Source organism: Trichosurus vulpecula, chromosome 7 (genome assembly GCF_011100635.1).
Source record: "Trichosurus vulpecula isolate mTriVul1 chromosome 7, mTriVul1.pri, whole genome shotgun sequence".
Lineage (NCBI taxonomy): Eukaryota > Metazoa > Chordata > Mammalia > Diprotodontia > Phalangeridae > Trichosurus > Trichosurus vulpecula.
Genome location: NC_050579.1, coordinates 72,870,721 through 73,014,899, shown reverse-complemented (window position 1 = coordinate 73,014,899; position 144,179 = coordinate 72,870,721). Strand labels below are relative to the sequence as shown.

The following is a 144,179-nucleotide window of genomic DNA, read 5'->3' as shown; positions in this document are numbered from 1 at the left end:
GCAGCAACAGCAGGCCATGTGCTCCTGACTTCATGTCAGCTCTGCCAAGTCCTCTCCAATGCCAGCCTATTTGGAAAATTGGGTCTGTTTGACTACTGTCTTTTTGAATATACTCCAGTTCTGGCTATGCAGCCAATCAGCTCTGGCTCCTCATCATACAGTTAGCAGACCGGAACCAGTTACTGAATGTCTGCTCCTAAGTCCATATGGTGATTGCATCAACCAAGCACTCTCCACATATTCATAGAAACCATACTCGTTGACCATTCCCCCATTCCAGGGCACTGGAGGAGGATGTGGAAGAAGCTTTTAAAAACTTGAACTGTTTCCAACATGCTTAAATGATCATATTTCAGATATTCCTTTTACTATTTGCTTCTGTGAAGCTGGGCTCCTTGTGGCCTCTAAATTTACCTCCCTTGGGCAAAAGACACAATAGATTACTTACTGGAAGTTCCTATTCTATTTCGGACCTGAGAAAAGGGAAAATGTGCCACAGGCAGCGCACCAATAAACAAATTATAATCCAAAAGCTGATTTTTAAATCAGTTGTCAGGTACTTGGAAAGCATTTTCTTACAGAAATAACATTCTGCAAAATAGGTAAGTTCTTAAACTATTCCCCAAAATTGCAATTTAATTTATAGCACATATGAAGTAGAGTGCTAGATTAATGGATAGAACCTAACTGCTATGGGTCAGAGGAAATTTTGTGCAAGTTTCTCACCCGTCATCATCAGCTTAAGCCACAGAATACCTACAGGTTATGTCCTGGACTGACAAACTCTGAAATGCCAACATTCCACATTCCGTTCAGAACTTTGGCACCAGTTAATTCTATGTACTCTTATTATCTAAATTCTTCTAGCCAGATAATTTTCCCACTCCTACCCCCACTGCCACTCCAATCTACCTACTATCATTCTGTTTCTCCAATCTCTAACATCCAGGTTTATCACCTAAGACACAGCATATGTATTATTACTACCAAGGTTACTAAACCAGACTAAACCATCTACCATGAATACAGTTCTTTCCCCTACCAGCATTCTTCAATAATCTTTCTTTCTTGAAGACCATGAGGCCTACTTATACACCCTCTCCCCAACTTTGTTGCTGATATCTGACCATAATCCAGGTCACTTCCTGAAGTAGCAAGGCACCCTGAAGGGGAGGCAGGAGACAGTATTTGCCAGGCGAGTCAAACTGCCACCACCTCCCCTTTGACTCCAAAGGAGATAGCCTGGGAGCCTGAATCCAGGAAACTTATGGGTACCAACTGACTCTAGTAAATACTTCTTTTCTATCTTGTCTCTCAAGGAAGTAGGGTCACTACCTTTCCATTTCAACCAATTGATGCTTCTGACTAGGGTTTCTTTTTTTTACCTGGCTCAATGAAGAAGAGAATGAAGTCTCTAATGTATGAGATAATTTATGGATTTCTAAAGGCTTTTCAACTAATAAACAAAAAGAAGATCGAGAGAAAAAGGTTTTGTCTTGTGATTCTCCCCCACTGCCTACCCTAACCCCTTCACTTGCACATTCTCTATATTCATTTAGATCCTGTAGGGAAAGACCAGGTTACACATGGGAGGAAGGAAAGAAGGAAAGAAGGAAGAAAGGAAGGAAGGAAGGAAGCAAGGAAGGAAGGAAGCAAGGAAGGAAGGAAGGAAAACAAGCATTTATTAAGTGTCTTGTATGTGTCAGGCCCTGTGCTAAGCACAGTCTAAAAATTACAAATATGATCTCATTTGATCCTCATAACAACACTGGAAGGTAGGTGCTATTATCATATCCATTTTACAGCTGAGGAAACTGAGACAACCAGAAATCCCATAACTTGCCCAGAGTAATACAGTTAGTTTCTGAGGTTGGATTTGAAACACTTTTCATCTACAGTTCAGAAGAGAATAACACTAGGCTCTCCTGGATATCCAGTACTAGTAGCTACACAGAGAGTAGAAAGAATGGCAAGAATATTCCTCAGGAGAACAGCAGAGGCTGAGAGTGCCAGTGTCCATTTGGGAGGCAAGAAAGTAGAAAATTTAAGGTTTGCCTTCCTTTCTCTTCCACTGGTTCATGGCCCTGACTACGGCCACCCCCTACCCTGGTCACCTCAGACCATGACCTAGACAAAATACGAAGCAGAGACTGGGGGCTAGATGTTGACAGAGGGAGACCTAGTCAACAGCTAGCTGGCCAACTGAGGAAGAGATAAGAATTTTCAGGGGTCATCCTAGATGGCCTTTTTTTGGTAAGGGACTTCTGTGAGTTGGGTATGAAGGCTTGGAGCTGTCTTTATTTCAATAACTCAAGAGATTAATTCCTTTCACTACACAGATGAAAGCTCTGATATAAACCCATCCACTCTCCAGTTTTACAAGGGGAAAAGAGGACCATACTTAAAAAAATTACTGGGGCAATATTTTAATTAGAGTTCATGGAGCAATATTTTAATTAGAATTCATGAAGAACCACTCTGGGTTTGGGTCTGTGTTTTCATTGCTAATCAGGATGACTCAAGGGGACTCTGGCATTTTCTACATTCTTTTCCTTCTGACAACCTCTATTTTCAGTAGCATGGCATCCTGAACCAGCAAACTTTGTTGTGCAAAGACTAGAAATCTTTACGTTCTTCTCCTCTTTATTTTCTGTTTCGTTTTGTTTTACATGGGCTTCTTTTGTGACTTTGCTATTTAGGAGGAGCTCTCCAGTTAAACTAACTTGATGAGTAGCAGAGTGAAAGGAGCATTGAAGGAGGAGTCAGGAGACTTGGGTTTGAGTCTCAGCCCTCCTACTAACTTGCTGGGTGACTTTCAGCAAATCACTACTTCTTTTTTGAGCCTAAACTCCCTCATCTGAGGAAACTAGATTATGTGATCTCTAAATTGCTTTCCTTCTCTAATAAACTGTGAACTGGTAAGTAGGCAGAACATTAAGCTATCTATGTGTTGTGATTAAAGGGACTTCGAGAAGCAGAACTTCAGTGTTACAGTGGAGAGAGTGTTGGCTTTGGCATTAGAAAACCTATGGTGAAATCTTCCCTCTGCTATTTGCTTCCTGTGTGACCTTGGGCAAGTCACTTAATTTCCGTGCACCTATTTCCTCATCTGCAAAATGAGAGGGTTGGACCAGATGGCCTCTAATGTTCCACATGGCTCTAAATCTATGCTCCAATGAGTCATTTTTGGTGTCTTAAAGTCTTCTCTATAAATAAGAATAATAGAAAATTACACTTATACGGCACTCTACAGTTGACCAAGTACTTTTCCAGACAAGTGTTTTTTTTTTTCATTTGCTAAGCTGCCATCACTTGAAGGTGATAAGGATACGTGTTCCAGCCCCAGTCCCAAATGCTCACAGTCTGAAGAACTCTCCCTGTACCTACGGTCAAATTGGGGGAGGGGCCCCACAAATTCCATCTACAATGTTTCACCAGTCCATTGGAGACAAACAACATTGCCTCAACCTTCCATAGCCATCAAGTGCCCGTTGCCAGGCCTCTTACCACCAGTCCCCTATCCACTATGGAGGACTGAAGCACTAAGCCCAACATCAGTCAAATGCATATTCCATGTTCAGGTTACTCTCCAGGCATGTGTCATCTCCTGCCATCTTGGAATAAAGAAATCAAACTGACAATGACTTCGGTCAGTTCCATAGGGTTCTGGTCAACAAAAATTTATTAACTCAGATGCACAACCTAATTTTCCTAGTCTGTCAAGCTCCTTCTTCCCAAATTCTTGAAAGAAAATTCCTGGACATCACCATCTGTTACCACAGGCTCCTTAGGTAGCAAGAAAGGTAAGAGTTCCAGTCAACTGGAATGTTTCCCAACCTATGGCTAGAAATCTCTTTTCCTCAATTTCTTTTTAGCCACTGACTCCTTCCCTAATATATATAAACATGCCAAAGTCTCCACCATCCTAAAAAGAATAAAACCACCTTGACCTTAGCCAGTCCCTCAACCTATCATTCAATATGTTTCCTCTCTTACAGAGTCAAATTCCTAGAAAAAAATATTGTCTGCATTCTTTCAGTTCCTCTCATCCACTTTTTATCCCCTTGCAATCTGGTTTCTGAATCCACCACTCTACTAACATTGCTCTCTCCAAAGTTACCACGGATCTCTTAATGGATAGATTCAAAGGTATTTTCTCAGTCCTCATCCTACTTTACCTCTGATGCTCCTGACACTGTCAATCACCTTATCTTCCTGAATATTCCCTTCTCCTTTAGCTTCTATGACACTGCCTTGTGTTGGTTCGCCTCCTACCTATCTGATAGCTCCTCCTTAGTCTACTTTGCTGGATCATCAACCACCTCCCATTCCATTAAATGTGAGGATCTATACTGGGACCTCTTGTCTTGTCTTCTCCCCAAGCATCTATACTGGGACCTCTTGTCTTGTCTTTTCCTCACCCCCCCCCCCATAGTGGCTATGTTTCCCTGTCATATCTTCTCCTCTGCCTCCTAGGATTCCTAACTCTCTTCGAGAATCAGCTTGGGAACCACCTCTATGGTGAAGCCTTCCCTCATCTTCTGTTGTCCCTCTACAAAATGCCTTGTATTTACTTATCTGTGTACACATACAGACGGCATGAATATGTGCAAAATGTAAAGTATGGGGCTTAGAATAAGGAAGACATAGGACCAAAACCTACCTCTGGTACTTACAATATGTGTGACCACAGAAATGTCACCTCTGGGCCTCAGGAAACTCTATAAGCTATATCTATTAAGTCATAGGAGGCTGTGATTGGTGGTGGTGAAAAGTGGTGGAAGTTCTCACACTGAGTTCCCCCTGCTGATACTGACAAAATCACAGATCCTTTATTTATCGTCCCAGTAGAACGTAAACTCCATAAAAATAGGAGCTGTCTTTGTATCCCCCATAACCACTAATTACACATCAGCTAATTGAATTACTATATGAACAACACCATGAGGTTAATAGCTTAAATATCATTCTCCCCATTTTAAAAATAAATGTTCTCCCAGTAAAGCTGCCTTGGTATGAATCTTGAAAAATCACAATCTCCAAAGAATCAAGATTGCCAGTGACCAAAAGAGAGACACATGAAGGACACAAGTAGGTGGAAGCGTATTTCCATATATGATCTATAGTAAAGGAGTGACATAAGGGATGTCAGTCAGGAAGTGTAGGATCAGAAAGGATGGTTGGCCAGTTGTGGGGCAAGAGTGAAGACAATAAATAGATAGATTAATTGTTACACTGGCATCCACAAAATAAAATAAGATGAAGAGAAAAGGTACTCCCATATTGGGTAGACCGGTTTGGAGGATCTATGGGAGAGCCTGAAACAAAAATCACACGGGATGAAAAGATATGAATAGAGTGTGATCTGCAACACTAGAAGACATCACCACATCAGTGAGATCACAAATCCTTTAGAGTACTAAAAATAAATACCTCCATTTTACAGATGAGAAATTTAAGGCTAAATTAAGATGAGAAAGTAATGCCAAAAGATGTGACTTGTCCAGTATAACATTATTAGTAAGTGCAGAAACTGGGCTCACACCCTGCTCTCCTAAAACTGAGTCCAGATTTCTTTCTATTATGCCATGTTGCCTCAGGTTGATATAATATTAAAGCAGAAAAGACTTTAGGGATCGATATGAGTCAGCAGTGTGAGGCAGTAGCCAAAAGGAAAAAAAAAGCTAATGCAATCTTGGGCTGCGTTCAGAGAGGCACAGCTTCCAGTAACCAGGAGTTGATAGTCCCACTACATTCTGTCCTCATCAGACCTCATCATATTATGTTCAGTTCTGGGCACCACAGTTTTGAAAGAACACTGATAAGCTGGAGATGGTTCAGAGGAGGACGGTCAGAATGGTAAAGGGCCTCAAAACCATGCCATATAAGGAACAATTGAAGGAACCAGGAATGTTTAGCTGGAAGAAGAGAATTGAGTAGAAAACAATAAATGTCACCAAATATTTGAAGAGAGATCATGTGAAGGAGGGATTAGACTTGTCCCATATGTGTGCAGAGGACAAAACCAGAAGCATTGGAGGACAATTTACCCAAAAAAATTCCTAAAAATTAGATCTGTCCAAAAGAAAAGTATTGCCTAGAAAGGTATGAGGTCTCCCCCTTCTTGAAGGTCTTCAAGTCAAGGTTAGACAACCCTTTGTGGAGTGTGTTAGAATGGGAATTCCTTTTGTGTACAGGCTAGACTAGATAACCACTGAAGGTTCTGCCAACTCTTAAATTCTATGATTCTATGTTTTAGTACAATTGTCTCGTTCTACATAGGAGAAAGTTGAAGCCCAGACAAATGAAATATACACATAAATGAAGTATGCATCCACCTCACAGAGCATTAAAGCTGGAAGGGGCCTTAGCTAACATTGAGTCTGACCCTCCCCAAACATTTTACACATAAGAAACCTTAGCCTCCCTCCAGTATTCAAATACCAACACTTCCAGGAGAGGCAATACTGTAAGTGCCCATCAACTAAGGTTTTTGAAAGGATGAGTTGATTAGATTGACCAGAGGAGAATAGAATAACAATGCAAACCTGGAAGGAACGGGATGCTAGAAACACTAAGAAGGTAGAGATAGAAGAACGACAAAACAACCTTTGCTTATTTAATATTTTGCAAAAGGCTAGTTCTGGACCCTGATAACTAGAATATAACATATCCTTTTTCCCTCTTGAATTAGTTGTTTTGCTAATTACATGTGTTTCTTTTTAAGATTTTCAATGATGGAGATAAGAAAGGAGTTGTTTTTTTTCTCCTTAAAATTTTTCTTACGAGTTTTCACTTAGATTTTTAGTAGATTCATAGATTTGGTTTTGGATTCTTCACCATTCCCAAGAGCACTCTATATCAGCATTTCTCAAACTAATCTAGTCATGCGACACTTTGGTGCTTAAAATATATTGACAAAACTCATACACATTGATATAGGGGCCTGGAAGTTTGGAAAATCCCTTGTGTAAAAAGAGATCAAAACTTTAAAGTAAAAAAGTGTTCAACTTATTTTCACACCAAAGAAAATTGCTGCATATAATAAGTATTTTTGTACAAACCACCTGTGTTGTGAATGTTGCCATAGAGACAAAAGACTCTAGAAATGTCTGTAATAAGCAGAGCAGACTCTCAGACTTCACCATTTTAGATGATGTAGAACTCATTATGCGAGAGACTTCAAAGAACGAGAAAGAGGAAGAGCATCCATCTTGAGGCACCAGACAGAGGAGGGGCATCCATCTGGTATGGAATGGTGTGCCTGATCCTGTCCCTGGGCACCTACTCCTCTGCTCCCTGCTAACTTGTGGTTATGGATGACAGGGATGGGAAACTGAGGAACAATCCTCTTCACCCCCACCAAGGACTCATGGGGCATGCTGGATGTGTCTGCCACACAGTGGACTGGAACTTTACTTACCTTTCTCCCCCATTCCTTGTCTGACAAAGGTGGGCTTAGCTGAAAGCATATATCCTTGATAAACTGTTGAGAGATATCTTCTCGGTCCCCTTTCTGCTCAGTGTGGGGAGAAAGAGAAAGATGGAGAAATAGATGGGCTGTCTCAACAAAGAGTGGCTGCCGATACTTTACCATGATGGTAATCCTTTTAATTTTGATGCTATAGGAATAGTTTGTTTTCATTTTATTTGTTGCAAACAAATATACACATATGTGTATTTCATATACATTGTATATATTTATGCATATGTTTTATATAATATATATTTGTTATTATGTGTGTAATTATATAGTTTATGTCTGTGTGTCTACAGATTCATATGACACATATCTATATAAGAATCTATGTATGTACATGCATACACAACATAGAGACTCTGAGTGTGTATGTCTACACACAATGTATGCATACATACATACATACATACATACACAAGTTGGGGACCACCATACTGACCTCAGTGATTAATGATGGTAAACAGAGTGCGTTTGGTACAATAAAAACCTCACCTCAACTTTTTTCGTAGAGAGAAACACCTCTCATGGTATTACCACACTTGGGGGCTCTACCCGTTACACTTGGGAGGCCTTATTATTGATGGCTGGGCTACATAAGGATGGAGATTGGAACTGGGCCTGTGATTTCGCTAGTATGGGGAACACCTGAATGAAGATAGTCCATCCACCAGCGCAAGTAAACAACTTTTTGGCAACTTAAGAGTCTTAAAGAGTTGTCTAGAGCACTGAGAAATTAGGCTCCTGGTCCAGTTTCACATAGCCAGTATATATCCAAGGCTAGATTTGAACCCAGATTTTCATGGTGTCAAGGCCAACCCGCTCTCCACTAAGTCACATTGCCTCTCGTGCTACATATATGAAATAATGCATACATATAGCACTTTCAGCTTTAGAAAACACTTTCCTCGCACCACCCACATAAAGGAGGTAATGCAGTGCACTGGAAAGAATACTGGTCCTGGCAACAGCGGACATGAGTTCAAATCCTAATTCTATCATGGTTGAACTCTATGTGGTTGCATTTTATCAAGGGATGGTATGGCATAGTGAATAGGGATCCAGCCTCATCGCCAAAAAGATCTAGGCACAGCTCTCACATCTAATATTTGTGGGCTATGTGACCCTGAGCAAGTTGCTTAACAAATCAGTGTGCTGGGAAGCTCTATAAGACTATGAATAATTTATTTCCTTTGTAATCCCATGTCTTTTATTTTACACATTTGAAAAACTTTATTCTGAAAAGGAGGGCACCTGGGTGGCACAGTGGATAGAATGCTGGGCCTGGAGTCAGGAAAACTCATCAAATTTTCAAATCTGAAAGTTCAAATCTGGCCTCAGACACTTACTTGATGTGCGATCCTGGGCAAGTCACTTAACCCTATTTGCCTCAGTTTCCTCATCTGTCAAATGAGCTGGAAAAGGATACATCAAACCACTCTTTGCCAAGAAAATCCCAAATGGGGTCATAAAGAGTCAGACACTATTGAAAAGTGACTGAACAGCAGCGATTCTAAAAAAGGGTCTGCAGGCTTTGCCAGACGGCCAAAGGGGTCCATGACATAGAAAACATTAAGAACCCTTACAGATGGATTCCGGGCTCCCTGCCAGCTGTAGGTATATGATTGTATAATTGTAAGTATTATTCCCATTTTTCATGTGAGATAACAGACTCAGAAATAGAAAGTAACATGCCCAAAGCGGTATGACTAGTAAGTAGTCTTCCCAAGGTTCTCTGATTCTAGGACCAAAACTCTCTACCACATCATGCTGTGTCTCCACTTTCATTGTTTAATGTTTCTGAGGGAAAATATCGATAGCCTCGAAACTTTCTCATGGAGCTTTCCATATTCTCCCTATCGTGCGGAACAACAGGATTTCACTAGAGAAGGTTTAGAAGATACTTCCCTAAAAAACATATTGTACTCAAAAAGAAACAGGCAGACTTTCCAATGCTTCTGGACAGGAGAAAATAGATTACAAATTTCCCTGTGCTATCGTGGCCACCCAATGATGCAGCTAAATTCCAAAGCAATGTTTTCACCAAGGACATTAAATGTCAAATTTGCTTGGAGTTATTTATAATTCAGTTTCAGTTGATGAAGGTAAAGAGTAAATAACCTAGCTACATAATCAGATTTCACCATCACAACTGGCCCTGTCACCATCACTAATGTATTTAAACATTGACTTCAATGTCCTCTTTGTGTTGGCCCAATTGTTGACATAATCTCTAGGGAGGAAATTACATTCAACAAGAGTCTATGTGTCCTAAGGTGAACAGCCTTGAGCCAAGTCACATACGTTCCAGAAAGAATTCATTTTACTCAAACCTCTTGTGATGTTACTCTGTTGCCCAAGACCTTTAAAGTGGGTGCTGAGACAACTCTGGGTGTGACGCACTGGCACCTGTTCCTTTTACTATAATTGCTGAACCCTCAGAACCAGAGCATCATTACCACGTCTGGGTATATAAAGAAAAACCTGGCTTGAGAACTAGAAGAGCACCCGCAGTTGAACCTCAGACCACTTGGGAAGGTTTTCCTTTCCTCTAACAGGCTTACCCCACCCCCACCACACACACACCTGAAATTTTGAATTAGATTGTAAGCTTGTGTATATTTTATATTTACTTATATATGCTCATGTTCTCTTTCCCTCCTCACCCCTGCCCAGATGCTCTCTTCTTCCAGACTTCCCTGTTTCTGTCAAAGGCATGACCATCTTCTAGTCTTCCATGTTAGTAACCTCAGAGTGATCCTTTACTCCTCACTCCTAGTCATCTATCCAATCAGTTGCCAAATTTCTTCCTCTACAACATCTCTCAAACCAACTCCTTCTTTCTACTTACACAGATACCAGCTTATTTCAGAATTCGGACACCTCACACCTAAATTATTGCATTGTTTGTTGTTATTTAGTTGTGCCTGACTATTCATGATCTCATTTGGGGTTTTCTTGGCAAAGATACTGGAGTGCTTTGCCATTTCATCCTCCAGCTCATTTTACAGATGAGGAAACTGAGGCAAACAGGGTTAAGTGACTTGTCCAAGGTCACACAGCTAGTATCTGAGGCCAGATTTGAAGTTACAAAGATGAGTCTTCCTAACTCCTACCCAGCACTCTACCCACTGCACAACCCAGTTGCCCCAGATTATTTTAAGAGCAACCTAAACAGTCTCCTTGCCTCAGTCCTCACCTATCCAGTCCATCCTCCACATTGCTGCCAAACTAATTTTCCTTTAACACAGACCTGACAGCGTGACTCCTCTCCTTAACCAATTCTAGTAGCTTACTATTTATATGGTAATATATTTGGTAAATATATATTTATTTATATACATATATATATATATATCCACATAAATACATAATATATAAAGTATGTGGTGATATATATCTAGGATAAAATGCAAACTCTTCTGTTTAGCTTTTAAAGTTAACAACCTGGCTCCAACCTATTTTTCCAGCTTCACTCCCTGCCCTGAACTTCAGCCAAATTGGCTTTCTTTCTGTTCTTCACACATACAACACTCCCTCTCCCATCTCCACGCCTTTTCACTGGCCATCCCCCAAGCCCAGAATGTAATTCCTCCTGACAGAGGCCTTCTCCTCTTTTAAGATGCCCCTCAGGCACCATCTTGTGCATGAAACCTTTCTTGATCTCCCCAATTGCTGCTATTCTCCCTCCAAAACCACATTGCATTTAACAACTTTGCACATATTTGCATTTATTAACTTTATATTTATATATAAATATGTTCATTTTATATACAAATACTTATTCGTGTATGTGTGTGTGTGTGTGTGTGTGTGTGTGTGTGTGTGAGATCTACCCCATTAGAATGTAAGCTTGTTGTGGGTCAGGATTGTTTCATTCTATGTACTTTTATCCCCGGCACCTAGCACAGTACTTAATATATAGTAAGCACTTAATACCTGCTTGTTGGTTAATTTGACTATATACTATGTGTAAGGCACTGTGTGAGACCCCCACAAAAACAAAATTAAAAGTCACTCTCCTCATGAGGCTTCTATCTTACTGAGAGGAATACATCATATACAAAGATAAGTAAATATAAAGTAATTTGAGAAAAAAGAAAAAAGTAGCAAGGACTGTACATGAGATAAGATTTCATCCAATCCAGCCTAATCATTTTTCAGATAAGAAAAGTCACAGAAAGGCTAGGTAATTTGGCCATGTTTATGCAGCTAGCCAAAGAGAGTTGGACCTGGAATGGCAACTTGCTCAATCCCAGTATGGTATCATGGGCTCTTGTCTCTACAACATACTAACTCTTCAAGGATTATTTTACCTATTTCTAGCCTCACTTAAAAGTACCATGCAATTTCTTGGACAAATTTCTTTTCAATTTAGTACAGAACAAGAATTTCAAAGCAAGCTAAATTCAATTCTTTTCAATTGAGCAAACATATTAAATGCCTACTATTAAATGCACTTTTCTGGGCACTGAAGATTCAGGGATTTAAAAAAAAAGACTCACTTTTCTAAGAGTTTACAATCTTCTAGGAATAGGGATTAGGGCATAGGCCAGAGTTCAATTAAGGTCTCCCTGACTCCAAGTCCAATACTGAGCTACCTCACCATCTAGCTATAACAATGTAACTTGTTCAGTTGCTAAGAAGTTCCAAAGTTTCTGTTTTTTACCAGGACTCTTAAGGCAAAACAGGAGCATTATGTGGATTCTGTAGCATGCCCAACTTGTAACGTCAAGTCTTTTGATTGTCCCTTTACAATGGATTCCTGAAAAAGGAAAGTAGAAACTGGCTTATCAACTATAATTCTGATGCTACATTGTCCTACCATATTATAAGCTATCCACATATACCAAATGGAAAATGAGATTAAATATTCTTCGTTTTAGTTTGGCTAGAAAACAAAGTTAAGACTGAATGCCCGAGTTCCTGTTATAAACTTAACCCAAATTTCCAGAGTAGAATAAAATTGATAACACAACTGCTCAGGTATTCAATAAAAGGCAGTTTGGGGCCTGACTTATTAAGACAGTAACATCAGTTGTCTTTGGGAGAAAGAGAGAGGGAAGGGGACTGGGGGAGGAAGAGGGAGAAAGGGAAGGAAGGAGCAGCATGATGTAATGGCTACAGAGCTGACCTCAAAGTCAAGAAGACACATGTGCAAGTCTTGCCTTTGACAAACTGGTTGTGTGAGCGTGGGCAAATCGTATCACCTCTCTGTGCTCTAGGCAATTCTAAGCTTCTAAATTGCAGGGAAGGTACCAACTTGCATTGGTAGAAAAAGCTTCCTCATCTTGAGGCTCCCTATACCAGTGAAACCACAGGTCTAGCTCCTATCCCTGTTCTTATGTAGCCCAGGCATGGCCCAATTCCTTGTATTCACTCTCTGGGCTAGCTTATTCAACCTAACTTACCCTCATTCTGCCAATTACAGGGTTCCCAAAAAGAAACCACCACTGTACTGCTATGACTAAAAATTCTCTCTCAGGTTCCTAGGGGTGACAATGACATGGGATATAATAAACAACTTTCCATGGTAAGTCCCAATCCCCTACCAGTGTGCTTACCATTTATACAAAACCATGATACCATTGACTTTTTTAAAAATAGATTTTTATAAGTATCTTTTGTTCTTAGATTGCCTAGATTTCTCCATATATCCCATCCTTCTTCTCAGAGAGTTATTCCTTATAATAAAGAGTTTTTAAAGAAGGAAAAAGGAGAAAGAGGAAAAAGAAAAAATCAGCAAAATAATCTAACATGTTAGGGGTGGGAATCTTATATTATTTATAATGTTCCCCCACTGGGGAACCCACATCTCTGCGATGGATTAGGGAGAGACATTTTGGGGATCAATGTTGTTCTTTGTAATATTCATTTTAAATTGTTTTGCAGTTGCTCTTTTAATTTGCATTGCTGTTTTCATTGTACTTATATTGTTTATGTTGTTTTCCTGGTTCTGCTTACTTTACTTTGCTTCATTTCATGTAGATCCTCGCATGCTTCTCTTCATTCATTACGTTCATCACACTACAGTATTATTCCTTTATATTCACCTACCACAATTTATTCAGCCACTCTCCATCTGATGACTACTTAATTTCCTGTTCTTTGTTACTATAAAAAGTACGGCTATATTTTTATGTATACAGAGCCTTTCTTTTTGTCAGTGACTTCCTTAGGATATATGCCTAGCAGGGGAATCCATGTCAAAGGATATAAACATTTTAGCCATTTTATTTGCCTAATTCTAAATTGCTTCCTGGAATGATTGTACTATTTCACAGCTCCATCAATAATGCATTAATGTGCTTATCTTTCCATAACCCTTCCAACGTTGAATATTCCCATCTTTTGTCAACTTTGCCAATTTACTGACACTACTGACTAAAATTTAAAATGTTTGCTTAACAATAAGACAAAAACAAGAACAAAAATAGCACAATTACTCAATATAAAGCAAACGAAGTCATGATCAAAACCTGCTTTCATTTTAAATCTTTTCCTTTTGCATTCTTTACATCTTTTGGTTCTTACTGAGACTTGACTTTGACCTGATAATACAGCCTCCCTGGCCATCCTTTGCAATACTAGTTGCACTTTCATTCATTATTCCCAATTCATTCAAGTGAAGAAATTGGAATATTCTTTGGCCTCCATTTCCATTTTCAAGCTCACCCTCTAACCCTAACCCAGGCTTCTTTTTCTGTCCCTTTCAACAAGGGACAAAACCTTGTGTTTATAAATGCAGCATGGCATAATGGATAAGGTGTCAGAGATGGAGTTAGGAAGACATTGATTCAAATCCTGCCTCTGACTTCCTAGGGTTGTGACCCTTGGCATATCATCTCATCATTCTGCAGCTCAAAGGAAGATGCTGAATAAATATAATGGGACAATATCTTTTTTTAAGCACTCGTATCTTTATGCTTCATAACTTACATTTGACCCCAGTCCCTCTTATATGACACAGCCTCCTAAACATAAGCTTAGAAGGCGGAGACATTCTGGGTAGTTAAATAAAAGAGGGAGAATGGGGTGAGTCAGAATTTCCAGTCTCCACAGACACATGTAGGTCATAAATAGATCATTTACGATGGAGTGAACGAGTAAGAACAAGACAACTCTAAGTAGAAAAGGGGGGGGTGGAAATAAGAGAAAGTACGAGTGATGACATTGGGCAGTCTAGATGCATGATAAATCATTTCTAAACTAGCCAATTCAACTCAACAAACGTATTAAGCATTTACTATGTGCAAAGCATTGTGGGAGTCTCTATAGTTATAGAAAAAATTAAACATAAAAAACTAAAATTATTCTATATGTTGTTAGTTGACAGTTTATCAAACAAAACTTTTCTCCCTCCACCCCTCCCCAAATCTGAAGTCCTATATATTACTGCATTTTAATAAAACTTCCAAAGAGGATACATCATAGCCAAAGCATTTCCCAGTAAGAAATGGGAACCAGGAGAATATTGGGAGAAGAGCTTTTCACAAGCTGATTGATGGTTAGACAGGACCTGCTCTCCCTTTGAGGGTAACGCTTTCTATAGCATAGTCCAATTCAAATCCTCACACCTTCTACAGGCCTTTTTTAAAAAAAAAATTTGTATAGCTCACAGTTGCAATCACAGCCTCAACACAGGACATTTCCTGAGGATTAATGACTACTCAGGATGGGATTGTTGGCCATCAGGTCCCCCTAGACCAAGGGTTCTTAACCTTTTTTATATCATAGGCCCCTTTGGAAGTCTGGTAAACAAACGGTCTCCTCAGAATAATGTTTTTAAATGCACAAAATAAAATACAATGGATTACAGATGAAACCAATTATATCAAAATGGTTATCAAAAGAATTTTTTAATTCTCAGTTAAGACTCCCAGGTTAAGAACCCCTGCTTTTTAACACGCACTCACTCACCCATAGGAAATGCCAAGTACTTTGACAGTTACCACTTAAATCAATCCTGCAATACATTCACTTTATTTGGAATTAATGTCAACACAGCATTTTTGATTCACACACAGAGGTGTGCTGAAGCCAATTCATATGGGCTCCTGAGACCCCAGAGATTGGTAAATTTTCAGTGTGAGCATTTATACCTCAACAATTATCAAACACTAAAAATCAGGGCTTGATATATTGTCCCAGGCCTGGAATCAGGAAGACTTGAGTTCAAATCTGACCTCAAACATTTATTAGCCGTGTGACTCTGGGTAAGTCACTTCACCTCTGTTTGCCTCAGTTTCTTCATCTGTAAAATGGAGATAGTAATAGCACCTACCTCCTAGGATTGTTGTGAGGATATTTGTAAAGCATTTAGCATATCACCTGGCACATAGTAGATACCACGTAAATGTCAGTTATTATTATTAAAAAGTGATTGAGAAAATGTTAACAATGAAGACTAAATTTAAAAGTGTGTCATGCACACATTTTTGTGTGAAGAGAGCCATTTCTTAAACACCACCTAACACATACAGTCCCACAAGAATGGAACTACAGTCTAATGGGAGCATTTAACATTTTTCTTTGATTTCCAAATAAGCTCCACATCACCAATCCAAAAGTGATTTTTTACTATTTTTTTTCTTTTTTTTTTGAAGGGGGGGAAGGCAGGGCAACTGGGGCTAAGTGACTTGCCCAAGGTCATACAGCTAGTGTGTCAAGCGTCTGAGGCCGCATGTGAACTCAGGTCCTCCTGACTCCAGGTCTGGTGCTCTATTCACTGTACCACCTAGCTGCCCCCCCAAAGATGATTTTCAAGAAAAATTGATCTAAATGACTTCTGTTTTTATCCTGGAATTAACTTCTGCTCATGGTGGGTTCCTGAGCTAACACACAGTAATACTTTTCTTTCCACCTTTTCAGCCCTTTTGATGGCAAAGCCACCTTGGCAACTGGGTAAATGATGCTGAAGGATTGTCTGACGGTGGGCCTCTATAGGTCACATGGGAACAACGAAGGCAAGTCTGGAGAACCGCATGAAACCTAATGAGCTCTTTCAGTGGATAGCTGGCCTCCATTCACCAAGCTACTTCCTGTGTGCCTCGCTGGTCTGACACTGTCGCCTGGGGCTGGAGCACCTGTCACCCTGCGGTTTCACTCTGAGGGGAGCAGAGGCTCAGTGAATGATCCTGGTGTTTGAAGTCATCTGCCCTCCTACACTCAGGCTAAGGCAGGTGGTCCCACCATCCCAAGGCCAGAGATGATTGACAGAGAAGTCAAGTCCCCAAGTTTCCAAAGCCGTTTCAAATTTCAGGGAAATATTTGTGAGCTGTTAAGGAAATACAGGGTGGCCAAACACCCGATGTGCAGCTGATCAGGCTTCCAAGAGTGTCATTGGGATGTGTCATCTAAGGAGCAGTACTGAAATAGCTAGACTCTCTGGAACCAGAGGGTCCGGTCCAAGCAGAATTAGTGCAGCTTTTCATCAGCATAAAGACTGTAATCTTCTGGGCTCCCCGTAGAGCTTTACATTCAAAGGTACTGCAGCTTGAGTACAATTAATTTCATAGCAGGTGTCTGAAATTAGGTATTCCTAATAATGTATGCTGGTAATAGCTAGCCTTTATATATAGCTCTGAGGTTTGCACCATCACCCCAATCCATAATATGCATGAAGCAGTCATTCAAGTGCTACCCTATGAGAAAGGAAAATGAGAATTCAGATCTCTCCTCTAGCACTAATTGTGTGATTATGGGCAAGTAATTCACTTTTCTGAGGATCAGTTTCCTCACCTGTAGACTGGTGATAATAGGACCTAAAATTCCAACTTCACTGGGTTGCTATAAGACTCCAATGAGATCGTGCATGGAAAATTTTAAGGTGCTATAGTGTATCAGCAAGGTAATAGTCACAACGTCAACAATAATTGTGAATATGCCTGTGTAGTTCTGTGTCACAAACTATGAGGGACTCTCCATATAGTAGGCAGAAGTAAAACATTTATTCAGATGCCGAAGAACCAAATCCCAAAACCAATAAGTCCAACCCATCGAAGCACCAATCAATTCCCAAAACCAGTAAGCCCACTTCATCATAACAGCAAGGAACTTAAAACACAGTACCACAGCATGGAGCCTTGCCATCCCAAAACCTCTCTGACTCCCTACTGGGGCCTTCCCACAAACACACTCACAGAACAGTTAGCATACTTCCTCTCTCTCCCTCAGCTCTAACTGCTCTGAGCATTTCCTACTCCACCATTTCCTTTTCTTCTCGTTCAGCAAGCTCCTCCCACCACATGTGACTTAGGCTTCCTGTGATGTAGGCAGGTCACATGGGTCTATTAATGGGTGGGGAAGATCTTCAAATTTCATTACTGTTACATATAGAAATGTCAGTTATTTTTGTAACCCTGTATGAGCATCATCACCAAGAGGAAAAATTCTTCCCCAGAATCCACCAGGCCCATCTTTGTGGAACTAGGATTTTTGGGACTATTTCACAGAGATTTCTGGGAGAAAGATGCCAGAAGAAGAATAAGCCAGGTTGAAGTAGTTTGATCACACATAGCAGTAGCTGGATGGTACAGTGGAAAGAATTTTGGGTTTAAGTCAGGAAGGCTTGACTTTGAATACTGCCTCAAATACTTACTAGCTATGTGCCCCTAGGTAAGTCATGTGACTCCTTTCAGACTCAATTTCTCCCTCTGTAATGTGAGTTTAGTGTCCCATTAGAGTACTTCCAACTTTAAATCTGTGATCCACAAACCTGGGTTTGAAGGAGGTACCCATTCTTGGCTACATTTTTATTATACCATGTTCTCAAAACTTTTCCTGAGTCTATAATGCAATATCCTTTACTAAAGTCACCCTATAGTGGCTTAGCATGGTATGGAGGTGGCTCTGGGTTCTTGAAGGCTGTTTCTATGCCCTAACAGGTCCTACCCAGCTTGCAAGGCTGTGAGTACAGTTGTGATGACTGGCTATGTGTCTGTCTAAGGCCTAATTGAGCTAAATTCTAAAACATTCATCACCAGAAGTTTAAACACCAAGACAATAAGAGTTTTGGCCATGGCACCTCATAAAGCCTATCTGTGAGGCAGAGAAGGACTACATTATGCATTGGGAGAGACAATACTCTCACCAATGAAATTACAGATGTTTGACGTATCAAACTACCCATCAACATATTACATTATTATACATGGTTTACCCAAATATTATTATATTCATTATACAGATAATTATGCTGAAAGGTTACGGACTCTGGAGGACCCCAAAGTGAAGAACAGACCAAAGTGCTAACTCTAAAGCAATTTCTCTGCTGATAATTAGAGAAAACTTGGGTACCTCCAAGCTGCAGGTTACAGGACATGGAACATCAAGGACTACATGCCCTTGACTGGGGTCCAAGACAGGGCCATCTTACATTGAATTCACTATATAGAGAAGAGAAATTTAATTCCAGGGTCCAACATTTAGAAGTTTCTAGAGCTAAAGGTATCATAACATAAGAATAACAAATAATTTTGCTGTATTCTCAGGTATTTTTGTAAAATAAATCTGTCATTTTGCCATAGTAGAACAGTGATTGTAGAATCAAAGAGAGCTGGAAAAAACCACAGAGACCATCCTCTCTAACCCCCTCATTTTATGGATGAGGAAACTAAGGCCCAGAGAGGTTAAGTATCTTGCTCAAGGTCATATAGGCAGCAAGTGACAGAGAGGGAATTTGAACCCAGGTCCTCTGACTTTTAATCTAAAATTTTGGGGAAGAAAGAGTCTTTATTTCTAGGAAACTTTGTTCTGCACCTCTGTGATACACCTATCATATAGTATTTTATATTACTGTTTATTCCAGTTTATAACTTCTTCTCTTACATGGAGTAAGCTCCATGAGAACAGGCCTGTATCTTGCATATGCTTTGTTTCTCCCCTCAGATTCTACTGCACTGCTCAGTGCACAGTAGGTACTCAATAAGCATAAGTTGAATAAATGAATGGTAAGGATTTTTTCCTATTGAGAAATCAGGAAAATATAGTTGGCAAGATGGCAGAATAAGAGGTGATACCAAAATCCAATTTCCAATCTCATCCCCTCAAAACAGCGAAGAGTGTTTCAAATAAAGTCATATAAACAAAAGACAAGAAAAAAGGAAGTAATTCCTCACAACTTATAGGGTAATACCTTCACACACATACATAAGGGCATATTACTAAATTACCCCCACAAGTTCCACCATATGCTTACCCCACTTCAATGCCCTTGTGGCCCCACATCACAAGTTGTATATACATGGCTGCTCTGCAGTAGCCTCTTGGGATCTCCTCACAGAAGTGACATAATCTTCCAGATCTGCCCACTCCTCATCAAAGAGGGTCTGGATTTTGAATAATATTACCAGTCTAGATATGAGTACAAGTATACTTGGGTAAGGTAGAGACCCAAAAATGCAACATCAGTATCAATGGTAACTCAGGCCCATAGGATCATAGATGGAGACCTGGAAGGTCTAACCTCCTCATTTGACAGATGAGAAAACTGTGGCCTAGCAGGGTTAAGTGGCTAGTCTAAATTGTCAAAAATAGTAAGTGGTAGAGCCAGTATTCAAACCCAGGTCCTCTCATTCCAGATCCAGTGTTTTTCTCACTATATCAGGCTGCTTACCACTTGATACTAAAGAGAAGAGGCTTCTAGCAGAAAAGCCAAATGAAGGATTGGGTATAAGTCCAGTCCTCCTTCCATGCCCCCAAAAAGCTGAAAGGGCAAGATATAAATTAAAGAAAAAATACAATGACTAAAAGATTAGACTTCTCGTAAAATGAGGAAAAGAAGGCAGCTGAGATCAGACCCTTTCCATCATCTAAAAATAGAATTAGATGCAAATAGCAACACACAAGAGTATAGAACAAGCATTACAAGAAAAACCAGCAGAGACCCTGATAACAAAATGAGTGAAAAAAATGAGAAAATGAGTAAATATTATGAATACTGTCTGAAGTAAAAGAAATAGTCCCCAAAACACATGATAAAAGGGAAAGTATTGCATCACCTACTACAAAATCATTCAGAATGATAACTGAACAACCATAAGGATGTATAGAATGTTTCAGATGAGCAATAAAAAAATTAAAGGCAAAAATTAATATGGTAATTGTAGCTCTCAAAGAAAAAAATATAAAGACAAACAAGAAAATATGAACTTTAGAACCAACACTGAGACCTTGCTTTCCTGATTGGTGACATCCTAGGTTGAGAAAGGACAAAAAAAGATAGGGAGAAAGAAAATGAGAATAAAAATAATCTTAAGGAATTTGGGATTGAATAGGTTAATTGAGTGACAGGGTCTGGATCTGTGAGAGGAAACCAGCATAAGAACAGTGTATGCTAATCAAATTTCAGAGACTAAATGCTGATTTTTAAAAGAAGCAAAAAAGGAGAGAGAGAGAGAGAGAGAGAGAGAGAGAGAGAGAGAGAGAAGTCAGTGAAGGGAAACGCAAACTTTAAAACTGTAACTCTACATGAATGTATTTAAACTCTAATTAAACGAAAGCAAATAGCAGAATAGATAAGAAAACTCAATAATCTGCTGCATACGGGAAATACATTTAAAACACAAAGAAATACACAGTTTGCAAATGAGGGTCCAGCATAAAATGCATCAGATACATATATATATATATTTTTTTCTTTTTAAGCAAGTGTTACAATCATGATTTCAGATAAGCACAATCAAAATTAATGTTAACAGAGTTAACATAGAAACTACTTTATGTTTAAGAGTATCATAAACGATTAAAAATATTATTTCAAATGTGTGGCAAATTGCAAATAGAAACTGATAGCAAGGCAATTGTTATAGAAGACTATAATATTTATCTTTCAGAACTAGAAAAATTTTACAAGGTAACCAGGAAGGTAAACAGGGAGCCAAATAGACTATAGGAAAATTAGATCTGAAATGTCTTTGGCATATATTAAAGAATTACCTATTTCTCAATATCATCAGTGCCTTTACAAAAATTTATCATGTTCCAGGGCATAAAAAATTATAGATATGTTTTTAAAAGAAATAATATATATTTAGAAATAATAATTCTACAAAGCAATAGTCAATAAGGGAAAGATTAGTAAAAGATATGGATCTATATGGAGATAAAGAGATAAATTCCTAAATAATAAGTGGGTCAAAAAAATAATCATAGAAGTAGTAAATAATTTCTTTAAATAGATTTTGTAATAGTGAGACAATCTTCCAAAGGTCATGTGAGACTAGTAAGCAGTCCTGAAAGGAAAATGTAGAGCTCTAAAAATATATAAATAAGAGAGATAAGAAAAGATAGCAGAGCTCACCCAAGATCATACAGTTAGTAAGTATAAGTATGGAAGCAGGTCATGTGCTTCCAATTTCAGTTGGGGAAATGGTGATATATAGTAAGGAATATTAAAACATCATACTACAACATAAAGTTCTTTCATTTTTTGCTTACAGTTTTTCTACTTAAAAATAGTTGTTTATTGATTCTATGGCAATATGTCTCACTGGATCACTGTACAAACACAAAGATCTGGTCCATTGTGGAAAAAGCTGTAAACAGGAAGTCTTACCCCTATTATCCACAGAGATGGCTGCATGTCAGCATTGTTAAAAATAAATTAATTTTCCAGAGTTTGATCATCCTAAGGAATGTAAGTCCTTTAAAAGAGGACTTTTGATCTCATAGACCTATAGACGGGTATATTGCATCTGGTTTCTATAATCAATGTTAATTTTTTCAAAAATTTAATTACTTGAATTACCTATATACCTTCTGTGGTGATTGCTTTTTAAAATAAGTTTTGGAGCCCAGAAGGAATTAAGCAAAGAAACTGTTACTCTTCATTTATTTATTCAAGAAATATTTTTTGAATACGTACTATGTTCAAGACACTAGTAGTAAGCACTACTATCTATTTAGATAGATAACAAAATAAATAAAGCAGTCTTGCCCTCAAGAAGTTTACATTTTACTAGGGAAGATGGCATAAACATAAACATATACAAGGTAGTATGTGATAGTTAAATATGAAAAACACAGATTCAGTGGAAATTAGGTGCAGAGCACTGCATTGCTAGGGTTGAAATAAGACAAGCCCTTATGGAGTTTTTAATCAAGTGGGAGAGATAAGCAATACACACCCCTCAAAAAACTATAATACATGTTAGAAATACTAAATGTACATAGAAAAAAATTATTCCAAGAGATTTGAGGAGGAAATGATCACTTCTAGCAGTGGGGATAAGAGAAAGAGAAGGAAGGTGTATCACAAAAGACTTTACGGAGAAGGTAGAATTTTAGCTAGGCCTTAGGGGATAAAGCACAGAATCTCAGAGTTGGAAGGATGTCAGAGGTAATTAAGTTCAGTCATACCTATATAAAAATCCCATACGCATCATCAGACACTGGTCATCTAGTCTTTGTTCAAGTCCTCCAATGAGGGAAAACCTACTCTGTTACAAGGCATCCCATTCCACTTTTGGATAGCTCTACTTGTCAGCCAGTATTTCCTTCTCTCCTCCAAGTTAATTCCCCAATTTCCCCAACATGGCATGAACTCAAGGCATTTTATTAGCCTCGTTTATCCTTCTGGACATCCCATAATGTGGTGCCCAGATCCAAGAAATAGCACAGTACCATGGAAAGAGTACTGGTTTCAGAGCCAGAAGACCTGTGCTCAAATCCTGCTTTTGTCACTTGCTATGTTTGTAATCTTGGGTAAATCATGTGACCTTTTAAGACCTCAGTTTCCTCTTCTGTAGAATGAGAAATTAGACTAGATGGCATCTGAGGTCTCTTCTACTTCTAGATCTGTGACCTCATCATCCTTCTTTACCTGGAATCAAAGCCTGCCTCTTTCACTACTTGTTTGACCTTGACCAAGTCAATTATTTCCCAGGCTTAAGTTTCATCTATAAAATGGGAGGGTTGAACTAGATGGCCTTTAAGTTCCCTTCCAGCTCTGAATCTATGATCTGATAAGCTGATGAACTGAATGCAATAGTCTAGATGTGGGCTAACCAAGGCAGAGTACAACTGGACTATCACCTCCAGAGTCCTGGACTCTGTGCAGGTATGAGGAACTTTTAATGTTGGTGTAAATGGACATTTCAGAGATGCTCTGCCTGCTTCTGGCCAATCTTGCAGTAGCTCAGCATATGGGCACTTTAGGAATGAAAAAGTCCCTGGCTGCATATAGCTGACCATATGTGATTCATTGCTGAAGATGGTAAACATGCTTGGCATGATAAAGTAATCTTATTATTGTCCACTAAACAGGAAGAGCTCATGAATCTGTGGACCTTTAAAGGGGAGTGAATTTCCCTTAGTTTTCTTTTCCTGGCTTGAATTGTGTCAGGACTATTCAAGTCTCTCTTGTGAAAGGTCATGGGGAGGAGTCACCCTTCCCCTAAACTGGTCACTTGGCAACTGATCTCGCATGACATCTAAATGGGGGGACTGAAATAAGAGTTTGATCCTGAGTCTCTGGCTGTCTCTTCTGCTTTGGGTTTCTTTACCTGATCATAGGTAACCAAATAATGATCCTGAGATGGATGTGTCCAATCTTAGAGACAACCGCATGAATTTGGGAAGTTGGTTATCTGTGGTCCATCATTCAGAGCTGAGTGGTAACAAGAAAACTTTTCTGCATCAAAAAAAGATGACCGCCAACAATAAGATTGGCCCACACCCTAGCCTGGCTTTCCATAAGTCATCTATCTTGAGAGGTATAGCAGAGTGTGATGACACATAAAGTACCTATTCAGCCACCCTTCAAATTGTTTCATGTCCTCATGGTTAAATCCCAACTCCCCAGGAGAATATCACAGTAGTTTAATACTATTTAAGTTTTAAGCCTAAGTTTTTCTATCAATGTAGTCTTTTAAAACACTTCTTGTTAAGAGCTCTTCTTTTGGATGAAGAAAATAAATACCTGGAGGCAGAGACAAGATGGCAGAGTAGCAGGAAGAAGCACAGCAATCTCTCCTCCTCCCCCCCAAAATTCTTCCAAGCAGCTCCAGATAACACACCAGAACAAATTCTAATTGGAGAATCCAAGGTAAAAGTCACAGAGAGTCATTTTCTAGCCCAGGTTGGCATAGAGAGACAGACAGAAAGTTCTGATCCCATACATTGAGGATGGGATCCAAGAGCTTGACTCGTGGACCATTCCTGGTCAAGAACACCCCCTACATGATACCCAAGAAGTAGTCATCCATCTTCTTTTGGAAAAACTCCAGTCAGAAGGAACTGAATACCTTCTAGGAAAGTTTTTCTTTATCTTGAGCTGAAAATTACTTCCTGGACTCCACCCCCTTGCTTGTAGTTCTGCCATCAGGGATCAAAAAGAGCACTTCTTGAGTTTCTTCCAAATAAATAAATGCTTGTCTCATTAAACTGACATGGCATAACCTTGAGACACTTAGCTAGCTCTCTGGACTTCAAGTCAGGAAGACTTGATATCAAATCCTGCCTCAGTTCCATTCTAGTTATGTGATGCTGGGCAAATCACTTAACCTCTTCTCAGTCTCTATTTCCTCCTCTATAAAATGGGAATACCAATACCACCTACTTTATAGGGTTGTGAGAATCATATTAGATAATTTGTGCAAAGTGCTTTACAAGCCTAAAAGTGCCATATAAATGTCAGCCACTATTGTAATTTAAATACTTGAATACAACAACCACATTTACCTAAAGATTCTCTTCTCAAGGTCAAACAAGTTCCTTCAGCCAGTTCTCTGTACAATAAAGCCTCCATTCTGATCACTCCATTCTGGACATGGACAGAAGAGGAACATTTATAATGAATGATCCTTTCACCAAGGGAAAAAAATTGAAATCTTCATCCAAGTCAGAACAGGTCATTCACCTACTCAAAAATAATCAATATCTCCCCCTTCCCCTCAGGATAAAATATAGACCCTTGGCTATCAACAATATGGCTCCTATTACCCTTTCTAGCCTTGTTTTATATTATACCCTGAACGAATTCTTATGTTCCAGCCAACCTGGCCTCTAGATATTTCCCAAACATGATCCAATAACTCTTGCTTCTGTATGCTTCTCTCACATAAATAGTCCCTTGGAAGCACCCCCGCCCCATCTCTGCCTTTCAGAATTCTTGTCTTCTTTCAATGCTCAGCTTGTCCCAATTCTTCTATGAATCCTTTCTTGATTCCTCATCCCGGTTGTTAATGTTCTCTCCCTCCTCAATTTAGCTTGTATTCTCCTTATTTGTGTCCATGGTTTATCCTCTCCCTTGAACAGAACATGAGGTCCATGAGGAGCTGTGTTGTGTTTCTTTATTCTTTGTATCACCAGCATCCAACACAATGCCTTGTGTATGGTAGGTATTTAATTTGTTGAATTAAATGGAATACTATAAAATTCTGATGCATGTTTTTCCATAAGTGGTCACATGGTGACATTTAGCAAATGTTATCAAAATTAACTGAATTGTAAGGAATGAAATACAATCTGCCCAAGGCTGGTACCTGCAGCCATCCAAAATAGAGAGTCAAGCAATCAAATTGGACTTTTAGAAAGCCTAGATGGCTCTACTCCCAGAAACTGTGCCCTTAAGCATTGCACTGACCTTGTAGGCCATGGGCCTTTCCAGGTGTTCACTTATCTATCTTAGAACTCTTGCCATGTTTAATACAACAAAGGCTGGAGAAAAATAGGCTTATCCATTTTAAATCCTTTAAAATGAGAAATTAAAGGACCTATACCCCAAATCCCCACTATAAGGCCAAAGTCTCAAATTCTGCTTCTCAAAATTCCTTTCCCTAATGGTGCCTGGTACATAGTAGGAAATTTAATGATTGATTGATTGATTGATTATTTCCTTTTTTGTTCTGCATTATTCTTACCTAAGATTGGAGCCATTAGAGAATCCCTGCTAATCCCTACCCCCACCTGCCAAAGCACTGAACCAGGGCCACTATGTCAGTCATCCTGATTTCCTTCTTTTCTGGTTAAATAAATAAATGGGAAGTGCTAACATTCCAAAAGAAAACTGGTTCCTTGTTCAAATTATAATCTTTCTTAAGTAAGCTATTAAAATACCAACTTTATCAATGAAATATTTGGTAGATAAATACTAGGAGTAACAAAAAATTTCCAGAACCAAGCTCTAAGAGAAAATTGACTTCTCTCATGCTAAAGTCATTGGATCGATAACTAATGAAAGAAGTTTGGGGTGGTTTTTTTTTTAAGTTCCACACAATTACAGAGAGCTATTCCTCATGTCTGACTAGGGAGAACTAAAAACGAAGAGAGGAAAAAAGTGCTAATGAGAGACAAACGACAAGACTGGGATAAGATGGCCCCCACACAACAGACAACAATCCATCCTCCTGATATCTAGAGAGTGAAGGAAAGTTGGACAAGAGATAATGGGAAAATATAGAATGATAGAAAGCATGATGTAGTAGGATATATGGTAATTTGGGGACCAAAAGGCCACATTAAATGTGGGGGCAATCACTTTCTAGCTTTAGATTAAATGAGTTATTCATTTAACCTCTCTTTGCGTCATTTTCTTCATGTGTAGAATGATAGGTTTGACAAGATACAATTTGGTAGAGTGGTTAGAGTGTTGAACTTGGAGTCAGGAAAACAGGGGGTATGAATTCTTCCTAAGACTGTCTGTATGACCCTGGGCAAGTCACTTAACTTCTGTGGGGCCCAGTTTCTTCATCTGTAAAATGAGAGGGGTTGGACATGGTGACCTCATTACAAAATCTGAAGTCGTATAAAAATGGGAGTTATGATTGCTGTTGTGATAACCTTTGTTATTGCTGCTATTATTATATGTAATATCCCTTATTGTTGAGAATCTTATGAAAATAGAGCAAGTAGATGAGTGAAGATTTGAAGTTCAGTCCTGTAATTCTAAATCCATTGTTCCCCAATTGGCACTGAACCAATTCTCCATTCATTTGAATTCACAAGGTCCTTTTAAAAAGAAAATTCAATTACTGGAAATCATTTTTATTCAATTACTTTTGTGCTAACACCTGAGACCAGAAACTAAGGGATTTGAGATTTTGATACAGTTAAGTGGGATGGAGATAGAGGTGGAAAGGTCTGGGCGGGAGGGGCGGTACCACCTTTGGTGGTAGTACCAACTTGGATGGATTGTCTAAACTGAGAACTTAAGGCAGCATAAGGATTCCACAGGTGGGTGGCAGAAAGAGCATCAGAAGAAGCCCAAAGTCAAAATTCATCTGCCTTGCCATTTTACCTAGAGCTCTGTTTCTAACAGCTACCTTTGAAGACCACCTTTGGTCATTCTATAGATTTTTACATATATAGACACATATATACATATAGAGTATTTCATATACTATAGATTAATATATACTGTAAAATCAAGCTACCTCAACTTATAAAAAACTAGAGAAGCACAAGTAAATTCCTAGGACCATGGGCACATTTTAAAATATTTGGGTTGATCATTTTGGCTCCAAAAAACAGATAAGGTAGCATATCTCCCATCTTTTGGTAGATAGGAGGTTGACTCTAGTTGTAAAATATTGCATATACTGCCAGATATGATTAACCTTATTGATTGGTTTTGCTTAAATATATTTCTTTGTTAAGATGAAGGCCTCTGTGAAATATTGGAGTATATCAGGGAACAACAGTGGTGAAAGAAGAAAGGCTTTAATACAATTTTTTAAAATAGTTTAAAAAAAAAACATGAGTGGAAGGTTCCAGGGTAGGTAGCTCAGTAGTGTAGTAGAAAGAGCACTGGATCTCAAGCCTCAGACACTAGTTGCAGGACCCTGGACAAATCCTTTAACCTCTATCTGCTTCAGTTCTCTTATCTGTAAAATGGGTCGGATAATAGCACCTAGGTTATTGTGAGAATAAAATGGGATTAACAATTGTAAAGTGCTTTGGAAACCTCAAAGCACTATATAAATACAAGCTAGGGGAAGCCTCTGTTATTCTCCTACTCCAGACCTGGTCTGCCCAAAGGAGGAAGAGAACAAACAACCCTGGATACTGAGCTCCAAAAAGTTTCCCAGCTTCTGATCTCTCTTTCCCTTGTTTTTCCCCAGATTTTCTCCCCTGACATTAAAGTTTAGCGCCTACTGTGTGCAGGGCATTGTGCTAGTCTCATGCCTGGAATTCACTTTCTCCTCCACTCTACCTGATAGAATCCCTCTCTTCTCTCGAAACTCAACTCAGACACTGCTTTCTACATGAAACCTTTCCTGATCTCCCGTACTGCTAGGGCCCAGTTTTCCAAATGACCTTTTATTTAACCTTCTGGTATTGATTTCTCTTTATATGTACTCTATATATGCTTATATGTGTACTTCCCCCATTAGATCATAAACTCCTTAAGGTTAGGGATTGATTCCTTTTTTTGTATCTGTGTCCTTTGTGCTTGAGACAGAGTAAGTACTTAATAAATGTCTGTTCATGGATGGATGGTACAAATTTTAATTAATATACAATTCCTGCCTTCATGGCTCTCACAATCTAGTGGAGCATATAACCCACATACAAATAACAATAATATATAATGGTGTGTGACGAGTACGTTAGAGAGGCATGAAACTATGAGATTTGTTCATGCTGGTAAAGAGAGGAACATTGTTATTAACGAGGTGAATTAGGGAAGGCTTTGTTGAGAAGGTAACCTTTGAATCAGGCTTTAAAGGAAGGGTAGGAAAACAATAGGCAAAAAGATAAGCAGGGAAGACATTCCAGGCAGATTTAACTGGATTGATTTATATGTAACAAGGCCCCCAAACAAGTCACAAGACAGCAAGTGATTTTTAGTAATAATTAATTTAATAATAAATTGAATAATTTAGTAAAGTGAGATCCAGAAGAGAATAAACAAAATGTCCCAACCTCCCACCACATGCCAGTGCACTTCAAACTCTGGTTATAGAAGTAAAACCAACCATATCACATTCCTCACCCTGTACAATATGGTAAAATTGTTAATTCAAGAGACAAGGAGGGGAAAAAACATGGGCTTTGAATGAACCCTGTTTAGATTACCTGTTGTTTGTTTGGTTTTTTTTTTAACTAAGGAACAATAGCAGACCTAGTCATATGAGACATTTTAACTGCTCTGGACTAAGCAATGCTTAGATTAAAGGAATAGGATCATAGTATCAAGATTTAGGACCAGAATGGCCCTTAGATATCTGCAAAATATTTGAGTGTAAACACTGAATACTTACTGAATGTCAAAAGGCCCTGTTCAGTATAAAGATGTAGTTAACTAGGAAATATTTACCAACACTGTTTAATAGATGAGTTCCGAGGGTGGGAGGCAATAAGGAACATAAAGGTGAATTGATTTTGCCTGATCACTAAAAGTGAATGGCAGAGTCTGGGTCCCAGATTTCAACGTAAACAGCCAGAGAAGACTGTGGCCCTACTCTTCTCAGACTGACCCCTATTAACATAACTCTGGTATGCTTCAGGTTTCAACTGTAAACTGTTGTACTTAGAAATGGCTGCTGAAACTCTCCAGCAAGTTGATGTGGAAAAGTTATAATTCTGCCTTCCTCATTCAGAGTTGGCACGCCTGGTTAATTTTTAGAAACTGCACCTTTCGCTACCAAGTCTGTGCTCCTTGACCCTGTAACCCCAATAATGACATGACAGCTGCCATGGCAGACCATTTGTCTAAAAATCTATGTAAATCCAAGTCCTCACCTGCTCTGTGCCTTCAACCAGAGAGGATAGCCCACTATTCATCTGGGCCACCAGCAGCATTTCATCCAGTCAAACAGTACAGGTAAGGGTGGCCGCATGTGACTCTTTCCCTGACTACATTAATGTATCCTATGCTATGCATGCAGGCATGTGCTGACAAATGTTTAACAACCAGCTGTCTGAAAACACAAATGTATTCAGGACACACTTTTAAGCTGAATCTATATTGTGAACATTTTCTCCATCATTTTCTTAAGTATTAGACAATCAACCCAACAATAAATCAAGCCCTGATTTATAGTGTTGGTTGATTTCTGAAGCACAAATACTCACACTGAAGATTTCACAATTAACCCTGCAAGCTGATTTGAACTAGCTCCAGGCCCACCCTGTTGCTTATATGAGTACAAGAAACTATCCCGGCTTCATGCCATTCAGCAGAACTCGGCCTGAAGTTTGCATGACACAGGTAAACCTCGTTGTCCATCTCTGCCTTATCCTCCTTGTCCTCCCTCAGTGTTCAGCTCAGAAGCTTCGTCCTTGGTGAAGCTTTCCTGTTCCCTCCCTGTTGCTAGAGCCTTCTCTCTTCTCAATTTACCTGCTTATTTTTAAGTAGACTAGACTAGGCTATTTGAAGAGAGAAAGAGGAATGGCTGCCAATGATGGGGAGTAGAGGACATAGACCAGGAAGTGAGTAACTCACAGATATTTCATGTTTTAATCTGCCTGCAAGCCTGTGTTATGTTTCAAGTCCTCGTGGGCCTAATTTTGTGCCCAGTACTCTGTGCCTAATGTCAATTCCCTGCTTATACAGCTGTCAAAACCCTTCAGTGGGGCTGTGATACATCAAAAAGGGCATTAGCTTTAGAGTCAGAAGACCTGGGTACAAAGTCTCTAACACGTGACTTTAGGCAAGTCAATTAACCTCCCTGGGCTTCAGTTTCCCTGTTAAAAAAAATGAGACATTGGGCTTAGATGGCCTCCTAAAAGATTCCATGATCTATGTTTGTAGGATCTTAGTTATGAAGCAAATAATCAGGATAGAGGGAACACTGAGGGTATTGACCATAGGAGCACTTAAGAGTTAAGAATGATTCTAACTAGGGAGCAGTCCTAAGGAAAACTGAAATAGAAGCTTATATTCAGGGTCTGATAGCACCTGGGCTTATAAGAAACTTTGGAGCCCACCTAATCGAATCCCTTCATTTTACTAATGAGAAAATTAAGTCCCAGAGAGGATAAATGGTTTGCCTCAGATCACACAAGTGGCAAGCAGCAGAGCCAGGATGATAGCCAGGTCTTCAGATTCCAAATAATCAGGCATTCTATGCACCACACCACCTCTCTTCAAAATCCCTCTTCCAGGCAATTTCTTTCACTCTCTTATACAACCAATCTCAAGGGTCTTCACACCACCCAGTACCATGTTCCACCCAATGATGACCTTATTAGGCATCAATGAAGGCTCCTAATACTCTATGAAGACTTGCCTGTAATATATCCATTCCTTCAAGGCTTTGTCTACAATCAATAAGTGTTTATTAAGCAACCACTGTACTAGGCATCGGAGATACAAAGACAAAAATGAAAGTCTTTACCACATGGAGTTTAAGGTCTCTCAGTGGAGACACATTCTCAAAGAAATATATACAGGATATTTACAAAATAATTCCATGATAAAAAGAATTAGAGGAAGTGGGGAAGCATTACCTGCTGGGGGGTCAGGATCGCCTTCATGTAAGAGGCAGTGCATGAGCGGTTTTTGTTTTGTTTTGTTTTGTTGTTTTCTCAAGATCCTACCAGGTTTGAATTTTTCTTTTTAATAGAATTTTATTTTTTCCAATTACCCGTAAAGACAATTTTTAACATTTGCTTTCATAAGATTTTGAGATCCAAATTTTCTTTCTCCCTCTTTCCCCTCCTCCTCCCTAAGATGGTAAGCAATTTGATATAGATTATATATGTGCAATCATGCAAAACATATTTCCATATTAGTCGTGTTGTGAAAGAAGAATCAGAACAAAAGGGGAAAAAAACCATGAAAAAATAAAGTGAAAATGGTACGCTGCAATCTGTATTCAGACTCCATTAGTTCTTTCTCTGGATGTGGTTAGCATTTTCCATCATTAGTTCTTTGGAATTCTCTCGGCTCATGGAATTACTGAGAAGAGCTAAGTCCTTCACAGCTGCTCATCATACAGTATTGCTCTTACTGCCTATAATGTTCTCCTGGTTCTGCTCACTCCACTCAGCATCAGTTCAGGTTAGTCTTTCCAGGTTTTTCTTAAATCTGCCTGCTCTGCATGAGTTGTTTGAAGGAAATGAGGTATTCTAAGAGGCAAGGACAGAGTATCTCCTAGGAACAGAGTACAGACTGAAAGGCTAACCTGATAAACTAACTCGCTAAGGTCTTAAGGGGTTCTAATCTTTTTGGTTCATTCTGCTACATATTTCACATACTGCTTACTATACAACCTCCCTTAAAAGAAATACACTTCAACTGTAGCATTTTCACCTACAATAAGTATCAGAATATCAATTCTATTGGACAATATTGGAAGAATTATATTCATTATTAGCATTTTAAAGGGTTGAAGTGAAAGAGAGGAAAAAGGGAAAAGCTTGACTGTGCTTTGTCTCTCAGAAGTGGTTCAAGGAGTATGAAATGGAGAAAAGACCTTGGAAATCACCTTGTCCAACCCTCTTATTTTGCTAATTAGGCAACATAAACTCGTACAAATTAAGAGACTTGTCCAAGAACACCCGAGTAATCGTTTGAGACAAGACTAGTTTTGCAGGCCTCAATCTCAATCTGACAGATCTTTCTCCTCCCTTTGGTAGAGTGGTGAGGCAGCAGAGAGAATGCTGGACTCACAACAAACTGAAAGCCCAGATTGGATGATTACTAAAGCTGTGTGACCAGGAGCAAGTCTCCTGACCTCTTGGACTTTCATTTTCATCATTTCTAGAATGGAGATAGTAATAATTGCAGCACCAATTTCAGAGGGCAGTTTTGATGAAAGTAGTTGGTAAACCATGAAGGATCCTAGAGCTAGACTCTACAGGTTACAATTGTTAGTACCTGTTCTGTCATTTACATGCTGCATGACGCTAGGTAAGTCACTTAACCTCTGTCAGCCTCAGTTTACTCATCTGTAAAATGGGCAAATCACACATACCTGCTAGGGTTGTTGTGAGGAAAAAAATGAGAAAATATTTATAAAGTACTTTGCAAACCTTAAAGTGCTATAAAAAACTCCATCTATTATTATTCTGGAAAGCCAAATATCACTAAATCGTGTATACTTTTTGACTTTTGACATTTTTAGCCATATTAGGTTTATGTACCCAAGGGATTAAAGAAAGAGGAAATGACCATAATACAAAAATTGGTAAAGACATATTTATAGCAGCTCTTTTTGAAGTGGCAAAGAGTGAAAAACTAAGTACCCCATCAAATTACGTTATGTGAACGCATTGTACTATAAGAAATGACAAATGGGATGGTTTCAGAGAAACCTGGGAAGACTTGTATAAACTGATGAAGAATGAAGTGAGAAGACACTGGAGATCAATTTATCCAATAACAACATTATAAAGATAAAACAACTTTGAGAGACAAGGATTCTGACCAACACAATAAACAACAATCGTGTTTCCAGAGGACCAGGGATGAAACATGCAATACAACTCCTGAGAGCAGAAAGGTGATGAATTTCATGTAGATAGATAGATAGATAGATAGAAGTGTGTTTATGTGTATATACAGATATATGTATATATGTGTGTACATATACATGTGTATATACATATACGTATGTATATGTGCATGTGTGTGTGTGTGTGAATGAAATAAGGGAGTCAAATTGGATCCTAGTAAGGTCCCTTCAAGCTCTGAAACTCTAATCTTTTTGGTTCATTCTGCTACATATTTCACATACTACCATATAACCTCCCTTAAAAGAAAAACACTTCAATTCTATTTTTACCTACAATAAGTATCAGAATAGTAATTATATTGGACGATATTGAAAGAATTATTCTCATTATTAGCATTTTAAAGGGTTAAAGTGGAGGAAAGGAAAGAGGGAAAAGCTTGTATTATTTTTGTATCATTGTATCATATTTGTATCATTTGTATCATTGTACAGTTTCCTGTCCCAAGTCCTTAAGGAATATCTAAATAAATCATTGTGTGTAAATACATATACATATATAGATATAACATTATATATATATATATATATGTATATATGTATATATATGTATATATGTGTATATATATATATATATATATATATACACACACATACATAGACACACACAGCCCATGTGGGAATTTGTTTTGACTGCATATTTGTTACCAGGGTTATGTTTTTCTCTTTGTTTAGGAGGGGAGGGATAGAAGAGACAGAAAATAATTTGTTTGTTGCAATGAAAATTAACTTAAAAGAGTGCTCTGAAAGCTAAGAAGTGCTCGAAAAATATGAAATATAGGAGTATTATTACCCCATCTGCTTCATACAATAGCTCTATTCCTCCCTTGTTGATATTCTCATTCCTTTGGCTTTAAACATAGCTTTAAAAGCCCCTTTTCTCCTTTTTGCCTATCCTCATTCTGGCCTTCAACTTTGTTGACACGATGTAAGCTCTTGCCACCATTTTCAATTTATTCTTAGTTACACACCCTCCTTCCATCTTTTGTGCATATCCTAACAAAATCCAAACTCATCACAGGGCTCTTTGCGTGACTACATTGAGTCTTTAGATACCACCCCAATTTCTTGCTCATTAGGGATATTTGTAATTGTATATTCAGAGCATCCTTTATTAAGGGTTTCCTATCCCTCTTTAAGGGATTCCTATCCCTTTTCAAGGTCATGTATTTCTTTTCTTTGAACTTATTGAAATCTGCTTTCCTAAAGTTCTTTCCTAATGTCCAAGGTTAGGTTTTATTCTGACTACCCTTGCCTTCCTTTCCTATTATGGACTCCAAAATAACATGATCCTTTTCTCCCAAGGTTTCTGTAGCTTCCATATAACCAAGCAATTCATCCTTGACAGCCAGAAATAAATCCAGTATAGCATTCCTCCTCAGGATTTTTCCAATGATCTGGAAACTTGCTTGCTAGCAAATTGAGAATTGATCATCTATTCTGCTTTGATCAGAATGAGATTTCCAAAAGGTGCCTAAATTGTTGCATTTTCCTATAATCATATCTTGCTTCTGTGATAGCTTCTATCAAATACAAATTAGTAATGATGAATATAAGTATAATCTGTGACCCAGAACACCAAGGTTTGGGTTTACATGGCTAAGTCTTGGAGGGCAATACTCTTAAAATCATATCTTTTTGGTTCATCTTGCCCCCACCCAGATTTTCTTTTAGGAAATATAGCTTAAATCTAACTCAGGTTTATCTTTCCAAAGACATGGATAAAAGAATTCCCATACAAACACTCAGTGTAACAAGACATCAAGTACAGGATCACCAAAATGTCGGAAAACACATAGCAACTCATAGTAGCCCATAAACAGTCAATATAATTCTCTTGGCTCTCCAATGAGTCCCACCATCCCTCCAGGGTATTCGACTCAAAATGCCTTCTAAGTATTGGTATCCTTCACAAGGGAAATTACCTTACAATTACTAAAGATGCAACTTCCCAATATTCTGGTGAGACCCATTCTCACTCATGATGTATATAAGCCTCTAACCTCATAATATTATACTAAATTCTTAGATTACATATTGAACTGAAGGTTGCTAGAAAGGCAATCCCCTTTCCATTGGATCTATACTGTCCAAAAGGATCACAATAGAAACAAAGGGTAAGGTCTAGGTCTTTTGATGCTTTGTATTTTGGCTGAGTCCCTTAGTACTCCTCTACTTTCCGAAACTGTATTCATAACCGTTATCTTCCTCAAGAGACTGGGGCTGCCAGGAACTCTTCCTTTACTCTTCCTTCCAGGATTCTACTACCCAGCTACTCTACCTTCTTTCTCAAGAACAGGGGTTCTTAACCTGTGATCCATCGACTCTCAAGTGATTAGTAGATAGACTTCCAAGGAGTCCATAAACTTTGACTGAAAAAAAGTATATATTTTTTCACTATAATTGATATATTTTATAATCATATGTATTTCATTTCATGCATTCAAAATTGCTCCATAGACTTCACCAGAGCCAAAGTTGTCACACACACACACACACACATACACACACACACACACGCACAAGGTTAAGAGCCCTGGATTAGAAGGACGAGTATTCAAACTCTCCATGAGCTCACTAATGATCAAGAAATTCCTTCTTTATCCCTAAGGAAATGGTTGTCTTCTCTCATAAGAACGAAGCCTACTCGTTGGCTACCTGGTAAAGTTTCTTTGATTATGTTTATATTCCTTTCAAAAGAGAAGAGCTATCTTGACTGAAGCCCCATCCTAGATATTATAAATATCCTGGATGGTAGTGGTCTAGTAAATGTTGTTCACTCATGTCTGACTCTTTGTGACCCCATTTGAGTTCTTCTTGGATACTTGGGTACTGGAGTGGTTTGCCATTTCTTTCTCTAGTTCATTTTACAGATGAGGAAACTGAGACAAACAGGGTTAAGGTACTTGCCCAGGGTCACACAGCTAGTAAGTATCTGAGATCACATTGGAAGTAATGTCTTCCTGATTCCAAGCCCAACACTCTATCCACTGGGGCACCTAGCTGCCAAGTGTAAATGTACCCAGAATTATTTGGTTATCTTTTACCTAAAAGTAACTATCAGGAGCATAAATGACTTAACATAGCATGGTTTGGTAAATATAGTACCTGGTTTAGATACATTACCTGGAGGCAAAAACACCTCAGTTCATGCCACCTCTGACAATCAATGTCAGGTATTACTATTTGAGGTAAGGTATATTTTGATGGGCCTCACTGACCTCAAGAACACGGAGCATTCAGGTGCCCGGTGGATAAGAGCAACTAGGAAATGGAACTGAATGGAGGACATGATATAAAATTAACCAGGCATGCAGCTTCCATCACAGCCCTGAATAACAGGTCCTGATGTGTTGGCACTACCCAGATGAGAAGGGAGGTACAGAGGAAAACAACAGAGACAGGAAGAACTTGGGACCGATGAAGATTTTGCTGTGTAGATCAACAACCCTTCTAATTCTCTGCCAGAGTTGATGATGGGAGTGGAAGTGCAGAAGGAGACCTGGAGTAAGAGATAAGCCAGTTAGTATGTCATCAAATCATAGACTTCTCATCTAACCAATGTTTCTATCTCAGTATTAGAATGGACCTGGGGTGCTGAAAGCTCCTCCTAAAAACACTACAATTTGGAAATAGATAGGAGTTATGTTCTCTTTGGGCAATGGAGGTGGATGGCAGTGCAGAAAGCTGAGGGTTAGGGAGCAACAAGAAGCCTTTCTCTGTTTCCCAGGAGGTGGGAGGAGACAGCCCAGCTGACAAAGTAAAGTGACATCATCCTGTTGGAGTTCAGAGATTACAGAGAAGAGACTAAACATTGGATCCACTAACATTTAGGATCTCTCCGCAGGAGCAAAATATTCACCCAGGTAGAAAAGTCAGTCGTCTGTCCAGCGATCACATCTATTAAAAAAGTTGGAATATTTTGTTCTGTTTAATGTAATATGACATAAATAAAGCTAACAGAGCTGGCCAATATAGTGTGCTGAAAAGAATACCAGTTAGGGAATCGCAAGATCTGGGTGGGAATTCTGGATCTGCCACTTGCCTCTTAACTTCTGGAGCCCTAGGTTGCTTCAGATACAAATTGAAAAACTCAGATGCAATAGTCCTTAAGACATCTTGTAGTTTTTAAGTTCTATGATTGTTTTTAATAAGTTTTTATGAATAGATTTTGTTTTCAAATAATAATTCTAATAAGAACAGTACTTAACATTTATATAGCACTTATTATATATGTTCTAGGCACTGTGCTAAATGTTTTATAATTATTATCTCATTGGATCCTCACAACAACCCTGAGAGGTAGTTGCTACTATTATCCTCATTTTATAGATGAGAAAACTGAGACAAACTGAGACTAAGTGACTCACCCAAGGTCATACAGCTAGTAAATGTCTGAGACTGGTTTTGAACTCAAGTCATCTAGGGCCAAGACTCTGTCCACTATGCTGTCTAATTGTCTCTATGGCATCCATAATTTCCCTCTATATTTCATCCCTTCCCCTCTCCAAGAGAGTCATCTCTTATAACAAATAATTTCTGAAAGAAAAAGAGGAAAAAGAAGAAGACGGACTTTGATTCTCGAAGATTCACTTAATCAGCTCTACAAAAGCTTTATGGTTACGATCTATACATGCATCAATGGAATCCTTGTAGAAGGTCTGAGAAGGGAACAAACAGGCTTTTTCGAATTGTTTTTTCCATCAGATCACATTTTTACAGTCACTCAGTTGACTGAGGGGTTCAGAGACTTCAAGATTCCACTGGACTTACAGTTTGTTGATTATAAAAAGTATTTGATTTGGTGGAGCAAAATAATACCTTAAGGGCCCTTCTTCCTTTAAAGATGATTCTAATAAAATATTTCCTATGCAAATTCCATATACGATCATACAAGTCTTTTTGAAAGAAGGCAGATGGTTTTGTTTGATAATCCTTTGTGAATATCAAGCAAAACAGTGAGGCATTTGGTCACCAGAGATATTTGCCAATCTTATGGAAGATGTCTACCAAATAGTGAGTCAATAAACATTTATTATGTACCTACTATGTACCAGGCACTGTGCTAATCACTAGGGATATAAATAAAGGTAAAAAGACAGTCCCTACTCTCAAGGAGTTTACTGTCTAATGGGGGATTTCATTGGTATGGGGCATTTCCACTGAAGAAACTAATATTAATTTGGGGGTGGTTGGACACAACAAAGGAGGACCTACTAGCTACACATACTCCAATACCACCCCCTATCAAAAAAAGTATTCACACTGATTGGTGGAAATCGAACTGGCTACCTTAAGCAATACCATGAAACTCCATACTTGACTCATGGAGACATATTTCCTGCACAAACAAGAAATTCAGAGAGAAGAGAGAGCATCTGGCCCTCCTTAACCCCCAAAGGGACCCACTTTGATTCCATTCATATCCATTAAGCTGTTTCTAAGAGATATGCCATTAAAGGAGAGGAATAAGAATGCAGCTTGATAAAAACCAAATGTCAGATGGGCAAAGATTGGTGAGCTAATAGAGACCAGAAATAAAAAATTAGCAGTTGATTTTAATCTAACTTGTCCTTTGTTCCCCAACAACTGAATAAATGTACTTACTGGATTCAGTGACTCCCAGCAAAGGGCTTCTTAGCACTAAAACTCAAAACAGAATAACAATACTTCTCCTGATGGAGCACATCTATGTGAGAAAAAAATGACTTTTGACAGTTTTCTCTTAGGGGGCAATTTACATTTGATATGCTAACAAATTTCCCTCATGAATATACCTTTATGTTCCAAGAGCATAATTAATATCTATGTAGAGGAGTATTTTTGGAGCTGAGGAGGGTGGGGGAAGAGTGGGTGGAGGGACAGCTGGTGCTGGTGTGATGTGGCAGGTATCTTTCTTTGTTGCTATGTGGACTGTACTCTCCAGGCACTCAGATCTCACAGGAAATGGGGGCTTTACTAAACACCAGATCTAACTGTGCTTTTTGAGACCTGTTTGTGACTACTGTATTTCTTGGAACGCAGTGTTCTTCTAAATTCTCACCCCACCCACATCCCTACTTGACTGCATAAAACAATTCTTTCAGTCTTTGCCCTGGGCATGCATTAGGCAATCAAACTCCTACAGCCAGGGGAAAAGCTGTGGCCAAAAAAAAGAGGAATAGAACAAACAAAAGAGGTGAACCCCCAAGAATGTCACTTGTGTAACCGGCCAAATGACGGCACAGCAGAGACATTTTTCACAGGACGTCAACATCTAGCAAACCTCCTAATTGAAAAATGTCCATTTTTGAGGAGGATAAATGTCCGTCTGTGCTTTGCCATTGAAACAGACTCTTATAACGCTCTCCAAAAGGATTTGGTTTTAATTTACAGAGCCATTAAATATTTTGGAGGGCAACTATTTTGGTTAGTATCTTGCAAAAAAAAAAACCCTATTTCCAGAAAGCTGTACAATTGTCTGGAGCTCAATCTGTCAGTAAATGAAATCTTAGTTACTTCAGTCTTATTAGGGAAATGGAGTTAGGGGCAGACAGAATGACAGCTGGCTCATTTCTTGCTTCCCCATGAATATCCAGTTTAAAATAGTTTTAGCATAACTGGCACTGGCTTTGGCTTTCAGATTGCTGGTTCTACCTAGCAGTGGGCCTAATTGGATAAACATATAGAATATTTCCATAACAACATAGTATTATATGAAGCATTACAAGATTTCCAGAAGTATTATGGTGGAAAAAGTGCAGGAAAGGGAATAAGACAAATCTGATTATATTTCCAGCTCCATTACTTTATGTGTTAGAGATCCCAAGCAAGCTATTCAATCTCTATTTCCCCATCTGGAAAATAATATCTGCCTGCCTAGCCCATTCTGTGCCTTTTGGACAGGTCTCCCCTACATGTAAATCAGTAAGGAAAGCATGTATTAAGGTGAATTTTGTACACTGTGAAAATATTACAATAAAAATATTGTGCCTGAAAGATTGATTATGCTTCCCTAAAACTATCCTAATACCTGGTGTGGAGTTGACCCTGGTTCACTAAGGTTATGTTACTAGAACAGAAACTCTGACAGGTCTCAGCAAGCCAAGTCAAGACTAAAAGCATGGCTCAAGTAAAGGAACAAGCCAGGAGTCCCATATTTCAGGTCACACCAGTAAAATTTCCAGAGGTCGGTGTGCTCACACAATTTAGGAAGAGAATAAAGAATTCAGGAGGCAACTGGCCCATAGTTAAGAGTGACTGAGGATGCAGCCAGCAGACCCATTGGAGCAGCTCAAAAACAAGAGAGTGGAATGGAAGGTACAAGAGTGTTGACCACCCCTCAGTCCGTTTCACCAACTCTAGAAGTGATTAACAAGTAGCAAGGAGTGATCAGGTCCTGTGCAGTACAGGTGATGAGCCAATCTAGGAAGCAGACAGAGGACAAGATCAGAGATTCTACCCAGTAATGGAGCAACGAGTGAGGAAAAGAAGCCAGAGAACAAACAGTGAAACAGGTTCTAAGTCCCCTCAACTGATTTGACACAATGGAACAAATTGTTCTCATCTGCCCATTCTACTGAAGGAAGCCTTCGTGTGGGTTTGAGGCCTGTCAGTTACCCTCAACCTGGTTTAGCCCATCTGCCACCATGGTTTACTGAGGTGTGGCCACTGTGCATGCTACAGCTTCTTGGAGACACAGGTGATAGTTGGGTGAAGGTGGAAACCAAAAGGGGATGAGCAGCCCTGAAAAGGGCACTATAAACCCTCACAGCAGAGGTGCTAGTCCTCCCTAAACATCCCATACACCCCAAATCTATGACTCTATTATCCTTCCAGCTGTTAGTACTTCCCACCCAAAATCATTTTGTATCTATTTTGATCTCCCCACACCTACCCCTCCATCCTCCCACTCCAGCCCCAGACTGGAAGCCCCTATAGGTCCAGAATTGATGTACTTTTGACTTTGCTTCCCTAGCCCCTGGGGTCAGGAAGGTCTGGCATAATACTTAAAACTAGTAGGAGCTTAATAAAATCTTGGTTGATTGATTGGATGACCACTTGGTGCCATGCCTAAGATGAAACCCACCATTTCTATCTAGGCAGAAGCCACTTTTTGTCTTTCTGGTCTAGTTCATTGACCTCCAGTTCTATCTTCTTCTCCTTCCTCTTACCTTTAGCCTGGGTCCTGAACTCCTTTATGTTAAGCAAACTCAACATTCAAGGTATCCCTCAAAATTAAGGGTCTCCAGAGTCTACATGGAAATGTTTTTCTCTAATGAGACATGGGAATATCCATGTAAGGAGTATATCCCTGTGCAAATGTCAATGTGTAAATGCCTTGTTAATAGTGTAAATGGGTATCCATGTACTTGCCCTTCAGGTCTGGTCCACCACTACCAGCCTCACAGATACACAACCACATTCCTTTCAAAAATTTTTCAGAGAACAAGTTACAGAGTCTTAGCTTCCTTGGGTATGTAGTCTTCAAGATGTCCCTCCTATTCTTACCTCCTAGAGTAGGACTTCCTAGAGACTTGGGGGAAAAGTTAGTCAGGACCAACCACAGGAGAGACCAGCACCAGGAGTCAATGAGTTCTCAATCCAGCTAACTCCAAGATGGCAAGAACACAACAAGGGCAGCTCCCATTGTGGGAAATAAATACTTCTGTGCTTTTGGTTCAGCTCAAATATCCAAATATTCTAAACCAGGCCTTTTCTGACACTCCTGGCCTTTCTAGAAGGCTAATTCCTTCCTCTTCCCCCTCCAAATTACTGTATTTATCTTGGAGATATTTTGTATTCATCTATAGATTTATAGGCTGTCTCTCCCATAGAATGTAAACTCCTTGAAGGCAAAGGCTGTCTCACTTTTTTCTTTGTATCCCTAGAGCATTGGGCAGTGCCTTGGAAGCTAAAAAATACTTCTTTATTAAATGATTGATATTTTTCATACGTATTTCATAATTGTGCCGAACAGAGAAACTCATGAGGTAGAGTGGAATAGGATTAGAGAGTGGGACTTGGAGTGAGGAAGATCTGCATTCAGGTCCTGCCTCTAACTCATCCTTGCTGTGTGGTCCTTGACAAATCATTAAGGCAACTAGCTGGCATAATGGCTAGGGCACCTGACTTGAAGTCAGGAAGACCAGAGTTTGGATCCTGTCTGAGAGACTTACTAGCTGTGTGACACTATTTTAACCTCTCTGGGACCTTAGTTTTCTCATCTGTAAAATGTACTCAAAAACTTCAGTGGTTCCCTTATGGCAGGAACTCTATGTTACGAACCCACGAAGGAAGATTGGCAAGGTGGGAAGGTCCCCAGTCTCAAAATACCTTCTCCATCCAGAAGACACAATGCCTATAATTGTGACCATAAAAGACCTACCCATTCATTGAACTGCAGTTTTCTGTACTCCTAGGAGTCAACTCAGACAAATATCAAAGATGAGAGAATAAGCTTATTAGATTAAAGTAGAATCTGTTTTTAGGGCAACTAGGTGGTACAGAGGATAAAGAGCAGGACCTGAAGTCAGGAAGAACGAGTTTAAATCTGACCTCGGGCACTTACTAACGGGATGTTAGCTATGTGAACCTGGGCAAGCCACTTAACTCTGTTTGCCATGGGACTGTAGGATATAGAGGGACAGATGCCCTTATTGCCATAAGTGGGGAATTTAAGAGCCATTAGAAGGGTTGGGGGAGGTTGAGACAATCCTTCCCAGGTTACAGAGGGTGGAGTATGGGTGTATATGTGTGTGTGTGTGTGTGTGTGTGTGTGTGTGTGTGTGTGTATAGTGGTCACTCACAGAAGGTACAGACATTCACATTTGTGTGCCCATTTTTCCCTATCGTTTTCTTTGTCTTCAAGGTGCACGTAGCTGTGGGCATCTTAGCCTTCACCATCAAGAGGATGTTCATAAGCCTCAACTGCTGAATGAGCTTTGTGACCTCCAGCACATTAGGATGCTGACAGGAGGAAGGGGACACTCAGCTGTGTCATATTGTTCAGGCCTTTCATTTTACAGATGGAGAAACCAAGGCCCAGAGGAGCAAGTGACTTAACCTAAAATGACCATTATCTGATGATAATTACAATTCTCTTTCCACTCTACTATAAAGTAGAATCCTTCTCCATCCCTCCCATACACACACACACACACACACACACACACACACACACACCCTCTGTTTGTAGACAAACTAAGTCGGAAGTTAATTTTTTTGAGTCATGGCCCCATGTGTCAGTTTGGTGAAGCCTATGGACCCAACTAATGTTTTTAAAAGAGTAAAATAAAACATATAAGATTATAAAGGAAACCAATTAAATTGAGGTACAGTTATTAAAATATTTTTTTAAAGTTCATATACTCCAGGTTAAGAATCCTCGATCTAAATAACAGGTGATGTTTCTATAGTGCAGGTTCTCAAAGTATTTTAATTAGAGCCTCACAACGACTTTGTGACGTAGGTACTGCAGCTGTTATCTCCATTCTACAGATGACAAAACTGAGGCTTTAAAAAAGTTAAAGAAGCTTGCCCTATTTCAGAACTGGGATTCAAACCCAACTCTTCCTGGTTTGAAGTCCTGTAATCATACTACTTAATCTTAGTACTTTTTCTCTTGTTTTCTTGTACTACAAGAATATTTGTGTGTGTGTGTGTGTGCGCGCGCGCATTGAATGCCTATGTCCTGTGCCATTTAGTTCCCATGCAGGCTAAAATGATTTACTCACTTTTTTTAAAAAGGAGGAACAAGACAAAGCTGTTTTGTCTATGTCAGAACTTCAATTAATTGAAATCTCTTTTTAAGCTTTGATAAGTGGAGGTTTCCCCTGCTGTGCTCACTGGAAACTTTCTGTTTTGTAAGGGACCTTTTTGTTTGTGGGCAGATAGGTCTCAGGACTTGGTCATACTGACGATGTTCTTTTACCCCTTGCATCCCAGTGGCCAGCTGCCCAGCCCATGGCTAGAATTTCACTATTTTGTTCACAGGTAAATTTTATTTGTCTCTATCTTAGATGATGAAATTTGAGGAAGAGCCAGATGATAATTGTGGCTTAGAAATGTCTCTTTTTAGAAGCAAGAAAGGTCTGCTCTTCCTGGATGAGGCTTAAAGGTAGAAGAGACCTTTGACCACGTGCAATATCTGGCCAAGTCATATGTATTGATGAGCCAGTTCAATGGAATGGTCATCCAAGTACATGTTGCAAAAGTAGTTTTCCTCCATCTGGTTTTCTTGCACTGTCACCTACAAAAGAGATGTGACTAGGAGATAAAGGTTACTAGCTCCCTAAAAGCTAAAGAGAGCTTGGCTTTTCCCTCATGAGTGATCTCTGGCTATTGGTAGAGTAAATAACCACTGTGCCTGGCCCTTATTACTGAACAGGAAGAGGGAAGTATCCAGCAGATACACCTTCTACAGATATAAAAATATATGGATAGCCAATTCTAAAAATGAGCATAGCTAAGTTTGAAGGCAGGGGGAAGGCTCATCATCAAAAAGATGGCCACCAACTGATAAACTTTTTGGCTACAACAATTCATGAAGACCATCTACTCAATCATGAAAAGTTGCAATCTGTTTCATTCACAGTAACCATCCATCTTACTGAAATCATGATACTTAAAATATTAATGTGTTACTTAAATGCCACTAAAATACACCAGCTAGAAATTCTACCAGAACATTAGGAATAATAAGCTACATTATGGTATCAATAGAAATTATATTCAATATCCCCAAAAATGATTGTAAATGTTCATCTGATCCAGTTAGTAGGCAATTTTGATAACGCTAACATTATACCTAGATACACTGACTAGGAGGTATCATCCCGTCACAGTCATGGAGAAGGTCATATGGTTTGTTCAAACTGATCCACCAATCAGAGGTGGTGCTTAGGTTTGAATTCAGAAGCCTTGAGCTTCCATTAGCAATACTAGTCACTCTCTGACATCACCTTACAGTTAACATTTTCCATTCCAACCCATCTGTGTTAACCAATCTATTTCTGTCCCCTTTTCTTAAGGGTTCAGAGAGCATTCATTGTTCATGATCCATAAGTCTTACTATCTTATTAGGACTCTACTAAAGAAGAAGAAAACCCTACGTATAAATCTCAGTATCCAGCAAAAAGAGGGAGCAAAAAGAATGGACTCTTAATGACTAATTATAACCACTCCAATAGCATTTAAGACCACAATACAGCCTTCCTCAAATGTACAGACAGAAACTAGGATTGAAGGCTTCAGAGGAAGAATAATGAAAGGAAATGGAAAAAAATTTCCAGACTGTTCCTCCAAGCAGATTGGGTCCCACCCAATATTTCTTTGTGTAAGTCTGGGTGATGTGGGAAGGGGCGGGGGGGGGGGGGTGGTGGTGAGAGGGGAGCAGGGAGGAAACTGCCAAATGCTCAAACCTTATGCCATGGAAATCAGTTGGTCTTAAGAATAACTAGTATTTGGAGAAAAAGGGGAAAAAAACTCTTTTGAAGGTACGGTCCAAGTTTTTCAAATTCAAAAAGCAGCTGAGTACACAAAACACACTATTTTGATAACTTAAACAGCCAGAGCAATCCACAGTATTTGCTACACAGAATAGAGTGGATACCTTTCAAAATTCCTCTGATTCCAGGGAAAATTCCTAATCAAAATGCTTTAACACTTTATTGGACTTACTGGGCAAAAGCGAAAGTATAAAGTGATTATATTTCAGTGGGGAAGGATTTGTGAAAACTGTACAAGCCCCAAAACAATCCTGGGGGAAGGGTGGGCTCATTCCACTGCTAACAATGAGGGTAAAATAAGGACAAAACTGGTATGATTCAAAACAAGCACCTTCCTGAGCTAGCCCAGCCCAGCCCAGCCCAGCCCAGTCCATCCTCTTCTGATTGCCCTAGATCTGGCTATAGAGAAGTTATCAAAATGGCAGGTCTGGAGAACGTGAGAAGTTCATTGATTTAAGAAATATACTATGCTAAATGGGGCTCCTGGAAGGCTCAATATTCAAGAAAGCTTGGCCTGAAGACTCTCAAACAACATTCATCTCTGCCCCTATTTTAGCGCAAGAGTAATCCTTTAATGATGGTGCTCATATAAATGTTCCTTCATTTCCTACAACAGCAGCCCCTAAATTACCTTAACTATGTGGATCTGAGAAGGAAATGAATGAAAGGGACCCACACCCAGGAAGCATACCTCCTGATAAAAGCTCTTTGCGTTTGTTTTCTTTTCCTTTATGTTTACCCTGTGATTCCATTGGTTTAGGGAACTGCCAGTGAAACAACCCCAATAGATGTAGAGGTGCATAACAGGGTCTTAGAGAGTTGGCTGGGACATTGAGAGGTTAAGTGATCTGCCAAGAGTCATAGATCCAGTTGATGGGTCAGAGGCCTGAACCTAGGTCTTTCTAGCTTTCTGGCTCTGTGCTATAGCACCTTTTACATTGTATTAATAAATCAGTGAGGTTGCCTAGATGAGGCTATGTCTGCCATAGCTGTGTGACCCTGGGCAAGTGGTTTAACCATTCAGCATGACCAGATAACTCTCTTAAGACTAAGTTACAAACCAATAGACAATCTGCATTAGTAAAAGGAGCTTACATACCAGGAGTTCCCTACACCAAAAACATCATAAGTAGCCTAGGATTACTGAGGCAATACTTGCACCCTCGTAGTATAGGTTGAAAAATGAGAAATTCATGAAATTCTTTGTGTATGTGATGCATAATCAATAAATCAATCAACACACATTTATTAAGCACCAACTGGGTACCAGGCATTGTGCTAAGTGCTGGAGAATACAAAAAGAAGCTCTCTAATAGGGGAGAACACATACAAGCATATACAAACAAGCTATATGTGGGAGAAATAGAAACTAATCAACAGAGGGAATGTACTAGAATTAAAAGGAGTTGGGAAAGGCTTCCTGTAAAAGTCCAGATTTTAGCGGGGACTTAAAGGAAGCCAGGGAAGTCAGTAGGTAGAGTTGTGTGATTGATTTGGTATTTTCCCCTACTAAACTGGCAAGGTATTTGAAATGACTAGTTGCTTGGGCAACCTGTAGACACAACCTGAGAATGTTTTGACCTTCCAAAGAAAAAGCAAAACTCCATATGGTTGACAACGTACACTGGGAAAAGCTAGAGAAAATTGACAAAAGCCCTTTACCTGCATTGTCTTATCTGATCCACACAAGGAGTCTTGGGAGGTAAGTACTATAGGTGTTAATTGTCTTCTTTTTATAGGCGAGGAAAATCAAATTCAAGAGACCTTCAGGGACTTGCCCAGGTTCACATAGATAGTAAACGTCAGAGGCAGACTTCAAACCCGAGACATGCCCAACTCCAAGCCTAGTGCTCTTACTATACCATATTATAATACTTCTTGGTATTGGTAGACCCATAGACTGCCTTTTCATTGCTTTTCAGAGATCTTAAAATATTTTGAGAGGAAATGCAATTTTGAACAAGGCCCCAAAGAAAGTGATTGCAAACTGCTTCCAACTTTATATGCAAACTATCTTTTTGTTTGTTTTAGGTTTGGGGTTTTTTTGTTTTTGTTTTTTGGTTCAAATCTGTGATTTCATCTGTGCTAGACTTCCCATTAAGAAATCTCCTTCGACCAACACTGAGAATTAACTAGTCCATAGTCACACAGCCAGTATGTATAGAGACAGGACTTGACCTCAGGTTGGTCTGACTCTGAGGCCAACCGTCTACCCAGCACACCACATTTGCTGCCTTTCTTAAACCATCATAATCATAAAATATTACTTACTAATATGTACGATGATTTGACTAGGTCCTTTAAATACGTACATTTAGGTAAATGGATCACTAGAAGATAGAATCATAAATATAGAGCTGGAAGGGACCCTGGAATCCACTTTCATTTTACATATGAGAAAACTCAGTAACTAAGCCAATGTCAGAAATAGAAACTGAACTCGCATCCTCTGACCCCCGGGCCAGCTCTTTTTCTGTGATCAGAAAAAGCTGCAAGCTACAATCTGAACATTACGAATTGGTATTTCAACATGTTAAACATCCAGGATTTGGTCATTGTGAGAGATTCCTTCACCAACATAAACTGTGATCCCCTCAACAACCTGTTCTACTTTGACTCAACCTGGTGATAAGCTGTCCAAACTTAGATGGGCTGCTCCTCAGATGACAAACCCACAGGCTGACAATAGGTCTATTCTCATAGCCTTCTCAGGTTGGTTGAGCCTGTCAGAGCCCATCTGGCCTGGCCTTAGAGAACCCAGTCACCTCTACCCTACAAAGACACATCAGAGTAAGACCTCAGTCGAGTTTTATCTGGAGAGCAGTCGTTTTATTTATTTATTTATTGGAGCAGACTTTAGTAGGGTGGGAAGCTTTATTTATGAATAAATAATGCATGCTAAATTTCATTACCAATAGACATTTCACCAAATACTGAACATGGTACAACCTCTGAACCTGCATTTTCTATCTCTTACCTCTATAACCCATGAACTTGTGTTCTTTTTTTCCCTCCACTTCAATTTTCTAGATATTTGCCATTTACCACTCCTTTGTGATCTTAGGCAAGTAACTTAGCTTCTCTAGGCCTCAGTTTCCTATATGAGCTCAAACACCCATAATAACTTGTATTATCTACCTCACACCTTGTTGTGATGAGACTACCTTGTATATCATCTTCAATATATTTTAAGATGATATACAAAGTACTCTCTTTACAATAAAGTAAGGTAAATAGTGCAAGTCTTAGCTAAAGTCAGAACAGTCCTCAACATTAGGGCCACAAAATGATGAATTTTTTGTTCACAGCAATACTCAGAGACTCTACTAAATCCATAGAAGGGCTTCCTTTAGGCATTATTAGAGGATATATCCACACCAACAAGATTACACGTCGTTGAAGTATTCAAGGAAAAACATCAGCAGAGTACCTCTGAGTATACTGAGGTACTACTAGGAAAATTGTGGATTTACCAACATTGACAAATTTCTAGTCTGTGGAATGCTATTAACTCAAGGATAAGCCCCATTGAATTCTAGATTAGATGTTATTAGATTCTAGTCAATAGATGCAAGTGAAGAATAAAGTATATACACTTCCTTCTACCAAACCACCATTTGCATCACGAAAATTTGTGAGATGTGATGACTATAACGATGTAAGTGCAGAGAACAAAAAAAAGAAAGAAAGAAAGAAATTAAATAAAATGGAACACTGTGTAATTGTGGCCAAATTTGGCCCCAGAAAAGAGCTGAGAAAATGTACCTCCCTTCCCTCTTTTTAAAAGTAGGAGGCCAGAGGCATGGATTAATACATACACCGATTTGTTTGTTTGTGGAAATGCTTTTTTTTTCTTTTTAATTTTTGTCATAAGGCATGGCTCACTGGGTAGGAGATGAGGGATAATTTGAAAATGAAGCTGATCTTTTTAAAAAAAGAAGATAACAACAAAACAATTGGGGAGAAAACAGTGTTTGTGAAAATCACTGGAATGGAAAATACAAGAACTGGATTCTACTCCATTATTGATTAATAAGTAGCTCTTTAATTTAAGGAAATCATTTACCTATGGACCTCAGTTTCTTCCCCTTACACATGACAAGGTTAGAATAAGTTATTTCCAAGATTACTTCCAGCTCTAAAACACTATGAAATTTTTGTAGAAGAAAATTATAATATTAGGATAAAGGAAAAAACTTGTTCATAGTCATAAGCCGTTGTTGCTATGTTCTATGTGATGCACTACCATGAGTGGAATAGATTTGAAGGTGTTTTACAATTTATATATTCAAAGAGGGGTTCCTATAAAGTTTAATTACAAGTATGTTAATATTATAGGCCCAGCAGAAAAGCAAAAGGAATAAAGATTCACAAATTTTATGTTATTCTTATGGAAAGGATGCAGAGGCATAGCCTAAGTGATAGTATAATTAGGTGAAACTCACCAAGAGGCTGGACTCAAAGAGTAGTCCTTAATGGTTTATTGTCAATTTGGAAGGAGGTCTCTAGTGAAATGCCACGGAGATCTCTGCCTAATCCTGTTCTGTTTCACTTTTTATCACTGTTTTGGAAAAAAACAATAATATTAGTAGTAGCTACCATTTATGCAGCACTTTCAGTTTTCAAAGAGCTTTAAATATATTATCTCATTTGATAAACAGAGGCATATTGCTGATTAAATTTGAAGATGATACGAAGTTAGAGAGGATTTCTAGCACAGAGAAATAGGGTCCAAAAAAGATCTCAACAGATTTGTACATTGGGCTAAATAGAATAAAAAGGAATTTAATGAGGATAAATGAAAAGTCTTACCTTCAATTTTAAAAAGTCAGCTCTGTAAGTACAAAACTGGGGAGACGTGTCTAGAAAGTAGTTTCTATGAAACCATCCTGGGAGTTTAGTGGGTTGTGCGTAAGTATTTAACAAACAACAACTCTCTGGGGGGAAAATGCATACACGAAACAAGTTTAATCTGCACAATTAACCATTTTGTCCATGACTTTTTTTAAGTCTTGACAATCAACCAAGCAATAAACCAAGCCCTAATTTGTAGCTTTTGCTGATGTCTGAGGCATAAATTCTCACACTGAAAATTTAACAATGAGCTCTCACTAGACAGTTCTGGCTCCAGTGCACCCATAGTTATGAGCTCAATTTCTAAAAGCTAAAAGCTAAAAGCAACCTTGAACATTCAGTAAGAAAGTCATAATATCCAGGATAAGAACAGTCCTGGATTTAATGCAGTGCTAATAGTAGGTACTTAATACTTTTGAATGAATTAATAAATGTGGTCTGAACAGGAAAATCAATCCATAAAGCATTTATTAAGTGCTTACTAAGACAAAGACAAAAAGGAGAAACTTATCTTGCCCTTAAGAAGCTTACCTTCTCCTGGTGGAGGACATAACATTTAAGCAAATAAGTCTAAGATAAGTTTTGTTTATGTTAATGGTGAAGAAACATGGGATGGGTGCTATGAAGTAAAACCAAAAAGATAAGGCAATTAATTAGATATGCATGTTGAAGGAGAGAAAGAGTTGAGGTTGGGTGAGGCTTTGACCGGATAAATGGAAGAAAAAAGGTGCCCTCAAAAGAGGAAGACTGGGTTTAAGAGGGAAGAAAATGAGTTCCTTCTTGGACACACTAAGTTAGAAAGGTTCATAGGACATTCAGAGGGAGCTGTCTAGCACACAGTGGGTAATTCAAAACTAGAGTTTAGGAGAGAGGATAGGGCTGGATATGTAGATTTGGGTGTCATTTGCATAAATAATTATTGAGCCCCTGGGACCTAATGAGATCACCAGTAAACAGAGTACAGAGAGAAGAGAAGAAGGCCCAAGATGTGAAATGAGCCCTTCACTGGAGGTCAAGATCAAGTGCAAGTTGTCCAATCCTTTGTCAAGCATGTTGTAGACATGATTCTCTTTCAGGGATGGGTTACATTAGATGACCACTGAAGTCCCTTCAGAGATGATGTAAACTAATGGATTAGGAAAAGTGTTCCCCCAAATCCAAATAACCACAGAATCTCAGAGTTGGAAGAGCTCTTTCATCTCTGGACCACATGACATCAGCAGCTACGTAGTCCAGCTCATACCTAAACAAGAACCCTCTCTACAACAAAGCGTCATCCAACCTTAACTTGAAAACCTGGAGGGAAGGAGAACCTACTAGCTAGCTCCAAATAAAGTCAGGAAGACCTGAGTTCAAAAACAGCCTCAGACACTTAAGAGTTGCATGACCCAGGGCAAGTCACTTAACTACTTAACCACTTAACCACCATCTATATAAATTTGTGATGTAATGTGAAATATAATGTGATAACAATAACACCTACCTCCCAGGGTTGTTGTAAGGATCAAATGAGGTAATATTTGTAAAGCACTTTGCAAATTATTTTCATACTCCTCATCATTAACAATATCTACATCTCAGGGTTGTTGTGAGGACCAAATGAGAATATTTGTAAAATGCTTGGCACAATGCCTGACACACAGTAGGCACTTAATAAATGTTTATTTCCTTCCTTCCTTCCTTCCTATTATTATTTCCCCCTATTCATGCTAGCTCTCTCTTCTATGTTCTGTTTCCCTCACACGTGGTTCTACATTAGCCATCGCTCTAATTCTGCTGTACCCATCCATTCTCCACCCTTTATATACCAACCTCCTCCTCTGCCTATGTTACAAGACTCCAGGTAGTTCCTAAGAGGAGAGACCAGATTTGAAAGGGAACTTTTTTTTCCTTAGGAAGAGGTCCAGCCCAGTCATTGGGTATCAGCCCATCTGTTCCTGGCAGTAATTATTTAAATCTGAGTCAGATATTGTCAGTAGCAAGCCTCTAATATTTTATTTGAGCCAAGATTTGGAGATGAGGAGGTTCAACATTTTTGCAAGGATTTTAAAAAAGTAAAGGTGCATCTCCATAGTAATCAAACTAAACCTAATACCAATGATCGATCAGCCTACCCCAGAATTCCCTCCTTCATGATCTCTAAGCCCAAATAGTCTAATTCCTGCTTGTCATTTCAGAAACATTTCACCTCCATCCAATGCAAATGGAAGCAAATCATCTGAATGAAACAAGTAATCTTAGCAAAGTGACTGGAACCTAGGAAGCCCTTAATAAATGCTTTTTGATTTGACTTGAACGACAAGGATTATTGTCCTTTTCACCTTGTAAACTGAACCTAGGTATCATTGAACCAAACATATAATGATGAGGTAGATAATTAGAGTTTATTTCACCTAGAAGTAATTAAGGAGGTGGTAGGAAAATGAAAACAGATGTAAGCCTACTTGAAAGTTCTCAGGCTCTACTTTAACCCAAGAGAGTTTCAGCACACTTACTTTATTATTATTTCTTTTTATCTTGGAGAGAAAGGGTGAGCATCCATATAAAATTTCTAATGGAGCCAGTTGCAAACTTTCTCATCCCTCTTCCAGAGGCTTAGCCTTTCGTCATGCATGACTGGAGAGGTCAAAATGGAAAGCAGCGCTAGAACCGAGAGTGTCCTTCTTGAGGGATTTTCAGGATAGACCTACACTCTATAAAATCCAAGAAATAGTAGGCGTTGGTCCTGGAGGTTCAACCCACATTCAGCATTGATGAGAAGCCAGCTCCAGAAGTGTCCCCTTAATGCCTCTGACTTTTCTGTGACTTAGACCGAAGCATATGCCAAGCATCTAAAAACAAAATAAAAGCAAACAACAAAATTAATTAAAGTGACTGCACTACTAGAATTTTCTGAGCTATTATCACATAGCATAAGCAGCACTGGATGAGTTTATTCAAATCCCATCTCTGATGCTAACAGCCTATGTGACCCTGGAGAAGTCACTTAACTTCCTTGGTCTCCAGTTTCCTCCTCTGTAAATTAAGCGGAGGGTGGGGGGTAGAAGCTATGGTTTCTGAGCTCTCTTCCAGCTCTAAATCTCTGCTCACTGAGGCAGTACGGAGCAGTGACTGAATTTGAATCCCTCCTCAGACCAGCTTGCTGGCTGTGAGACCCTCAGCAACTCGTATGCTATTATTAGCATCCCCATTTTATAGATGGGGAAACTGAGTCTGAAAGAGGTTAGGTGTCTTGCCAAGGGTCACACAGCTAGTAAGTGTCTGAGAGAGGATTAGAACTCAGGTCCTCTTGACTCCAGGACCAGCACTCTATCCTCTAGGCCACCTACTTCATTCAGTGCCAACCCTGGGGAGAAAGGGCAGGCTGCTGGTAACTACATAAACACAGGGAAACCACCTACTGGAGTCTGGGGAAGAGAAAACACTGAAACAAGATTGTGTGTGCCATTTCAGAGGGGAAAAAAAAAATCAGCAGTTGGGTAAGGAATAGTTAATACGAAATGTGCTTCTCTCACTGTGCACATTACAACAAAGGGCTGGCAGTTCCCTGAAGGAAAAGGGCTTGTGTTCTGCCGTTCAAACTTGTCAGTCAGCTCGTGCCAGCAGCCCCGTGCGTCTGCCTCCCCAGCACACCCTCATTCCATGTGTCTGTCTGGCCTGCTCTGTTCATCTGTTCAGAGACGCTCCTGACAACTCAGGATTTTTCCTCTTTTTCTCTTGCTGTGGAATTAAGAGGAGAACCATTACAGCCTATTCTCTGTCACCCTCCCCGCCCCCCTGCTGCCACCGCCACCACACCCCATCAGAGGAGGAGGGAGGAAGAGAAGAAGAGGAAAAGGGGGCTTCTTACTTTATGGTAGCTTCACATTCATTCCCTTTACGGTTTCCCCAACCTCGATCTTTAGAATGGAAGAGACTGAACTGGTGAAGGAGAGACTCCAGGCCATCACAGTAAGTGTTTACAGTTATAACTCATTAGGGCGATTGCTTAGAGAAAAAGAGAACAGTCACGGCTTGCTCTGAGTGCCGAGCTGGTGGAAGTGAATGATCAGAACTGTCAGATGTAACTGACAGTTAGGGGCTCTGTCCCGCTCTGTTAACTTCAGCTACTCCGGCTTCGGGACCTACGGGCGCAGGGGGAATGCTTTTTTCTCATCCTGACATTGTGCCTTTAAGTAAATATTTTTAAGGCAGGTTGCTTAGCTATCATTTTTCTCCTTCCAGGTTAAAAAAAAAAACCACATTCTCTTCCCTAAACTATGTTTGAAGGACATTGGGTCAAAAAAAAAAAGATCCCTTAATTAAGAAACTTCTTTAGACAACTAATAGGAGAATGGGGGGAGGAGGTTTGAGGGTTGTGGGGGGGGGGGTGTATGGAGAAGGGAGTAAATTTTTTTTTTAATTTAAATGAAAGAAAAACACAGAGGAGACCTGTAACTTTTTCTTCTATGATACGATAGACTTTGGAGAAAACCTCATGGATTTCACACCAATTTTACCACCCTTAAACCTGGCATTGAAGAAGAAAAACGAAAGTTGGGTTTTTTTAATATATCAAGTGAATTCAAAGCTATCAATTTCTAGTAGTGGCTGCAAGCTGAATATGAATTCTAATAAAAGAATGCAGTACATGCAATGGACTTTGGAAAATATTTTCATTATTATCAGGAAAGAAATTAGTTTGCATTTTGAAGTTGTTCTTAAGGAAGGTTCATCACAGCCTTGAGTGAGCCAACTTAACTTAGTTTTATTAAACTTTACATTTGGCTCTAACCTTGGGAAAATGCAGGGAAATCATTTACCATTAGCTACAGCCTACTATTTAATAAGGGGGTGTATGGGGGTGGGGGATGAGAATTAACATCCCAAATGCTTTAATATTTTAGTACACTGAAATTAGCTGTCAAGAAATGAGCATTTTTAAAAATATTAAGGCTAGGCTCCTCCTGAGGTGAAAAATGTTTTCTTTTGCTCTCTGAATTTTCATATAGATATTCAGATTCTTAAGCTAGTTCCAAATTAGGATTTTCATTAAGAGGTTACAATAACCCAAACCACCCATGAAAGTATTCCATGAATTGAAATCAATTGTCTAAACAATGTTTTAAAGCAACAGGAGTCCACAGACCAAGCTAACATATTCCAGTTAGACAATACTTGTTTAAGTAGGTAATGACTATTGCTGCATACATTGGTCATTTGCCTTTCTTCAGAAACGCTCTTTGGAATTTGGGTTGTTTTGTTTTGCTTTGGTGGAGTTTTGTTATTGTTTTGTCTTGTTCAAAACCAGTGACAGTTTCAGCTGTCCCACTTTAAGGGACTCAGCTTTGCTCCTGTTGTTTTTGGCCCAAGCCTTCAGCTGCTAGCTAAAGGTTATTTTATTCACCCTTGTTTGGGAGGGGAGAAAAGGAGAAAAGGTAAACCTCCTCTTTTCCCAATGTTCCCCTCTCTTATTTAAGTGAAATAGTTCATCTACTGTAATAGACAGGCATTTCTTTTATTTAAATTTTTTTTCACTGAAGCATTCACTTTCTCAAACCTGGCTTTGCTCCATTGGTTCCCGTTGCCCTTTCACATGGTATAGGACCAGTCTTAAAACTATAGCTAAGAACACAGTAATTCAGAAGAGGGGAAAAGAGATTAGGGACCTATAGTAGAATGTAAGTTAAGTATGAAACTAGAAAAAGAACCACCCTGCCTGAAAAACAAAAAAGAAAGTTAAGCAGGTACCTGAATATACAGATGGTACATTAGTAAATTGCTTGGGGGAGAGATACTAAACATATTTTTAGGATATTATTCCATTAGTTTAACTATATCCCATCAGAAAGAACTTAACCTCCTGCATGAAGTAAGATCTACAGGTAATACTGTATGTCCTGGAAAGATTGCATTGATCTTAAAGGTAAGACAAGCAAGGTGCTCTTCCAACAGCCACCCACCCTACCATTAAAGATTGAGTCCAGTCATATTGGTCACTCTCAACCTTCAAACGTATCTCCTTCAATTTCCTCCCCCCAACCCCCAAGGAAGGTGGCAGCAGTGATGTATCTATAAAGTATCCAACATCCATATCCCTCCCCGCTCCCATCAGAGAAAGATCAACTTTACCCCACTCCACTCTGTTCTCTCTCCAGGGAGCTACCTCAGCTATTCCCCTACCACATGGGGAAAATAATATCCTGGGTTTAGGACTGCAAGAGACCTTTGAGTTCACTGAGTCCAATTTCCCTCATTTTCCAGGTGAGGAAACTGAGGCCCAGATAGGAGAAATAACTGTGCTAGGGTCAAATAGCAAAAGTATGTAATACAGGATTTGAATCTGGGCCTTTTAGAATCCAAGTCCAGTGCTGTATCCATTATACTGTACTGCCTCTCTAAAGGGAATAAATAGGAGATAAATATCCATATTTGACAGATGGGCCTCAGTTTCCTCATCAGGAAAATGAGAGATTCCCATTAGATGATGTCTAATGTACTTTCCAGTTATAAATTTCATGACACCTTGCTTTACAGGGCAGGGTCCAGTGACATAAACTGTAAAAACCCTTTGAAACTCCAACCCTGACTGTAACCCAATAGAAAAATAATATGAATTTTTAAGAGTATACTCTTCTATTTCCTTCCCTAGAATCCTCTTACCTATCTTCTATGATACTTACTGAGTTACAAGGCAATTTGGCCATATGGAATATAGATATAAAATGACTTAAACATCTCAATTTGGCCCATACACACAATCTCTGTCATAGCATTCAAAACTTTAAACCCAGTTGTTCTGAAGCTCATAGACTAGACCACAATAGGTCCCTGCCCAAGCTCCACTTAATGGCTGTATTTTGGGACCTGCTGGCTTAGAGTGAATGTCAATGGTAACTTTCTCTTTGGAACAGCAACCCTGAGGGTCTTGCCCTCCCAGCTTGATTTTTTTCTTTCTTTTTCTTTTTTTCTAATTAAAGGGGCCATCCCTTGACTCACTTCCTAAAGAAGCCTATTCGCTGAATGGGCATTACCTCAGTCTAAGTGAAAAGGCCTTAGCCTAAAAGGGCCAGGGTCTCCCATCGCATCCTGGGTCATCTCCAGTCATCCTGATGAATATCTGGTCACTGGATCCAGATGGCTCTGGGAGGAGAAAGTGAGGCTGGTGACCTTGCACAACCCTCCCTCACTCAAATCAAAGTCAACTGCAAGTCATGTGATCATTTCCCTGATGTCATGGTCCTCTTCGAAAACGAAGGGCAAACACACACAACAATAGAGTATGTACCAGATCATTCTATTAAAACCTGTTCTTCTTGTTACTGGCAAGAAATAAACTTGGTTTATTTCATTTGGTTAAGAAAATATAGAATATCTACTATTTTCATAGCAAAATCTTTCTGGAAGGACCCTAGCCTATGAATAAGTCCAGTTCTAATTACTTGGCTTCCCAAATGAAGCTATCCTTAACTATAGCCATTGAACAATGGCACTAAATTATTATAATACAGGCTTCTCTGCATATGATGAGATCAAAATTAAGGGTAAACTATAGTTACTCAAGGAATCAATGAGGACAAAGAGCAATGGGCAGATGGAGTCAGAGTAGGCAATGCTTTAAGTCAATAGTTAGCTTTTTTTTCAGATAAGACATAGCTTTAAATAATGTTGTACAGCTTAAGAGCAATGGATTTGAATTCAAAACCCAGACTCCAATTCCAGCTCTATCCCTTACTACCTTGTGGACCTCACACAAACTGCTTAATCCCTTGGAGCCTCATTTTCCATATCAGTGAACATCTATCCAAATTTTCCCCATCAAAATGTGAAGGTTGAACTAAACCTCCAAAGTCCCTGCCAACTCAAAATCTGTAAATGCTTAATAATCCATTCTTTAATTAAGCAAACCCGTGGAAAAGTTTCTCTAAAAAGGGAAATTTCTAGGGGATGGAGTGGGAGAGATCTATTCTGATGAACTTTACATTAAAAAGGGGGATTTCACAATATCACAATCATTTATATGTCCTTGCTTCAGTTCTCCAATCCATGGATCAGCTCCAAACCCTCCCTGAATTAACTGAAATACAATTTCCTGTCGCAGTGAGCACTTTTAAAACTATCATTTGAGACAATCAAATATGAAGCAAAACTCTCAAGGATGTTTCATGTTAATACATATCTTTACAAGTGAGAGACTGAATACTATTTTACAAACAGGGAGAGACAGGGAAATAGAATGTGTCATTTGAATTTCACCATTGTTTATTGAGAGGCAGAAAGACTAGTGCATGGAGTATACTCCAGCTGGAGTCAGGAAGGCCTAAATTTAAAACCTACCTCTGACACATCTTAGCTATGTGATCCTGGGAAAGCCATTTGATCTCTGAGACTCGGTTTCCTTATCAGTAAAATGTGGATAATAGCTAATAATAATCATAATAGCTAGCATTTATTATAGTGATTTAAGGTTTGCAAGGCATTTTACAAATATTAACTCATTCTAGCCTCACAACACTAGGAGGTAATCATTATTATTATCCTCGTTTTACAGAGAAGAAAACTGAGGTAGACAGAGATTAAGTGACCTACCCAGGGCCACACAGCTAATAAGCAGACAGTATTCAAACTCAAGCCAAGTCCCACACTCTACCACCTATCTGCCTAATAATAATCCCTGTACTACATACATGAGATAGTGGATGTGAAGTGCTTTACAAACATTAAAGTGGTATGTAGTTGCATTATTACTAGGTTTCCAGAGCCAGAGGTTCTCTTAGTCATCCTAAAAAGAGTAAAATGGAAGGCAGGATTGTGTCCATCAATGACACTTTCTCCAAAAGAGTTATTCACTAAAAGCCAGTGTGGTCCGAGATGAAGAACAGTTTAAGAAAACCAGATGAATTCAAGTCTCTTAGAAGCACTAATCTTCCCTTAAGATGAGTGATAATTCATAAGCTCCAACTCTTGACGTACCTCTCCACAATGAGCACATTGTTTTATGACAGTCACCATGGTGACATTAGGAAATACAGTTATTAACACAAATGGGAAAGTTCAAAGCCGGGAGACGCCCAAGCTTTAAACTGGCTAGAGATCACAGACTCAACACCTTTTTGGAGTGAACTCAGGAAGGAGTCAGGAGGTTGGAGTCAACTTGAGGAGACAAGCAGGCCCAGATAGCTACAACAAGGAAAATAGACAACTGATGCTTCTGTTCTTATTCCACAGTACCTCTGAATCTCAGGGATATGTGTGGTCGAAGCTGAAAATAACCGAAGGGTAGAAAGAGTTAGAAGGAAGGGTGGGAAAGGAGGATATCAAGCCTTTGCTTTCCCATCACCTTTCGGGTCACATTTCTTAAGTTCAAAGCTAGAAGAATTCTGAAAAGGAATGTATTGTTGGCTTTAATATATTAAAACAAAATTTAGAATCAAACTATATTCCCAGACTTCTTCCTTTGAATATATCCTCCATATTCTTAACTTATTTAATTCAACAGCTATTTTACCAGGTACCTATTGTGAACTCAATATTTTGATGCTGCAAGCAGAATTTTGTAACCTGGGGTCCATAAATTTTTTTTCAATATTTTGACAACTATGTTTCAATATAATTGGTTTCCTTTCTAATATGCACTTTATTTCATGCATTTAACATTCTGCAAAGGGATCCACAAGTTTCTCCGGATTTCCAAAGGGTTCCATGAAACAGAGAAGTTAGGACCCCTTGTTTTAGAGGGATTCAATCAAACTGGCTTTCTTGCTCTTCCTAGAACGTACTACTCCTGTTCCCATGCTGGGAATATTCTCTATCTTCCCTCCACCCCTGTGATGTCTAGATTTCTTCACAGCTCAATATAAGCTCTACCTCCTTCACAGAGTTTTTCCAATAGTTCCAGTTGTTAGGTCTTCCTCCATATAACTTTGTATATATTATATATTTCTTACTTATGTACCTGTTGTTCTCCCTCAACCTACTGCTACTAGAGTCGTGAGGGCAGGAATAAGACTAGGGAATAGGAAATAGACCTGTAATTTTATTAATATAAAGAACTCCCAGAACAGGAAACTCCCTCTACCAAAGCAAGTCAGCACTTCCTCTGTAACTTGTAGTCTTTTTAAAATAAGTTTTTATTGATGTCTTTTGTTTTTACATCATCATAATTTTTCCAAGTACCCTTATTCCTCCTCTCCCAGAGAATCATCTCATATAAGAAATTGCATCAAAGAAAGGAAAGGAAAAAGAAAAGCAAAAGGAAAAAACCAACACAACCAACTGATGCATTGAAAAAGTCCAAAAACATGTACAGTATGCAATACCTGTGGCCCTTCCACCTCCACAAAGGGGCAAGCTGGGAGAGTCAGTCTTCTCATAGCTCTTCATCTGAGTCATGCTTTATCATTTCACTACATTCACTTTCAATTTTGGTGTGTGTGGCTATTTTGTTCATTTACACTGTGGTGGTCATTATGTATGTTGTTTTCTTGGCTCTTATTGCACTCTGCATCAGTTCATATGAGTTTTTCCATGCTTCTCTTTATTCATCACCACTATTTCTTATAGCACAGTAATATTCCATTAACATTTATCTAACACAATTTGTTTAGCCATTCCCCAGTTGATGGGCAATGTACTTTGTTTCCAATTCTTTGCTATCACAAAAAGAGATATACTATAACTATCACTACTATAAATATTTTGATGTATATGACCCAATAACGGAGTCTCTATTTTAGTCATTTTATTTGCATAATTACAAATTGCTTTGCAAAATGGTTATGCCATTTCACAGCTCCACCAAGAATGTATTAGTATGCTTATCATTCTACAATTCCTCCAACATTAACTATTGTCATTTTGTCATCTTTGCCAATTTATAAGGTATGAGATAAAAGCTCAGGTACAAATTATAGTCTTACAGGTTTGCCGAAAGCACCGAGAGTTTAAATGCCATTGCCCAGGTGCATACAGCCAATGTATGTCCTAGGCCTAGACAGGACTTAAACTCTGGTTTTCCTGGCTTTGAGATTGTTTCTCTGTCTACCGTGCCATATTGACTCTTGTGAACTGCAACTATTCAGTTTTTGTCTTTGAAAGCTTAGCATGTTCCGGAGTATCCCTTTGTATCCTAGCACAGTGCCTGGCACATAACAGGCACTAAATAAATGCTTGTTAATTGGAATCATTTTTTGAATAGTCCTCACCCTCAAGAAGCTTATTAAACAGAAAAGTCATTTAGTCCCTGCTCTCAAAGTCACATTCTAATTGGGGGAGACATACATATAGGAGGGTTCAGTGCCAGAGCAGATGGAAAGGCCCACTGGTCCACTAAGTACAATAGCAGGGGAATGACCAGACATAGAGGTCCCTGAGATATATCAACAGTCTAGATGGCAATGCTTCAGAGTCTGGAGGTTACCCTCTAAGGTTACCTTCCATTCATTCTGCGTTGATCTGATGTGGACTGGTTTATGCACATTGTCTCCACCATTAGAATATAAGTTCTTTGAGGGAAGGTACTGTTTTCACATTTTTTGTATGCCCAGCATAGTGCCTAGCACACAGTAGGCACTTAATAAATCCTTGTTGATTGACTGCTGGATTTATTTGTCTATACCAGTGGGGCAAATGGTCAGGCCCATCAGAAAGACAGGCAGAGGGGATTAGATTTAATTCTCTTCATGTGACACAGTGAAAGCCTTCTTTTAAAAAGACTAGTCTCATAGGGCGTGTAGAATACATTAGAAGGAACTGAACACGGATCACTGAGGCCAGCTAGAAAGAAAACTCTTACAACGATAGCAGGCATGAGGGAATGAAAGCCTAGACTAGAACGGTGCCAATGGAAATGGAAAGTAAAGCCATAAGAGATATTTCAAAAAAAATCAACAGAACATGGCATCTGGGTGAAGAAAGCAGATAAAGGAGAAGGTTGGTTCCTTCCTAGGTAACTGGGTTTAAGGAATAAAGGAGAAAGACAGTGAAAGTCCTCACTTTCATACTATATGAAGTAAGGCTGAAGAAATTTAAGATATTTGTAGCCTAAAGAGAGAATAGATGGGGTAACATGATAGCTGCTTTCATGTGTTTGGAGAGCTCTTCTATGGAAAAAAGATAAGACATGCTCTGCTTAGCCCCAGAAAAGTGAAACGTGGAAGTTTTAAAGAGATGTATTTAGTTTTGATGTAATGGGGGTAAACTGCCTAATAATTAGAGTGATGTAAAAGTGCAATGGGCCGCCTAAGAAAATGGTAGGCTCCCCTTTACTGCAGGTCTTGCCGCACAATCTGTGGCTATGTGTTGTGTATGTTGTAGAGGTTTGTTTTCAGATTCAAGTTGGACTAGATGGACTTTGAGGTCCTTTCCAACCGAATCTGATTCCATAAAAATGACTCCTATCTGGGGGCTGCAGCAAGAATAGTGGTACAACTCATAACAACAGGAAAGTGAGGAGAGGGTTGGGGTGTCAAAGGCGGGGAGGGAGGAAAAGGAGGATATGATGTGCTTCATTTGAAATATGATGAGTTTGAATGGAAATGTAAGAAGTAGGAGGAGAGGACAGGAGATTCAGATTGGGAGTCATCATAAAGCTGAAAGTTGAAAATGAAAGAATGATGGGAAGACACTATAAAGAGAAAAGAGACAATTAAAATAGCATCCTAACTAGTCTCCCTGCTTCTAATCTCTCTCCTCTCCAATCCAACCCACATATAGTACAGACCATGTCACTCCATTGCTCAAAATTCTACACTGGCTCCCCATTACTTTGAGGATAAAATACAAACACTACAGCCTAGATTTAAAGCCCAGCACAATCTGATTTCTGCCCCTACCTTTCCAAACATTTATTACTTCTTTTCATCCATTCTTTTTCCATCCATCCATTCATCCATCCTTTTCATGCATTCTCCACTCTAGCTAAATCACCCTACTTTCCATCCCCTGAACTTGTCATTACACCTCCTATCTTCCTGCTATGCCCAGTCTGTCTCCCATCCCTGAGATACACCCGCTTGTCACTTCTACTTCTTTACTTCCTTCAAGGATCAAGATAGGTACCAGTTCCTGTTTGAAGGTTTTTTCTGATCCTCTCATTTGTCGGCAATTTCTCTGCCTTGAAGATGGCTTCTAATCACTTCTCTGTGCACATGTTGTATCCCTCCAATTTTGTCTTTGTATGCCCAGTGCCTAACACAGTTTCTTCAACACACTGCGCATTTATTAACACTTTGTTAAATTAAATTCAGACAAAGAATTTTAAACTTGGAAAGAAATCAATTCATCCAATTGCCCACCCAGTGCAAGAATCCCTTCTCTAGCATGTCTGACAGACAGTCATCCAGCTTCTGATTACTTCCAGTAAAGTTTCTGCCAATTAGAGCTGGATAGCTGGATCGGCAATTGCCTACAATTACATACCCTCCTACCCACCTCCCCATCCCATTCTTCTTTCAGCCAATGCATTTCACTTGAAATCTTTGTAACAGATTGTAAGACCTCATAGTAGAATAATAACAATTATCCCCTTCCTTCCAAAAAGTACAGAATCCCTCTGCCATCCATCCCAATTAAGTATATGTTTCCCTTTATCCACAAGGCTTAGCAAGGTGCTTGGCACATAGATATTGCTTAATAAAAATGCTTTTTCATTCGTACATTCCTTCTTTCCTTCCTTTTCCTAGTTAGGTATACATCCACCTATTTCAGTGGATCCTTGATCTCACCCATCTACATGGGTACTTTCTCCACCCAGTATAAATAAATTAATCTCTCTATGCTTTCTCACTCTTTGCAATTCCCAGAATTCAGAGGGGCCTTGGTGGCCATCTAATCCCAAGTCATTCCAGAAAAAGATTATCTTCTATAACACACCCAACAGGTAGACATCTCGTGTTTGACTGAAGACCTTTAGTGAAGAAAGTGGGAGGAAACCACAAGCTCCAAAGGCAGAAGAACATCAAGCTTAAATGGTTTCTTTGCCCCTTACACTCACTTTTCCTTGTTCTTACTTCTGGAGCCAAGCTGGACAAATCTAAACGCTCTTCCATCTGACAGTCCTTCAAATACTCCAAAACAGTTTTCACATTCCCCTTGAGTCTCCTTATCTCTAGGCTGAACATCCCCAATCCTAGTCCACATCTTTCTATAAATACTTCACAAGCAGTCTAATCAACACGTTAGAGGCCTTCTTGCTTTTTTAGATACTGTGTGAATACCATTGCATTGCATGGGCATGCAAGCATGGATGGGTGTGTTGAGTTCAGTTATTGGATCAAGTTGCGATCCCTCATGACCCCACAGGAATAATCGCATAAAGATGGCATATTAAGATATAAGAGTCATCTAAACAAGGAAAGCATTTTCTAGCAATCAAGCCATCCTCCTCTTCTGGATTTTCCATCAAGTTGAACTGAGATTAAACTTTTCCTTTGGAAAAAGAACAGCTTCTTCAGACAGGCATGCTCTGCTACATTTCTTTGCCAAACACAATAGCCCACCCAGAAATGGAATTGTTACTGAATTACTGTTATTAATTTTTGATGTATCATTAAGGAAATGGGCTCTCAGATAATGAAAGAAGTTTTTCCAGCATGATACACAATGATAATGTAGTTTTGTAAGGCCAACGGCAGGAAAGGATCACTGTGTACTTTCTTAGTGTTAGTTCATAGAATCAAGAGTTATCTAGTCTAACCTCTGCATTTTGTAGATAAGGAAACTGAGGCCCAGAGATACTAAGTCACACAGATAATAAATAAAAAAAACAGGATTCAAAATCATTAACACTCAAAAGGAAGAGGGTCTGCATTGGGTGCTATGATTGTAGCCTAGAAATATTGATATGTAGAGGAATTCATTGCTGGACTTTGGAGCAGATATGACATACCTGTATTTCCTTATTATTCTTCTCTTGATACTCTAATAGATCTGTGATTGCATTGGTGCATCCATTCTCTCCGGCAGGGCAAATCACAACTTTCCTACTTTCTGTCGTTTCCCAAAAATGTCATTCTGTAAATTGCCCATGGAGGATTGACCCAAGATGCTAGAGGTTTTCCTTTGGTTCTTTAAATATAGCCAGTAAAACTGTAATGGTGTTCATCTGTTGTCTCTACTACTACTGGACCAGCTGCCTCCTTTTCTGGACATGCCTGTCCTAGATATCGCTCATCCTCATGTCACCATAGATGAGGCCATATACTTAGACCCATCATGTACCTTTACCTTGCCTATTGGCTTCCTTTTGATTTGAATTCATCTGAGACCATTTTGTTCCAAGATTCGCAACCACAACTGAGAGAACACTGGCTTTAAGGGAAAGGACTTTTATGGTAGCAAGCAGTTTCAGAACATTAAAATGGCCGTAAATTTTTAAAACATATGTAGGAGACACTTCATTTCAACATGTACAATATATCATTGTTGACTTCAAGGTCCCACTTTGAAGCCACTTTTGTCTCCTTAAGAGACATTTCAGTAAATTAAGAAACAAGACTCTTTGCAGACAGTGGTATAAGTTTAAATTCTTGAATTAATTTAAAAAAATATTTCATTAAGGCCCAGGTTGACTTCTCCCAGAAATATCCTGATTAAGTCAGGAAGTACCCTCTGAAAACATCTACTTTCCCTGATATCCCAGCACCACATGGGACTGTTTAGGTTGTTGATACACCTATGCTTGTCAGGAAAAGGGCCACATATTAATGGGACTAAATCAGCCACGTAGGACAGAAAACTAAGTTGTCCTTTTAAACAAGGGATGTAATTCCAGACTGTCTTCTGTCCTAAGCTCCCAGATTTCAAAAGGCAGCTGTAACAGTGATCATTATTTTACAGAGGCTTAGCATAGCTTCATAAAGCACATTAAAATGAGTTATTGTAGCCATACAAAATTAGCCTACAAGCAATTCTTGGCTCCACTATTTACTATGTGACCTTGGACAATTCACTTCATTCCTCTTGGACTCGAGTTGCTTATAAAATTGATGATCAGTAAAGTTTCTTCTGTCATTTTATGATTCAGTTGAATTCAGCAAGAATTTACTAAGTGCCTGCTTCTGGCATTGTGCAAGAATCTAGAGATGCAAAGACAAAAATACAAAAAAAAATTATATTGTCCCTGCCCTAAAGGGGCTTACATTCTACTAGAGAAGGGGTAGACTTATTACATAAACAAAGATAAGTATAATACAAGGGAGGGAGGGCATGATGCAATCAAAGGAAAGGTCCAGACCAAAAGCTCCAGGATAACATCTGGGCAGGAAAAGGACACATTCCAGCATGAACTTAAGATTAAACTAGATGAAACTGTGACCAAACCTCATCGAGTTATTTGAATGCCAATCAAATGGTCATATAAAGACCAGAATATGCTTTGATTCTAAATTAAACTCAAATTCTGAAATAAGTTTTTCTAAGATAAAAGAAAATTGAGCTTTTCAGAAAATTAAGTGTGTTATTAAAAACACTAAATATTAATCTAAGCAATTCACCTTGTTTATTAACTATTTACATCTAAACTAATTTCAACACAAAATTTAATGTAGCAGTTTTTCATTTCTTTCCTCCTAAGTCCCATCAAGAAATCAACAAGCAATAGGTATTTATTAAACTTATACTATATGCCAAGGGTCTATGAGAACTAACACTGCAGATAGTGTCAGACTTTGTCAATGTATTGGTTAGTTTTCCTGAACGCTTTTTTTTTATTCTTCATTATAAGGGTTGACTCCAGACAAGGGAGAGAGACAGTGTAAAATTGAGGTAATATGAAAATGAAAGAGGTCAATAAAATTTATTTTAAAAAATATATGCAAGATAATTGGGGGTAAGAGGAAGAGGCACTAGCAGCTAAGTGGATTATAAAGGTCTTAATACAGAAGGTGTGGCTTGATAATAATAATAGCTTCCATTTATATAGCGCTTTAAGGCTTGCAAGTTACTTTATAATTACCTCATTTTATCCTCATGACAACCCTGGGAAGTAGGTGCTAATATTATCCCCATTTTACAATGGGGAAACTGAGACAGACAAAAGTTAAATGACTTTCTCAAGGTCACACAGCTGATAAGTGTCTGGGGCTGCCTTTGGTCCCAAGTTTCCTGACTTAAGGACCTATACTCTATCTACTGCGCCAACTAGCTATATATTTTTCCCTATAAAGTTGTTGCCATTATATAGATTGCTCTCCTGGCTCTGCTCACACTGTATCAGTGCATAGAGATGTCCCCAGTTTCCTCTGAAATTGTGCATTTCATAGTGTCTTATGGCACAATAATATTCCATCATATTCATATACCCCAATTTCTTCAGCCCTTAACCCCAAAAGAGAATACCCCCTTGTCCTTGTTCTGTCATTTCAGTTGTATCTGACTTTTCAAGGCCCCATTTAGGGTTTTCTCGGCAAAGATACTGGAATGGTTGGCCTTTTCCTTCTCCAGCTCATTTTACAGATGAGGAAACTGAGGCAAACAGGGTTAAGTGACTTACACAGGATTACACAGCTAGTCAGTGTCTGGGGCTGGACTTGAGCTCAGGTTTTCCTGACTCCTGGCCCTCTGCTCTATCCACTGTTCCACCTACCTGCTCAATTTTTGGTTACCACAAAAAGAGCTACTACAAATATTTTTGTACACAAAGATCCTTTTCTTCTTACTTTGATTTCTATGGGATACAAGCCTATCAGTGGTACAGCTAGATCAAAAGTTATGGACAGTTTGCTAACTTTCTGGTCAAAGTCCTAAAATGTTTTCCAGAATGGCAGGACCAATTCATAGCTACATACTGGTATACCTATTTTCCTACAATCCCACCCATATTTGTCAGTCCTACTTGAGAAAAATCGCTTTGGCAGCTATGTGGAGGATGGATCGGAATGGGGACAGACTTCAGGCAGAGAGAGACCAATTAGAAAACTATTGCAATAGTCCAGGCAAGATTCTTTGTCCATTCGCTCCTCATTCACGTTTGCTCATGATCACAAATACTGTGTGCTCCATTCTTCTGGTTATTCTTTTTTCAGCTTGTATCATTTCAGAACCAACTGTCCAGATCTCTCTGTATTACTCGTATCTATTTTAATTACATCCACTGCAATTTATGTAACCTTTTCCCTATTGTTGGAAGTTTAAGTGGCTTCCAGTTTTGGTGTTTTGGTTTTGGTTTTGGTTTTTTAATAAACACCAAAACCACAATCTACAACACAAGTATTGAACTTTTCCACGTATGGTTGCTCACTTTCATGACTCCCATGAATAGAAAAGATAAGAGGAAAACTTATAACTATAATGGCTCTCCCACCAGCTCTTACCACATCCTCCCCAGACCTAACCACAGAGTCATAAAAACTTAGATTTGGAAGAGACCTCAGAGGTTGTCTCAAGCAACTTCCTGTTCAAAGCCAGAATTCCCTTAACAATACCCCTCTTTTATTCTCCAGACAGAACCCTCCCCAGGCTGAAATTCTAGGGAGGAGTAGGAAAAGAAGAAAAGTTGAAAGACAAAGGAAGGCAGAAGTGGTGTTCACTATAATTTGCTCCTTCCCCGAATCAAAGGAACAGAATTAAAATAGCCAGATAGACAGAGAGAATGCCACTAAGTACTACAGTGGATAGAATGCTAGGCCTAGAATCAGGGAAACCTAAGTTCAAAACCAGCCTTAGATGCTTATTGGTTGTGTGATCTGGGGCAAGCCACTTTGGCCAAGCCTGCCTTAGTTTCCTCCACTGTCAAATGGAGATAACAGCATCTGTGTCACATGGCTGAGAATCAAATGGATAATATTTGTAAGGTGCTTAGTGCCTGGCATATAGCAGATGCTTAATAAATGTTTAATCCATCCATTCATACATCCAATATCAGTTCTCTGCCTTTTGTTCACCTTGATCCCTACACGAGACAAATAAAGGCAGTGTGTATGTCTTTTAATCTCCTACAGTATTTAGCAGGGTCTTATGCAATGTACAAAGGGAAAATCAGTCCAGATTTTTCAGATTGAGGGTTTCACACCATTCTACCTCCACTGGCATCAATTTTAAGTCATTGTAAGCCTATGCCAATCAGTCAGGGGCTATATAAATACTTATTCCTTTACCCCTCCCCCACCTTTTCAGTCAGTCAGTTAACAAGCATTTATTAAGCACTTAATATGTACCAGGCATTGTGCTAACTGCTGGGTACACAACAACCCATGTCATTACAGTTGTCTCTTGATTTTTGAGGGACTAAAGATCCAATCTATCCAAACCTCTTCTCTGTCATTTCAGGATATTTTAGTCAGTTATCTGTTTCCTGGGATTTCCACCAAAAAAAATAAGCCAGGAAAAAAAGGAACTAAAATTCAAAATAGTTTTTCCTAGTATTGAGATCTTAGCGCTTGCCTGAGAGGAAAGGAGAATGAAATTATCTTCTGAAATGTGGCTTGAATAATTGCAAATTAATTATTCACTCTATCCCTATTTCCTACCCCATGGATAACAGAAAGTTGAGATGTTGCAGAATCCGATGCAAGTATGATCCAAGAGTCAGAACTTATTTCTGTGGTTTCGTTCAACTCCTGTTCTCTATTTCTCTGCCTTTTCCATTAGATGTTTCTTTTGAAAAAAGCATTTTTGTCACATTGCCATCATCCAGTCATGAGTCACTTCCAATCACATCTATTATTATAGAAAAGACTGGTTGACCCAGAAAGGCATATTGAACTGGCTCATTATTTTGTCTTGTCATCCCACGTACTATAGACAATAGAGCTGTGTATGCTACAAAACTGTCTCACTGTTAATATCGGCATTTTAAAAAAATATTTGCATGAGGACCCTTAATGCCATCACTATAGATGCTAACATGTAATAAACAGATGAGGTGGTCCATAGGATAGAGTGTTTGTATGTATGGCACAGATTATACTATAGATGCTAACATGTAATAAACAGATGAGGTGGTCCATAGGATAGAGTGTTTGTAGGTATGACACAGATTGTACTCATCATATTACTTGATTTAATATGATGGTGTGTTAAAGGCTCTTAGATGGTTGGAATAACATCAATATTAGTCGCATATAATTCTCAAAGAAAAAGAAGGCATGCTTTTAGACAAGTGGACCCTTGGGGGATTGACTACTGGGCTGGACAGAACCAGAAAGAAAGAAAACTATGCAATTGTTCAAAACTTTTTTGAAGGAACAATAATGATTTGACTTGTTCATAGTGGATGATGTTGATAAATGATTCATTAGGCGTATTTGTAAGTGACAACATGATGTAATGGAAAGAGCCATGTGTGACCTTTGGCAAATCATTTCACCTCTTTAAACCTCCATTTCCTCATCTGAAAAATGGAAGCAATAATACACTTACTAACTCACAGGATTGATGTAAAAAGCAAATGTGATATCATATATAAAATACTTTGTAAACCATAAGGTGAATCAATAAATGCCAACTATCATTATTATTATTTGTAATGCTAATAATATAATTAGGTTACTGGCTCAGTGGATTCAATAGAATCACTCTATCTCCTATAGACATCTTAGGAATAGAGATTATTGAATGTATTGAAGTCTGTGTTTCAAATCAAGCCCTGTTGTTTTATGTGTGGCTTACTATTATATAATATCCTTTGAAGGAGTTGAATGATTTTATGAAATTTGGTACACTACTAATGAGAATTAACACACATTTTAAATATTCTTGGTGCCAACTCTTCCATTTGAGAAAAAATTGAAGCCAACTTGAGCACATCTTTTATAATTTTAACAGACTTCAATGCCTTTTTATTTTAATTTTATTAATAGCTTTGTTTTTATATACCTTCATTTCTGAATATATATCCCTTCCCTTGCCCTTACCTCCTATGCACTCATTTACCCATTGCAACAAAGATTTTAAAAGACAGAAAAAAAGCCACTCAACAAAACTAACCAACATATCAGCCCCTTCTGGTAGTGTATGAAGCATTCTATAACACAGTAATGCATCTGTGTAAATAAAGGAGGAAGGCGCATTTTCTGACTTCAGTGACATTCGATCCATTGGTAGAGGTCACAGGAATAGCTGGTGATGAAAATGTATCTTAAAACAAAATGTTACCTTCCCCAAACATTTACCTTATACTTTGGCGGGGTAGAGTGAAGAACCCTGCCTATTCTGATCGATGAGTATTCACCACTTTAGTCTTCAGTTGCTAGATGCATTAACAGCACCAGGATGAGGCTACTGGTCCCAAAATGTCTCTGATCCCCGCTCCCACCTCTAGCTGCATCCACTGCCTTTCATAAGACTTTGCTAACCCCACACTGCCATTCTCCAAACCACCCCATTTTCCACAGAGGGCAAGGGCATCGCTTAGAGTGAAGGGATTCTCCATGACACAAACATTCCACCCTATGGACCATTTCACCTGTTTATCACATGAGGACATCTATATTGGTGGTGTTCAAGGTCCTATCGGTATAAAAGGAAAAATGAAGACAACATAATAGAATCATAAATCTGGAGGTGGAAGGTACTCAAGAGGCCAGCTAGTCCAACCCTCTCATCTTATAGATAAGAAAATTGAGGCCCAGAGAAGTTAAATGTTTCTTCCAAGGATCCATAGGTAGTATCAGAAGTGGGATTTGAACCCAAGCCCTCAAAGTCCAGAGCCAGTATTCCTTCCAATGTGTCCAGCTGCCTCCCTCACAATTATTGGTCTTCATTGCTGGGGTAAGGAGAGATTCTACATTGCTTGAATGATGTGTCAAAGGTCAAGGAGGCAATGGTTTTCAGAGTAGCTTCTGTTCTCTTTGTCCTGGTATTAAAAGTACAGTTAAGAAACCTTTAATACTTGTGCGTTAAAATAGAAGCATGGCTCTTTCAGTAGATAACATTGATAAAATCACATTGTCTTCTTACACACGGTGAGGACAGTGCTTATAACTGAAGCACGACATGCCCATTTACAGTCATCTTGGAAGATTGTACCCTTCTTTCAAAATGCTGCTCCTTCTCAAGATGTTTTTAGAAATCTCTTTTGCAGTGGCCTTCAGTATGAGCCACACCATATTGATCTTATTTCTTCTATAGCAAAGTTATATAGTTGGGAACAAAACACAGTATTCCTCATCTTGGTCTTCTACTTTATTTGCAATCCTTGGATCAAGCTTGCTTGTCACTGTTCAGAAAAATCAAATTCCCCCTGAAAAACTGAAAATGTGCCATCATGAAGGCAGAGGAGTATAGGGACCCAAGTCAGGAATATCTGAATCTGAATCGTACTGCATCTCAGATGCGTATTAACTATATGGCTTTAGGTAAGTCACTCGATCCATCTGAGCCTCAGTTCCCTCAGGCTCTGATAAATAAAATGGAGCTAGTAATAGCACCAATCTCAAAGGGTTGTTAGGGGAATCAACTGAAGTTCTCTATAAAGTGCTTCGAAAACCTTAAAGTACTATATGTTCAAATAACAATTCCTGTGGCCCCACCCCTGACCCAAAAGCAAATTTAAGCCTTTCAGGGCAAGTACCATTTTCCATCTCTTCATAAACCCTGTGTCTACCAAAGTCCCTTGCATGTAGAATAGATGCTCATCAAATTTAACTTAAGTTGGGCTCTGAAGACAGTTGCCAAAAAGGTGCTGAGAATGACTGGAACAATTGTAGCATTATTAAAGTGTAGATTCTGTCATAATAAATACTTTGAAGAAGTTCCGATATTTTTGCTACAATTTTGTCTCATTACTTTACAGTCACATTGATACTGTGATAGAAATGTGATCTCAAGCACGGAAGTACCATTACTGGATCCATTCACCTTTACCCTCTGTACAGAAACAAATCGTAGTATTATTACACCTCATCTCTGCCCTTTTTTTCTGTCAGCAATGCAAGCTCATCTTCCTGTTCCCTATGCCCTAGCAGACCTTCCCCCTAAGAGCTTCCTTGTTCTTTTCCATCTATTCATTGTGCCATGTAATTTCTCATGGCAAAAAGGACTTTTCTCATCTGATGCTACCATTTCTGTTTTAAAATTGTCTCCTTAAAATGCTTTCATCCAATAAGTCATTCAATCCCATATACTCATGCTAAAGAATCTCAATATTAGGCTACAAGAGAACAAAAAGGAAGGGAAGAATGGCTAGAAAGATAAATAATAGGTTTATTTAAATGAATTTTTAAATGGAATCTTGTGTTTCTCTCGAGAATTTTTCTTAATCTCATTTTACTTTCTTTTGTCTTAAAATATGCATCCCCAGGGCACCCTGTGGGGCTTTGACCCAAGGCAACAGTATGCAAACGACATCAACAGCAGGGTGAGATATTTAAGTTAATCGTAAAAATGAATTATGGATTTTTTTTCCATTGCAGGACAAAAGGAAATTGCAAGAAGAAATCTCACAAAAGCGCCTGAAAGTAGAGGAAGAAAAGCTAAAACACCAGCATTTGAAGGTAACTTTGGACTTCCATTTCAATGAGATTGTATTTGTCTTTTCTAATGGTGCTAACAATTCAACAACATAAAATCTCCATTGGGGGAAGGAAAATACCCGTGTTGCTCTATTAACTCTCTCATAAACATAAGGAACATGCATCTACTAGTGATATTTACATATGACACTAATGTCTTCTAGACACCGGGAGATAAGTTTAAAATATGGTCTCCTCTATTAGTTCTGAATTTCCCAATATTTGTTGGGTAACCTTGAGAATCTGGCCTTGAGGATTTCACCCTTGACAGTCTTGGCCAAATCCCATAGGGATCTAATCCTGGCAAGAAGTTCCTTTTGAAATCAATGAGAGCCCAGAGGTATGGAACAGGAAAGCATTTATCCCACTCAAGGATGGGTGTATTTCAAAGCTTGGTGGGCTGTTGTCTGAGCATGGCTTGGGTTTTTTAAGGGTTGTTCTGTTTTAATCAAACATGAGATCATAGACAGAAATAAACTCTCATTCAAAAATCAGACTTTACATCTTCCATTGGGTGTGTTCCCTTAATAATTGGAGCACACTAAGTTTCAACATTTCATTATGTAGCTTGGTAACAGGATGCAACCAAATGACAAACAATAGGTCCTTGTGAACAGCCTCAAGCAGGAGACTGTATTTATCTGGCAAGACTTCTATCAATTAGCTTAATGGATCCGTGAAAGTTATAAGCCAGTTTGGCAGCATAGAGGAAGCATGTCTATAAATGTTGGTTAAATTTGGCATGGTTTGTTGAATCCATATCATTGATGGGTGAAATGGCCCCCACTAAAGGCAAGTCAATCAAGATTATAATGGTCTTCTTTCCTCCTACAACTCTCCCTTTACCCCATTTAAGTAGATACTTTATATTGCACAAATAGAATACTTCCAAGCATAGTTAACATGTCTTGCTCATAGATGTCAAATTAAACCTAAATGAGTGGGGAAGAGAGCTAGGACACATCCAGAAAAAGAAGCATGTACTCTAAGCAAAAAGATGAAATATCAACAGGTCATGGGATAATTATATAGGCTATCATTACATAGAAGAGGGATTAAATTTGTCCTGCCTTACCCCAAAAGGAAAAACTAGGTGTAATGAGTAGTGATTTGTAAAGGGACAAATTTAGAATTGATGTCAGAAAAAAAAAAAAACTTCTTGATAACTAGAGTTTTCCAAAAGAGGACTGGGTGACGTCAGTAGGAAGTGGCTTCCCCATCACTGGAAGTCTTCAGGCTGAGACTGGAAGACCGCTTAAAGGAGATGAGATGGAGGAAACCCTTTTTTCGGACCTGGGTTAGACTACATGGTTACTGAGACCCTTCCCAAGAAATTTTGTACTTCTATGATGTGAGTAGAGCTCAAGCTGCATCATATAGTGGGGCAGGCGCATTCGACACTTCTGTTCCAAAGATCACATTTCGATAACACTCTTGCATTCTCCCAGGGCTTGGATCTCTGTCCAGTAAAACTTTGGCCACTTTGGAATGCTTTCAAGGTACTCATGCACCACCATTAAGTAAATGGGTATCCTTATGCACTAAGTACATAGGCAGCACCCAGCTTACTCATGAGCTGTGTTCCAAAAGTGTTTTGTATTCCAAAAGTTGTTTGGAATTCAGAATTTTCTCATAAAAGCACTGTTCTACATGGTACTCCTGTTCCTAGCCTACAGACGCCTGCTTCATTCTACCCCTGCAGCAGAATTCTGCACTAATACTAACCACCAATAATAGAACTTAATTATCATGTGTAATGACATTTCTATGGGAAAATGTCTTCAAGGTTGCAACTTAGGATTCCAGAAATGTGCATTGCACCTTCCCTAAACTGAAAGGAAAATGGTCTTTACCCTACCTGTCTAGAAGTGGGAGCAGGGACTCTTCCCCCAACCCACTCCAGACCACAGATGAAGGAGCCATCACTGACTCTGCCAGGGGCTCCAGCAAGGCAGGGGTATGGTACAAAGCTGGTCCATCTTGGGGTCATGTACTGTTGCCACTAATAGAAATTCTGCCCCACCCCAAGAAGAAACTAACAGACTTGCCATTCACCAGTACCTTCTTTTCTTCCACAGCCTGTTTCCTTTTCTACCTGCTACTGATTCTGACCAGGGTTTCTCTCCCTCCCATATAGTTCTTTAAAGATTTCCTAAAGGAATTTTTGGTTCTAGGAACAAAGGAGAAATCCCCAAGGAGTAAAAATAAGATGCCTTGATCTTCTCTTTTTCAGCCCCAATTTCTCCCTTTCCCCAAACACAAACATGCCATCTCTCCCTCTCCTTCTCTCTCTCTTCTTTTCCCCCTTCTTCTTCCTCCCTCATTTTCAATTCCTCTCTCCAACTTATACCCTGAAAAGAAAGAGAAAGTTACACATAAATGCATTATATTTTTCAAAGCAAAAAGCAACTTAGTCTGACAAAGGATATTTCTTTTGCAAAGTCTGAGTACAAGATCTTTTCTTGAAATATGAATGATCTTGTTATATTCTGGCTGAATGAATGGCCAAAGTGCCATATGTACTGAATCATGGGTCTTTATCTGTCCAAAAAAAAGTGAAGTAAGATTCACCTTAATTGCAAAAGAAAGTCACACTTGGATTCTCCTGGGCATTCTGTCACAGGAGGAGCACAGGGGTACAAGGCTGTGGACTGAAAAAATGATGGGCCTTCTCAGTGAAAAGGAAGGAAGAAGGAATATGTACCTGGACTGAGCACATGGATAAGCAGACCTCTTTAATATCTCACATCTATCAGTCATTCAACTCATAATTTATTAAGCATCCTGTGCACTGTTGTAAAGGATGGAGATATAAAGGAAGTCAAAAAACCCAGTCCCTGTTTTCAAGGAGTTTGCATTCTAATTGGGAGGACATCTGATAAATAACTAGATACAAACAAAATATATAGAGTAGGAAAAAGCGATCTGAGAATGGAAGGCATTAGCAGCTGGGAGGAGTGGGAAAGACCTCTTGCAGAAGTTGGGATTTGAGCTGGATTTTGAAGGGGATAGGGCATCCCAAGCCAGTGCAAAGTCACAGGGACAAGGGATGGAATGTCCCATTCCAGTACCAGCAAGGAAGCCAATGTAGAATATGTAGAGAAGAGAAGAGTTTAAGAAGAATGAATAGAAAGTAAGGGTCCAGTTTTGAAGAGCTTTGAATGTCAAACAGGAGATTTTATATTTCATCTTAAAGGTAGTTGGTGATGTAGGAGCTCAAGAGAAAAACTAAGGCAAAATATACAGATCTCCATATGCAGGGATATGTTAACAAAACCCTCTGCTTTGCTCACAGTACCACCACCCTCTTTATTACCACCTTCCTAGTCAGTTACAATTGCCTCCTTAAACAGTCTTCCCACCTCTACTCTCTCCCTCTTCCAAGTTATCCTTTATGCTTCTGTTCATTCATTTTCCTTGTGCCCAGATCTGGTCACTCAACTGCCCAAAAACCTTTAGTGGTTCCACATTGTCTACTAAATAAAATTTAAACCTAGCATTCAAAGATAGGAGTATTTTATATGTTTGTGGAATTGAATTGAATCAACTTGAATCAAATCAATAATCCTTGAGGTGGAATATCTAGATCCTTCTTGTAGGCAAGAAGGCATCTTAGCATTTCTCTATCTTTCTTCCCTAAAGATTTTTTAGCCAGTTTATATTTATGGTGCCTAATCAGAGAATATAAGGTGGAGATAGACTCCTGAGCCTCATAAAGCAGAGCTCAGGTGCCACTTCGTATATACAAGACCTTTGCTGATCCCCAGGGGTCAGTGTATTTCTCTTCTTGAACTTGCTCAATGTATATTTCGTGTTTACTTATCTTTGCATATGTAGTATCTCCCCAATATAATGTAAGGTCCTAGAAGGCAGAAATTGTTTCCTTCTTATCTTTGTATGACAGCATCTAGCACATAGTGGGCCATTAACATACATCTGTCAAAGTTAGAGAGAAACAGTATGGTACAGTGGATAGAGTGCTAGTTTTAGAGCAGAGGACCTAGGTTTGAATGAATGAATGAAAGAATAAACATTAATTAAATACTTACTATAAGCAAAATACTGTGCTATTAATTCACTGATCTGTAAATCCCAGATCCACCAGTGACTTCCTTCTTGTGCAACCTTGGCAAGTCACCTTACCTCTCTGGGTTTCATTTTCCTCATCTGTAAAATCAGGGGGTTGGATTTGAGGACTCCTACATCCTCTTCTAGCCCTAAATCTATGATCCGATGAACTGAATTGAATCAGGGACCTAAGAAGTCATCTAGTCCAATCTGTGCTAGAATGGAAATTCCTTCCACAAATAATCAAAGACAATAGGCATTTGAAATCCATTAAACCATATCAAGCTGACCCCTTCCCTTTCCTAGTGGTTGGTGTGTCTGGTACATGGGATTTTTGCTGCCAGGCCCCAATTCCCCTGAAATAATGTATTTCCTAATATACAGATAAGATCTGTAATGCAATGACATCAGTGGAAGCTTTGCATGTGGGAGGGAAGGGAAAGATTTATGTCTCAGGGAACTAAGGCCTCATCCTGTGGTGAAATGGAAAAAGTGTGAGACAAGGCATCAGAAATCCTGATTCCAGTATCAGATCTACTTCTACCGATGTGACTTTGGGCAAATCCCTTCACCTCCCTGGGCCTCAATTTCTTTATCTGTAAAATGGTTTGTGTGGGGTGGGGAGGAGTACAGTAGGGTGTCAAGTTGGACTGTTTGATCTCTAAGTTCTCCTTCTGTTCTAAGATTCTATGATCTGTATTATTACCAAGATGTAAGAAAACTCAGAGTTCTTGCACCACTTCTTACAGTTCAATACATCACATCTTTCTAGCCAATATAGAGAATCAAAACTCTTTTCTTTGGCCTAATACCTTAATTAGGTCTAGTGTAGGCCAATAGATCCAAGACTCTTCAGTTCCACAAAAACACTGGTCAGCTCACAAGTCTATACTGGCCCCATTCACATTTCCCAATCTTTACTGTCATCTAGCCTTCTACTCCCTCCTCCTTTTCCTAGTCCACCAGTTCTTGCTTTCACCATCTCCCCTGAATGCTACACATTTCAGTAGGCTGAAACAATACAAACACCTACCTGAAAAGCCATTTTCCCATCTAAAACCAAAACAAAAATTACTTCTCAGAAGTGTTTTAGAACACAGAAGTAGAGCAAATGAAATTGTCCATAGATTTATTGACTGATATTCTTTGGACTCCTAGGCACAAGATAATGTATATGGCAAAGTAGAAAAGGATCCTCCGGACAGGTTAGCAGCATTGGACTATGATAGAGACTTATCTTATCACACAACATGCATCTTATTGGCTCTAAACAGTAACTCACATGGCGATATGATTGCAAGTTCAGACATTCAGGCACATACATTAAATCAAGACTATTAGTTCTTTCTTGAAGTCCTTTCAATTCATGATGCTTTTCAGTCATTTTTTGGTTATGTCTGAATCTTCATGACCCCATTTGGGGTTTTCTTGGCAGAGATACTGGAACAGTTTGCCATTTCCTTCCCCACTCATTTTTTAGATAAGGAAACTGAGGCAAACAGAGTTAAGTTGACTTGCCCATCAGTTGACATTTGAACTCAGGGAGATGAGTCTTCCTGACTCCAGGCCTGGCACTCTATCCACCGAGACACCTCACTGCCCTAATTCATGATGCTAAGGAACATTTAATACCTCAATCTACTATTACTACAACCTTAAATGAATTACTTAAGTGTTTCAGTTAAGTTTTTTTAAAGCATCTTCCTCTGAAAAAGACAAAAGATTTTTTTTCTTTTCTGCCTTACATTTATTTTAATTCTGCACATTATTTCAGATTTTCCAGTGACACAAACTGTGAATGTCTTGAAAAATAGTCTTTCAATTTATTCCAAATTAATCCATTTTCACATGCTGATCTATAAGCAATATGAAAGTAAAATGAAATTGTTTTGATTTCATGAAATGTATATTAATTCTTTTTGCCAACTGTAGAGCACTCTGTAAAAATATGCTATTATTATTGCTTTCTGCCTAGCCCAAACAGTCATTACAATCTCTTCAGGATCAAAGGAGAAAATATATGTACGGCACTTTGCAAACTTTAAATGCCCTATGAAAATGAGTGATTATTGTCTAATATGATAAGCATAAAGCAAGGACAACCATTGTGGTATTTGTATCAGGTCTCCAGATTGTATGTTCTTAAGATTATAGATTTAGAGGCCATCTAGTGCAACCTCCTTATCTTACAGATGAGGACATTGAGGCTCAGAGAGGTTATGTAGCTTGCCCAAGGTCACACAGATAATAAATGGCAGAGCCAAAATTCAAATCTATGTCATTCGATAAGCTTCAATTAAATACCTACTATGTGCTAGACACTGCGTTAGATGTTGAAGACACAAAGACAACAGTAAAGTAGTCCCCACACTCAAATAGCTTACATTCTCCTGGCAGGATACATGTATACACACACACATATATAAAATATATATAAAGTAAATACAAGTTACTTCATGGGGAGACACTAGCAGCTGGAGGGAGAGGGAATCTCCAGATGTTGTCATCATGTAGTAAAGAATGTTGAATTTCTGAGTTGGGAGAGCTGGATTTTAATAGCAGCTCTGTCCTCAGACAGTTTGGTGAAATATTATTTTGATAGTACCATACAAGCAGTTTTATTTTACATTTATAAAGCTCAGGAGATTTTTCCTCCTTAAGTACATATCATTTTGTGAACTGCGATCCTAAAGTTACACCAATTAAGAGTTCATGTCAATCTAAAGTCAGAATTACCCTTGTTCTTCACCAGACTAAGGCTGTATGAATGTGGCCCCAAGCTAACCTGGATATGCCACAAGAAGCTTGCTCACTTCTATCTTATGAGTCAACATCCCTGAGCAGAGACAACTCACTACCTGAGTCTTTTTAGTGATAGTTCTATGGATGTAATTGGCTGAAATTGTCCTTGTAAGTTGTTTGGGAGACTGTAATTTATTTTGACAGCACCATCTATTCTTGTTTCACAGTATTACATACCTACAAGTCCCATCAAGGGAAAATGAACAGGTCAACAAGAAGAGTCCTACAATTATTGGTATATTTATTCACTGAATCTCTCACAGACCGTGAGAGCTCAACATCGGCCTTCATGAGTACATATTAACCAGGCCTGTGGAAAACATTCTTGCAAATAGCAGAGTAATTATAGTTAAGGACTGAGATAACCCTGGGGACAATAATCTTCTATCTATCCACAGATCAATCCTAAAATGTTAGGACACTGATGTGTGGGGCTCTACATTCATTTCTAATACTGACACAAGTAAGGTACACCCATTTCCAAATAGTTAAGTATCGGCACAGTGGACAAAGGACTGGTCTAGGAGACAGGAAGGCCTGACTCTGATATACAGTTATCCCTTCCACATTGTGACTTTCCCCATTGCGGTTTTGATATACCACGGGTCACCATAAAAAACTAAATGGGAATTTTGGGGGTAGTTTTATGGATGCCACAGATAACATTTGAAGACCAGAAGATGACACAGAGCCTATGACCAAATACTTAACCCAAATTTTACAATAAGTACTATAAACACCCCATGTAAGAAAAAGAAATCGGACATCTTCTCTGCTACAAAGGAAGGACCAAAAACTTTTACATGGATTTTCCAGACCGCAGGGGCACCTCGTCCCTAATGCCCTTGATATGGAAGGGATAACTGTAGTGTAGTTGTGTGACTGTGGGCAAGCCACTGAACCTATCAGTTCCAAGGCAACTCTAAGACTGCATGTTACTAGGAGTTGTTGATCTGCATCAGTGGAGGGAGTTTCCATCCTGGGAATTCTAGACACAGAAGAAGTCACAGGTCCAAACCAAAAAAACAAACAAACAAACAAACAAAAAGGTTTAGGTAAGGTCCAGAATGTTGTTTCCAGGAAGGAGCAATTAATCCACCTGGCTCCATCACTTAGTCGCCACAGGCAAAACACTAAACTTCTGTGAACCTTAGCTTCCTGATCTAAATAAGAGACATAATAATATTCTTATATCCTATTTCATATGGTTGTTGTCAAAATAAAATGAGATTATGTGTGTAGAGTGCTTTACAAAACATAAAAGGCTATTTTTTCTTGATTACCATCTGGTCCAAACAGTTATCTCTTTAGCAACCATGAAATATTGACCACCCTATTTAGGTTTGATGTAAAGACCTAAATGCAAGTTTTCATAAATGTCATCCCTGACATCTTTTTTTATTAAGAAAAAAACATATAAAACTATTACTACCTGCTTCTGTTCTGAATCTTAGCATATGAACAGCATTGTGAACTGACCTTGAAACCAGGAAGACCTGGATTCAGATTCCATCTCTGGCTGTGTGACCCTGCTCAAGTCATTTCACCTCTTGGTTCTCTAGATAAATCTCTATGACCATAATTTGCAGAGAATATGCTAACCTTATATAAGGTAGAAGGCATTTCATCAGCAGGCACTTCCCTATAGCAGTGAAATCACATGCCTTGTCTCTATCCCCTGTGAAAGAGAAATTCTGGAGGAGAAAAGAAAAAGTTCCTGCATCCATGTTTTCATGGTTTTAATCATTCATTATATAGTTAGGTAGAACTGCTAAACAAAAGCACTTTTCTGTTGAAGTAGTCTGAACTAGATCTTTGTCCAAAATACAAAGTATTCCCCTTGGCATTTGCTGCCCTTCACAATTTGGCTCTGACTCACCTTTCCAGACTTATCTCATACTTCAGGAACTGTGTTGTGGTTAGGTTCTCCAAACTAAACATGTCCATCTCTGATCATTTGCCCTGCCTACCATTCATGCCCAGAATGCCCACCTTCCTCATCAACCAATCAACAGTCACTTATTAAGTGCCTACTGTGTGCCACACACTGTAGTAGGCATAAGGGTCGTGAATACAATGGGTGTAAAAATCCCTATTCTCAGCAAACATTCTCATGGGAGGAGACGAAAACTACATCCATAAGCATATATAGACTTTTCATCTCTGCTTTTCAAGTGCCTTCTCTTTGTTCAAGCCTCAGTTCAAAAGTCACATTCTTGGTAAAGCCTTTCCTGTTCAGACTACCCTCTCCCCACCTACTACTCCCATCCCCACTCTAGGCGAAAGCATAATCTTTATCCTCAAATATTCCTAGAGCGCTGTATCTTAGATCTTTCCTTTGCCCCATCTATCTCTACCTTTTATTTCATTAATCCATGTGTGTGTGTGTGTGTGTGTGTGTGTGTGTGTGTGTATATATATATACACACATATACATATACACCCTTTAATGGACAATAAGTTCCTTAAGGTCGGAGACTATGTTGTATTTTTTTTCTTCATTTCTGTATTCCCAGCAGAGAATGGGTTGGATTCTATTGAATTAAAATGTCATTAAGTATTAGCATCAGAATAATTATTTTTTCATGGAATCATAGATCTAGAACTGGAAGGAACCTGAGAGGCCTTCTGGTCTAAAACCCCAGCACACTCCATTTTACCCAAGAAAGTTAAATGACTTGCCTAAGGTCATATGAGCAGTATCAAAAGTGGACTTTGAACCTAGGTCTTCTGAGTCTGGAGAAAACTCTCTTAATATTGTACCATATGACCTCCTAAGGTTATCTACATATTCTACTAAAATGTGTCCCAAGTTGTCCTAGCCCTTCACTCTGGTTGCTTATCTTTACAGAAGAGCTTCTTTCTTTCTTTCACTTATAAATCACCCTAGTTGTTAGTATTCTCTTCCTCTTCAAGTTAATGATATATATATATATGTGTGTGTGTGTGTGTGTGTGTGTGTACACACTTAACTATTAAGATGTTGTCTTCTCCCTCCCCCACTTCCAGTACACAATGAAAAGACAGAAATTGTGTGGTGTTGTGTTGTTTTGTTTTCCTTTTAAATGCTTTTTAACCTAGTACCCATCACAATGTCTTGTGCAGAATAGGTGCTTAATAAATTTCCAGGTGCATTGGATTTAATTGGACAAAAAACAAAAAATGTGACAGCATAAGACAAGTATTGAAGGCTGAATCCCTACCTCGCCCTATGTTCCAGTTCTCATAGGAGGTTACATCTACCATTCTACTCTATTTAATCTAACAGATATCCAGTAATCACCCATTATATGCTCCATGATGTGATAGGCATTATGGCAGATACAAAAGAAGTATGAGATAAAGTCCCTGCCCCTGAAGACCTTGCCTTCGTTTTAGCTCCCTAAAAGATGCATAGGAACAAAGATATAGCAACAAAGATATGATTAAGTGCTAATGTGAATGACCTCAAAGGTTACTTCCAGCTGTCAATCCTATAACCCTACCAAAGATGCTGACCTCCTCTAAACTACTATTCCAAAGCCTCACCTCTTTATGGAGGTGATTAAGGGTTCTCAAAGGCTTTGCCAATGAAATATAAGTTACGCCAAGCCAGAAAATTTTCTAATGTAGCAAGGTAACACATTCCATGACAGTTGTCTGAGGACCAGACTAGCTAAGTAATTATCAAATGTCTCTCTATGTGCCAGGTATTGTGGTAGCCGCTGGGGATACAAAGAGTGAAACAGTCCTGCTTTCAAGGAATTTTCAGTCTAGTATATATGAGTGTAGTATGTATGAGTGTGTGTGGGAAGGGGGGAGCAGGGTGTTGGGTATATGTGTGTCTACCGAACGAGGAGTCAGGAAGTTGTTGTTGCTCAGTCCTTCAGTTGTGTCTGACTCTTTGTGACCCTGTGGACCATACCGTCCATGCCATCTTAGCAAAGATACTGGAGTGGTTTACCGTTTCCTTCTCTAGTGGATTAAGACAAAGGTTAAGTGATTTGCCCAGGGTCACACAGTTGGCAAGTGTCTGAGACCAGATTTGAACTCGGGTCTTCCTGACTCCATGCCCAGCTCTCTATCCTCCTGGCCTCACTCACTCCACTCTGGTTATGGATCCTGAACAACTGTTGTTGTTGTGGTTGTGGTTGTGGTTGTTGTTATATAACAAAGCCAGCTGGAATTTGAGCTCAGGTTCTTTTCCTCCAAATCCAAGACCTTTTCCACCATGCCATCATAAAATTGTAATTGTTTTTGTAAGTTTTTAAATTTGTTTTAAAATTAAATACAAAAAATGAAAATGTACACAGAAGAACATAAGAGAGGATTGAATATAAAACAATAAATTTTCACTTTAAGAAAACCTACATAATAAGTGCTACACATTGTTTTCAAAGCTGTCCAGCTTTTCTTTGCTTCCTTGTAAGTTCTCTTTTGTTCTCTGCTGTACACTTTTTACATTTTTTTCCTCTCCCTACCACCCCCCCAAAAAAGACTACAATTAAGTGTGGAGTGGAGATATATGCATATACACATACATATATGTATGTATATGCTTGTGTATATGTATATACACACATATACACATATATAAACATATACATATTTATGCTCATACACATATATGTAAGACTGTACTCTGCTTATTTCCACTTGTCATCTGTTTCTCTGATGGTGGCTAGCATCTTCCTTCATAAGTCCAATTCTTTCCATGTTTTTTCTAAATCAACCACCTCATCATTTCCCATACCACAGAAATATTTTAACCTAATCATTCTATCTGAGAGATTATCTATGAAAGTTTTTTTCCACTTTCCTGCATTCCTTCTATTCTTGGCTGCATAGGTTTTATTTGAACAAGAAAATTTTAACTTAAAATAATCAAAATTATGCATTTTACACTTTTAAAATGTTCTCTCCTCATAATATAGTTTAAGACCTGATATTACAGATTCTACTTCCTTTACATCTTTTTTTGCCTTGTTTCTTTGAAGTTCCTGACCTTTTGTTCTTCCAAATGAACTTTGTTATTACTTATCTAACTCAGTAAGATAATATTTTTAGTAATTTAATCAGGATAGCATCACATAGATTAGTTAGGGAAATGGATTAGGTGAATTTTTTTGTCATATTGGCTTTACCTACCCATGAACAATAAATATTACTTCGATTATTTAGATCTGACTTTATTTGTATAAAAGGTGTTTTATGTTTATGTTCATATGGTACCTGTGTCTGTTTTGGCAGATATATTCTCAGGGATTTTATACTGTCTAGTTATTTTAAACGGTCTAAAACAAAATTGAATAATATAGCTGACATGTAGTGTAGTTTCCCTATTTTTCTCTTTTGATTAAATCTATTTTAGCTTTAACTGAGATCATGATTACTACCCCTGCTTTTTATTAAATATCAAATTCTACTACTGACCTTTGTTTCTCATTGTATAGATTTAAGAATTCGAATTTTTAATCTGCTATCCATTGCCATTTTATGGGTAAATTTATCCCATTCACATTCTAAGCTACAATTTATGTGTATATTTTCCTCCTTCCTAGTTTTCCTCACTATTCTTCTCACCCTATTCCTATCCCTTCTCACTCCTTAACTTTACTTCTACCTTCGATCTCCAACAATACCTCCAACAATACCTCCCTTATCCTCTCCCGCCACCCTATCCTCTTGCCCTCTTATTTCTTTCTGAATTTAGAAGACTTTCATACCCTTATAGATGTGTATGTTGTTCCCTCTTTAACCCATTCCCAATGAAAGTAAGGTTTTCAGCACTACCTGCCCTCTCCCCTACTTAGCTTCTTCTGTATCAATTTTTCCTTTTATGCCTTATTTGTATGAGAATATTGCTCCTTTTTATCTCTCCCTACAGTTTTTTTTAGAATCACCCCATCATACCCAGCTTAGCCCAAGTCTTTCTTTCAAACTACCAAAATAAAAATGAAAGTCATAAAAGAACTGATAATATTTTCACATATAAGAAATAAACAATCTGACCTTATTGAGTCCCTTTTAATTGGTCTTTAATGTTTATCTTATATTTCTCCTGGATGTTATATGTCAAATTTTTCCTTAAGTTCTGTTATTTTTATCTTAAATACCTAAAAGTGGGGGCAGCTAGGTGGCACAGTGTGTAGAGCACTGGCCCTGGAGTCAGGAGGACCTGAGTTCAAATCCGGCCTCAAACATTTGACACATGTACTAGCTGTGTGACCTTGGGGAGGTCACTTAACCCCAATTGCCCTGCCAAAAAAAAAAAAAACAAATAAATAAATACCTGAAAGTTTTTTAGTTTGTTAGATGTCCATTTTTTTTTCATTCATGACCATATTTAACTTTGCTGGGTAAATTACCCTTGGTCGTAACCCCAGCTCTTTTTCTCTGTGGAATATAGTATTCCAAGACCTATGGTGATTTAGTATAGTAGCTACTAGGTCTTTTATAATCCTTATTGTAGGTCCATGATATTTATTTTTTTTCTTTTTGCTTCCAATATTTTCTCTTTAACCTGGAAGTTTTGAAAGTTGGCTATGATATTCCTGTAAGTTTTCCTCCTGGGATCTCTTTCAGGTGGTGATAAGTGGATTTTTTTTCTATTTCTCCTTTGCCTTCTTGTTCTGGAACGTCAGGGCAATTTTCCTTGATAATTTCTTGCAATATAGTATCAAGATTCTTTTTTATCATAATTTTCAGGTGGTCCAACTATTTTTATATTAATTCTCCTAGATCTTTTCTCCAGAGCAGTTGTTTTTCTGATGAGATATTTCACATTCTCTTATATTTTTTCTTTCTTTTGATTTTGTTTTATTTCTTGGTGTCTTAGAATATCATTAGCTTCCCTTTGACCAATTCTAGTTTTCAAGGAATCATTTTCTTCCTTAAGTTTTTGATTCTCTATTTCAAGTTAGTTGAATTTCTTTTCATCATTTTCTTAATTTTCTTGGATTGCCCTTATTTTTTTCTAATTTATCCTCAATCTCTCTGATTTTTAAAGTCCTTTTTAAGTTCTTCCAAGAACTGTTTGTGCTTGGGACCATTTGACCTTTCTCAATGAAAAAGGAGCTGCTTTTTTAGCTCCATTATCTTCCTCTGAATATGAACCCAGATCTTCTCTATCCCCATAGTAGCTTTCTATGGTTGGGTCCTTTCATCTTTGCTTACTCGTTTTTTGTTTGTTTGTTTTAATTTGTTTTTAGCAGCAACTAGTGTAATCAAGTTGTAGTCCTGAGGTATGGGAAATGGCTCAAGTTTCTGGTCCTTCTTACCACTATTTTCTGAGGTCGGAGCCGGGGTCAACCTTGGGCTCTATTTCTCCACTCCTAAGCCATGGCTAGAGCACCCCTACCCCCAACTGGCCCCAACCTGGGTCGTGTAATCCCCAAAATTATCTTGCTTGCTGTTGTCCCTCCGGTGACTGCAAACTACAGCTGTCCTCTCTGCCCCAGAACTGAAACCAGGGACTCTGCTCTCCTGCAAGTGCCCAGTCAGCAGGGGCCACACCCCTCTGCTACCGGGCTCACCAGGTTTGTGCTAGCTCCTGTTCCCCACAGTCACAGCCCAGGATGGGTCTGATCGGCACAGCTGTGCTTGGCATCCCTTGACAATGGAAGGTCCTTCAATCTTCTCAGCCACCAGACCCCCACATTGTCCATGACATGAAAGTTTCTATGGCTGCCCCCCCACCCCAGCTGCCCCCAGGGCTTGTTTGTTGATTCCACAGAGTTGGCCTGGAGGTGTTTGTGCTTCTCTCAGGCTGAACCTCTGCCCCTGGAAGTCAGGTCGTTCCTGTGGTCTTCCTAAGGTCTTAAGAGAACAACTGCTTTACCCTGACTTTCATTTCTGCTGCTCTAGATTCCCTCTGAGGCAATGTTCTGTCTTTTTCTGTGGAGGCAATTTGGAGAACAGAAAGTTTTCTAACCTACTAAGCCATCTCCCAGAATCCTTCATTTAATTTTAATTTGACAAAGGAATCTTCCACCTAATCTGAGAACTCATCTTTGTCTTTCTTCTCTGGTATCAGAAAAAAGCCTTGAGAGAGAAATGGCTATTGGACGGAATAAACAGTGGAAAAGAACAGGAGGAAATGCAGAAGCAAAATCAACGAGACCAACACCAAACCAAAGTTCTAGAGCAGAGCATCTTAAGGTATGACCTGTCTTTTTTTTTAGTAGACTCCACATATTCATAGTAAGGAAAGAACCAAGCTCTTTAAGGGCCCACTATGTGTGAGGAACTGTGGTAAACACTTTTAAATAAAGTTGTAAGTTTCTTGAGGATGGGAACTGTCTTTTACCTCTTGTTGGCATCCCCAGCACTTACTTAACACAGTGCATGGCACATAGTAGGTGCTTAATTAATGTTTCTTAATTAATTATTAATTAATGCTTATTAATTATTAGTTAACATTTATTGAATTGTATTTAAAATATTACTTCATTTGGACCTCATAACAACCCTGGGAAGTAAGTGCTATTATTATCCCCATTTTACAGTTGAGGAAACTGAGGCAAACAGAAGTTAAGTAATTTTCCCAGAGTCACACAACTGCCATCTGAGGCTGGAGCTGAATTCAGGTCTTTCTTGCTCCAAGCCCAGTGCTTTATCCATTCTCTCACTTAGCTGCCTCGATGACCATAATAAGATCATAGATTTAGAGATAGAAAGAAACTCAGTCTATTTAGTCCAAATTTCTCATGAAGAAACCAAGACTTTACCTTTCCCAAAGTCGCACAGGTTGTAGGAAGCATAGAGGGAATTCAAACCCAGGTCCTTGGACTCCAAATCCACTATTCTTCCCATTGCACCACCCAGCTATTCTTGACCTCAGTTGAGAAGCATGAAAAAAAATGAGCTGAGGTTCAGAGAAAATTCCCTGTTTTCATGTGCCCTCTAGCTAACTAACTGTCCAGATGGAGACAACTCATTTGACCTCATCAGGCCAGTTTCCTTATCTGTAAAATGCAGTTGACCTATATTCTTTTTAAGGTCCATTCATTTCCATGATTCTAAGTGGAATAAGCAGCCATGAGACACAGTCAGATCTTCCATTTTGGTTTCTACAGAAGACAAGGGAGGCATAGCAAAGCCACAGGAGTGGAAAATGTGAAGCCAAACTTTAGCTGAGCCTCACAAGTCAGACGAAAAATGGGTTACCTCTCCACCACAAAGACAGAAATCTATTATATAAGGGCTTTGGTGTCCATACATCTCTCGCGTAGCTTTTCTCAATCACCAGATTAGTGACTAGCATGCTTTCACTGGCTACATCCTCCTCGACTCCCATGGCTTTCTGGATCACTTAGTCACCACTATTCACCCCCTTCTGGGCAGTCTATGTTAGCAGAACAACCTACCAATTGCCCTCAGGTATGATAGACAGGTCTTTAGAAACCTGTTTGCAGGCTGGGTGTTATGGGATATGCCTATAATCCCTGCTGCTGAGGAGACTGAAGCTGGTGGCTCACTTGAGAATTCTGAATTCCACTGAGCTAAAACTGAATAATCTTAGCTTGGCGTTAATATAATGAGCCCCTATGAGCTAGAGGCCGCCAGGCTACTGAAGGAGGGGGATAAGAGAGACCTGGATTGTAAACAGAAAAGGTAAAAGCTCCCATGTCTCAGTAGTGGGACTGGGTGACCAGACACTTCCAAACTAGGTAACCATAAAGAAGAGAAGGAAAGGGTGGGGTTGGGAAGAGGGATCGAGAAGGAAATGGAAGGGAAGGGAAGGAGGAAGGGAAAGGAAGGGAAGGGGGAAGGGGGAAGGAGGAAGGGGGAAGGGGAAAGAGAGAAAGGGGGAAGGGAAGAGGGAGGGGGGAAGGGAGAAAACTGTTACATGAATGAACTTAAAATGAGGTAGGTGATGTAAAAATATTTTAAAAAGCTAAAATCAAAGGTAATATTGTTAGTAGTATCATTAAAAGAGCCATTTTCACAGGCACCAAATTAAAATGGAAGGTAAGAACCATGATTCCTTAGTCTTCCATTCCAGATTTTCCCCCATTTAAGTAATTCAAAAATCATACATTTCATTGGAGTGAGTTCTCCTTTTACTGGTACAGATTGAAATCTACCTATGAAATTTCAATGGATGGTGTCTATGGTTGCTACGTCCGAAGAACTGAAGGATGAGGGAGAGGAAGGAGACACATTCTCACATATACTCAAGAAAAGAAATAGCCAAATAAAGTACTCAATCTCTTTGTGGCAAAGCAGCCAACATAGAGGTTGGGTCCACTCATGGATGTTTCCAAACCTACATCCATGCTTATCTCTGTATTATTGCCCTCCCACTTCATCACTTATAACCTCACAACTTGAAGGCAGAGGAAGATTGCCATAGGGCACCTCCATAATACCATTTTTGGTAAGGACTATACAAAAGATGTAAGAAAGGACATACAGAGGAAGATGTCAAAGAAAAATACTATCTTCTGCATTTTAAGCACATCTGGCAGAAACAATTTTTTTATGGATTTAACATTATTCTAGCTTAAAGAGAGAAATGTCCAAACTGACATCGTCTACCCATAACCTCAGATAACTCTCTCACACAAGACAATTCTAGTTAACATTTATAGGAATTTTGAACAAGGAAAAGATGATAAAATGATAAAACACAACTTGGGATTAACATTCTATTTCGATTAATAGAGCAATAATCACTTAACCTTTTTGAAAACTCCTGAAGTACAATCTTTTTAAAACTACCCATCTCTCTTTGACCACTCCCCTCAATGGCTTTCTCCCTCTACCCCCAAGCTGGTCAGGGGTGACCTGAAGTAATCGAAGAGCCTTCCTCTCTGATCAATACCATAATCCAGGAGGGGTGGGCAATTTGGGCCCTTGAGGCCGCATGTGGCCTTCTAGGTCCTTGGGTATGGCCTTTTGACTAAGTCCAAGTTTTACAGAACAAATCCTTTTATTAAGGGGATTTGTTCTGTGAAGTTTGGAGTCAGTCAAAGGGGCCACACTTGAGAACCTAGAGTGCCACATGTGGCCTCAAGGCTGCAGGTTCCCCACCCCTGCAACCTTTCTGAACGGAGCAGAGGTCACAGCCCCTAGATGCCTCATAGAGTCATTCATGGCGAAGGCAATGATCCTAACTAGGTGAGGCACATTTTTCCCTAAATTTGGTTTTCACCTCTAAAATCCCTATTCCTGGAACCCTAGGGAAAGGTCTGGAAAGGTTTTTAAATAAGAAAAATATTATTTCTTGATATCTTCAGAGGCTTTTAATGTTTCCACAAAAGCAACCAGATCATGAAGGGTCTTAATTCAGTGCTGTATGAAGGTGAGTTGAAGAAACTAGAAACGATTAGCCTGGAGAAGAAAAGGCTCAAGGGAGATGACTTCAGTTATGCTAAGAGTTGTCATTTAGAAGACAGATTAGTTTCACTCTATTTGGGTGCAGAGGACCGAACCAGAAAGTGGGAGGAAGGAACAGAGGAGCAAGTTCAGGCTTGATGGCAGGAAAAGGGAGGCAGTGGATTCCCATCCATTGAGATCTTTGAGCAAAAGTTAAAAGATCACTTGCCTGGTAGTTGAAACAGAGATTCTTTTGGGGAATGGGCAGAGCTAGATTTTAAGTGACATCCCTTCCAACTTTAAAATGTCATGATTCTGAGATATACAAGAGGTAAGTTAGCTAAGCAGCTGGGCAGTATGTAGTGGATAGAATCAGTAAGGGCTTAGTTCAAGTCCTGTCCCAGACACATATTAACTGTGGGATCCTAGACAAGTCATTCTACCTCTTGATGCCTCAGTTTCGTCATCTGTAAAATGGAGATAATGTACCTGCCTTGCAGACTTGTTGTGGAATATCAAATGAGATGATATATGTGAAGCACTTTGCAAATCATAAACTGCTATATAAATTCAGGTTGCTATTATTACCACACATCTACAATATACATGTTCTTCTTCAAATACTTTAAAAAAACACATGATTTGGGGGCAGCTAGGTGGCTCAGTGAGTAGAGCACCAGCCCTGGAGTCAGGAGGACCTGAGTTCAAATGTGACCTCAGACACTTGACACATGTACTAGCTGTGTGACCTTGGGCAAGTCACTTAACCCCAATTGCCCTGCCAAAAAAAAAAACCCACATGATTTACATCGGTATTCTCCTACTGGTGCAGATAGTGAATGTCCCATGCCTCAGGAGGCACGTATTCATGCACTAGGACCCCCCCTAAAATCACCATCTGGTAGCCAACCTTCTGGTGAGAGACCTCCCTAGTATTAGCAAAGCTGGTCCTCAGACAACAGGCAGAGAAAATTGCCAGGCCAATAGTCAAAGATTTTCCAGGGGGGCAGAATCTACCAAATTTTATAATCCACTCCCACACAGCCTTTAAGAACTCACCATCATCTCCTGCTAGGTTCGATTAACCTATAAACATATTAAGTGGCTCCTACGTATCAGGCCCAGAGCTAAGCACTAGGGGTACAAAAAGAGGCAAAAGACAGAGACATATACACGAACATATTACAGAAGCATTAAAATGGACTGAGTTATTGTATAAAACTAAAGAAGTCCAGTTCTACAAGCTTTAAAAAATGCATTTCTAAATGTAATTTCTAGAAAACTTACTATTATTTTTATGTTTTCCAGTTCAACTGTTCCTAAGAGATTCTATTATATGAATAAAAATACTACTAAAACAATAAATAATATAAATATAAATAAATAACAAAAATATATTAATATGTAAATAAAAATTTGAACACTCAGAAATAACTGCAGTTCTGCAGCTGCTGAACCACTCATTAATAATAATAAGTGATAATAGCTAACATTTATAGAGTGCATTAAGGTTTGCAAAGCATTTAACAGGTACTCCATTTGATTCTCACGATGACCCTGTGAAGGAGGTGTTAGTAATCCGATTTTACAGATGAGAAAACTGTGACTAAAAGAAGTTAAAAGCTTGGCTAGTTCACACAGCTACTGTGGCAGGACTCCTTTTGAGGTCTCCTGATTCCACATCTAAGCATGCCAGCCATTGGGCCACCTGGATCTCTACCATATTACCTACTCACATCACAGCCATTCTGGCCTAAGGATTCTCTTCTATCATGCTCCAGCACAGAGCCCAGATCATTGAGTTGAGCCTAAATTGAATGCTTCAGCACACTTCCAGAAGTAAAGACAGTCTCTGCCTTCCTCTCAGAGGCTTCCTTGTCTTCTCATGCTGACTTACTCTGTATTCAGCTATTTTTTTTTCAAAGCTGCTACAATTCACTAAACCACATTAACAAGTTTGGACAAGGCTGGGAATAAGGCTGGTGCTTTTTATTCAGACCCAAGACTGCTTTTAGCATTTGCCTAAATACTCCAGCACTTGCATGTTTCAGATTTCATTGCTAATGGCTTAGGGCACCTATTTACCCTCAGAGGTGGGGCTCACATCAGAGTAAACAGCAACTTCTCTGGAGCCAAACAGGGTTTTCCTGTGTAGGAGACCTTTGAAGTACTGTCTGCTTCCCTACGCTATAGAGACTAAGTCACTGCCATGTTCTTCCCCATCTATTTTGCTAAGTTTTCAGCACTTACTTTGCTTATTGCTTTTCCTCTTCTTCATTTTAGAAGCTTTAGCATCCTTTTAGTGGAGACTGAAATTGTCCATCCCTAGAATACCTTATGCCTAAAATGTGCCCTGGTCAAGGTTATATTGCTGTGAATGCTCCTTGAAAGAGAGGGCTAGTTTTTCTTGTTTTATTCGGTCTTTGTATCCTTAGTGCCTAGCACAGTGCCTTTCTTGTAAATGTTTGTTGAGTAGAGCTGAATTGACTCAAGTCAAGTATTCATTAAGCACTTAATATTTACCAGACACTTAGACCCTGGGGCTAGAAAGACAAAAAAGAAAAAAAAAGTATCCTCTTAAGGGCTTAAATTATGTCCAGAGAGACTGCATGTATGCATGTATGTGTGTATGTATGTATGCATGCACGTGTATATGTAAGTATATGTATATTGTATATGTATACATATGCATTTTATATACATATACCACATAAACACATATGCCATATATACATATACTATATAAATACTGTGTATATACATATATATGTATGCTGATGTACATGCATGCATATCTACACAGTAAATATAATGTATGCATATATAGTATACGTGTATATATAATATATGCATATACAGTGTACACATACACCATATATACAAATACATAGGATATATATGTATATAGTGTGTGTATGTATATAATATATTGTATATGTAGTATATGTATGTACAATGTGTATGTATACACATATATGTACTGTGTATATGCATGTATATGCTGATATACATGCATGCATGTCTACACAGTATATATAGTGTATGTATACATAGTATATATGTGTGTATAGTATATGCATATACAGTGTGTGTATACACATATATACTGTATGTATATGTATGTACGTATATACATATATATACACACATATATACATATGCAATGACTCGAAGGGAAGAAGGTCCTAGCTGCTGGAGGAATAGGAAAGATCCCATATTGAAGATAACACTAGCTGAAATTTGCAGGAAACTAGAGATTCTAAGAATTAAAGATGAGGACCTATATTCTAGGCATGGGGGACATCCTGTGCAAAGCCAAAGGGATGGGAGATGGAGTGGGTGTCATGAATGTGGAGTGAGAGGGCTGGACTGAAAAGTGCATTAAAGAAAGTAATTTATAATGTGGCTGGAAAGGTCAGTTGGCTTTAGGTAGTAAAGAGCTTTAAAAGCCAAATGGAGGAGTTTGTATTGACAGTAGAAATAATGGGGAAGCATTGGAAGTTTATTGAGTAGCAGGGCAATATGCTCAGACATGTGATTTAGAAAAATCCTTTGGGCAGCTGTAGAGAGAAGATGGATTGCAGAGCGAAGAGGCTAAAGGCAGGTAGAGCAATTAGGAGGCTGCAGCAGTACTGGAGGGGACTTGAATTGGTAAAATGACTAGTCATCAAAGGCCTCAGAAGGAGATTTTTCCAGTTATGCACAGTTTTACTGGGAACAGAACATGCAGCATAACAGCGTCAAAAATGCCTTTGCGTGGGACCTCTAAGCAGCTCTTGTGTTACTCAGTAGGGTAGGAGTCACATTGCCAAAGCAGCTTTTCCTGATAATTGAACTTATTCTTCTCAGATAATATTTCTAAAACTACTAAAGAATGTCATTTGGGGAATTCAATCTTTCTCCTAGGCATCAACCTACCCTATTTAAAAGGTTTTTATTACAGCTTTAATGAAGTATAATTTCTTTTGGGCTTTGGATAGCAATAGACTGATTGAAGAAAAGAGAGAGACCCCTCCCCATCTTAAACAGAAAACCCTAAACACGACTTGTCTCCTGACTTAGGTGCCTACTTGAGTGTGACATTTGCACTCTGCCAGGTCTCTCAGCTAAGAGATAAGCCTCAAAATAGCACCTTTGATATTACCTCAGAGTCTGTGGCAGTGTCAAATTTTCACCCACCTGACTTTTCAATGCTTGAGCTCATTTATCTTAATGGCTAAAATATGAGCCTAGATTCAAGAACACCTGGGTTCAATTCCACCTCTGGCATTAGAAGCATGACCATGAGCAAATCGATCAATTGTATGCATATATACGTGTGTGTGAACATAAGAAAACTGGGGGGGGGTGATTATAGTAATTTTAAAATAAGAGGGAAAACACTAGCATTAAGGAGGAGAAGAAAGGCTTCTTGCAGAAGGTGCAGTGAAATGAGGAAGAAGAGCATTCTGGGGATGGGGTACAGCCAATGAAAATATACAGTCAAAACACAGTGTCCGGTTCGAAGAACAGGAAAGATGCCATCATTCCTAGATTTTAGAGGATGTACAGTATAGTTATAGAGTATGTAAAGTATAGTTATAACAGACTTCAAAAGCCAAAAGATTTTCTATTTGGTTCTGGAAATAATAGGGAGACACTGGTGTTTATAGACTATACCACGACATGGTCAGTCTTGAACTTCAGGAAGATCAGTGAAGTTGTGAAGAATGGACTAGATTGGGGAGGGACTTAAAGCAGGGAGACTAATCAGCAGACTCCAGATGTCGGGTGCTGAGGGCCTACATCAGGGTGGTGGCAGTGTCAGAAGAGAGAAGGGGGCATATACAAGAGATGCTACAAAGGTAGAATTCACAGAACCTGGCAACTGATTAAATACGAGGAGTGTAAGAGGGTGAGGAGTAGAGGTTGACACCTAGGTTTCAAGTAGGGTAACTGGAAGGTTAGGAAAAGGGGAGGGTTTTTATTTAATGAATGAATGACTCTCTCTAGGGCAATGGTGACCAACCTGGGGATCTTAGACTCCTTAGAGCAGAAAGTAGCAAATCATTTCAAGGGATTTACAAATCTATATGCACTTGTTGCAGTGAAACAAACAAGCTTAAGGATGTGGATATAGATTTCAAGTTGAAATTTTTTTCTAACCTTCAACTGTATTTTTCATCTCTGAAAGCTACAAAACCACATCAGGAATCTTGTTAAGTGATTCCGCATAATAAATATACCAACAGATCTCTTGGAGATTGAACTAATCTCTCATATATATTTTACTGTTTTTCGAATGAATGTAGATGCTGTTGTGATTAATAAAATATAAACTCACTTTAAAGTGTCACTGAATTCAGAATAATCTTTGGTCAATTATGTATTTTTTTCAATCAATGGATTATAGAAATATGACTACTTACTGGGAGGAGGGGAGGGGACTATGATATATTCTGAAATTAAAGCATGGTTCTCCTGCTAAAGGCTGGAAACCACTGGTCTAGAATGCTTCAAGTGTCAGGACTATGTCAGCTGTGGGGAAGTTAGGGAGTATGTTAGATAGACGTCCCTTCCAACCCTACAGGCTCATGATTATAGGACACAGGAATGTGAAGACTAATGAGTTAACCCTGCAAGGTAATTCAAATTTTTTAAATGAAAGAATCTCAAAGTATATCAAAGCTTGTCTGAATTAAACAACAGAGCTACCGCTTATCTATGACACATAAAATGTCTAAGAAATATGGCTTGCTACAACTCATAGGGAGAACTTTTATGGTAGTAGCTGCCCTTTATTGGGGTATCTGTTCCAAACTATGACAGGGTTCCATTTTTATTTGCGTCATTTCTTGCATGCATTCACATGAAACTTCAGTATGGTAAATGTATTAACAGGGACTTCTGACTCACACATAACCTTCTTCTAAAAAAGCCATTCTGTTTACTCGTCCTCTCCTCTTTTTCAAGGACAGGCGCTGTTTCAGAGAGAGGGTTTCCATGGTTCCCAGAGTTCAATTCTTGTCCCTAGGATATTATTAAGTATTTTGTTAGGTACCTTGATTAACATATTAAATATAAAAATCCCTATGTGGAAAATTTTACTGAAAACAGCCTCTGGATCAATGTCTTTTAACAATGTTTTTAACCTCCCAGATAATACCCTGAGATTCAGCAAGCATTGGTAATTCATTCAATAAGTATTTATTAAACACCTACTATGTGCCATGCACTATTTTATTAGACATACAAAGACAAAACCATATACCCAAGCACCTAATCCAGTGTTCTGTATAAGGTTCACAAATGCCAATTAAATTAGCAGATTAAATAAATAAACCAAGTCAACAAGTACATATATTGTGCTAGGCTCTCTGCTATGTACCCACATGCAAAAATAAAATAAACTATTTCCTGCCCTCAAGGAATTTACATTCTAGTGAGAGAAAACAACATTTTCATAATTTTTTTAAAAAAAAAACCACAAAATACGCACAAAGTAAATACAAAGTAATTTATGGGAGGAGCAAAAGTTCTAACCAGGCATCTAGGTGGCACAGTGCATAGAATCAGAAAGACTCATCTTCCTGAGTTCAAATTCTGCCTCAGACACTTACTAGGTGTGTCACCTTATGCAAGTCACTTAATTCTGGTCACCTCAGTTTCCTCTTCTGTAAAATGAGCTGGAAAAGGAAACGGCAAACCACTCCAGTGTCTTTGCCAAGAAAACCCCAAATGGGGTCACAAAGAGTCAGACATGACTGAAATGACTGAACAACTGAGCCACTTGTAGTACATTAATTTACTGTGTACACAGATAAAAACCTGCCTCATGAGCCCATTGCTCATTCAGTACAGTTCTAAGGATTTGCTTTGAAATTGGGCTTAAAGTGAACCTTGCACTCATTCATTAATCAAATAACAGAAAAGCATCTGAATTGGTTCAACCAATGACCTGGAAAACTCCAAAGTATCATGGTTAGAGCTGTCTGCTGCTTTTGCCCATGGATTCTATGAGAGACCTAGCTGCATTTTTGTTCATCATGACCTTCCCCTGACAAACTGCCCCGCATCAAACTCTCTCCCCGCTCTAAACACTTCCCTTCTTGAAATCTGTCCAAAGACCTCTGGCTCTAATTGGAGCTCAGAGAGTGTCTGACATAAATGTCATGGGCATAAAATGCAAAAGGTTAGCTGCCAAGGAGGATGATGTAAATACACTGTATTCCTTTTTAGAAGGATAATCTACTTATGATTAAGTGTTCTCAAGTAAGAATTTTTTTAACTATGCCAAAGTACCTTTCAGCTACTTTGTCTCGCTTTCAGCAGGCTTCCATTTGCTCCAAATTGAAAAGGGCTTTCCACAGACACCTATATTAAACAAAGATTCATATAGAGCTCTAGATTTAAATGTGAATTGATACTACAAAAGAATGCAAGACTCAAAGTAAGCTGTGATAATGAGTGATGGCAAGTCAGTCATATCACCCAGAATTCAAGGAATAAGCCTTCCATTCAAAGTGAGATGTGAATATTTAGTAGTCTGGAAAAGGAATTCAGCACAAAGAGTGTGAATTTTCTTCTCCCAAAACTACAAAGATAGCAGGAGAGTTTTCATTTCAAAAAGGTGTCCAAGAGCAGTGAGATGAAAACCTAGGGAAGTTATATAGTGTTCGTTGATGTTTTTTAAAGTTGAACTGATCAGAGTTTTCTATCAAAATATATTCCCTACCTCATAATCTTAGCCACTTTTGCAGGCCAGAATTATGCCTGAAATGAAACTTGTTGCAACAAACTCATGCAAAGCATATTCCATGAAAAATGTCAGGTTCCAACTACTGCCATCCTGTTCCTCCTTGTTCTTTCAAATATCCCGTGAAGAGAAGGCAGACAAGCAGCAATGTAACAACAACGTGATAGGTATGGTATTGGGTTCTTGGGTATTTGGTGAGTTCTTTAAAGGCATAAATAGCATTTGGATTTTTTTCCTAGTAAGCTTTGCTAGTATCTAGGGACAAAAAACATGTTGTTGGGGGCAATGAAGCTGCACAATTTACTGTTGTGTGACAGTGGGAAATCCACTTAACCTCTCTTGGTCTCATTTTCCCCATTTGTAAAATGAGGAAGTTGGACTAGATGGCCTCTGAGTTGACTTCCAGCTCCATCTACATGATTTTATGTATATCATATTCATTGTTCATCATCCATACTTCACTAATTGATTTATCAAATTTTTATCATTTCCTCCTTGGTTAACATTTTTGGTTATTTTTTGTACCCTGTCCAGGCAAAGCTAACCAAAGCTTTCCAATCCTAGCAGTGTCTTTGAAAACACTATTCCCCAAAGGCTCATTCTCTACTTCTAAAAAAATCCTGTATATTCTATTTATTTTGTTGTGGCTATTTGTTTTTACAATAAAGAATTATTTTTCATATTTAGGAAAATGAACTGAATGCATAAAGCTTCTGGCTAACATTATAGTATGAAAAGTATGGACAATGAGAGCAAAAGTCAGTCTATAAAAATACCTTTTTAAGAGATTCTTTTTAACCGATAGAAAAAAAGGCTAACTTACAATGGTACTGCAAAAGATTTGAAAACAATCGACTAAAAAGGAACGCTTTGGATATCCTTAAAAATGGGATGGTAATCCATTTAGCTAAGATTCTCAAGATTAAGAACAGGTTTATAGAGAAATAGTTTCCGTGGATCCCCAAAATACATCTCTCCCCTCCCTCCCTCCCTCCCTCTCTCTCTCTCTCTCTCTCTCTTGCTCTCTCTCTCTCTCTCTCTCTCTCTCTCTCTCTCTCGCTTTCTCTCTCTCTCTCTCTCTCTCTCTCTCTCTCTCTCTCTCTCTCTCTCTCTCTCTCTCTCTCTCTCTCTTTCTCTCTCTCTCTCTCTCCCTCTCTCTCTCTTTTCCTCTCTCCCCCTCCTTCTCTCCCCCACTCTCCTCCCTCCCTCTCTGTCTCGTCTCTGTGTCTTCATGTCTCTTTCTTTCTCTCCCTCTCTCTTCCTCCATTTCCTTCTGTTTCTCTCTCCCCTCCTACTTTTTTCCTCCCTTCCCCTCCTCCTTCTTTTCCTCCTCCTTCTCTTCTTCACCATCATCTTTTTCTTCCTCTTCTTCTTCCCTTGTTTTTCCATTCAGTCTTTTTTCTTTCTCTTTGCCCATGGTTGTCAGTAATACTTCAGGCATGTTTTAACCCTAAATGCTAATCCTAAAAGGATGAGAACTTCCAATACAAGTACAATTTGGTATTAGGTGAGAAAATGGATTACTCACCTCTGGTACATAGAGAGAGGCAGGGAATTCTAGAACCAGGGACTCTTTGAAATAAATGTATTTTTTGTCTGGTTTTATGTTTGTAAAATCATTCTTAATTCTTTAGGGTTTTTTTCACTGTTATTATCTTTGTCTATATCCATGCTTTTGAAATTCAAATCCAGGGACTATTTGAAGAAAGGCCCCAGATATACTTAACTGATAATACTGAATCAAATGATAGTTAAGCAACTCCTTTGTATTCTGATGATTGGCAAGGCAGCCAAGCAAAAGGGACTGAGATTACCAAGAGATGTCATCTCAGAAATTATTCATATTAGATGTGTTTTGACCATGTGTTTCTGTGCTGTAGTTGTGCATGTGGCTCCCCAGGGGAACCCCTTGAAGTTAACTTTACCCTCTCCCAAAAGAGATTGTTTTCCTGGATATTTTCTTCATTCAACCAAAAGTAGCCCCTATTTCTAATGTGAATAGTTGGTTATATCATCAAAGTTTCCATCTGGACCCCTGGTCTAGATCAACTGGTTGATGGCCCCATCCTAACCTAAGGATAAACTTGTATTTATTTGTCATTAGATAAGTGAGCTCTGTTCTTAGTAACAGAACTAAACAATTAACAAAGTTGAACATGGAAGAGAGATCAGAGTCACCATTTTTTGACGCTGACCATTTTATAAGTTAGGGGTAAATGTTACAGGGCATCAAGTCAGTCATTTCTCAACCAAGAATCAATGCTTTTGCTGCCTTTACTTGCCATTGACTATGCTCTGCCACTTCACTACATAATTATATGTAATTTATTCACTATAGAATTCTGTACTCTAAAACTTATTTAAAATGAGCAAAATATTTTCCTAACCCCTGGGTACTCACATCTCCAGTTAATTTCCCATATTCTTTCTTCTATACTATTTGAAGGTCACTTGAGAATTATGTGCCACCTGGGTGGAGGTAAAATTGAATTATTATTGTAATTATTTAACATTTATTAAGGGCTCAGCATGTACTGGCATTCTCAAGAATATAATTCGCAATCACGTGTCTGCTCTCTGTCCAGGCAGAACACAAATACGTCCATAACTAACCAATTTGCTATGCCTTTTACTAGCTTCCAGTGTTAACCTCCCAGAAATTTATTTCAAAATTAAATCTGAAGTATATAGATGACAGAAATTAGTTCCATAAAGATCAGTTTGGTTTCAAGTATTTAATTCAAAATGAAGTGCTTTGTTTTTTTTAATTATAAAGTTCTCTATGTTAAAAGAATGGAGAGATTTTGAATCTCTCTAAATCATCCTTTGAGTGTCTCTCTCAATCTAACCTGTTGATTTTGTAGTTCATCATCATCATAGGATGCTTTATGTTTAAGATGGAGATTACTACCTCCATGGTTACCATGTATTATTAGGTGATAAACTCATGCAAAAACAGTTTTTTTCACGCTACAAATAGATATGCATATACTGTGTTGCCTAATTATTTGTCATATTTCCCAATTGGCAAAGCAAGCTGATACCTGCTTCTGATACTGCTGTTGGCTGGCTTTGTGCTTTTAGTTGTCTTAAACTTGCATTCTGTTGCTCTCCCTAGTCATCCATGGCATGCTTGATTGTCAACCACTGTCTGAGGCTAATTTCCAGACGGTCTAGAAATGGTGTGACTCAAATATTGCCTTCCCCATTCTCTATCATTCCACCACCATCAGTGGAGAAACAAAAATGGGCTTGTTTGACCAAAAAATTCCTCATCAAGTGACTAACCTGCTAATAATAAGCATCTTCATACTTATCTAGGTTCATCCAAAAAAAAGGCACATCTATTGCTAAAACCATACTTGAAGCTTTTCTAGCTTAGCAGGAAATTCCAGAGCTTATATGCAATTAACATGGTCTTTGACAATAATAATAGTAATACTAGTTATAGTTATCATTTGCTTAGCACTTTAAGGTTTTCAAAGCATTTTACAAATATTATTAAATTTGAGATAACCAGGGATCACCTCCACATTACAAGGAGAGATCAGAAGAGGACTTTGTAGAGGAATCTAGAAAGTAGAGATTATAATCCCTGCACTATTTACCTCCCAAGATTGTGGTGAAGATCACATAAAATAATGTTTGTGAAGTATTTTATAAACTTGACTACTCCAGACCAGTGACAGCTGTTGCTATTTATTGTCAAGCACTCATCACTAGAGGGTCGGCTATCTGCTAAGGAATAATTTTGGCCAGGGCAACTCATTAAAACATGCTGTGAAGGCATGGAGATGTAGCTGTCAGCATCAGTTGAAGGAGTAGCCACATTGAAGAAATTATATGTCCTTTAAGTATTGAAGTATGATATTGAATTAATCAAAATATTAATCAAAGTACTAGACTTTTTAAAAGACAATATATAATACTGCTCCCTACCACCATCACCACCAACCACACAGCTCATATATTACAGAACAAATACCGTATTTACCCTTGGTCAACCCCAAATTACTACTAGCTAAAGTTCACAGATAATCCTACCTATAAAACTTTCCTATATACAATATGGTCATATATGACAGGTAATTAATATAATATGAGTCCTCCACCAAATTAACATTCTAGTGCCTTATTGTGACATGGAGTTACATGTGGGTTCTCAAAGCTACATCATCAGAGCACAAGTCCTGACAGGTCCCACCAAGCTGGAAAGACCATGAGTACAAGTCTAATGACATATTGTGCATCTGTCTTCTGAGGACCAGTCTAACTAAATATTACAGGGCATAACTAAGGTTGAGCACCAGCTAGCGAATATGTTTTTGGTCACAGAAACTTATGACGTAGTTTACTAAGTCACGGAAGAGTTCTGACCTGCATCAGTGAATGACCTACTCATAGTGAAAAAAAAATAAGGTTTTTATTATTGTTGCTGTTACTGTTGGTGTTTTTATCTTATTCACTAGGACTAAGAAAGAAACATTCCTGGGATAAGTCACTGTTCTTACTAATATGCCCTTATATTTAGAGTTCTGCCAACTATTGCACAGGCAGATTAAATAACTGGTTTTTATAGTTGGACCAAAGTGTTAGAATGTAAGCTCATCTTCTCTAGGTTCACTGAAAGCATCCCTGGTACAACTCCAGTACCAGAGATGCTATGTATCTCCTCCTGTTCTCACGTGAATTTTATCTCTTTGTTCAAGTTTCTATACTCTAAAAGGTTTTTTGTTCTATATATCTTGGAGATTGAGTGGCATTAATGAAAGATGTTTTTAAGTTTTTATGAATCATTGTTACATCCAGGCAATTGTGGGCAATAGTTAAAGCTGTGACAACGGGCCAACCAATCAATCAATAAATATTTGTTAAGCACCTACTGGGCAGCTAGATGGCACAGTGGAGAGAACTCCAGACCTGGAATCAGCAAGATTCATCTTCTTGATTTCAAGTCTGGCCTTAGATACTGACTAATTGTGTGACCCTGAGCAGTCACTTAACCCTAGTTGCCTTAGTTTCCTCATCTGTAAAGTGAGCTGGAGGAGGAAATGACAAACCACTCTGGTATCTTTGCCAAGGAAACCCAATTAAGGTCACAAAGAGACAGACGTGACTAAAAAATGACTGAACAATAAAAACAAGTACTTACTGTGTGCCAAGCGCTGTGCTAAGTGCTGGATGTACAAAAAGAGGCAGAAAACAGTCCTTGCCCTCAAGAAGCTTATAATCTAATGGACCAGTTTAAGTATAGTTTATTGGTTGAGTTCTCTGGGATATTTTTAGATCTATATTCATAGTATGAGAATATGTTGTCTGTTCATAAAGATAGTGACATTTTGGATTGTAATTATAGCCACTAGGTAATTTTCTTGCTTTGGAGGTGCTAAATTTTTACAGTAATGTGTTGTATGTCTACACATTTCCTTGCAGATTCTACTTTGATCACTTATTGTGGTAGCTTCTGGTGGCCATGATCTAGTTCTGAATTTCTACCATAAACCTCTCCATTTCTAACCATAAATCCATATTACTCAGTCATTTGTTTACCACTTCTTGTCAACATAAGGCTAATTGAATTCATGCAAACACTGCCCACAGAAGACATTCTAACACTATCCCTGGACCTTAGTCATTTCATAGATTCCATTTAGCGGTAAGCTACATTTGTCTATATTTGACAAATCTATTGACTGTATACTTATTATTGTTTTTTAATAAAGTCCAAACTATAGTTTAAATTAACTTGTTCAATCCACTAAGCATGCACAATGAATAATATCCATTGTAGTTAAAGTTAGGCTTAAAATTAGGAATATATTTCCTTTCCATCTACCTCAGACCCTTATACCTGTGTGACCCTGGGCAAATGACCTAACCTCTGACAGGCTGTTTGCTCATCTGTAAAATGGAGATAATTAATAGCATCCACCTCACAGAGTTATTGTGAGAATTAAGTGAGATAGTGCTTTACAAACCTTAAAGCACTAAATAAATGTTAGCTATTATTATTATTAATTTTGAGTAATTCAAAATTAGCTAGACAATGCCAATGTTAACCAGCTGTGAGTTTAACTGTTACTTAGAAACACAAAAACTCTTTCACTACAAAATCAAAATTAAGAATCTTAACTTTACAAACTTTGATAAATTAAGTTTACTTATTCTTCTTATTTTGCTCTACTTAAATACTGTTCTTGTGCTTCATCATGGAATGTTTTCTGGCAAGTATTACCTAAAATACATGCTAGATCTAATATAATTCAACTCAGCAAACATTTCTTAAACACTTAAAATGTGCAAGGTGCTGTGCTAGATTCAAAGGATACAAAAACAAAACAAAAAGTAGTTCCTGCCCTCAAGGAACCTACAATCTATTTGTGGCATGCCTTTTATCCAAGGAGCAGCCTACCTAAGTTTGAAGAACATCATCATGAGAAAGTGAACAACCAGGCGATAAAATTTTCACCCACAGACTCTCTCAAAGTTTGCTTAAATTATGAGGGGTTATGATTTGTGTCAGTGGAGGGATTACCTACATCAATTATATGGTAGATCCTTAAAGCTTTGAGACTACTTGAGACCTAGAGATAAGTAAATTAAACTGAAAATTGGTTTTACATGTAGATATAGATACATATACATATGTATATATGTGTATGGATAGATAGATAGATAGATTGGAATAAACTTGTCATTCTAAGCTTCTTTGCCCCAAAATATAATAAAGATAACAGGACTATACTGGCTTGGAGATAGTCATGTATTCAACAAACATATATTGAGTACTATGTTCTCATACTATACATATATAACCAAATGTGTATGTGGCATGGGGGTGTGTGTGTGTGCCCGTGTGTGTCTATGTGTCTGTGTGTGTATACACACACATTTAACTTATGGCCACTCCAATGAAAATGCAATGTTATTGTTGCCTTCCGAGTCCTTGTCTCAATAAATACAGTACTCAAAAATAAGTATGGATTCCCCAGAGCAGCATTACTACTATGTTCTAAAAGCCACAGTGAAGTCAAGGATCAGGATCCACATGAGGATCTCCATATAGTCTAAGTAAATTGTTGATTCCACTACCCATTTTCCTAGTTGGTACCACTGGTCACAAGGATGAGTGAGCAATTCATAGTATTTGCCCCCAAGTGTGTTTCAGGAGAATCATCTTTATACAGAAAGGCTAGCATGTGTACAAATTTGCTACCTGCCTTTACCATTCTAAAATCTTATTTAAGAGGAAGGAATAGAATCCATAATTATTTTGATGAGCAAAGTGAATGCTGTTTTAAAGATAGCCATGTTGGGGCATCTAGGTGGCCCAGTAGATAGAACATTGACCCTGAAGTCAGGAGGATCCGAGTTCAAATCAGGCCTCAGACACTTACTAGCTGTGTGACCCTGGGCAAGTGATTAGCCCCAATTGCCTCCACACACACACATACAAAATATAAATAAAAAAATAAAGACAGCCATACTGATTTACCTTTATTTAATTCCCCATAGCACCTACTTAGCAAAGGAGAGCACAGAACTGATGATCTTATAAAGGATGAGATTATAAAGTTTAGAGCTGGAAGTGATCTTAGAGATCACCAAATCCAACACCTTCATTTTAAAGATGAGATGAGGATCCTAAGGCAGAGAAACTTTAAGCAACTCACCCAGTGTCACACAAGGAGCATAGTAGGAAAGCCAGGACTCATACCCATCTTCTAACTCCAAATCCAGTGTTCTTCCCACCGAGGAACACTACCTCAAAGAAGGACTTCAGAAACCATCTAGTGCAGGGGTGGGGAACCTGCAGCCTTGAGGACACATACGACCCTCTAGGTCCTCCAGTACGGCCACTTTGACTGAATCCAAACTTCACAGAACAAAACCCCTTAATAAAAGGATTTGGTCTGTAAAACTTGGACTCAATCAATTGTTCTGTGAACTTTAGATTTAGTCAAAAGGCTGCACCCGAGGACCTAGAAGGCCACATGTGGTCTCGAGGCCACAGTTTCCCCACCCCTGACTAGTGACTAGTCTAATGCATCACTAATGAAATGATCCCCTCTGTAACATCTCTAACAAGTGGTTATCCAGTCCCAGCTTGAAGACCTCCCATGTGAAGAAACCCCTTACTGCCTGAAGCAGCCCATTCCATTTTCTAATGGTTCTAATTACTAGGAAATTTTTCCTTGTATAAAGCCACATAATTGTCCCCATTGAAAATAAAGTCTATCCCTATCAAAATACTTTACAACTGCTTAGTACTTTAAAAAGCAGATGTAGTTTTTTCTTAACAATTAGGCAACAGTTGGGGTAGGAGCTGGCATATAGAATTGTAAAGTTGGGGGTTTGTTGAGACCCCTCCTGAGTTCTAATCTGTTTGTCTGATTATAGTAAGCTCCACCTGGCCATGATTCCTTCTTAATACTACCAAAGTCTGAAAGCAACAAATGCATCCTCAGCAGCCAAAAGAAAATTGCTTTCTGAAATAGCCAGTACTTAAGACACTTGAAGTTTATGTTCGGTTCTCTTTGTAAGACAATAAATTGCTGTTGGGATTGAATTCAGGGCAATATCCCTTGGTAAGGAAGGGGGTTATTATCAGAACTTCGGAAGAACTGAGATACCTGCTTTTACCACGCTCTAGAAAATAGCCCTTCCCCCACCACTTCCCCAGTGAAACGAGCAGGCAGAAGAAAGATTCCAATAATGGAGAGCATTTACAACTCCTCTTTCATGTACTCTGCTTATCTAAATTGGCACTCAGGTACCTGCCCACCAACTACCAGTAACTCTAAGAGGCATTAGCATCCATCAGGACCTCTGTCACAGCCACGGAGGCTCCAAAAAGGGTATTTGTCTTGCTGCAAAGCCTGTTTCATTCATACTGAATCAGCATTTCCAGGAGTCCAATGCCTTTTCTGAAAGGCAATACCTACCAGAAAAGGATGTGGCAGTACTTATGGAAATGCTGAACCATCAGGGTAAGAGAGATACAGTATGAAGGTGAGGGGGATTTTCAAAAGAATTGCTAAGAAACTTTCAGAATAAGGAGGAAAAAGAGAAAGTATCCTCTTTTCTCCTTTTCTCAACTTAATAGTTCATTCTTTGCTACTGAAAGCCCTCTCCCAACAAAAGGTACCAAGGAGGTACCAATTTAAGCTCTAGGATCTTTGTAGCTTTAAATCAAGGATGGCAAACCATTTTTATATACCAAGAGCCAAGTGAGTCAGGGGGAAGGATATGCATATAAGACCAAATAAATGAAAAATAACTTAATTTGGAGCATTTCTTGAAATTAAGATCAAGGAACAAAACTATATTCAGTAAATGCAACTAATGATACATGTATGTGTTTATAGTTCTAAATTATGGCCAGTTAAGAAAAAAGTGATAGATTGGAAAAGGGTGGAAGAAAATAAAGTGAAAGATACAGAGAAAAAACCCAAAATACTCTTATACCAAGATGGATACATTGAGGAAGACAGAGCTGCAAAGACCCACACATATTGAGAGAAATACCGTCCGAGAGAGAACAAAGCACCCACAGACACAGGGAAATAGCATGACTTTCTTGAAGCAATACCCCCATCTTGTGTTTTAAAGCTATGTTGCTTTTTTGTCACTATGGGCACAAATTGAGATATTAACTATCTGCATTTGTCCCACAAGCTAAATGAAATTAAATCCAGAGCCTGATCATCCCAAAGACCACAGAGTCTCCACTCCTGTTTCAAATGAAATTCTTTTTAAAAGGGCCAACAGGCTTTTTATAAAGTTGAATCACTCTCTCTGTAACTTGACAACTTATTCAATATTCAGCACTAGCATGCAGCAATATTCACTGCATTGTGGCCATGAAGAGAGTCCTAGACTTAATGTCAGAAAAACTTGGGTTTGAATCCTGACTCAGACACTTACTAGAAGTACAAGACATTTAAGCCTCCTAAACCTCAGCTTCCTCATCTTTAAAATGGGGATTAATAATACCAACTTCCTCAAAAAGTTGTTCCAGCGATCAAATGAAATAATGGTTTGAAAGTGCTTTATGAAGTTTATAGTACCATATAAATGTAAGCTGTTATTAAATCTCCAAAACCAGGGTAGTTATGTAGTTCAAAAATTAATGACTCCTTCCTTAACCCACTAAAATCCTTTTTCTTGCTAGTCCATACCAAAAGTAATAATCATGCTGTCCAAGTCAGCACTTTCAAATGTAGATTCCTGAATCACACATCACTTTAAATGCCATTCTGATCTAGTGAACTTTTTTGGTTCCTTAAAATAACAGAACCCCTACCATTTATTTGTCAGATATATTTCTACTGGCCTAGAGGCAATATGGTATACTAGATAGAGTGCTAGGTTTGAAGTTAAGAAGACCTGGATTAAAATTTTGCTCTAACACTGTGTGAAAGTGATCAAGTCACCCAATACAGTCCATGCGTCAGACATATGCCTCTATCCTCCCTAGGATTTACCTACTAAATTGCAGATGGCTTACTCTCTGTAGTGGCATTCAGAGTCCCCACATTGAAAGTTTCCCACACTGTGAAATCACAGAGCCTTCAAACACTGACATAGTTTCCATATTCCTGCTGTCCGTATTGACGTTATTTTCTGTGGGGCCATATCTATTTATAAATAGCATTTGCAAGTATCCATTTCTACATAAGTTTAAGTAGAAATTAAATATTTCATTATTTCAATAGAAATTTTAATAAATGTTATGAATTAATGGTCTGTCAGCCTGTGATTCTGAATAATCCATGCCAAAAAATATTTCCAAATTAATAGTAACTGGTATTTGTGTAGTATTTTAAGGTTGGCAAAATGCTTTAAAACATTATCTCGTTTGATTCTCATAATAATCGTATATATAGTAAGTACTACAAATATTATTATCCCCACTTTACAGATGAGGAAGCTAAGTGACTTGCCAAGGTCTTAAAGCTAGAAAATGTCTAAAGTGGAATTTGACCCAAGGCCTTCCTGACTTTCATGTCCAGTGTTCTGTCAGTTACACCATGCTGCCCCCTCTATGAGTGAGAGTTGGCTATGACTAAATGACTGTGAATAGTTTTAGTAGTTATCATATGTCTGTGACCCAATATATAATATAACTTTCATCTGGGAATCTGAGAGACCCTTAGAAATATTAATTATCAGGGTTCTTTGTGAGATTGTGGCATATTTATCATCAGGTTCTTTTCTTACTAGGTTTTCGTATAGATATTTATGAACATGTCATGTCCCCTATTACAATGAGAGTAAGGACCACTTCATTTTTTGTCTTTGCATCCTCAGTGCCTTGAACAGTGCCTGGAACATAGGAGATGCTTAATAAATGTTTGTCGAGTGATTGAAGGGCCCCATTTTATTTCTAAGGAAACTGAGGTTTCAGAGAGGTCAAGTTGCATGCCTGAGATGAAATGATTAATAAGAGATCCAAGACTAGATCTAATTCTTAGTACCATGTTCTTTCCACTAGATAACACTAGACTATAGTACTTCCCCATTACCACTGAACAATGAGTGTGACATGACCCTACCTAGGGGCAGGGGAGGGGTAACTAGGTGACATAGTGAATAGAGCACTGGTCTATGGAGTCAGGAGGACCTGAGTTCAAATTTGAATTCAGACACTTACCAGCTATGTGACCCTGGGCAAGTCACTTAATCCTGGTTGCCTCAGTTTCCTCATCTGTAAAATGAGCTGAAGAAGGAAATGGCAAACCACTCCAGTATCATTGCCAAGAAAACCCCAAATGGGGTTACAAAGAATCAGGTACAACTGAAAATAACTGAAGAGGGGCAGGGGGAATCCTAAGGAAATAATAAACGATCTTCAGGAACTTGCATAAGGTAAAAAGTATATAATTATATGTGGGGGCCCAATGAAGATATATTCAAGTATAATACGGAAATCATAGTCTTAGGGTGAGAACATGGAATCAGAGTCTTGAAAAATGGTCATTGATGATGTCCCTCAGACAGCTCGCTAGGATTTACCTACTAAGTCATGGATGGGTTGCTCTCTATAGGGGCAACTTCTATTGATGGCAGAGCTGTTTAATTTTAGTATAGACAGAGAAATGGCTGCTTAAACATCCCCTGACAGAAGAAAACAGATCCAGATGCACACACACACATGCACACGTTGAGTCATACCTCCATTGTCTTATACTTGTGGTAATGATTTTTTGAACCTAAGTGCAAGACTTTACATTTATCTTTACAAAATTTCATCATATTAGCTTCAATCCCATGTATTAATCTAGTAAGATCATCTTGCCTCTTGACTGTATCATCTGGCGTGTTGACTGGCTCTACCAACTTGCAAATCTAGAATAATTAAAAACACCAGACCAAGGATATATTTATACCCAAAGTCTTCCAAAGTGTTAGGAGCTATTAGAGCTTGTCTTTTCTTGGGAGACTCTTTGAGAATTGTAGATCATCTTCCTACCACAAAGACACATCCAGAAAAGGAAGTATTTTGTGAACGAACGGAATCCTATTCCAAGTAAATTGCTCAGTCCTTTCCTTCACATGAAAATATTCTTAGCAGATATTTGGCAACCAATAAGCTATAGTACCAGCCTTTACCAACTCTGTAAACTTTTGTTCTCAGACTTGAGAAAGAGATTGAAGAGCTTGAAAAAGCAGAATTGAAAATCTCAGCTCATGAAGAGGCAATTTTAAAGAAACTAAAATCAGTTGAAAGAACTGCAGAAGACATTATAAAGGTAAGTAAGTAGTGAAGATTTTAAAAATTGTTCCTTTGCAGACCTAGTCCTCCAAATAGTATCCAGTACTACTAAAATTTAGTCTATTTTGAACTAATTTTCAAAAACTGTAATAATGACGAAAATATTTTTTTCTTTATAGTCTGTGAAGGTGGAAAAGACAGAAAAACCAGAAGGTATGTATAGCTTGAGGCAGTCTGGTTCTTAGAAAATGAAGGTGTTGTCTTTATAATTTTATCATTGGTTTAAAATATTCTAAACTTATATTGGTTCTCTCTCAATTTCACAGAGACCATCGAGGACATCTACGCCAATATCCCTGATCTTCCAAAATCCTACATACCATCTCGGTTAAGGAAGGAAAGAGATGAAGGAACAGAAGAGGATGAGCAAAATAGAAAAGGTATCCCAGCAGTGTGTCATGTTGGCAGATTTAGAACTCAGGCTTCGAAATTTTTGAAATTTACTGTACCAATCTGTGCTCTAGCTATGACTAGAGTTTCTAGTGCTAAAGTCCCCTGAATTTGCCTTTTTTGTGTGTCTCAGGGACTTGTGATATTGTTATTGGCTAAATACTAGTCCTTATGAATATAAATAGGGGCGAGGGGGGTATGTTCTATTAGTTTACATAAGCGAAGAATTTTTTTTCTCATGGTCCATCTAGAGCCTAATAAACCATTTCTCTGGGAAGGTGAACCTTCTAGAGCATGAAGGGGTTTAGAGTATTCAGCTAGACCAGACACAGGTATCTAATATTTCTTGACTCTAAGGAATGTCTGTAATATCAGCTCTGACAATAATAAAAGATTCAGCACAGGTCACTGATTTGTATAGGTCAGATTAAAAAAAAAAGATATCTGTCTAAATGTAGGGAGACCATGCTGGATAAGGGCACCAAACTCAGGGAAGAGGGTCATGTGGTCTAATGATCTCAGGAAACAGAGCCTAGATTCTAGTATTGGGCAACAAGTAGAACAGGAAGTTTCAGCTAGTTGTCTCAATCATACAAGGACCAGAGCATCAAAATCTCTAGAAGAGGGAAGGGTAAAACTCTAAAGTCAGGGCAGATAGTCTGAAACCTAGGGAGAGAAATTTGGGAGGCCAGAAGAATTTCAGCCAGAGAGTAAAAGTATTATTTCCCCGTGTCCATCAATCAACAAACATTTATTAAGAATTTACCATGTGCCAGAGAGTATACTGTGCACTAGGAATGCAGTGAGAAAAATGAATTGGTTCCTGCCCTCAAAAAACTTACACTCTGTCAGAATTCTCCTTTATATATTTCTGTCGTATATCGTTGTAAACCTTTATTTATGCAGTTCCAAAGTTCCAAAATGCAGAGATAACAGTCCTGGCCTTCAGAGATGCTTGTATATAGGTGTGTGTTATTAGTGTATATAGTATATGAAGTATTTTTATATTTTATATTTTAGTGTATATAGTATATTAAGTATTTTTATATTTTAGTGTATATAGTATATAAAGTATTTTTATAATTTTAGTCTATGTAGTATATAAAGTATAGTATATAAAGCATATTTGGATGCACTGTTTTCAATGAGCAGAGTCAGTCATTCAATAAACTTTTAAACAGCTCCTTTTCTATGTGACACACACTATACTAACAGCCAGTGATACAAAGAAATGTAAAAGACAATCTCTGCTCTTAAGTAGCCCACAATCTAATAGGGTAGACAACATCAAATAACCATGTGCAAACAAAATGTACACAGAGCAAGGGGAAAATAAAGGCAGAAGTCTGTGTTCACTCCTGCAGACTAACCTTGCCTTAGGGGGAAACAGTCCAGAGAAGAGAGATGATGATTAAAAATCTATAGAAAGGCAAAAGCAAACCAAAACCAGAGTCCTACTGGGGTGGGGGGAAAGGGTGTAGCTTTTGAAGCTATGAGATCATGATGTCACAAGACCTCTTCATATTCTGCTTTTTATTACACTATATTTTTGTTATCCTCTATCCTGAATTTTAAGCTTTTTGTGTTCCTGTGACATAGAATATGATTTTACACATAACAGAGACCCAATAAATATTTGAATGAATGTTAAATTTAAAATGAACTCTCTCTCTTTCTCAATAGCTTTGTACACCATGGAAATTAAAGTTGAAAAAGACATGAAGACTGGAGAAAGCACAGTACTATCTTCAATACCTCTCCCATCTGACAACTTTAAAGGTACAGGCATAAAAGTTTATGATGATGGCCGAAAATCAGTCTATGCAGTCAGCTCCAATAACCATGTTGCACATAACGGCACCAATGATCTAGCACCCATTGAGGTGGAGGAACTTTTAAGACAAGCCTCAGAGAGAAACTCTAAATCTCCAACTGAATATCATGAGCCTGTGTATGCCAATCAGTTTTGCAGACCTTTAACCCCACAGAAAGAAGGTGTAACCCCTGGACCAAATCTTCAAGAAGGGATGCACATTCAAGCTAATGGACTAGGCAGTAATTTAAATGGCTCTTCACACAACTTGGGAAATGGCTTACAGCAGGACAATCATCTCAGCACCGTGCGACCAATACCTCGCCCCAGATCAGTGGTTCATCAGACAGAGAATAGCCTTCGTACCCATCCAAAGATGATGCCATCTTGGGAAGAAACAAATGTGGTGCAAGAGGAATGTGTGCCCTCGTCCAAGGCAAGAGAGAGCCCCCAAGAGTCATCCATTAGGAAGTCAGTATACCAGTGTTCTTCACCAACTGTCCAGGAAGAAGAGGAAGATATCAAGTACAATGTCATTAAATCCATGCCTTGTGATGTAGATGACTCAAAACCTGTTACCATGATTTTCATGGGATATCAGCAAGCAGAAGAGGAGGATGAAGAAGAAAAAAAGCTCCTAACAGGGTATGATGGAATCATCCATGCAGAACTGGTGGTGATTGATGACGATGAAGAAGAGGAAGGAGAAGCTGAGAAACCATCCTATCATCCCGTGGGCCACTACAGTAAGGTTTACCAACCTGCTAAGCCAACACCTCTCCCCAGGAAGAGATCAGAAGTCAATCCGCTTGAAAACTCAAGCCATCAATCACCTCACAAGAAGCCCATAGCCCTGAATGAACAAAAGGAAAGCTTAAACCACCCCATCCACCATCCTAATCTTGATAGTCAGAGAGCTGGAGATGGGACAGAGGATCCTTCCCTCACAGGTAATAAAAATGACAAAGCATGCCAATGCTGTTCAGTCATGTGATGAACAGCTTGCTTAAGCTGCTCTTTCTGATTAATAAGCCTTCTTGCTTAGCTCTTGGACCATCAGATAAACTAACACGGAATGACTTTTTTATCATAATTGTTCATCTGAATTGTTGTCACTATATTTCCAGGTTATTAACTCATGTTTCTTCTTATACATGAGATTAAATTTGGCATATCTAAACTTACGGTGGGTAATCTTCCAAAGACAGCCCAAAAAATGGCTTTGATGGTCAGGAAAAGGGGATGGACAAAGACTGTGGTCATACTTGTATATTGCATTATTTTATCTTAATTATTTAAAGTTCCCCCTCAGACATGGTATGCCATTTTATGTGAATAGAGTTAGATCCTTTTATATTGGGTGACTGACAGCATTATTTTTCTTCTGTACATATCAAATACTTCAAGATTATTTGTGCATCATTTAACATATGCCTTAACTTTTCAAGAAAAGCCAAGCAACAGACTTTATTTTCCTGGTACTTTTCCTACCTTACCTTCACTGTGGTTTTTATGTACTTTAATAATTTTATTACCTGTTTCCTTATTTTTCTATATTTTTAAGTAGGAGAAACACAAGTTTTCCTAATGCTTGAATATATCTTTTAATTCTGCATTCCCTTTTCCAGTCCAGCAAATTTATTTTTCAACAGATTTGTTATACAAATACATACATTTCTCATGCTATCAATTTTTATAACAGAACATGAATGGGGAAAACACCTTTGACATTTTTTCTATAAAAATGATAATTCATCTTTTTTTAGATTTATTGCATCTCAGTCACCAGGACACAGGCAGAGTATTGATTTCCACTTCACATTTGTAAAGAACAAAGAGGCATATCATAATAAGAATGATTATGTTAGCCGTAGAGGAAGCCACTGCATAGGATATTGAATGCTGGGCTTGGAGTCAAGAAGACTGAGGTTCAAATACCTCCTATGACATTTATTAGGTGGGTGGCCCTAGACAAGTTATCCTAGACAATAATCCAAGGAGGATTATGGACTGAATCATAAACAATTTTAATCTGAAGGAGTTGGTAGAAGGAGTTCCCATACTGGGAGTTTCCCATAACCCTCCTCAACTTTGACTATTGAAAGATAAGAATCAAAGAGGCACTTAGGGTTATAGAAAATGAAAGAATTTCTAAAGCTTATACTAAAGAGGATCTTATTGAAAAGCAAAGATTTTCAAGTTCCAACAAATCCAAAATATTTCAAAGGAATGATTCTACTTGCATTCTCCAAAAAGTGTCTTCCTAGGCTGTTTAAGCGTCCATAAGGTTACACTCAGCCTGACAAACGGTTGAGCTCCATTCCACTCATTTAGCTAATTAAATTAAATGTTCCATTTCCAAACCTAGTTTAGTTACTTGTAGAAACTTTTGGCTTCCTGAAGAGAGTGCTCTTAAAATCCAATCTTAGATCAGAACTGAAAAGATGGGACTTCACAAAAGCAAGTCTGAGCCACCACCAGCTTTCCCTTCTGTTCTAACAATGAGCTTTGTTTAAACTTTAAACCTTTCAGCCTAATTTCAGCTAAGAAAACAATTCAGGAGGCTTTGAAAAGAATAATGGACCGTTTATGATCAACAATGACTGCATTACCTATCTTTAAAACTTTCCCCTTCTTGAGCTTGGAAATTAACCAACTCCCTTCAACACCCTGATTTCTTCTACCCTAACGGTGTCAACATATTTGCAAAGTGAATAAAGGCAGGAAGTGACTAACTTTTTCAGAAAACACTAATCATGCCACTGAGCTAAAATAATCAAAACAGGAAAACCTTTTCCAGACAAAGTAACAATTCAAAGGACTGTGTATTATCATTGAAAATTACTTATAAGATAAAATACTCCAAATTCACTACCTCTCCCATTAAATTGTTTCAGATCTCTGTTTTCTTTTTTAGACCATGAATTATAGATCTAAGATAAAACCTTAGTAAAGAAAATGGTCTAACATACATATCTAAGTGTGCAGGTTCAGTCTTACACATACGTAGGGCAAATATGGAAGCTGATTTCAAAGGCATCAGGAAGCTCCCTCATTCCTCCCTTCCTCCTCCAGTTAAAAAAAATTGCTACTCCAATCTTTTCAGCGATTTCCACCACTGCATTCAACTTCATTCCTTTGGCTGGATCCCTTAAGAGTCCAGTCAAAGTGGAAATTACCTTGTGAGAGGTAATATTTAAAACCTTATCAGTAATTTACACATTACAGTGAATGAATGTAACAGATTATTTCCTGATATCTGGTTTTCAGAGGAGGGAATACTAAGAGAACATGAGAACCTTAGATGACATTGGGGAGAGGAATGTGTTTGGAAGAGGCTTACTTAGCAAAGGGAAATTAGATACACTGAAGCCAAAATATGCCAACTTCACAGATCTGTGACACAGCACCAAGCACACCAGTCAAGAGTCTAGGTAGTGATTTTGACATGGACCTATAGACACCTTAGTTCTTATTGGACTATTAAATGGCACTGCTAATGCTCTATTTAGAAAATCACAGAATTTCAATATGGGAAGGAACTTTTATTCAAGCCCATACACAAACAGGAATCTCTCCCTTTCACCCCCCACAACAACCACACTATCTAGCTCTTCCCTTCTACTCCCTTCCCTGACTTCTCTTCCTTTGACTGTCTCTCTCTGTCTCTGTCTCTCCCCTCCCCCTACCCATCCCAGCCCCTGTCATTTCCTTTTTTTTTCCTCCTTGTCTTCTCTACCCAATCCCTAGGCCTACCATGGGAAAGCTGTGGACTCTCTTAATGGCATTTAGAGCAGCCACAAAAAGGTGAAGATAGTGTTGAAAATTGCCACTGGAAATCTAAACAACTAAGCCTGGGTCATCCAGACCAATGTCTTTGAATCCAAGAAGGGAGAAACAGAGCCTCGATATATTGCTGCTTGTAGAGATCTTCCTGGCCCCCAGTGCTCTCTGATCCCAGTGATCTACCCTTACTCTATTGTGTATCATGAACCTGCAAAATAGAAAGAAAAAAAGAATCATAGGCATTTAATCATCACATCTTTTTTTAAGAACTAGACAGTTGTACCCAAGAGCCTTTTAAAACATGATAACCCATGAAATAGGATACTTGTGACCTTCGCCCTCAGGCCTAACGGGCCATTTTTAAAACTTGAACAAACATCTCTCTACCCTGTCCACAGCATGAACAAAAACATTTTCCCTCCTCTCCAGGACAGAAAGCACACATTACAGTGTAAGATGATAGGAATAGAAAGAATTAAGAGAAAAACTCAAAATACAAATCTTCCTTCCAGTCCAAACTTTGCCTCCTGCTTTGGCATTATTTACTAATTCTGTAGTTTACCCTGGCCAAGGGTAAAAGGATAGTCAGTCTTCCATCTAGGCTTCACATAGACCAAATCCATAGATTTATTACTGTTCCTATACTTAGAAAAAAGCAATTTAAGTCTAATCTTCCTTAATATCCAAGGCAGTGGGGGAAGTAGTTCTGAAAGTCTTGAAAAAGAAAACATTCTCTATAAATATGATGTCTTGATATGTGTGATTGTAGTTTCAGTGCAGGTCTTAGATTACCAAAGGATCAGGTTCCTCTCTCACATTTTAAAAACTATTTTCTGCAGTACAGGATGAAGCAGCTAGAGCTTTGTGCCAGGGTGGGAGATACAGAGGGCATCCTTAGCACCTTCCTAGGAAAGCTTTCTCTCCTGCCCAACTCCAGCCTTATCAATTAGGTGTGTTTCTTCCCCTTGGTGGATATACTTTTATAAAAGTAGAAACCTTGGAGTGTTCTCAGCATGAACTTTCTCCCCACAACAACTATGTTCTAGAGGAGCCTCCCCTGCATCTCTAGTGCCACTTGCCTTGAGTGAAAATGATGGTAGTTGCAGTCGTGATATTCTGTGGTACCTTTAACTCCTTTTATTTAAAGGCATTTAAATTAATATCTGGCTGAGCAATCAAAGAGCTTGCCATCCTAAGATTCCTTAAACCAAAACTACAACAGGAACAAGTAGCAAGTGAGTGCGGCAGTCAAGCACAGGGGTAATTATATATCTGCCTTACTTAAATATGGTTGTGGCCGATGCTGTACAGAAGGTCCTACCTATTAACAGAATAGTACTAGAACATCGTTGGAATTATCCGAAGATTAAATCAATAGGTGTGAAAATATATTCTGAATTCTTTGCAGCCCATCATTACTCCAACAAATGCCCACTTTATGGAAGACACTATGCTTGGTGCCAGGGTCACAAAGACAAAACAAAACAAAAAACCATTCCCCGCCCTCCAGAAACTTGCATTCTACATGTTCCTAAGAGTATACCAATGATTTGTAATCAGCAGATGTGATATGTTTAGGTCAATTTAAAGGCTCTTAATTATTGGTTCAAATGCCAAATGATCACAATTGTCTGATTTAAATATAAATCTATCGTGGAAAAGAGATTCAGCTTCTGCTGAGCCTCGGAAAGGAGAACTCTGAGCACTGCCTGGAAAGCACAGGAAGGCAGATTTGGTTCAGTATGACAAAGAACAGCCTAACAAATAGCTCTCCAAAAGTAGAAGGAATTGATTTAAGAGGTTGAAAGTTCTCTGTCACTGGAGATATTTAAGCAGAGGCTGAGTGACCTCTTGTCAGAGATATCACACCAGGATACTTGAGGTAGTAGCTGAACTAAATGTGAAAATGCATATATCCATAGCCAGATGTGGACCTTAGGAGTCATCTAGTCCAAATGCTTCATTTTACAGTTGAAGAAACTGAGGCCCAGAGAGGTTCACTGATTTGCCTAAAGTCTCAGAGGTAGTCAGTGACCAAGAGATTCTTGTCTTCCCTGGACTATAGACTCATGGAGGGCATGAATTGTGTCTCCAATACCTAACATGGTGCTTTGCATAAAGTAGGCACACGATAAACATTTGTCAAATTATAAAGCTCTTTAGCGATCCCCTTGCAACTGTGAGTTTCTATGATTCTCTAAAATAAATTTTGATCTATAAGTATCAGGATCACACAGTAAGCCCAGTGTTTATATAGATTGAAGTGGGGAAAACACCTTTCAAACCCAGTTCTCATACAGCAGCTACTTAGATACCTTCTGCAAGATATAACTAAGAAATATGCACAGCTACTAACCTCTATGTATGTACCTAACTACATTTAATATTTCCTTTACTGAACTAATTGGATATTTGCTGTGTAAGTCCAGCACTAATTTTTCTAATCATTATAATAATAGGCTCCTTCTATTTCCGAACATACTTCTGTTCTAAGTTAACCACCGCTTATTTCTACTATCTTTTCGTGCATAAATCAATGCTTACGGTATTGGACCAAACCATTGGAGGTATGTTGCTTGCTTTCCATTTTTCCCTACCCAAAAGATATTTGGAGTTAAAATCAGGAAGTTTGTCATGAGTTAACATATATATTTTTTTCTCTCTCTATTTCACAGCACTAAGGATGAGAATGGCAAAACTGGGAAAAAAGGTGATCTGACAGATGCTTACTTGTGTTAATTAAACGACTCTGAAAGAAGAAATTGAAGGAAGTCCTCACGTTCTTTTCTGGATGGTTTTGCTTTTATTCCTCTCCTGAATTCCATCCCCAAAGTGGCATAATATGTGTATAAAAATATATACATGTTATGTACACAGATAGATATAATACATGTGTATGATGCCATGTATTCATGGTAACCATTATTTGTGGAAAATATGGAGATAAGTGGGAAAGACAAATGTTCACCTGTTGCAGTTATATGACATGCTTTAAATGGGAAAATTCCAGCATATTTTTATTGAATTGATACCAAAGCATTTCTAACAGCTTGTTAAAGGTTAAAAATAAAGTTATTTAAAATAGAAATTCAATTGAGTAACTACATGTTACTGATTGGTACTGTCATTTTTTGGTTAGGGAATTTGGTCTCATCAATGTCAAGACATCCTTGTGTGGAAATTCCTTTCCCCTGCACAGCTCAGCCACTCATCTACAACTTAGCATTTTAGAGGATTGCTTAGGAACATTGAAAGTTTAAATGACTCAGGGTCACGTAGCTAGTAGATGCCAGAAGCAGGAGCTGACCCCAGTGCTCCCTAACTCCACAATCAGACCTCCTCCAACACAGAACTCATTTTGCTAATGTGAAAACTGGAGTCCTCTGTTCTTTTTACAAGAAATCTACATGCTAAATCTTTTGAATTAAGGAAACTACCTTGAATTAGCAAAATCATAAGGAAACGAGGTCTGCTTCCAGAGGACTAACTGGCCCAATTTGGTAGACAGCTCTAAAGGCACAGACAAAACCTGCTCCAGAGATGGGGTCTAGGTCCAGGTGGAGCCTGGGCACATGTCTTTATCAACCATAATTTGACACATCTTCATTTGAGCCACCATTCCTTTCACACATACTCTCAAGAAAATGTCCAAGCAAAGATGGAATGTTTGATTCTGTCCCAAGGGATGGGTCCTAAATTCCCAGATCTCCAAACAATGAAGGACACAACAAACAGCTAATTGCTGTTCTAATTAGTGTTGGACCAAGAACAAGTCTCAAACCCCCAAAGTTACGAAAAACCAGGATAAACATGGGAATGGCATGCTATGCCAATGTCAAGACTATCAGGTTCCATTGTAACAGAATTGCACAAATAAGGCAGACCCTTTACTGGAACATCTTCAAAGAGGTCAGTTTGCACATGTGTATTAGTATAGTTATACAAATTTCTTCAACATGTCCATGCAAAAGATACTTCCTGGATCACCTGGAGGGTCCTAAGTCAAGTCTGATAACTGGAGCAGCAATGCATTCACCAAGACTTCCACTGGCAAGTATTTGTATGCTTCTGATTAATATAAACATATATATGTACAGATATATGTGTGTATAAATACATATACATGCATATGTATAATGCACATATATGCCTATGTATACAAATATGTGTATATATATATATGTATCAGTAATCAGGCTTGACACTACAGAGAGAGAGAGATAAGGGAGACAGGCCTGACTACTGATAGATATATAGATATGGAATGTATGTGTGTGTAGAGCTATATTTATTTTTCCTTTTTCCCCTCTCTCATTAGGTAAATAAAGAGGCAGAATGCCATAGAGAATACAGAGTAGGACTTGGGCAGAAAGACCTGGATTTAAGTCCCATCTCTAACCCATACTGGCTATTGAGAGAAAGTGTGTAGTAGATAGGGCTTGAGGCTTGGAGTCGCAAAGACATAAGTTCAAATTTTACACTTACTAGCTATGTGACCTTGGGCAAGTCACTTTTTTTAGGTCTTAGATTCCCTTTCTACAAAATGAGTGGATTAGACTCTAAGATCCCATCCAGCTCTGATCCTGCCCTCCAGGCTGCTCTCTAAGACTATGAATTTCATATGTCAATCCGTAATGGTAGAAGGAGTTTCCTTGCAGGGATGCCATGAAATAGAAGGTCTCTAGTCCAAAACAAGCAAACCAAAACCATTAAAACTGGGTGAAACACAGATTGCACCTCTCCTAAGCTGCTATTGTGTGTAGGGTTGTGAAAGGAAGGGTAATATAAATAGAGCTGGCAGAGGTCCAAGATTCTGGGCTCGAATTTGGGATCTTTGTATTCATCCACTCTTAGTCTGGCTTCTTTATGACAGCAGATTTGCCCTCCCTCACTTTCCCCCCACCCCACCCTTAGATCTCTGTCCCTCCTTTTCATCTAAAGCATCCTGTTATAACATAAGCAACACAAAACGTGCTACTTATTTAATAAGACTAATAGTCCTCCTTGGGGAACCCAGTTACTCTGAAACTTCATGGCACCACCTGCCAGGGGCCTACCCCTTTAAGGCAAATCCTAGCTGATGGTGGACAGCAGCTGTTTCTATGATATAGCCAAGAGGTCTCCTCTGGTCTATTCCCTGGGGCCCAAGTGTTTTCTCCTGATTAAAACTCAAATTCACATCCAAGGCACGGAGCAGTCATGATATTTTAGTCATTATCAGTGTCTGTCTTAAAGGGACAGTCATTTCACAAAGGGGGTCACGACAGTAAGTGGCGACTTTGAAGAGTAAATAAGATGTAAAATTATCTGAACCGACATTCATATTGTCCCCAGTCTCATCCCACACTGCACCTATCATTCCTAAAATGCATTCCCTCCTCCTCTCTGCCTATGAGAAATCCTTCTCTTCAAGTCTCAGCTGAGGTGCCACCTGTCCATGAAGCACATTGAAAGAGTGCTAAATTAAGATCAGAGGATCTGAGTTTGAAACCTGGCTCTCTCACTCACTAGCTGTATGTATGCTCTTGGCAAATCATGGAACTTCCCTGAGCCTCTATTTCCTCACATGTAAAATGAGAGGGTTGGACTAGAATAGATGATCCCAATGGTCCTTTCCAACTCTAGATCTATGATCCCATAGTTCCCAAAACTCCCTCCTAAAATTTTTGGGTACACTCTCTCCTTTGCCCCATCACATCCTATCTTGGAATTATATTGTGTGCATATGCATCATATTCCCAATATTGGAATGTAAGCTCCTTAAAGGCAGGAACTGCTTTTATATCTGCAGTACCTGGAAATCTTCCTCCTCCTCCTCCTCTCCTCCTCCTCCTCCATCCTTTCTCCTTCCCTTCTCCTTCTTTCTTTCTTTCTTCTTCTTCTTCTTCTTCTTCTTCTTCTTCTTCTTCTTCTTCTTCTTCTTCTTCTTCTTCTTCTTCTTCTACTACTACTACTACTACTACTACTTCTTTTCTCCTTCCCTTCTCTTTCTCTTCCTTTTTCTTCCCCTTCTTAAGGAGGGGAAATAAATGGGAACTGAACCAGTGATTTCATTGGTGTAAGGAACTCCCCACGAGGAAACTCCCTCTGCCCGTGTAGATCAATTCAATAAACATTTATTAAATACCTATTGTGTGCCAGGCACCACCTCTACAGCATAGAGTTTCTGAGATGCCTGGAGTATTGAGTGACTACACGACTTTTTCATGCCAAAGGCAAGACTTGATCCCAAGTCTCCTGGGGCTGCCTCTACACCTGACTTTAGGCCTCTTATCCTATACTTAATAAACTTTTGCTGGATTGTTGAATTCCTTTGTCAGGCACTCTACTAGGAGCTGCTGAGAAAACAAGTACAAAGGGTGAAACAATCCCTACCTAGTAACGTGCTTACATTCTAATGGGGGAGACCAGTACATGTAAACTTCTATATAGCGTAAGTATAAAGCTAACAAGCACATATATAAGTATACATACTTTGGGAGGGAGCACAGCTGTGGGGAATCAAGAAAGGCTTCATGGCAAGGTGGTGTCTAAGTCACATCTTAAAAGGAGTGAGACCATGAAGTTGAGAGTTGCTAAGAGAAAGCCGGTTTGGTGAGATTACAGAGTGCAGGAGGAAGAGTAATATCCAATGAGGCTGAAAAGGTAGGTTGGGAGCAGATTATGTAGGGTTATAAAAGCTAATAGAGAAGTTTGTTTTATTCTAGAGCACCGGTTCTTAACCCTTTTGTGTCATCGATCACTTTGGTAGTCTGGTGAAGTCTATGGAAGCACAAAATAATGTTTAAAATGCATAAAATAAAATGCATAAGGTCACAAAGGAAACTAATTATATTGAAATATGGTTATAGAATTTTTTAAACCAAATTCACATAGCACAATTTAAGAATCCCTGTAACCTAGAAGCAATAAGAGGAGCCATTGGTTGAATAGGGTCAGATTTGCACTTAAGGAAAATTTCTTTAGCCGCAGCATGTAGGATGGACTAGAATGGGGGTAGACTTGAAACAGAGACTCATTTTGGGGCTGTTGCAATAATTTAGGCAAAAGATGATGAGGGCCTGAACGAAGGTGGTATGAGGTAGCATGCACTAAGCTGTATGGGCAAAAATAAGTCAGATGTAAGAGACGTTGTGAAGGTAGAAATGTCTAAATCTGGCAATTGACTGGACATATGGGGTGAGGGATAATGCAGGGTCCTTAGAACCATGTCTGTAATCGGGAATGAGTAACAGAAGGAAAGTAATCCAACACAATTGTTATCCTATCCAGTTTGGGATCATCTGCAAATTTGAATTGCAAATAACAAAAACTTTGGAGATTCTCTTGTCTTAAAAAATTAAGGTTTTAAAAGCTCTCAACATGTTGGAAAAATGGACCCAAACTAAGAATTTACTAAGTTGCTTTAATAAAGCTTTGATTTCATTGATGTAAGTATTCCCTTAGTGGTACAGGTCATGACTCCATCCATACATTCCCATCTTGTGCCACTCATGTCCCATAAATAATCACAATCCCAATAATATCTACATTTATAAAGCAATTTAAGGTTTGTAAAGCATTTTGCAAATGTTACCTCATTTTATCCTTTCAACAACCATGCAATTACTATTCCCATCTTGGTGATGAAGAAACAGAAAGGCAGACAGATTTTAAGTGACTTTCCCAGGTAGATTTGAATTCAAATCTTTCCTGATTCCAGGTCCAAGATCTAAGTGCTGTATCCACTGCACAATCTAATTACTTCCTCCTCAGAATTGCTCCCAGTGTGCTTGAAGGACCTTCTTCTAGATCAGTGGTCTCAAAAATGTGGGGTTCAGGTCCACTACAAGATTGTAGTATGACCTCAATGAGTTCATGATCCACCAGTCAGAAGGTGGAAAAATGAGTTGCATCCCCCACTCCCTTCATGATAGATGATCACAAAATTTGTCTCTAACACAAGGACATTATCTCTTCTACCCACTATCAGCCTAACAATTCTATACTTTGCCTTCCCCTCTCTCCTGCTGCCCAATCTGCCAACCTCTTCCCTTCTATTCCAGGGTAAACCCCCCAGAGCCTTTATAACCTAACCTCAAAACAAGCATCCATAGTAACATCTATGCAAATGTTGTTAGAAAAATCCACTCTCTCAGTCTGCTCCCACCCCACCCTCCAGATCCTCTCCTGTCTGAAGTAGGCACCCCTCAGCTGACTCTCTGCAAAACTCAGGGTTCTGTCCTAGAACCGCTCTTCTCCCTCTATACTACTTCACTTGGCAATAGATTTGATTACCATCTCTTAGGTGACTATTCTCAAATCTACCTATCTGCCCTAACCTCTCTGCTGACCTCCACCCCCCTGAGCTTATGGCCCCAAACACACATTCCTTTTCATTTTCAGTGGGACAGAGTCACACAGAATGAATGAGAATGAATGGGTTGCAATCTGTGCAACAGATCTCATCTTTTCCACAAACCTATCTCTCTTCCAAAATTCCCTTTTACTATCTAGAATACCACCATCTTCCTAGACACTTAAGTTCCCAAGCTTTGTGTCATCCATAACTCTTTACTCTCACTCATGCCAATCTCACATCTTTTGCATCTTATTTTGGGTCCATTATTCCAACTGCCTTTCAGATATCTTGAACTGGATATTGAGTAGACATCTTAAACTCAGCATGTCCAAAATGGAACTCATTACCTTTTCCCCTAAATCCTCCCCCCCCCGCCTATCTTCCCTATTACTGTAGAGGTCAACACCATGCTTCCAGTCCTTCCAGCTCACAACCTGAGTGTCGTCCTCAACTTCTCACTATCTGTCACCACTGGATCCAATGTGTTGCCAAGGCCTTTCAGTTTCACCTTTGCAAAATCTCTGGAAAAGTCTCTTTATCCCGTCTGACCCTGCTTCTACCCTGGTGCAATCCCTTATAACCTCACACCAGGACTATCGCCGTAGCCTGCTGGTGAGTCTGCCTGTCTTCTCTCTCCACTCCAATGCATTAGTCACTCAGCCATCAATTCCAGTGGCTCCCTATTACCACTAGAATCCAACACAAAATCCTCTCTTTAGCATTCAAAGCCCTTTATGACCCAACTCCCTCCTACCGTGCCAGTTGTCTTATACCTTCCTCACCCATCACTACTCTTTGAGCCTCCTTGTTGTTCTATGAACAAGACACTCCATATCTCAGGTCTGGCTGTCTCCCATGCCTGAAATGCTCACCCTTCTCATCTCTACCTAATGACTTCCCTAGTTCCCTTTAGTTCCCTGTAAAATACCACCTTCTACCAGAAGTCTCTCCCATCCCTTCTTAATTCTAGTGCTTTTCTTTTCTTAACTATTTTCTATTTATCTGATATATAGCTTGTTTGTACTTACCTGCTTATCATCTTATTTTGAGCCCTCCTGCCTTAGAGTGAATGTCAATGGTAACTGTTTCTCTTTGGAACACCAACCCTGAGGGTCTTCCCTTCCCAGCTTGTTTTTTTTAGTCTTTTTTTCTAATTAAAGGAGCCATCCCTTGACTCACTTCTTAAAGAGGACTATTCACTGAATAGGCATTTACCTCACTGTAAGTGAGTACGTGAAAAGGCCTTAGCCTAAAAGGGCCAGGGTCTTCCATTGCATCCTTGGTCATCTCTAGTCATCCTGATGAATATCTGGTCATTGGATCCAGATGGCAATGGAGGAGAAAGTGAGGCTGGTAACCTTGCACAGCCCTCCCTCACTCAAATCAAAGGCAACTTCAAGTCTTGTCATCATTTCCCTGATGTCATGGTCTTCTTCAAAAATGAAGGACAAACACAACAACCATTAGGGTAAAGACTGTCTTTTGCCTCTTTTGTACCCCTAGCACTTAGCACAGTGCTTGGTGCATAGTAGGCATTTAAATATCTATTAACTAACTGGATGACTAATTGTATAGTTCTATACCCAGAATTAGGGTTCTGTATTCTGAGGCAGTGGCTAGGGGCCTACTGCCACCTCCCTGAGCTTATGGCCCCAAACACACATTCCTTTTCATTTTCAGTGGGACAAAGTCACACAGAATGAATGAGAATGAATGGGTTGCAATCTGTGCAACAGATCTCATCTTTTCCATAAACCTATCTCTCTTCCAAAATTCCCTTTTACTATCTAGAATACCACCATCTTCATAGACACTCAATTTCCCAACCTTTGTGTTATCCATAACTCTTCACTCTCACTCATGCCATTTAGCCAATCTGTCATCAAATTTCATTGGTATTATATCCACAACAGCTCTTACCTCCATCCCTTGTCTATATTTATGCCCTCACCTTAATCCAAGTCCTCATCACCTCTTATCTGGACTGTCATAATAGCTTCCTAATTGGTCTTCTTGCCTCAAGTCTCTTCTCATTCCCAATCTATCCCCCATGTAGTTGACAAAATGATTTTCCTAAAACACAGGCAGATCTGACCACATCACCCACCTACTCAACAGACTTAAGTGGTTTCCTAATAAGTATAGGATCTGTTTTCTTTATCTTTTTTATAGATAGGAGTATGTAATTAAAAGTTTAGAGAACACTACTCTAGGCTTCCTGACATCACTTGGATAGGATACCCGAGAAACATAAGGGTAAACAATTACTTATCCCTTATTGTTGCCACTTGACCAGTCTTTTCACATATTTTTCTAGTAATATTATTTATGCTATAGCTCTGCAAATTCCCATTAGTGTCATTGCAGCCTCCTCACTCCCACTATGCACCTCTCCAATGCCCTTTGGGTAACTCACAATTTTAATTCCCTATGGTATCCCTTGAATATCACCAGAAGAACATCACTGTTAAAAATATTGGTCTTTGTTTCTAGTAGACTCTTGAAGTCATCAAAAGCACTGTACAATTTTTAAAGGCAATCTAGCCTTCTGGGTTCAAGTTTGGGACCAACTCATTATTTGTGCATGGTACCTGCCCATGATCTATGTACTAATGAACCAGCTTTGTGATTTGTCCATTCACATCGACTAGACTATAGGCATTCTTCATCCACTTGCTTTCCTGTATATAGATAGTTAAGCCAAACTTTTTTGAGTAATTATGGACCTCATTTAGGAGGCTCTTTAGTGTTCTAGGGCTCAATACAAAGAGTTCAGTATGATCTACAAACCCTTATATATGGAGAACCTCACCATCTCTAAGAACTGTCTCCCATTTGAACTTTGCTAGACATTCTCTATTACTATGGCAAACATCTTTATGAAACAAAATCAAACTGATGAAATTAGCATTTGACAGGCATAAATGTGAAGTCCTTCACTCGAGTTTTAACATGCGCAATCAATCAAGTATGGGATGGAGTGAATCTAGTTCATGTGAAAAAATACTTAAAGGCTTTGGTTAACTACAAGTTCAGCATAAGCCAAAAGTGTTGCATAACTGTTTTTTGAACCTATTAATAGAATCACAGTCTCCAGAACAGGGGAGAAAATAGTCTTATTATATACTACGCTGGTAAGACACTCACTGAATAATATATATGAATACAATATAATATGAATAATAAGAGAGACAATGATGCATTAGAGTAAATTCATAAGAAGGCAACAAAGACAGTGAATGCGTAGAAAATGATGTCATGTAGGGATCAGTTGAAGAAATCAAATTTATTTTAAGTTACTCCAAAGGGCAAAACTGGAGTTAGGAGTTACAGGGAGGAAGGTTTGGGCCCAATGTAAGAAAGAGAATTCTAGTGAATAGAGCTGTTCAGCAGTTGAAGGGGCCTATCTTCAAAAATAAAAATAATAATAATGGTGTTTATAGTATCATTCACATTTTACAGATGAGGAAACTGAGATAGGTTAAGTGACTTGCCCAGGATCACATAGCTAGTGTCTAAGGAAGAATTTGAACTCATCTTCCTGAATCCAAGCCAAGTACTCTATCCACTATGTCGCCTAGCTTCCTCTAAGGTGACAAGGATCCCATCACTGAAAGTGTACAAGTAAGAGATGGAGGGGATTTTTATATTATGTAAAAGATTTTGCTAGGAGTCTGGCTATTTAGCTGAGCTTGGCAAGATTGTTACTTATAACTAATACCCAATTATCTTCTAGCTATTAGAATAAGGAGAGCCGTAATAATCTCCCTCTCCCTGACTCTTGCTTTAGCCAAAGCAATGGGCCTCAGAAAAGTAGAGCCACATGACTTGTTTGAGGGGCCTTCAAAGAAAAGTAAGTGGTCTTGTTAATAGCTTAATTAGATAACTGAAATAACTAAGGTCCCTTTCATCTCTAAAATCCTAAAAAGTATTCTTAGGTACAGTTACTTGCTAAAGTAAGTAGCAATCATTTTTAAAAAGATGATCTCTAAATCCTATAGTTACTGAAATCAATGTGAATTAAAATAGGGCAATCATGATACTATATTCAAATAATGGTTTGCTCTCCAGACTCCATCTCCAACCTGGCACTCCAGCTCCCACCCTGGAGCTCAGGCTTCTGGTTGGTGAGATTTCACCATATAGACCCCAACCCAAACTCACCACTCTGCTCTCCACCCATGTTGAGACCAACCTGATCCTTCACCCCCATTTATCACCTCTTGCTCTGGGGACAGTAAGCAAATCAACACTAGCGTTCCTAGATAGACTATGTTAACCAATCACTCTATGACTCCCCTCACCTTTCCTGTTGTTTCTTTAACTAAAATGCCCCTCACTGACTATCAATTTTCTATATGTGTTATCTTCCCACATTAGAATGTTAGCTCTTGGAGAGCAGGAATTATCTTGTTTTTTGTATTTGTATCAGGAGTTCGCAACACAGTTCCAGGTACACAGTAAGTACTTAACAAACGTTTTTTTCATCCATTCATTCCCTCTTCCTTTAAGAATAGATATGTAATCTGAGGTATACAATCTAATTCTCAGTACATTTGACATTCAAAAAATTGGGCTATATGTTTCCATAACCCAAGACCAAAATCTTCTATCACTTTGATTTACAGGGGCTCTTCTCTACGTTAAAACCAGGAATTTGGGACCTGGAAGCACCAGTGCCATGGCATTTTCAAAAAACCAACAATGATCACACCTCATGAATTTGATGGTCCCAGTCTGAGCTATCTTCATGTCCTCTGACGTCTGGCCTTGAAGATCGGACAGTTGCGACCACAGACGAACATGCACAGCCATCTCTAACAAATAGCAGGGCAATTTCTAAATACATAAAAGAGGACAATGGAACTTCAAAAATCAATGCCATTCAGGAAATGAGTAACACTATGCTCTTGGAAAAGTGATGCTGTCCAACCAACAAATTGGCAAAGATTATAAAAGACAAAAATGATTAATGTTGGCAGGGTTGTGGGAAGACAGGCAGATGAATGAACTCTTGGTGGAGCTGTGATAATCAACTTCTGGCAAACAGATTTGGAATTACACTTTACAAATCCCCAAACTGTATATACCCTTGACACAGTGAAACTACCACTAGGGACATGCTACAAGGAGGCCAAAGACGGATGAAAAGTTCCTATATATTAAAAAATATACATAACTACTTTTTTTAAACAAAGCACTGGAAAGAAAAAGGATACAAATCAATGAGGCTGAACAAATTGCAGTATATGAAAGTAATGGAATATTATCATGCCATTAAGAAATGATGAATATGAACAACTTTCAAAAACACAGTCTTGCATAAACTGACACAGAGTAAAATAAACAGATGCAAGAAAACAATTTACAAGATGTCCATAACAGTGTAAAGGAAAGAAACATTGAAAGATTTTTGGAACTCTGATCGGTGCAGTGACCAATCATGACTTCAAGGACTTGATGGTGAAGCATACCTCCCCATCTATCTTCACAGGTGCAGAAGGAAGGGTGTATTTTCTGGCATGACAAATGTGTTGATTTGCTTTGGTTGGATATGTTTACTTATTATAGGAGAGGGCTGGAGTAGTCATTGTGAAGAGATAGTTATTTTTTAGGAAAGAAAAAGCATAATAAAGCCTACCAAAGAAGAGAAGAAAGGTGATGTTGTCACCATGAAGCAGTGAAATCAATCAGGTTCTCCTGACTATTGGCAGTTGCCATCTAGAAGCAGCAAGATTACTAGGATTAGGTAAAGCTAAAATATCAAGTCATAGCAGAAATTGGCATGTTGATTTTAATTAGACTGGAATCAACAGGGCAGGCCAAGAGCCAAGCTTTAACAGGGGACCAGACAGGCTGACTCTTGCTGAACCACTTCAGGCTATGAAAGCAGTGGCTAATCACTAGGGCTCATGGGCAAGGTCAGACAGGATAACCAAGGTAATGGAGTAATAGCCCACACAATCTCATGGAACAGAATAGAGAGAACAATACAAGGCAGAGATGAGGAGCCACATTTCCATCAAGGGCCACAGACCCACGGCAGCTGGGGTCGGGATGGAATCACAATCCTGCAGATTTTTAGAGTTGGAAGGGACCTCAGCAGCTACCTAGTCCAACCTATGCCCAAAAAGAATCTTTGCTACATCACATCCAAAAATACATCTTTGCTTAAAGACCTCCAATGGGAGGGAACCCACCATTTGCAACACAGTCCATCACACTTCTGACTGGCTCCAGCTGTTATGAAGTTTTTCCTGATATCAAACCTAAATCTACCTTTTTACATCTTCTATCCAGATCTCCAGGTTACACTCTCTTGGGCCAAACATAACATACTCAATCTTTTTTCCATATGATAGACCCTCAAGTACTTGAAGACAAACAACATTAGAATGTAGGCTCCTTGCAAGCAGGGATTATTTCAAGCTTTGTATTTTTACCTATCCCCAGTTCCTAGCACAGTGTCTGGCAACACAGTAGGTGTTTAATAAATATTTAGTGATTGATCATGTCCTCCCTGAGTTTTCTTCAGTCAGCTAGCATTTATTAAGCACCATGTTCCAATCACTCTGCTAGGCTAAGCATTTGTCTCTACCTGATCCTCAAGTGGCATTAAACAAGGATTCTTTGTTCTATCTACTCTCTTCTGAATTGTCTCCAACTTTTAAACATCTTTCCTAAAATGTGACTCCTAGACTTGAACTATACTTCACATGTGATCTAGCTTTTTTAGCCACCATAACATACTGTTGATTTATTGACCTTGTAAGCCAATAAAACCATCAGATCTTTTTCAGAACTGCTGCTAAACTATCTTTTCTACCTTACACTCAAAAAGGCAATTTTAAAAAACTCAAATAACATTTACTTCAATTTTATTCCTATTAAATTTTGTTATATTAGTTTTGTTCCAATGTTCAAGTGATACAAGATCTTTTCTGATCCTTATTTTTTCATCCAGATAGTTGTACCTCCTAACTTTGTGTCACTTGCAAATTTGATAATTTGCTTTCTAAGTCATTGGTTAAAAAAAATTGAACATCTCAAGACCCAGAATAAATCCATGGGACATTCCATTGGAGACCTCCAACCAAAATGAAACCAAACCATTAGTGACTACTGTTTGAATCCAGCCAGTTCCAAATCCATATATTTGTATTATTAGTCTCCAGCCTGCATCTCCCCGTATCCTTTCTATAAAAATACCATTAGATATTTTATCAAATGATTTGCTGAAATCTAGTTAAGTTTGCCTGGAATATTCTCCTGATCTACACGTTTATGTAGCATTTAGGATATGGACTGAACCTGTGATTTTTACTAGTATAGCAGATGTTTCCTCTGTAAGGAAACAACCTCTACCAGTGCAAGCTGGTACCTTCTCTGCAGTTTACTGCCTTAGAAAGTTACCTAAAGCACTGAGAAGTTGTTTCTTGACCAATCATAGGTCAATATTTATTAACGACAAGATCTGAACCCGGGTCTTTCCAGTTCCAAGACTACCCTTTCTATCCACTACACCAAGTTATCCCTTCAGTTTTGTAATAATGTCAAAAGAGGAAATAACATAAGCCTGGAATGACTTTTTCTTAAGGAAGACATGCTAGTTCTTTGTGAACACTGATTCCTTTTCTGTATGTTCAATGATCATCTCCTTGATAATAATATGCTAGCATTTTTTCCACAAATAAAAGTCAAAGTCCCTAGTCCATAGTATGCAGATTCCATTTTCTCCTTCCCTTGCCCTTTTTAAAAAATATATATAAACATTTGCCTTTCTCCAAGACTTTGATACATCTCCTGTTCTCCACCACCTTTCAAATATTACTGACAGTGTTTAGACAATCATGTCTACCTGTTCTTTCAGCATTTAAGGATGACATTCATCTGGGCCAGGTAGTTAGAATTCCTCAAGTGCCACTAACTGTTCTCTTTCTTAGCTTGAGTATCAACTCACTTATTTTTTGTCTGCTCTTTCTGGTCCATAGACCATTCTCCTTGGCAGAGAAAACAGAAGCAAAATAATTATACAGCCCTGCCTTTTTTCTTTTATCAGTAATCATTGTCCCTGCCAAGCTAACCAGTAGCCCCATTCCTTCTTTTAGTAGACTCTTTTACCCAATATGGTTTTAAAAACAAATACTTCTAGGAATGGTGACTTGGCCTCTAATCATTGATACTGGGGCTGAGGCTGATGGAGTCCTGAGCTATACATAGTGTACTAAAGCTGATCCACATTAGATCTAGCACCAATATGGTGAGCCCCCAAGAGCAGAATGGTCTTCAGAATTCCATTCTATCACTCCTGGGTTGACTTCCCTCATAGAATTTAGTCCATAGAAGACTACCTCTCCTACCTTTGAACCCTTTGAAATTTGTTCTTCTCAAATCTAGGGGTATATGTCAGACCCAGCTTTCCTCTCTCCTGTATCACAAACCCTAAGAGAAAGTGCATATTTCTTCTCAGGGTTCTTATCTTTTCCATACCAGCAACCAGTTTCTCCTTGTTGGTGAAAACAGATCTAAAATAGAATTCTCCTACTCTGAAAGATAGAAATTATCATAAATGAGTGAAGAAGTTATTAGCTGCTCTGCTTTGAGCAGTTACAGCAGATGCTGGAAAATTGAAGTCTCCCATTATGACTGTAATCCAGGTAGAGAGAATGTTGACATAAGGCTGTATGCCCTTGTGAAGGATGGAGTTGGTGTGAGAATTCTGGAGAAGAAAGACACTTCTTCAAGAGGACATACTTGATGCCAGACTCTTTTGGGGACCAACGCCAGATAACCTGGAGATAAAGAGACAAACTATAGAAGCTGCAGACGTATAGATGAAGCCAGCTCCTTAAAAGATTCTGTCACCACTTGTACCCTCTTGAAAAAGAACCGTCTCTCCTCTCCAAAACTCTCTTCCCAACTATGCCCCTCCCAGCCTTGCATCAGCATTCTCTTCAACAATTAGGAGAGTTTTATGCAAAAACTCAAGGCTTGGCTGGGAACCCTGATTAAAATCTTTTACATGTAACCTGTTCCTTAAACTCCTCATCTATTTTCTCTTTCTGTCCAGGGGGACAGTAGTATGCTCTAATGACAAAATCCCCTCTATTTGTACCTCCCTCTATTGATCTTCATCCAAATGCTCTCTTCCATGTTTACCTGCCTTTGTTTCTTAGATTTATTTAAATGATTGTAATTTCTTAACATACAATGCTACACTGCTACCCTTTTTACCTATCCTGTTAGTTTTGAATAAAAATATATCTATCCAGAGACAGCACACCTGCCAGCTCCGAGTGAGGGCAGGGGGCAAAACCAGGTCGCACCACTGTCCATAACCTACCAACCCCACTCTGTTACTAGGAGAAGCATGCAGAATGAACAAAGGTCTATACCCCTTGCCCTTTCACAGCAAAATAACCCCTTGGAGACTGTGAGCATTATTATTCATGCCATCCACTACTATATTTATGGTTAACAAGATCCTATTATTTGTTTCTTTCTCTATCCCCTTATTTCTCAACCATTGCTCACCTAAGAACAAACTATCCCCAGTCCTCACTTTCTAGTCACTTATCCCAATTCTTCTCAACTCTTTTTCTCTCATGACCCACTCTAATTATACCCATCCTTTCCACAGTGCCCCTTGAATTTCCATTCCATAATGAAGGAAATTTCTTCATCCTGAACTTTTTCCTCTTGGATTGCTCCCAACTATTTCCCTCACTGAGATTTTGCTTCTCCCATGTGCTATATCCCTAGTCATCCTCTCCAACACTAACTATACTTTTACTAACTTTCCCTTTCCCAGCACACTAGTCCTAGGGAGAAGTTGGGATGCCCCAGGCTTCCCATTGTCACTTCTAGATTCTCCTTTTGTTATCATTGCTCAGCAACATCTTTATCTTCTTCAAAGTTCACAGCATCACTCCCACTCTATTCAAATCATGTTGGCTATTGTCAACTACTCTTAGGTTATTCTCCTTCCTTTCCCTAGGACCTGACTCACTAACTTTTTCATCTCCAACTCCTGCCTTTGTACTAGGGGCTTCAACACGCATGTGGATTCTCCTTCAAACTTTCTAACTATCCAGTTCCTCAATTTCAAATCCCTTGACCTGTTCGTTTCCAATTCAGTTCCACACAGGGATGGTCACACCCTTGATCACCCTTAGTTGTTCTACTTCCTTCTGACAATTCCTCATCTGATGATGAACTCATCATTCCATCACTCCCTATACCTCACCCTCCTGGACCTATTCTCTACCTTCACCTCGACCTTCAATACCTCTGCCTGTCATACTTTCTCAGTCTATTGCCATTGTTCTGACTTCACTTTCCTCCTTTCTTAATTTTAATTATATAGTTAACCAATTCAACTCCATACCATCATCAGCTCTTGAATCACTTGCCACTTGGTTGTTCCTGGGCAAGGAAAAGTCAAAGATGACTGAGTTTTTATCCAAGTCTCATTCAATTCAAGTTAAGAAATGGTGGGGCAGGGTCTAGGAAGTTGGGGCAAGGTGAATTCCATTTGGGAGATGTAGATTTTATAGTGCTGTTGCATCATCCAATTGGAAAAATTCAGCAGGTAATTGGAAATATGAGTCTGAAACTCTGGGGAGATGTTGGAAAATGGAAATTCAGATTTGGAAACCATTTGCATAGTAATGATCCTTAAAGCCAAGGGAGCAAAGGAGCTCCCTAAGAGAGAGAAATAGTAAAGATAGAAGAAAAGGATATCAAGGATAGATCCTTGGGAGACATTAATATTTAAGGAATTGGAGAATGGGGGTATCCAAAGAGGCTTAGAAGGTAAAATCAAAAATATTAGAGTATCAGAGTGAAATGTCACAGAAGCAAAGGGAAGAAAAAGTGTCAAATTCTGCAGAGATAGAAGAAAATGAGGATTGAAAAATGGTCATTGGACTTAGCCATAAAATCATTTTTATTCTTCAAAAGTACTTCCAGTGGTGTGGTGAGAATAGAACCCAGATTGCAAAGATCTAAGGAATAAGAAATGGAATCTCAGAATGCTTTTAATTTCCATTCCCCAAACTGGTCTGAACTTGGAGCATTTTTTTTCAATTAGCTATTGATATACTTGAGAATTGCCTTTGGAAATCTTGTGGACTGGAGAATAGCTCTTCTTCTCATAAATTTGACTTAGTTCCTCTTAAATATCAGAAATGAGACTTTTATCAGAGAAACTTGCTGCAAAGATTTTCCTCAGTTGGCTGTTTCCCTTTTAAATTTAGTTTTATTGAATTTGTTTGTGCAAAACCTTTTTAAGTTTATGTAATCAAAATTATTGATTTTATCTTCTATGATCTTCTATCCCTGGCTTGGTCATGAACTTTTCTCCTATCTATAGATTTAATAGGTAATTTTTTCCATGTTTCTCTAATTTACTTAAGATGTGACCTTTTTATCTAGATCACATACCCATTTGGAGCTTATCTTACTAAAAGGGGTGAGGTGTTAGTCTAAATATAATTTCTTCCATAATGTTATCCAATTTTCTCAGTACTATTTGTCAAATAATGAGTCCTTTTCCCAATAGCTGAGGCCTTTTGTGTTTGCCAAATACTAGGTTATTAGATGTATTTGCTTCAGTATATTGTGTGGCTAATCTGTTCCACTGATTGATATCTATTTTTTAACCAGTACCAAATTGTTTTGAGAATTATGTTTTGTAGTATAGTCTGAGATCTGGGACTGATAGAGTCTTTTCATTCCTACTTCTTTTCCTTAATTCCCTGGAGATTCTTGACCTTTTTTGCTTTCATATGAATTCCATTATTATTTTTTCTAGTTCTACAAAGTAATTATTGATAGTTTGATTGGTATGGCATTAAGTATATTAATTTAGGTAATATTGTCATTTTTCTTATATTGACTCATATTTGACCCATGAATAATTATTATTTTCTAATTATTTAGGTTTGCTGTTATGTAAACAGTTATTTGTAGGTATAGTTGTATTTATATATCTTGAAAACTAGACACCCACATATTTTATATCTTCTGTAGTAATTTTTAAAGGAACCTCTTTCTATCTCTTTCTACTGGCTTTTATTGGTATTATATATAAATGCTGATGATTCGCGTGGATATATTTTATATTCTTCAAGTTTGCTATAGTTATTAGTTATTTCAATTTAAATTTAATTTATACTTTAGATTTCTTTAAGTATACAATCATATCATCTGTGAAGTGATAATGTTGTTTCTTCTTTACATATGGTAATGTCCTAAATTAATTTTTCTTGTATTATTGGCAATGGATGTATTTATTTCACTCTTGGTTTTACTGGAAAGATTTCTAATTTATCTTGATTCTAATGAAAGCTCTTGGTTTTAGATATAATTTGTCATTTTAAATAAAGGCTTATTTATTTGTATCTTGTCTAATGTAACAGAAATGGGTGTTGTACTCTGTCAAAAGCTTTTTCTTCATCTATTGATGTAGGCATATGATTTTTGCTTTTTTGTTATTAATATGTTAATAAAGTTTATGGTTTTTCTATTATTAACCCAACCCTCATTCCTGACATAAATCCAACCTGGTCATATAGTTCATAGTTCTTTGCCAATATTTTATTTAAAATTTTTATGTTCATGTTCATTTTGGATATTGGACTGTCAATTTCTTTTTCAGTTTTTACTCTCCCTTAGTTTATGTATTAAGACCATATCTGTGTCATAGAAAGGATTTGATAGGATCCTTTCTTTTGTTATTTTTACAAATAGTTTATGTAATATTTGAATTAATTGTTCTTTGAATATTTGATAGCATTCACTTATTAAACTATCTGGTCCTGGAGTTTTCTTTGGAAGTTCCTATGTACCTTGTTTTTCTTCCTCTATAACTGGGTTGTTTAAATTTATTATTTTTTGTTCTCTTGTTTTGAATATTTTATATTTTTACAGATATTCATATATTTCATTTAAATTGATTTTACTTATGTAGTGAAGGAAAATAGTTTTTTAATATACTTTATTTCTTCATTTGTTATGAGTGCTCCTTTTTTACTTTTTATTCTGGTAATTTGGCTTACTTCTTATTTTTAATCAAATTGGGTAACTTCCCCCCCAAAAAAAAACCCAGCCCATAGTTTTATTTGTTAATTGAATTTTTTGTTTTAATTTTGTTAGTCTCTTTTTTATTTTCAAGATTTCTATTTTGGTGCTTTATTTGGATTTTTTATTTGCTGGGTTTTCTAATATTTTAGTCATATTTCCAATTGATTGGTCTGTTCTATCTCCTTTTCTTGTTAATAAAAGTATTTCAAGACACAAATTTTTGTCCAAGAATTTCTTTGGTTTCATCTCCAAAAGTTTGATATGTTCTCTCATTGTTGTCAATATCTTTCAGGAAATGCTTTATTTTTTCTATTATTTGTTATATGACTCACCAGACCTTTAGGATTAAATTATTTCATTTCCAATTAACTTTTAATACCCTTTTTCAGTAGCCCTTTAATATTATTTTTATTGCATTCTCATTAGTAAAAGATGTGTATCATTTTCTGATTTTCTGCATTTGGTTGAGGTTTTTACGTCTTAAAATATGATCAGTTTTTGTAAGTGTGCCATTCATAGCTGAGAAATATGTATACTCATTTCCATGTCTATGCAATAATCACCAGAGGTCTACCATATCTTTTTTTTTCCTAAATTTCTATTAGGTCTTTCTTTTTTATTATTATTATTGTTGTTTTTGGCTTGATTTATCTGGGACTGATGGAGTAAATTGAGGTTTCCCATTTCTATGGTTTCACTATCTATTTCTCCTTGTAATTCATTTAATTTTTCCTTTTAGTATTTAGAAGCTATGCCATTCACTACATATATGTTGGGTTGAAATTATCTATATTATCATTCAGCAAAGTCATTTCCCAATTTGGCTCTTTTAATTAAGTCTATTTTTGTTGTTCCCTTGTGTGAAATCCCCTGCTTTTCTGAGTTAAGCAGAGGAATAACAAATTTTGCTCATACCCCTTATTTTAGCTCTGTATCTTGTTTCAAGTGTGTTTCTTGTTAACGATGTATCAGTAGATTTTCCTTTCCAAACAATTCTGCTTACCTCTTTACTTTTATAGGTGAGTACATGCTACTTACATTCACAGTGATGATTATTTCGCATCATATTTTCTTAAAAATTTTTCTTCTCTATACTATTTGCTCACTGTTTATTTCAAGTTGCTGCTCCTTCTTGTGTTTTCCTTTTAACCTTTTCTTCACTATTCTCCTTTCAAACTTAAGATTTGTTTTACTTATGACTACTTTCTCGCTGACTTTACTCTTCCTTTTATACTCCTGTTTGTCCTCTTCCTGTTCCTTTCTTTTGAATTTAATGTATTCCTACACCAAACTCTGTGTGTGTGTGTCCCTCTTTTCATCAGTTTAGATGGAAAACTCCCCTCCCCCTTCCCTGCCAACACACTCCTTCCATGTCAGTATATAGTTCTACTTGCACAAGCTAGTTATATGCATTAACAAATTCCCCATTTCCCCCAATATATCTTTCACTTCTTTTTATTTTTTCACACAGCATTTTTGAAACATTACAAAATTAATTATGGGTCTTTTGTCTTAATTAACTACCTCTATGACCCTTTGTGGCTTTTGGATTCTAAAAAAAAACAACTTTTAACATCCTCTTTCCATTAGAAAGTAAACAGGTCTCTCCTACTCTGGAGATCAAATCAAGTTGAGAAGAGACCCACAGTAGAGGCCCTTCCTTCATATGTAAGTATTATGTCCACTACAGCCTCCTGGAATTAGGTGTTTAAGTCTTCAAAAGCAGCATGTTGGAGTGGAAAGAACATTGTACTTAAAGACAAAAGAACTTAGATCTGAGTAGCTTTGATGCTTACTAGTTGTGTGACTATGGGCAAGTCATTTTACTTCTCAGATTTTCTGGTTCCAAACTGGTAAAAATGGGTTTAGTAATACATGTATTATTTAGGCACCTAGGCAAAGTGGATAGAGCACTGGACTCAGAGCTAGGAAGACCTGAATTCAAATTCTCCCTCAGATAATAGCTGTAACTTTGGGCAAATCACTTTCCCTTTCACATTCTTGTTTCCTCATTTTTAAATTGAAAGACATTATAGTGTCTGCCTCATAGAGTTGTTGTGAAGATAATATATGAGACACCATATGTAAAGCATTTTACAAACCTTAAATCCCTATATAATGCTAGCTATTATTTAGCTAACATCATGTTGTGAGGAAAACTCTTTGTAAATTGTAAAGCAAAGCAATTTAACAATGCAGGTTATTAGTATTCATGAGGAACACACTTGAATTTCTCTTGTACTATATTTGGAGAGAAAAATAAGAAGGCAAGAAACCCACTCCTTCTTTCAAAGCATTTGTGGAGTTTCAAAATCATATCTAACAGAAGTGAAAAAAAATTAAAACAGGATTTACAACTTTGTGACAATTTACATTTATGTACCAATTTATATTTATATACATTTTTATAGCAATGAAAACAAATGTGGACAAAAGAGCAGGTATCTGATGTCCAAGGAGTTGGCTTTGATTAAGAAAAATGATCATTCTTACTTTTAGGGTGCAAAATTTTTTCCATTAGCATGAAATTAGAAATGTTTTATGGCACAACTCTGAATTTCAGTGTAACTGATGATGTAATACTTCCAAAAATACAGGGGTTTTTTCATAAAAGATCAACAGATAAATAATCCAGAAAGGGTTAAAGTGGTTTTCTTTAGTTGAAGGAAAATTGACTAGAGCTCACAGATGCTGCAGTTCACCACTCATACTTTCAAAGCTCATCTTCCCCCTTGAATCATTCCCCCCCTTTTGCTTTAGAATATATGTAACATGAAATTTATTCATGTACAAATCCTTACTTCCAGCAAGCAACAGAAAAAAATTTATCATACATTTGTATTACTATGCTCCACCTGTTAAAAATAAGAAAACTAACAATACAATAATGACAGAAAGGAACACAGACTACAAGAGCAAAAACATAAAAAATCTGCGTTTAGAAAAGATGAACAGAGAAAGTCCATAGTTAACACCTTAGTTTTTTTCATGATTCATGCATACTTACAGGAGAAAGAAAGAAAAACAGACAATTTTATCCAGCAAAAAAACAAAATTCTAAGTTTGACTTGTGCTGTTCCTTAGGTTGGATAGAGATCATCTATGGCCCAAGCAAAAAATTATCAAACATTATCAAAAACTCTTAGAGAAACACCATGTGAAATGCTAATAACCCAATAAAGACCTCTTCAATCTATTTACTGTATTTAGTAACATCTCGTTCCTCCCTCCTCAAGTAGGTTTCATCTGTTTGCTATGGGGTCTGTAAACAAACATCTATAAAAGGGAAAAAATAGCCACCTTCCCTTCCTTTCTCTTTCTCTCCTCATTCCCACAAATACAATGTAATGTAAATGCTAATGTTTCTCATTAACTTTCTATGTACCACCACCCCCCCACCGACAAAGAAATAAATCTTAAATAAATCTA

The 144,179-nt window shown here is 38.5% G+C and overlaps 1 protein-coding gene and 1 long non-coding RNA gene across 2 annotated transcripts; one reads left to right on the top strand and one right to left on the bottom strand.

Annotated features, from left to right (window-relative positions):
• Positions 1-36,803: 36,803 nt before the first annotated feature.
• On the bottom strand, positions 36,804-58,272 carry LOC118856340. Its single transcript, XR_005010859.1, has 4 exons — positions 58,235-58,272; positions 53,717-54,052; positions 50,813-50,928; positions 36,804-37,381 (listed from the first exon to the last, which is right to left on the bottom strand). It is a non-coding gene; the product is annotated as an uncharacterized LOC118856340 (long non-coding RNA).
• Positions 54,513-122,416, top strand: PALMD (palmdelphin). Its single transcript, XM_036766608.1, has 8 exons — positions 54,513-55,172; positions 74,552-74,632; positions 89,535-89,659; positions 113,197-113,311; positions 113,454-113,487; positions 113,601-113,714; positions 115,408-116,487; positions 121,999-122,416. Exons 1-8 carry the CDS (start codon positions 55,128-55,130, stop codon positions 122,040-122,042), a joined length of 1,638 nt encoding a protein of 545 aa, XP_036622503.1. The 5' UTR covers positions 54,513-55,127; the 3' UTR covers positions 122,043-122,416.
• The last annotated feature ends 21,763 nt before the right edge of the window (positions 122,417-144,179 follow it).

Coding starts and splice junctions, on each gene's coding strand:
- PALMD (XM_036766608.1), top strand. CDS start 55,128: ATGGAAGAGACTGAACTGGTGAAGGAGAGACTCCAGGCCATCACA. Junction 74,633..89,534: donor TAAAACACCAGCATTTGAAG/GTAACTTTGGAC, acceptor CTCTGGTATCAG/AAAAAAGCCTTGAGAGAGAA. Junction 113,488..113,600: donor AAAGACAGAAAAACCAGAAG/GTATGTATAGCT, acceptor TCAATTTCACAG/AGACCATCGAGGACATCTAC.